The sequence below is a fragment of the Silene latifolia genome, chromosome Y (assembly GCF_048544455.1).
Source record: "Silene latifolia isolate original U9 population chromosome Y, ASM4854445v1, whole genome shotgun sequence".
NCBI lineage: Eukaryota > Viridiplantae > Streptophyta > Magnoliopsida > Caryophyllales > Caryophyllaceae > Silene > Silene latifolia.
This window is the reverse complement of record NC_133538.1, coordinates 107,727,497-107,871,675: the sequence shown is the minus strand read 5'-3', so window position 1 is coordinate 107,871,675 and position 144,179 is coordinate 107,727,497. Positions and strand designations below refer to the sequence as shown.

Below are 144,179 nucleotides of genomic sequence, written 5' to 3'. Positions count from 1 at the left end.
CATTTAAACTGTGTTGTTTAATGATCGTGTTTACATTATGCCACCAATCACCCGTCTTGTTTGTTGGCTCGAATCAACTATAATTATCAGAGTTGAACTGAATTGTTTATCTTTAATATTTTTATTTATTAGTAAATTGATAGGTGTATTTAGTATTTCATATTTAATAATGTTTATTAATAAAAATGTGATTTTTATCAATTGTTATAATATTATTTACTTTAACCAATTGTTGTAATTATATTTAATTTTGCCAATTGTTGTAATTAAACTTTTGACTGTATATTATTTTGTATTGCATAATTTCATAATCGTACTCCGTATTATTTACGTACAAATTTTTGTTTATAAAAACTAAGGTGAGCAAAGAATAAACAACATAAATTACAAATAAATTAATTGAGATGTGAAGTAATGGGGTCAACCATCACTGTTCTTATTAAAAATAAAAAATAAAAAATAAACTTGTATATGATGAAGTGGATGCATGAGGTTGCTTTAAATGTTTTGGTATTTATAAAAATAAGATTCAAAATTTAGAATAAGCTAATCTCTGATACACTTCACAAATTGATTTTGACATTAATCAAAGACAGAGTTAGTTCTACAAAAATAGATCTATGGTCTTTAAATCAAGCTTTACATGCTCAGGATGATCACGCTTTACGTGTCTTAATTTCAAAATTTAAATCTCATATATTTATAACTTAAACTAACAGTTTTAAGTTACAAACTCAACAAAACAGGGCAAAACTCAAGTGATTACTTGTAAATTCACAACTCTAATACATATAGTAATAACTCAAGATGTTAATCCAAAGCTCAAAGCTCAAACATGAATTCTTATATTATAAATCTAGAACATTGAGACTAACTACTATAAATTGGAAAATAATACTACATGTTTGATCATTGGGTATGGAAGTTGAAATAAAATTACACTAAGCAAATAATCAAATTACATGATACCAAATAGGACAAAATAAGATTTGATTTTTTAATGAATGACAAAAGAATTTTTATAACTTGTAATTTTAATTGAGAAACTAAGGATTTTTGCATACCATAACTATTTACGAAGTAAGATAGTAGATTCACTAATTGAAGCCATAGAAATAACCGCTTTCTCCACGTTCCATTGCTTTGGAAGGTTTTTTTTCTTTTTCTGATTTGTTTCAATTTATTTCTAACTCCTTTATCCTTCCATCAGTGAGTTTACTTCATTCCAATGTTTTTTTTTTTGGACTATTTGTTAAATGGGCCCGTATATACTATAAGACGGTCTTATAGGAGAGTAGCTGTACTTCATTCAGCATTTAGCTCACCGCTTTAGTACACTCCAACAAATAGGACCTGAATAGAACAAACCAAACTAGATCCCAACCAAACCCAAATCCACCAGAGACACACCAGATTACCAAATATCAGATTTATTTCCTGCATATATAGTAAGCGCAATTCGTTTAATCGGGTCAGTGGAAAAGATACTTACAAATCCCCACCCATTTCTAGTGAACTCTTGACCGATGATACTGAATTCACATCTTGTTGAAAGGAAGATCTCCGAGTAGACTTTTAAGTCTACTATTGCAGCAATCCCGCCATTATTAGGACCCTTTCTCAAGGCTTCAGCACTCTCGTTTTCAGACTTAAGAGCAACCAGACGAGACAAAGGAACGCTGAGCTCTTTATTCAAATAATTCAGAACAAATGAACCTTCTCGGTATCCGATAGGTTCGTTGCTTGCTAATAGACTTTGTATTCCTTTTACAGGTGAAGAAAGTTGTTGAACGGTCAGTATGGAGGTCAGACTAGCAGTGTAGCTTGAATTAATCATCAGACAACGAAGAGCCATACAACGAGCACAAAACGCCCAAGTGTGCTCACAGTAGTTTCCTCTGCAAAAAATGGGTTAAAATGTTAATATAAGCATCATAAGCCTTGTACTCCGTATTTCAAACGTACACTCATGTATAGAAGCACAACTACTAAACTGACAGCACTTAAGGTGAGCAAAGAACCAGGTTGAAAGGGTGAACCTGGGATTAAAAGCATGCACAACAACCAGTATTAGGTTGGACCATGGAAAAAGGTTACTCGAGATGCTATGAATACTTGCCATTTGACATTGTAAAACAAACCCGACTCACAGTCCGAATTGGACCAGAACAAAAGAACCCGATAATTACACAATCCCCAAAGTAACTAGAACTGGCCCATAGCTAGCCTGAACTTTATTGGAGTCGATGTTGACCAGATTTGAGATGACTGAACCACCCTCCTCAAATGACCCAAACTGACTTAAATGACAGGTTATAGGTCTACTTACCATAACATTGTTACAAATTGTTGCCTGGGTGGGCCACGGAATTCATCATTATGCCGATGCTCGAGAATCCAAATAACGGATCCCACAAGAACAAAATATGCAAACGTTACACCCCACATCATAGGAGTGAACGGGCTTAGAAAAGCCCAGGCATTAGAGTGCTGCGTCTTCACAGGGGCTACAACAACTAAACGTCTAAACCTGACTCAATAAATGGCTGAGTAAAATCAGCCTTCATCAATCTATCAGTGTTAATAGGAATATCACCAATTACCGCATCAAACACCTGCAGTAGAGCAATCATTAAGATTCACAAACGTGTACTTCATGTATTAAACAAGAGATCAGTAAACATCAATCATTCTACACTTACTCCTGTACTTATTTTGTCAACAAGCTCGTCAATGTTTGGGTTATGTATTCCATTGCCAAACGGCACCAACGTATATGAAAGAGCGTATGGAAGCAAATTGACAGCAGAAGTAAATACGTCCATGACATAGCCTTTGAATGAATTTGTTCTTGCTGAATATGAACAAATTGCATCGTAATCAACTTGATATGGACCTCCAATCTTTAGCCGCTTTCCATTGATGGGGAAAACCCATCCACGAGGCTTCTCTATGGTTTGTCCCGGCCAAATTACACTGTGCAACTGTTGATTAGAACTTGTTAGGTTGGGTGGTAGAGAGGATAAAGCTTCGGGTGTTTGAACTGATAAACCAGAAGAGTTAGACCAATATCCTATAGTAATATGACCACTCCCTACTACGTTGACAATATCATAAGCAGGGTTGATCAGATTCCTATCAGAATCAAATTGAATGTCGCCAGTTACCCCTTTCATTTTTATTCGACAAGTGCAAGTTACTGTCTTTCAGCTGGCTTAACACAACTATTTAAGAATGATGTTTCCCTCTTGACTGAAATATTCATCTAAGGCGCATGCTAGTACCCAAACTGTATCATAAGCGTATAGCCCATAGATGTTCAATCCGAATGAGTCATTTACGTTTGCTTTTCGAACCAAATTGCTACACCGGGCCATTAATTTTTTTTTTGAGATCTGATTGAGGAGTGTGCAAACGCAAGGTAAGTAGCCCTTGAACATCACTCAGTGAACTAGGAGAAAGAGGTGAATCTGTGTCTATGATATCAGTGAGCCAATCTGTAGCGATCCAAACATAGCCACTATCCAACATATGAAGAGAGCGAGCCACCTCAAGCACCTTTAAGCCATAAGTAGTATAAGTATGGAGAATAATTATTCTAGATTCCTGTAAGTCGGCCATAGACAGCGCCTGCTTCATGTCTTCTGTAGTTGGTTCGGGGTTCATAGCTGCTTTATAGCTAATTGTAGACTGCGTCTTTGACAACATATCTTCTAAAACAGCAATACCATTCCTCCCAAAATCATCGTCGTTATAGATTGCAGTCACTTTCCTCCATCCAAAGTAATCCACAATGTCCGCTATAGCAGCCATTTGGAAATAATCATTTTGGCCTGTCCTGACGAAGAACGGATACTCAAGGGTGGACAGGGTTGGGTCTGTGGCTGCAAAGGAGAGCAATGGGACATGTAGTCCCTTCGCCATATTAGCAACTACATGAGCTATCATAGATGATATCGGACCAACGATCGCCACTATGTTTTTCTCCAAGCACTGCATTGCTGTAAGATGAAGCAATAAAAATAAAAAAAGTAAATCTGAGATGAAAACTTGCAAGAATTAAAGATATTATCAAATAAGGAACCATAAGTCTTGCACGAGACAATCTTGCTTGAGACCAACTCAAATTTTCATATAATCCTCTCATTAAATTATATAATCGGTTGGTCTCACACTCTCACCTGTAAACCGTCTCTTATAAGAATTTGGGCTCACATGGGATCAGGGATAATTAATATGAGGTAATGGAGGTCAAAATAACGGAAAAAACGTTCAATAAGCACATATGTCTTACATAAAAAGACCATCATTACCTCCTAATTTCCTATGTATTTCCCTCCACTACTCTCATAACAATTATTCCGATTTCAAGCAAGCCTATTGTCAATAAAGGAAGGTGAATGGGAGATACTTACCCTCAACAATTCCGACGAGACCATTGAAAAAGTTATCTTGCACCGTGACGTTAAGCTTGGTTCCATGAAGCACCGAAGGGTCGGCATTTACATCATCCACAGCTGCTTGTATAGCAACTTTTGCAACTTTACCAATTGTGGTAGTGAACGGGAAAAGCGCCCCAAAGTTCACTTCTGTAAGTCTTGCTGAAGAATTAGTATCACCATCAGCTGCATATAACAATCCATTTTCCACAACCAATTCCGTAAACACCGAAAAGATCAGTAATTTCAACATCGTAGAAAACCAGCACAAATCGAGCCGAACTTCCTACAAACTCAAGGAAACTACTGAAAACCCAGCTCCTAATATGTCTAACAAAGTTTCGGGTTTGAAATTATAGCAGATTATAGCAAAAATGATGCATGCATGAACATATACTATAACTTTACATGTAAACTAGACATGCAGAGGATGCAAATAATGAAATAACTCAAGAATGTGACTACTGTCAAACTGAAAGAAAAGAATTTTTCCAATTATTCTGCAAAACTTACATTTCTTAAGCTTAATATATATACAATGCAAACCCAAATATAAAAAACCAGAAGAGAATAACTCGAAAACATGGCGAAGAAAGTCAAAGGAATAATTGATCACGAAATCAATTAACATAACAGAAATGAGCAACATATTTTATAAGTTTGTGATTTGTGAGATACAATAAAATTATTAAACATTATATCAGCATAATTAAAAAAAATAGAAAAAAATAATACCAAGTCTTCCATTACCATCACAGCTATTCACAGGTGTATTTGGCTTTGGCTGGATAGATCATGAGAGTATATTGTACTCCGTATAAACAGTTGACTAAAGAAGCAATATTCCACTAAGGAAAAACGTGAAGCAATAATCCATTCATAATTGAGCCATTGTGGTAACACCTAAGGAAGCACTGATTTCGCATATTGGAGCTAACTTAGCCGGTAAAGTCATGAGAGGTATGACGATTGATGACATAACTTGAGTTCAAAACATGTCGGCTTCATATCACTCAAGAACATTACCCAACCTCCTTAAGGGCTCCTCAAATTGCGGCATAAAGGGGGGTTAGAGCACCCACATTGAAGAGGATTCACCATCCTCTTAGGACTCTCTCTCATCTAAGAGGATGTCCTCTTCGATGTGGATACATCCTCTTAGTGTCCTCTTTAAAGAGGAAGAGGAAGACATCCTCTATTTATGGAGTATGTCCTTGTTTTGGCCCTTGTGCCATATAAGAGAGAAAAAGTGTGATGGGGTCCTACTTTAAAGGTGGAAAGGAGAGGAACACAACATCCTCTTTGATGTGGAGAAAAAAAGAGGAAGAGGATGAGAAATTGGAAAATGTTGCAAAAAATAAGAGAAAATATTTTACCCAATGAAAAAATTAGAAAAAATAAAGAAGAGGAAGAAGGTCTCCTCTTCAATGTGGATGCTCTTAGGGTTACATAGGAGTTGTTTGGTTACCCCTTTTAAAACACATGAATTGTAATTCATGTGATTTGTAAAATAAGGGGCTGTTTGGTTCACGCATTGGTATGGGTTTGGAATCGGGAATCATATCTGGGTGGTATCGGGTTGGAACTTGATACCTCATACCTTGTGTTTGGTTCAATTTTGGGTTTTGGGGTTAGAAATCAATCAAAGCTAAAAAAATCTTCAAAATACAATTTTTTTTAATAATAATTTTATATTATTAAATCATATAGATAAAATTTAATCAAATAAAAATATAAAAAGATTTTTTTACAACTTTTTTTTATCACTTTTTAATATTTCTAATTTGATACCATAAGTATCAATCTCATACCCACCCCCCTTCCATGGGTATGAGAAACTCATACCTCATGGGTTTGAGGTATGGGTATGAAACCTTCATTTCCGTCAAACAAACACATGGTATGGATTTGGTTCATTCCAAACTCATACCTCATACCTATATTGGGTGAACCAAACACCCCTAAGTGGGTTGTTTATTTACCCAAAATTCCATGAATTAAAGTTCTAAAGGAATTCATAGGAACTCTAATCCTTCCATAATGAAGGAAGTTGCTTACCTAGCCCTTCTAGTTTTCCCCATTTTATGTGAATTGGTACTTCCTCGGAACTCCAATTCCGACTCCATAGTAATCCAAAATCAAAGAATACACACCAAAAAATAATACTCCCCCATTCAAATGAATTCCATGCGTTTATTTAATATATATAAGGTATATTTTAATCAAATGTAGAGAGAGTATAGAGCACTAACTTCTTGTGGCACTCCCAATTTCCACTACATATCAATTGATGAACCCTAATTTCTTGTTAGAGTGATGCGTAAGTGGTTGCAATTATTATTAGTCCATTTCAATTGAACAGGGTAATCGTAATCAAGTTTTGTTCGTTCTGATTGAAATCTACTGCCATTGTGCAGAATCGTAGTAAATTGAGCTTGCCAAATTAGGTATACGAGAGGATTTGGGGAAGTTTGTGTTTTAACTGTCGACAAGGTGAGGTGAGTCAATTTTGATAGGTTCTCGTATTTAGTTCAGTCAAAGCTCGACTCGAGGTTAACCCAAATGATCGCAGTTTCGGGTTACTAACAATTAGGAATCATTGTTGATCACGAAATGGGCAGTGAGCCACCGACGTTAGGAAACACAAATACTTAAATAATGCGGTTTTAGATAAAAGCTATGAACCGTTTATTACTTTGTTTTTTTTTTTTGACAACTGTGAAAAAAGAATTTTACATTATAGTGGTACGGTTCACTAAACCATACCTATAAACTACAACATAAAACTCTAGAGTACTACCACTAACATAAACTAGAATAAGGTAACAGTTGCATCGGTTAACATCATCGTGTTGAAGGCGAACGACGAAAGTCTGAACACGCCCTTCCAAATTAATATCTACCACCTTCTCTAAAAGATGAGCAGCGCTGGCCAAAGGAAAACACTCATACTTGCTTGTCTGATTGATGGAGCTTCGGAGAAATACCTGCAACAAGACCCAAGAAAGGGTCTCGGAGATTCATCTCCTTGGCTGTGAAAATCTTCTTCAGAGAACCAACGAGCCTCCACAAACTCATTTTTACTCAACCTAAACGAAACAGCCTCAGAGAAATACCTGCAACAAGACCCAAGAGAGCGTCTCGGAGATTCATCTCCTTGGCTGTGATACACCTTAGCTGGAAACCAACGAGCCCCTTGACCCAACGAAAGAGAACAAAGTGCACTTACGCCCCAAGGACGTAGAAAGAAAAAGCGGAAAGCAGACCACAAAAATTTGTCTCCAAAGGAGATCAAACTCCTACACTTTGGAACACAACCCCCGTTGACCAGAACCTCGTAGCCAGGAAAATCGAGTAAAAAAGTAGATAACACAGGGGGAAATATCCCCCTTACCAAAACCATCTCAGGAGACCGCGGCAAGCTAATCTCAACACAGACCCGATGCAATGTATCAGTCGACCTAATTAACTCATGGCTAAGGGGACAGGGCACCCCATACTACCAGGCGATTATTATTTGAAATAACAAAAAACACGAAACAACAGAAATAAACATTAGTAACAAACGGATCTGCCGCATCCGACCCAACCAAACCACTTCCAGTAATCCGACTTCATCCTACCAATACGCCTCCACAGACACAAAGGGCCGGGACCTCACTCCAGCCAACAAACGAAAAAGACCCCACAAACCAACCACGAATGACACGGCCGACCCAACAAACACCTAAACCCAAACCAGACACTAAGACTCCAAATTCCAACCGAACCCCCCAGGACCATCGGCTACTTGTAACAAAACCAATCAAGACAATGACCCAGACCGACACTAGCAGAAAGGGGTAGAGGGAACGATCGGTGGGGGAAGGGGAAACGCCAAATCGTCCCAAGACCACAACCAAAGACAAAACGACAACACCAAAAAGAGCTAAGCTCATCGACAAGACAGACGACACATACCAGGACGAGGAAAGGGCGAGGGAGAGGGGAAACCCCCAGAGTGTCCAGCAAGTCCTTCGATGACTGGGCAGGAGAACAGAGGAACGGAACGCCCTCATAGAATGACACAAGAACACCACAACAGGCCGCCGGACGATCGAGACGGAGCCAAGATCCGTTACCAGGAAGATGATTGATAAAGCCGAAGATCACAAGAGGCGTAAACCATCGCCGGAGATAGGTTAAAGGGTGAACCTATCTCCGGCGATAGGGTAGGGGAAGAAGGAATGGAAGTTTGTGGAAGGGAGAGGCAGCGGCTCAAGAAACTAATTAGGGTTTTTGGTTCGTTTAAGAGGGAGGAGAAAGCTAGAGAGAGAAGCAATAATATGAATTTTTTCCGTTTATTACTTTGTTATTTACGTAATTAGTAATTAGTTAATTACCCTTATTAAAGGTGGTTATCAAGTATTTTTATGTGATTATTTAGGTAAACACAAAGATGGTTTTACAAAAACATCTTACAAGAGACCGTCTCATTTATGAACAATTTCTTATTTTCGTAACTACCCGTGTTAAATGTGGTTACCAAATACTTTAGGGTGTGTTTGGATTGAGAGATCTGAAGGGAAAAGAAAGGGAAGGAGAGTAGGGGATTTAAAATCCCTTGTTTGAATAGCAATTGAGGGTGGAGGGAAATGAATAAGAAGAGATTTGGAGGGATTCAATTTCCCTCCTCCAAGCCTAATCAAAATCTCTCTACAATAGACAAGATTCGGAGGGAAATTGTATTTAAACATCCACACCCCATTCTCCCTTCCCTTCCCTTCTCTCCCTTTCCCTTCCCTCCTTCTCCCTCTCCTCCCTTTCCCTGCACTTTTGCTAACCAAACACACCCTGTGATTGTTTGGTAAACAAAAGTCCTTGTCAAAGATGGTTTTACAAAACTGGTCGTACAAAAGATCTTTTCAAACTTATTGTTCAAGTGGTAGACAATGGCATCAAACAGCACCAAGTCCACAAATCCACAATAATCAAATCAGGTACAAAAAAAGTTCTTGGAACTCACTCAATCACTGTGTGGCATAAAATTTGAGTATTAGTCATTTAGCATGCTACTAAATTTGAGTATTATACGAGGGCTTTGACTACTGCCAAGTGCCACCACCATCCGAATCCGACCACTCCTAGCCACAAACATCGTCAACGACAACATGTCTCCCCAAACCACCCATTAATAAATGGAGATAACAACTTGTTGGACAGTTCACGGGTTTTGGCTTCTAATCACCTTCAAAATTTTGCTCGTTGGCCAAAAATATTAGAAACTTTTACCCATGCTTTCTTATTGGCACTAAGATTTGTCAAAATTATATTCGTCTAAAGTGTGATGCGTCTTTGAAGAATAGTTTTCGTGCCTCTACAGGATGGATTTTTCATAATGAACAAGGTGCTATTTTTCATCAGGGTTTCTCGCGGTTCTGGGCTTCAACTTCTCTTCAGGGGCTGAAGCTACTGCTCTTCAATGCGCCATTGCTGATGTGGTTCAAGGAGGTTTCAGGCACATTGAAGCAACCATTGATTGTCTGAATCTTGCTTTCTAAGTTGCAGGCGTTATGGCACCGGAGCAGAATTTTAAAGCTGTTATCGATAATGTTGGATATATACATGGTGGTTGACACTCCGTCGACCGCCAATGGCAAATAATAAACTTGGATAATGATAGAATCACGAATTATTTTCCTTAAAGAGTATTTCGACCCTTACATTTGCCTCGGGTTGCATCAAATCTCTCGCAGGATAAGACTATCGATTCCCTCCCGTTCTAGGCAAATAGAATCGAGAGAATACAAATGAAGTTTGTAATTTGTTTGTTCTTTCAAAGTCGAAAATTCTGATTTTTCTCATCCCTTTCTTCATGCATAATCATGTATATATATACATAAATATCATGCACAAATTAGGAAAATAATTAGTTATTTTCCAATAGGTAACTTTTGGCATTAGCATACTTATCCGAAAGTCTACTTGACTTTGACCAAATCCCGACTACACTTAAATGATATCGGTGATTCACTTAAATCGCCAATATTCCTCCCCCATTTAAATGTAATCCTTGATTCATTTACAACAAATCAAACCAAACTCATACATAAAGTGAAAATGTCACGCAGATTGAATTTCCACCTTAGTGAACTACACATTCTGCATTCGAGTATCAGGGTCTCTTTAAGGATTGAACCCGTCAAGTCATTTGAATACATGAAGATAGAACACATACAAGTTCAAGATAACTCCATAAGTTTATTACCGACACTATTTTACATGGCCTAGTACCCCTATCCATTCATGAGTGCTTACAAAGCCAAGCCCGAGCTTTAAGAAGCGGCCACACTTCACACTCATATAGGTAGACTCTTTTAATCGGGCCCTGCATAGCATTTTTTCAAAAGATCCATTAAAAAGATTAACTTCACCCTAACTTATCATGCAGGCCCGAGCACACACTTTCGGGACAATATAAACAATGTGCTCCAATCTTTGATAATAGGCTTTCCACATTGAATTCTGCCTCTAACGTCATATTAGAGGGGAATTGGGTGTCCTACCACCAAAGATTTATATAGGCTTTAAACATCCCGATACCGACTTATGAACGAAGTCCCTAATTGATTCTTTATGCAAAATTATCAAATAGACATTGAGATCTTATAATGCAAATTAGCCTTTTGGAAACCCATTTAATAATGGTGCCTTTCACTACCATTTGTAGAAAATAACTATCTACAAGGTAATACCATTTGCATACAACTATTCTTCTAAAACCAAAGAAAATTAACATAAGACAAACCATAAATCATGGCTTACTTTTATACCTTCACACTTGTCTAATGCTTGCCAAACATAGTACTAGCATTACTACTAGTCTTACTCAACTTCTCAAATGTATAAGCAATAAAAGACCATGTGAATATTCGAGATATGACTCTGCTTTTACCACATTGAATATATATAAGCGTCATACTCGACTTATGGAAGTACTTATCGGAGAATAATTGTCATATTCTCACACTCGATCCTAACAACAAGGATCATAGAATAACAAAATTCATATTTACCTCCCCATATCTTTCATAGAAAAACATGATGACAAACCAATCTTTATTATTAACCACTACACAATAATTCAAATCATGATTTTATCATTATATCAAATGACAACCATATATATCATACTATTTAATGATGTACGTAAACTACATTAAAGAATAGCAATGTAATTATATGTACCACCCACATCAATAATTACCATAAAAACATCAAAACAAGTTTAATACAATATGGTCTTCTAGCATATGAAAGTCCAACACGATCAAGTCATTATTAAAATAATTGATCAATATTCCCATGCTAAAGTGGTAATAACTAAATTAAAATGTCAAGAATAGAGGATTCATGGTAGTTCATCAATATTACCAAATAACATTGTATCGAGTTTATGAGACAAAAAACGATACTAATATGAAAAAACTATGAAACAAAACAGTTTTCACTCACAATCATTTGTCATATGGAAATAACATGGCCAAAACCACTAACATTAATGTTAATGAATGTAAGCACATTTAACACAATATATAAATCACCGTAATCGGTACATACGACAAACATTTTATAAATATATTTAACAAAGTCCATACCATTATATCAATGAACCAACGTCGAATATTAGTGCAAAATTTGTGGGTACCGAAAACAACTTGCACCCCTACTAACCATTGTATATTCAACAATCAGAGGGACCAAAAAGATTGTTTGAAATGAAGGATCAAGAAACATCATAGACCATTTATGCGGCATCATTACATACGTAATTCAAGAGCATACAAATAATAATCACTTATCTGGTTGGTTGCTTCATAAACAATAATAGTTTCTCAGCATTAAACGTAAGTACACATTGTTATCTCCATACTTGGGTTTCAACAATATTTATCGACAACCAGACCCCATTTCCAATTTATTCACAACCACCTTCTTTATAAAATTTGAAGTCCTCACATACTGATTCGATCATCATCCAAGCGGAAAATACTCTTTAAGAATGTTGGATATATATATGGTGGTTGACACTCCGTCGATCGCTAATGGCAAATGATAAACTTGGATAACGATAGAATTACGAATCGTTTTCCTTAAAGAGTATTTCGACCCTTACATTTGCCTCGGGTTGCACGAAATCTCTCACAGGATAAGACTATCGATTCTCACTCGTTCTAGGCAAATAGAATCGAGAGAATACAAATGAAGTTTATAATTTGTTTGTTCTTTCAAAGTCGGATATTCTGATTTTTCTCATCCCTTTCTTCATGCATAATCATGTATATATATATATATATATACATAAATATCATGCACAAATTAGGAAAATAATTAGTTATTTTCCAATAGGTACCTTTTGGCATTATTATACTTATCTGAAAGTCTACTTGAGTTTGACCAAATCCCGACTACACTTAAATGATATCGGTGATTCACTTAAATCACCAACAGATAGTATTAATGAAGAGTTTATGGATTCAAGTACCTAAGAGGGGGAAGGGGTGAATTAGGTACTATTTAAAAATTTCAACTTAAACTTTATTGAATTAAAATAAGTTATTTGATAATATGGGACATAAGTGAATACATCGATTAATATTGAAGGATTAAACGGGTATTAAAAGATAAGTTTGCTAAAGTCTGAAGATAACAATGGTTCTGACTGTTGCTATTCGTCTCAGCGTATGGAGTATAGGCTACAGACCGAATGTGACAGTATGTGGAACTGTTACTCAAGAGTTAAGCAAATAATAAGACTAAGTAATATAAAAGCAGCGGAATAAAGAACAAATGAAGATCAAACAAGAGATTTTTGAATTGGTTCGGCAAGAACTCAAGTGCCTACGCCCAATCTACTTTTTATTGATTAATTTTGGTGATCTACTCCGACTACTAAAAAACCCGTACAATAAAAAGACCAAAAACCTACTCCGGTTGTGACACAAGTTTAAGAACTACTCCGTCCTAGAACAAGGTAGCTCGCAACCTACTCCGGTTGCCAAAGAGTCCAAGGACTACTCCGTCCTAAACTCTACACACTAAGAACGTTTTATGGATCAAGTTTCCACGGACTGATTCTTAACAAGAATTGATATGGACAACTTTACAAGATCAAACGGTTCATAAGTGAGAGAGTTTAGTACTTAAAGCAACAGTGGTTATGATTGTAACACTTGAAGACTTTTGAAAGCTTTGCAAAATAAAGACACGGTTTTGAACTTTGAAAACAATTTTGCAAACGTAATTAAATTCTCAGGAAAAGTCTTGTGGAAAATATGAGATGAGGCACTCCTTTTATAGAGAGGGCAAGCAAGGTGGGTGATTTAGGGTTTTGAACTTCAAAGGTCTTCACATGTGATGAAGACCAACTCTTCCCCAAACTTGCACAAAAGAAGGTACTCTTTCAAAAGGCAAAAGAAGAAAAGAAGGTTTGTAATTATCCAAAAGAGGCCTTTGGTTTTTCAGAAAATAAAGAGTGGAAAACAAGTCACAAGGTGACAAGTTTTCACCAAAATGGCAAAAAAGCAATCCTTGTTTTATAAAAGACCAAGGAGTCAAATTGGCACAAAGAAGAAATAATTTGAATTGATAATTAACTAAACCTTTTTTCTAGAAACCCAAATCCTTAGAGAGAAATCTGAAAGTTATCTTTTAAGTCCAAGTCACTTTAGAAAAACAAAAAGGATTTTTGAAAAGTGAAAATGAATTTTAAGTGTTACGGATCATGGTGACAGTCCAGGCTATTGTTACTTGTAAGGGTAACAGTAGTCTTGACTGTCATTATTGCTTTTAAATACTCTACTCCCTAACTTGTACATTAGATGACGCAAATGACTTTATACTTTGGGTGATCAACAATTCAACACATCTTAATCCACGCTTGATTTGATCATAAAACCTGAAAAGGTAAATTAAGAGAACACACATTAAATGGGCATGTTATCATCAATCAAAGGAACCCAACAAATTCCCCCTTTGATGATGACAAGTCCTAAAAAATGAATGTTTAAACTTAAGAGAGAATCCAACTTCAGGATCAATCAAGCAAAGTCATATAGGAGAAGGGACTATATTACCTTATGGAGCAAGAGCCTATGTCAAACTTACCAAGACAAGTTTACATTGCCCCAAAACAAGAGTAAAAATTGTAAAGATTAGGCCTAGTTATGAGTTAACCAAATTGCATAGAGATTAAGAACATGAGTTTACCTTTTCCCCCCTCTTGACATCATCAAAACGGGAAGGGATGTCAATGGCATTTAAGAGCAAACACGCATAAGAAGACACGAAAAGACACACATAAACGTGACAAGATAACAAGGTCAACACAAACATTTGGTTCAAACAAAGTCTAATCAAAGTTCACCAAGGCTAAATAGAGTTTAAACTACACCACCGACGAAGAAATTAAGAGTGAAAAACCGGTAGTGAAATAGGCAAAAGGGGTAGGGCAAAACAGACAAAGATTATGCGGGTTATGGGGATTTCAAGGGGAGGAAGCTTGGTCACCATCCGACTCATCACCCAAGGAATCCTCATCCAACGGGTCACCCACGCTATCATCACCATGCTCCTTGGTTGAGACAAGAGTGGAGATGATATCCACTTCACCACGAATCATATCCACGGTGGAGGTAAGAGTCGAGAGAGCCGCGTCCTTTTGACTTGCATCTTGCTTTACCCAAGCATTCAAATCCGCAATAGCTTGAAAAATTTCCCTTATGCTACCCGTTCCAACTTGACTAGATGATCCACCCTCCGGATCCGACTTGATTTTCACAAAAATTAACTTATCATTTTCCACTTTAATCAACAATTTTCCCATTTGACCGTCACTCATTGTATCACACATGTCCAAGGACCCCACACTAGAGCTAATAAGCACCCCATGTGCCTTAAGCACGATTGACAACCACATCCCATAGGGGAGATGAAGCACACTAGTTGAGGGTTTACGGAGTTTAGCCGAGATGAGGGCAAAACGCTTGAACATTAGCCCAATTAGGTTAATCTTTTTTTGAGTGGCGATGTGATAAATGAGATATTGTTGGGCTATGGATAATTTTGACCGATCACCCGAGAGGTAAAGAGAACGACAAAGCATGTTGAAAATTAATCGAAGAGGAGGGGGTATGGAGGTATTACCAACAGGTCCACATGTCACGGCTTTGGGATGGATGACTTTTGCAACGGCCAAAGGTGAGGCATAAGGTAGGGAAACCCAAGTTTTGGCAGGGAGGTCGTCATAACCTCTGGTTGGGATTTGAAGGGCAGTGGCAAAATCAGATTGGTAAAGTTTTAGCGGCTTACCATTAACCTTAGCAGTGAGAAATCACTCGTCTTATCCACCCGAACCGTTGCGAAAAACTGAACCACTTCACTGACAAACACCGGTTCACGAATTTCCAGTAGACTTTCCCACCCTTGAGCAGCAATCATGTCTCGCACATGGTGAAATGCGGGAGACTCATACCAGGACTGATTGTAGACCCGAGGAGAATGAATCTCTTTAGGAGATATCAATCTTTCACAGTTTTTGTAGATCAAGTTGGGAAGATCCAAGTCTTCAAGTTGTTGCCAAACACGCGTCATATCCCATTTGGAGATGAGGGACACGGAATCTGAGGGTAAAAGATACATCAATTTTTTCTTTGAGGGTTTTGATTTTTGGAAGGAGGTTCAAGAGATGGTTCATTTAGAGGAACAGTGGTCGGATTTGGAACAGTAGATCCGGTTTCAATTTTACTTTGTTCAACACTTTCAGTGATCGGGGGTAAGGACGATGAAAAAGCTTTCCCTTTTATCTTGTTATTTTCCTTTCCCGGAGCCGGAATGGGGTCGACAGATTCAGAAGGATTCACACTGTCATTGGACGAAGAGATTTCCTCATTTTCATCATCAACCACGGTGACTATTTCTGTGGATGAGCTTGAGATGGCAGTACCCTTTTTACAACCACGTACACCTTGGGTTCGACGTCCAACCATGGTGGAGATCGGAACGTTGTCAGATGGGACCTTATCTGGAGGGATGAAGGTAATAGGAGTTGGGTGAGGGTTTACGGGTTCAGTGACAGGGGTTGTTGTTGGATTTTGATTTTGAGGAAAGGCATAGGATTCTTTTTAAGGTTGAGAGGTTTTGGAGGTAGGTTGTGGGTCAGTTGATGTGGATGGGTTCGTCATTTTTGGGGTTTTGATGGGGATTGAGGTGTTGAAAGAAGTTTTATCCATAGTGGGTAAAAGGAGGTTATAAGGTAGGTGAGGGAGAGGAAGAGTTGAAGGGGAACGGTTTTTGTGGGTTAAGGGATTTTGGACGAGGGAATTAGGGGGGTATAATGGCCCAACATAAATGAGGTAAGAGGTAGTTGGTCGGCCCAATAAATGAGGTTGATCACTCAAAATTAAAAGCAAGGTAGTATAATATAAACGTAAATTTAGATATGAGGTTGAGTGATTACCGACTCACGAGTATGGCATCAATTTTCGGTAAAAAATGGTATGAGTGCACTAAGAACATGCAATAACATATGTCCATTTTAGTTAATCATTTGGAGAAATTAGTAAGACTCACATTAGAAATCACAAACAATTAATTAACCCAATTTCTAGTCTAAATTTCTCAAAATGTTCTCTAGCAAGTGGCTTAGTAAATATGTCGGCAATTTGATTTTCGGTCTTATAAAAGATAAGTCTAATATGTCCTTTTTCCACATGATCACGAATGAAATGGTGACGGATATCAATATGTTTAGTTTTAGAATGTTGAATCGGATTTTTGGATATATTTATTGCACTCGTATTATCACACATTATGGGAACGGAGTCAAAAATAATACCAAAATCAAGGAGTTGTTGTCTTACCCAAAGAAGTTGAGAACAACAATGTGCGGCACTAACATACTCACTTTCGGCCGTTGAAAGAGCCACCGTATTTTGTTTCTTTGAGCCCCATGAAATGAGACACGGACCCAAGAATGTTGCAATACCGGATGTACTCTTTCGATCTACCGTGCAACCCGCATAATCCGCATCGGAAAAACCTATAAGGTCAAATGGACAATGTAAGGGGTACCACAAGTAGAGATCTTGTGTTCCAATCAAATACCGAAGAATTCGTTTAACGGCTTTAAAGTGGGATTCTTTCGGATTTGCTTGGAATCGACCACATAAGCAAACACTAAAGAGAATGTCGGGACGACTTGCGGTCAAGTAGAGAAGTGACCCTATCATACCTCTATACACCTTTCACTAACATTCTTACCGAGTTCGTCTTTGTCAAATTTGGACCTGGCTACCATGGGTGTATCATGAGACTTACCATTAGTCATTCCAAATTTCTTAAGCATTTCCTTAATGTACTTTTGTTGATGGATCATGATTCCATCCTTTGATTGCTTGATTTGGAGCCCAAGGAAAAATTCTAGCTCACCCATCATGCTCATTTCAAACTCCGATTTCATTAGTTCCGAAAAGTACACATAAAGGAGTTCATTTATTACACCAAATATAATGTCATCAACATATACTTGGACAACCAACAGTTAAATTTGATTTGTGACTTTAAAAACAATGTTTTGTCAACGGAGCCTCTTCTAAAACCATTTTCAATAAGAAATTTAGACAATCTATCATACCAACACCTAGGTGCTTGTTTTAAACCATAAAGAGCCTTGTCTAATTTGAAAACATGGTTAGGCAAATCATTGTCTTTAAAGCCCGGAGGTTGCTCCACAAATACATCCTCTTCCAAATACCCATTTAAGAAAGCGGTTTTAACATCCATTTGGAAAAGTTTAATGCCTTTGTAAGCCGCAAAAGCTATAAGTAATTGTATGGCTCCAAGTCTAGCTACCGGTGCATAGCTTTCATCGTAGTCAATACCCTCTTGTTGTTTATAACCTTGCACCACTAGTCTAGCCTTGTTCCTTACGATTTCTCCCGAGTCATCAAGTTTATTGCGAAATACCCATCTAGTACCAATGACGGTACGATTAGATGGTCTAGGAACTAAGTGCCATACCTCATTCCTCTTGAGTTGATTTAGTTCTTCTTGTATAGCTATTAACCAGTCAGCATCAGTCAGGGCGACTGTCACATTGGCTGGTTCCACTTGAGAAAGATAAGCATTGTGGGCACAATACTCATCAAGATGGGCAAGATTGTTGAGGTAGGATCTTGTTCGAATTCCAGAATTAAGATCACTTGTGAGATTTGTGAGTGGGTGAGAGCTTTGATGTTTCCACTTCTTTGGAACAATGGTTTCTTGTTCCCCCTCGCCAGCAGATCTCGGTGGATCTGTTTCCTTCTGATTAGAGCGGTCATTCTCAACACTATCTTCATTTCTGGAAGTGGAGGCAACAGTCGTTGGGTCTGTTGCTTCCTGAGAAGAAACAGTGGCAGTAGAGTTACCACGTGTTCCCCCTGGATTGTTGCTTTCATTTGGATGCAACAGTCCCTGATGTTGTTACAGATCAACGTCATTGTTCAATGCTTTCAGTTCTTCAAACACAAAGCCCTTTCGAACAAGACCAATCTCGAACTCATCTTCATCATCGTCTTCTTCTACACTTTGTACATGTCCAAGCATACTAGATTCATCAAAAATGACATGGACACTTTCTTCAATTAACATGGTTCGTTTGTTGTACACTTTTAGGCCTTGCTATGATCGGAATAACCAATAAAGACCGCTTCATCGCTACGTGGATCGAATTTACCCAAGCTATTTTTACCATTGTTATGGACAAAACATTTGCTACCAAAACATCTAAAATATGAGATATTGGGCTTTCTTCCACGTAGTAATTCATAGGGTATTTTATTAAGTATGCTCCTTATCATAACACGGTTATAAATGTAACAAGCGGTATTTACCGCTTCACCCTAAAAGTTTTTAGGCAATTTACTACATAACAACATAGTTCTAGCCATACTTTCAAGAGTTCTATTCATGCGTTCAACCACTTCATTTGCTGAGGAGTTCTAGGAGCTGAAAAATTGTGGTCAATGCCATTATCATCACAATAAGCACCAAATGATGAATTTTCAAATTCGGTTCCATGATCCGTTCTTATGGAAACAAGTTTTAAGTCAAGTTTGTTTTGGATTCTTTTTAACCAAATTTGAAAAAAATCATCAACAATGACACACACATAACGGCTACCACCTCTACTCCTAGTTCTAATATGTCCACAAAGGTCAATATGCAATAGTTGAAGAGGACGAGAGGTACTAACACATCTTTTGGATTTAAAGGAGCTTCTAACATGTTTGCATCTAGCACATTCATCACACAATTTATCAAATTCAAACTTCATGTTAGAAAAGCCTTCTACTAAGTCAAGTCTTCTAATGGTATTAAGAGTTTTAGAACTAACATGTCCGAATCTTTTGTGCCACAACCAAGGATCATTTTTCATTACACTCATGCAAGACATAGTATGACCGGACAACATGTTCAAATCGGTTAAGTAGACATCTTTGACACGTCTACCTTTAAGAATTAACTCATGGGTTGTAGCATCAAAAATACGACACAAATTGGTACTAAATTCAACCATATTACCCTTATCACAAAGTTGAGAAATACTAAGGAGATTATGCTTCAAACCTTTGACAAGCCGCACGTTGTCGACACAAAGTAGTGGTGACTTACCAATCTTTCCAATGCCAGTTACTTCACCCTTTTTGTTGTCACCAAACCTTACCGTGCCACCATTATACGCTTTAAGTGAGAGGAATTGGCTTCTATCATCCGTCATGTGACGAGAGCATCCACTATACAAGTACCAATTGCGGCCGCCTCTCACCAAGCCCTACACAAGATTAGTCTTTGAGTTTAGGAACCCAAACAAACTTGGGTCCCCTTTTGTGATCAACATATCTTTTGGTGTCTTTCCTAATCCATATTTGCTTTACAACTTTGATGTTCTTGTTAATGTCATTAAATCTTTTTCTACAAGCATTGAAGACATGACCATTCTTACCACAATAGTTGCAAATAATGTATTCGGGAAGACCAACGTATTTCCTTCTTCTAAAATCAGTTTTAGGCTTCTGGATGTAACAGTGTGTCTGACTGTTCCATTTGAAGCCCAAACCGGCAACTTTGTTACATCTTTCAGTTTGACTCGTGAGGAAGTTTAACACGGTTCGACTTCCTTCCCATTTCTCAGTGACGTTTTTAGCATTCACAAGCTCTTTAGTCAAATCATTGACCTTGGTGAGAAGGTACAAGTTCTTTTCTTTCTCCCTTTTGAGTTCATCATTCATCACACTTTCTATAGACAACATTTTCTCAATTATGAAGTCATGGGTGTGATTATTGAGTTTAGACATATGATATCCAATTTTCTCTTTAGACTCCTCATACTTAGATGTCATTTCATCAAGACGTTTGTTTAGATCAATGAATCTTCGGATCTTTGGTGAAGAATAGATCTAGAAGTGCTACATTCGGGCATAACCTTTTGAAGGAAGGTAAGCCTTTCGTGAAGGACTCCTATTTCTTTCTTGAGATTGACTACATCACCTTTTAGACGCTCGTTTTCATTGACCAAACACGTAACATTCTCATTTGACTCGTCTAAGTCTTTGTTGGATGCAACAGTTCCAGACACTGTTTCTCTCAAGTCTACCATCTCAACCACAAGGTCATACACTTAATTTTCGAGAGCATCTTTGTCCTTTAAAAGATCATCACGTTCCTTGGTAAGTGAGGAGACTTGCGTCACCAAGGTAGTATTGACATTTTCAAGGTCAGAGACGTCCGTGGGGGTCATCTTAAGACGCTCTAATTCTTTAGTCACTTGTTTATTCAATTTGTTGACTCTCTTTACTTCATCATAAGCCTCAGAGGTGACAATGACGCTGTCAGTTGCTTTTAGTTCATTCTTAAGGTTAAAGTTTTCTTGAGCAATTTCCTCAATCTCATTTTGCATGACCTCAAGTTTATCATTTTGAAACCGACACTTATCAAAAAGTTGGTCAAGAAGCTTACATACTTTCTCTTTGGAGTAAGTTCTAGCATTGGCCTTTAGATTATTTACCTCATTATCGGAATCGGATTCAGAGTCATTGGGATTAGCCATGAGGCATCTAAGGTGTTCGATTTTTGAATTTTTTGAGACTTTGACCTTAAGATGACTTGTAAGACAAATTTTAGCCTCTAGTTCCTCCTCGATGAGTTCTTCATCTTCCTCGGAGTCGGACATTCCCCAAATAGCACTCACGACTCTATGTTTGTAGTCCTTTTTAACTTTATCTCGTTTTTCCTTAGATTTGATTTCATCCCACTTGGGACATTCTTTAATTTGGTGAGTTTTATCACCACACTTAAAGCATCCCAATTAGATCGTTTCTTAGGAAAGCGTTTTTTCGAGTAATTATTATTGAACCTTTTGTTTCCTTGACCATTGACTAACCCGGCTAAATTCCTTGAGAACATAGCGAACTCATCTTCCTCCTCATCTTCTCCATCACTTGGAGAGGATGTGAGGGCGAGACTCTTTCCCTTTGAGGACTCACTAGAATGCTTGTCGAGATTAAACTTGTGAGCCATTAGTGATCCCATTAGTTCATGAAGAGATAGGGTTGACAAATCTTTGGCTTCCTCTATGGCGGTAACTTTGGGTTGCCACTTAGAGGTTAGACTACAAAGGATTTTTCGAATGATGTCCTCGGACTCAAAATTCCTTCCTAGACTTTTTAGCTCATTAATAATACAAGAAAAACGTGAAGAAAAGCTATTTATGGACTCGTCCTTTGACATTCTAAACATCTCATATTGTTGCATGAGAAGGTCAATACCGTGTTTTCTAACTTGGGAAGTCCCCTCATAAGCAAGTACAAGAGAATCCCAAATAGATTTTGCCGTAGGACATCCAGAGATTCGACTAACTTCCCCCTCACCAACACAATGTTGAAGAATCGACATTGCTTTGGAGTTCTTTTCGGCAAGTTTGAAGTCATTTTCATTGTAATCTTTTTCCTCTTTCGTTTTGGTGAAACCGTTTAATATATCGGTTTCCTCATTAACAAGAGGTCCATTTTGGATGACGCTCCAACATTGATAGTCTATACTTTTGATGTAATGTTCCATTTTGAGTTTCCACCATCCAAAATTCGCACCGGTAAAGACCGGGATCTTGGAGTGTTTCTCGGAATCCATTACCCAAGAATCAAACTCTAAGGCGATTAGCCTCGATCAAGAGCACGAGGCTCTGATACCAATTGAAGAGTTTATGGATTCAAGTACCTAAGAGGGGGAGGGGGTGAATTAGGTACTATTTAAAAATTTTAACTTAAACTTTATTGAATTAATGATGTAAGTTGTTTGATAATATGGGAGATAAGTGAATACATCGATTAATATTGAAGGATTAAACGAGTATTAAAAGATAAGTTTGCTAAAGTCTGAACATAACAATGGTTCTGACTGTTGCTATTCGTCTCAGCGTATGGAGTATAGGCTACAGACCGAATGTGACAGTATGTGGAACTGTTACTCAAGAGTTAAGCAAATAATAAGACTAAGTAATATAAAAGCAGCGGAATAAAGAACAAATGAAGATCAAACAAGAGATTTTTGAATTGGTTCAGCAAGAACTCAAGTGCCTACATCCAATCTACTTTTTATTGATTAATTTTAGTGATCTACTCCGACTACGAAAAAACCCGTATAATAAAAAGAACAACAACCTACTCCGGTTGTGACACAAGTTCGAGAACTACTCCGTCCTAGAACAAGGTAGCTCGCAACCTACTCTGGTTGCCAAAGAGTCCAAGGATTACTCCGTCCTAAACTCTACACACTAACTTAGAACGTTTTATGGATCAAGTTTCCACGGACTGATTCTTAACAAGAATTGATATGGACAACTTTACAAGATCAAACGGTTCATAAGTGAGAGAGTTTAGTACTTAAAGCAATAGTGGTTATGATTGTAACATTTTGAAGACTTTTGAAAGCTTTGCAAAATAAAGACACGGTTTTAAACTTTGAAAATAATTTTGGAAACTTAATTAAATTCTCAGGAAAAGTCTTGTGGAAAATATGAGATGAGGCACTCCTTTTATAGAGAGGGCAAGCAAGGTGGGTGATTTAGGGTTTTGAACTTCAAAGGTCTTCACATGTGATGAAGACCAACTTTTCCCAAACTTGCACAAAAGAAGGTACTCTTTCAAAAGGGAAAAGAAGAAAAGAAGGTTTGTAATTATCCAAAAGAGGCGTTTGGTTTTTCAGAAAACAAAGAGTGGAAAACAAGTCACAAAGTGACAAGTTTTCACCAAAATGGCAAAAAATCAATCATTGTTTTACAAAAGACCAATGAGTCAAATTGGCACAAAGAGGAAATAATTTGAATTGATAATTAGCTAAACCTTTTTTCTAGAAACCCAAATCCTTAGAGAGAAATCTGAAAGTTATCTTTTTAAGTCCAAGTCACTTTAGAAAAACAAAAAGGATTTTTGAAAAGTGAAAATGAATTTCAAGTGTTACGGATCATGGTGACAGTCAAGGCTATTGTTACTTGTAAGGGTAACAGTAGTCTTGACTGTCATTATTGCTTTTAAATACTCTAGCTACTCCCTAACTTGTACATTAGATGACGCAAATGACTTTATACTTTGGGTGATCAACAATTCAACACATCTTAATCTACGATTGATTTGATCATAAAACCTGAAAAGGTAAACTAAGAGAACACACATTAAATGGACATGTTATCATCAATCAAAGGAACCCAACAATTAATAATTATCGTTCCTTAATTCAATGTTTTTCAACAAGTCATTATCCACGAAAGCTTAATAGGATTGCTCACTCTATAGCGAAATGTGCTGAGTTGAACAACCTATGTCTCTTCCCGTCAAAAAAAAAAAAAAAAAATTGTTAGACAGTTGGTAACTTTCAGCATTGTTTCTCTATTTATGTACACGCAGCAACTGTAATAACTGTATGCCAACTTCAGCATAGGACTTGTTCCTATCCCAATTAAAAATGTGTATAATGTTGTATGACATTACATTGCAAATAGAGGATGTCTGTGCAATTTTTCCCCTACAATAGGATCTTGATACTTTAAATATCACTTTTGATCCGATACGTTGCTAATGTGTGCTGATCACGGTCTTTGCGCCAGTGGCTGGTACCAGCTCAAGAAATAGTTTCACAATCCTGATTATATATCATGACCAGACTCCTCTGATGCAGGCAATGCGCTATATTCCAACTATATCCCTCCCAACCAATGCGCTTCAAGCTGGAGGGAACTCCATATGATCAATCCTACAGCTATTTAATGGGAAATTTGGCAGGCTTCTATTTGATGGATCTGCAGTAGTGCTAGACCTGGTGGAAAACCCCTCGATTTGCCTTTTCTTAAACCGCCTTTTGATTTCCTCTTCTTTTTCATCAACAAAAGCAAGGAATGTTTGAAGTCGTGAAGATTGTGTTGCAAGTCCATTCGGCTCTTCACCCTCGGTCGGGTAGTGACGCATGAACTGTTTTACCATTAGTCCGAAATACAGAATTAGCATGAGCAAGCAAGCTATGCCAATGATTAAGTAAAGACCCTAGAAGCTTTTGAGTTGTAGCTTGTCTACTGCTAGCTGGGTATCCTATGAGCTGCAAGCACTCTTCTGCAGCCACTTGTCACTTGTTGGGTTTGTGCCTTGATTCTGTTAGTCGCTGCTTCGAACGACTATGCGGGGGTAAACAGTATCCGTATCTGTTATTGGGATAGGTCTGTCTTGGGTCTTTATTAGGTTATTCTGTATTAGGTCTTAGAAAGTATTATATAAACTCTCTAAGCCTCTACCTAACAGTCATGCTTATCATACCGTCTGTATCTGTAATCTAAAAACTCCTCACATATCAATAAAATTCACTCCCTTTTGCCCTGTGGACGTAGCTAACACACCGTTAGTGAACCACGTAAATCTGTGCGTTTGTCTTTTATTGTCCTTTCTTGCTTTTGTTATAACAAACTGGTATCAGAGCCTTCGGGTTCCTGACTAGCGAGAAAGATGTCGGCGATGAACATAAAGATCGATCGCTTTACTGGGAGAAATAGTTTTAGTTTATGGCAGATCAAGACGCGGGCTCTGTTAAAGCAGCAAGGGTTGTGGGCGCCGCTTTCAGAAAAGAAGACGAAAGGTGCAACTGCTACTACTGTCGCTGCTACCGCTGAGATGACTAGTCTGGAGGAGAAGGCACATTCAACGATTATGTTGTGTCTTGCTGATGATATCAACACTAAAATCGTGGAGGAAACTACCGCCGCCGGTCTGTGGAAAAAGCTTGAGAGTCTTTATATGACCAAGTCTTTGAGCAATAAGTTGCTTCTGAAGCAACGTCTGTTCAGTCTGAGAATGCAGGAAGGTACGCCTCTTCGAGATCATTTAGATCAGTTAAACACAATTTTACTAGAACTGCGTAATATTGATGTTAAGGTAGAAGATGAGGATGTCGCATTAATTCTGTTAGTTTCTTTACCATTGTCGTATGAGAATTTCGTACAGTGTTTTATTGTGGGTAAAGATACTGTATCTCTATAGAAGATGTTAGGTCATCTCTTCATACTAGAAAACTGCGCCATAAGCTGACTGGTACAGGTACAGACAATCAGGCTGCAGGTTTAGTAGCCAGCATGGGTTATGGACAGGGAAATTCGGGGTTGAAAAAGTATAAGAAGCCTTCTTATTCGGGTTCTTCTAATTCTGCTGGTACTTCTGGTACTTCTGTTTCTAAGGGTCCTAAACCTACTGATGTTTATAATTACTGTAAAGGAAAGGGACATTTGAAATTCGACTACCACAAGAAAGATAAACAGAACAAGTCTAGTACTGCTACTGCTGGTGTAGCAAATGCAGATTCCGAGCAAGATGATTATGCTCTAGTTACTGATAGGGTCACACATCATGACAGGGCTGTCGTGTACCTATCAAAAATAAACTAACTAAACTAACTATATAGCTAGGGAAGTCAGGTCGATCTCCTCAGGGAGGCAAGATATCTGTAAAAGTCCGTCTATTTGGTCACAAATATGGGGGGTTGTTTAAATTGGTTTTCAAAACTAAAGGTTTAAAGGAAAGAGAAGCAGAGAAAGAGCAATAAAGGCAGGAAAATAGAATTAAACTATCAAATAGAGAAGGGTCATGTCAGGATTTCGGTTCACTACGGTAGTCCAGTGACTCAACTGTAAGCAACTCAGACAAATTAATCCGAGACGGATATGGAAAGGTCCTTCCGGTCCACTTTCTACCCTAAACTTTTACTAACTTAACTTCCGTCCTCGTCAGGGTAGTCTAATGTTCATAGCAGGCCTATTTAGTCCAATCTTCCGATTCAGGGTTAAATTTAGCCAGATTAAAAGGGTGTCTCAGAAGCGTTCACTCAACTAAGTCGGTAAAATACAGTTAAATTGCTATGGTGACAGAATCTCACAATTAATTCATCTAACTTATTCACTACATCGTCACATTTCTACCGTAGATCCCCTAATCCCAACATGAATTAGATTTAGCTACTCATATTGCTATTAATACTATCAAAACTAACAGCAGATAAATAACCAGCATTCAACATATTAAAACGATAATTAAATTGCATAAAAGTGAATTAGGGCAAAGGAATTAAATAAGGCAAAACAAGAATTAAAGCAAATGAAATAAAGATTATTATTAAGAAAGAAGAAAGAGATTACAATCGTGAGAATCCGGCATAAAGACCACACAAATCCGAGCGAAATAATCCCGAAAGCCAAGTTACAGTGAAGTATGAAAATGATAGATGAAAAACTCAGAAGAAGTGTCGATGATGAAAGAATAGATAAAAGATCGATCCTAATGACCTAGTAACGTAAGCTTAAATAGAAAATAAACTAAGTCCAAAAACTAAAACAAGCTTACGGGCTAATTAAAGCCCACGCCAGACCAAACCACTCGATCGAGTAGAATAAATTCACTCGATCGAGCAAAACTCCAGAAAATCTACTCGATCGAGTAGAATAGTTACTCGATCGAGTAACCTCTCTTTTCAGCACTTCTTGATCGAGTATAAAAGTGCTCGATCGATCAACCAATGACGTAGAAACCATTCTATCGAGTAATAAAACCACTCGATCGAATGTTCTTCCTTCAAATCAGCTTAGACTCGTGCCCGGCTGCCTCGTAAACCGTGCCTTCACGCATCCCATGCAGGAACTCACTCCAGAAAATCCCGTCTCCTCAAAATGCATGCAAAAAGGACCAAAAATGGTACGATTCCGCTACTTTCGCTTTCATTTCTACAAAACGAACAAAACGAATTAAAGTAGTCAATTCGGGGCATAATACTTATATAAACAGTACAAGAATGCATGGAAATACGTGCTAAAATAGGCTAAAAAGACTATACAATATGCACGTATCAAATCTCCCCAAACCGAACCTTTACTCGTCCTCGAGTAAACTAAAATGCAACTAATGGAAGGGAAATGAAAACTCAGAGCTAGCTTAACTTGTCTACTTGAACCAATTTAATCCAACAAAGATTAACAGTTATAGCTAAGCAGTCAATACGCAAACGAGTTATAAGTTGTTCAGAAATATAGCCAACCTATCGACCTTGCATGACCAACAAAATCGGACTCTCTCGTGGTCACTCTTCTTTCTTGAAGCAAAGGGTGAATGTTATATGTAAAAGAGAGAAGGAAAGATAGTCACTCACCTAACTGCGACCTACATAGCATGCATGCAACAAAAATGAAAGACAATTCAAGTACTAATGCACACACTCCAACCAATAATGTCCGTCACAGCTGAGGGCTTACAAATAATATGGGAATACTGAGGTTCAGGTGAGAAAAGGCAAAACAAGTTATGGTAATGTGGAGGTAAAAGCGTCAAGCTAGTTCCTAACAGGAGCATATAAAACCATCCGAATCTCAACTGACTGAAAAAAAACAAGTGCCCTTCATTTGGCACACATCTCACTAATCTCATACATAATCTCCTCAAAAATATGGAATAAGAACGGAGGAGTTAGACGGTCACAAACTTCTCTTTTTTAACACCGTCTAAATGAATCAAAAGGAACAAATCAAATTTTTTTTCAACACCTCTTTTTTCTTTTTTTTTTCTTTTTCACGTGAATCACAACTTTTTCATTCATTTTTTTCTTTTTTGTTTTTTTTTACTTTCTCTTCACGTTTTCTCCTTTTTTTTCTTTTTTTCAATTCTTTTTTTCGTTCTTTCTTTTTCTCCTTCCTCTATTTACACCAACTCCATACAAAAATATACGAGCCAAACTGCAGACGGAAAATCATACCACAAAAGACATACTAAACTAGCTTGACTAGGCATGCTCAGTTTGGGATGTAGCTAATGGGTCAAAAAGGCAAGTTTTGGCTTAAGTGGAGCTGAATGGGTGAAAAATATAAGGAAAAGGGAAAATTTGCAAGCACCTCCATGCATGTGACACCAACCACAAACCCGAATGTGTGCATTTGACAAGAAATTGAATGTCATAAAAGTGCAAAAATGATGAACATGCTATGCAAGGAGTACTACTCTCGATTCCTAATGAACTGGTCATGAATGTCACCAGTTATGGGCTCTAAACCTCAGAAATTATGGAGTAGTTTGCCAATTTATCAGGTCAAGTCTAAACAGTCAGCTATGTTTGAACGGAAACTCGTAGACTATGCGTATGACAAAGCTAATAACTATCAAAAGAAGTGCAAGGCTCAAGTAAAAATGACAAGTTATAGTGCAGTTTCATCAAGGAAATCTACCGTTCCGACTCAACCTATATGCAAAAGTAAACGTGAAAATTTTTGAATTTTTTAAATTTTCAAATTTTTTTTGATTTTTTTTGATTTTTATGAAATAAATAACCAATGCAAGATGAAATAGATAAATGTGAATGCAAAACAAATGCAAATGCTGAATGGAAAACAAATGCAAATACAGACTCAAAAGGATGCAATACCCTCCCCAAACCAAAACGGACAACGCCCTCGTTGTCCTCCAGCATACACCAGCAGATATATACAGGGGAACGGGAATATACAACCAATAAAGAATGAAAAATAAAAAGGAGACAAAAATAAAAGAGTGAGATGTACATACAAAACGCGAACTTCTCCAAACTAGCCAGAAAATTGGGGAAGTGAGTAGACCAGTAGCTACTCGTCAGCCTCCTCGTCGCTGTCGCGCACGTCCTCCACCCTCACTGTGTAGTCCGGGTCCACCTCCCGCTCTCTCCTCCTCCTCTGCTCAGCTCGAGCTCTCTCCGCTGCCACCTCCGGGTCCTCGTCCTCCTTCTCCTCCTGAGCAGACTCCGGGTACCCCTCAGCTGGGTACCGGTAAAAGGAAGGGTGTGACCAACCTTCTGGGATCGGACGGTGTCGACTCAAGTGGTACTCGTATAGAGGGAACAAAGTCGAAGCTAAGTCCCGCTCCATACGAGCCTGTCTCTCTGCAATCTCAACTAACAAACCGTCACGACGCCCTTGGTCCATGACCGAGGACGCCTCAAAGGGTGGTGGAGGTACAAAATTAACCGGTAGGACCGACTGTGTCTGTGTCTGGTCGGCGGGTGCGGGAGTAGGAGTGGAGATAGGGATCGGGGTAGGTGTAGGAGTGGCCGTGGAAGGCTGGCCGCTCCCAGAAGGTGTGGACCCCTCTCCAGTCTCAAGTCTACGCCGCTTCTTAGCGGCGGGTAAAGTAGTAGGTGGTCGGAGTGAAAGGTGGTAGTCAGGTAGAGCTGGCAGTCGGGCGCCCCTAGCGACAATAGGCAAATGGGCTAGACGGGGGAGAGTGTTACAAGGTAAGTCCAGAGATAATGAACCGTCTATCTTCCATGTCTGGTAGTCTGTGGTCAGCCAATGCTTAGAGTGCATGGCGGCCAGGCTCAAATACCTCTCTCCCGGGAGGTACGGTAGGTCACGAGGCCAGACAGGAAAAAGGGAACGGGCAAGAATGGTGGCCATTTCACCGCAGGCAATAGATCCGGTGACCTTCACCCCCTAGGCTTGGAAGTACTGGGCGGTCAGATAGGCGATGTTGAGGGTAAAAGGACCCTCGCAGTCAATGTTCAGGTAACCGCCTAAGATGGAGAGCTCATTGTTGTTGATGTTGTTTGGCTCCTTTCGGCCAAAGATGGTGCTCCCCATCAGTCTAAGAAAGTAACGGGCAGGGGGAAGGTAGACATGTGCGAGATTTCGCTCGGGAAAGGTGGTCTGGGCCAAGGTCCACCAAAGCTGACGAACGACCCTCCTAGGGGCGGTAGCGTCGCCCGTAGAGGAAAGTCCAAGTCTGCTACCAAACTCCCCCAAAGTCATTGAAAAAGTCTGGTTGAACAACCGGAAACACACAGAAGAACTAGTGGGGGCAGCGTTGTGTGCCCCGGAGGAGAAGGTGAAGGAGTTGAGGAACTCAAGACTCAGCTCCAGAAAGGTACGGCCACTCATAGTAATGAGTCCGACCATCCCCGTGTCCCGTAAAAGCTCACAAACTGACTCGTAGATGCCGAGTCTCTCAAGTGTCGGTTTATCTAAGAACCGGGTAGGTAAAAACTCACAGCCAAGGAGGTTATAAAACCTCTTACGATGTACACCGTTAACAAAAATTACCTGCGGTTAGTCGGGGTGAGAGTCGAGGGAGTTGTCCCCACGGACAGTGACCGTGCCAGAAGGAGCAGCAGAAGTAGAAGTACTAGGAGCTGGCGTAGAACACGAACGTCCACGACCTCCGCCCCGGCCTCTAGAACCCGAAGTAGAAGCCCGTGCAGTGATGGTGTAAGGAACTAGAGCTGCTCGAAAGGCAGCTGCCGCTGCAGGTGAGTCTGTCGTGGTGGAAGTAGAAGTTGTGGCTGCTGTGACCACCACTGAAGAAGGAAGACTAGCAGCAGTGCTAGCAGTGGTGGTGGCTGTAACTAGGGCAGCAGCTGAAACAGAGCTAGCAGCAGTGCTAGCTGGCGTAAAAATAGTACCGGCGGCTGAAACTAAGAATACAGAAGTGTTGGCCGGTGCGGAGAAGGTAGTAACAGCAGGGATTACCATCTCAGACAAAGACAAGGACGGACTGGCAGAGGAGCTCGACGAAGGCATCGAGCTAGAATCCATCCTGAATAAATAGGGTAGGGGAATTTGATAAGAAAAAGACATGAAAACAGCATGAAAACAGCATGAAAATTCCCCTAACCAGTCGAAGAGTTCGACTTACAGCACAAAAATTCCCAACTTTTCTCAAAAATTTCGAAAACAAGCATGTAAACAGCGATAGGGGAGGGGTAGCAGGTATTAATGACATGAAATTAAGCAACAATCGAAGCAATTAAGCATGTGACAGCAGCAAAGACCAATCTTATAGTCGAAAATTTTGACTCGACTGAACCCGTATCGCAAATTTCTCGCTAAAATCGAATTTAAGCATGTAGATATCAATGAGGCATGGGAATTGATCATCAAGCAACACAAAAAAAAGGGCAAGCAATGACAGTTATAGTCGAAAAACTCGACTAAGCAAGGAATTTCGAAACCCTAGCCTAATTCACCTCATAAAAATGCGAAATTAATGAAATTAAAATGCAAAGAGGTGTAGGAGATACTTACTTGATGAGAATGAACCTACAAATATCAATTAATCTTCAAACAACAAGCAAAAATGGCGATTTTTCTTTGATCGAAAAACCGTAACCCTAATCCCACTAATAAACCGTGTAAAACAGCACAAATCAAGGGGAAAACAGAGGGCTTTGAATGATTAATTAACAAAGAGCAAAATGTAGGTGACGGATTTGGTAAAAGGGCAAGAAAAATGGAGGAATTTGGGGTTTTTGATCGCAAAAGGGGAGAGTGTCGAAAATATTAGGGGAAAATGAAATAAGAAACAAAAATAAGGAAGTTAAAGAAAACTCCATGCGTGTCTCTTGCAATTTCACTCGATCGAGTGGTTTAGAACTGCTCGATCGAGGACTTTTTAGATTAAACTACTCGATCGAGTAAATATTTACTCGATCGAGAACTCCCCATTTCTGCTTTACTCAATCGCTAAAATGGAATCACTCGATCGACCATATTTCACTCGATCGAGTACAAAAAGTACTCGATCGAGCTCTTTTCATCGTGTAAGCTCTTGAATTCGTCATTCTTCCTTTGAATTTGCGTAAAATTCCCCAAACCTGCATAAAAACAGTTGCAAAAATATCCCAAAATACCAAATACGCAAAAGAACAGTCTATAGTCTCTAATCTACGCTAAAAATTGTCTAAATTCTAATTGTCCTAATTAAAAACTGATGGGGCATATTCTGCACCTGCTGACCGAGTCAACATATTGAGCAAGGTCAAAGATATCCACAACAAGTCAACGACTTAGACAGCCTAACCGACGCAGCCTGTCGGCCTGTCTCTTGTGCCTCGGCTGGGACAACTAGCCAGCCGGGGCACATGTCCACGTACTCATATCCAAGACCCCTCGGCATGGAGTCAACAGGGCCCGCCGGCCTGCCATGGGTCCCTCGGCCGAGGGTACATCAGTCTTTTCACCTGCTAGCCACTTGGCCACTACGTGACAAAAGGTGAAAGTCTATAAATACTCCTCAACTCTCATTGAGGAGAGGATCCAGAATCTAACCTAAAACACCTCATAATCTGGTAATATCTTCCTTATCTCTCTACAACATATACTTCGCCAAGTAACACACAACTTATTTCTTTAAGTTCACTGACTTGAGCGTCGGAGTGAGTACGCTCGGCCAAAGCCGAGCCGTCAGTTCGTTCATTGTTTCAGGAGAGGCCGAAAGAAGGATTCAACCAAAGACGTCACTCTACGAGCCACGAGTGGTAACAAATAACTGCTTCGGAATTACACCCGGAACAATTGGCGCCGTCTGTGGGGATAGATACTAGAAGCTAGTCACATTCATTCCCAAACAAAAAAAAAACACAAAACAAAACCCATTCGCCGAGCTAAGAAGATGTCGAAACAACCAGAAACGGTGCTTGTGGAAACTGAATTCTGCCAAGATGACACATTCCACAACTCTGAAATCGGGCAGTCCCCCACCGGCCGTATCACTGATATGACGTACGGGATGCCAATAGAACAAAATACACCGCTGCCCGCCGACCAAGTCACCATTATGGGGCATGTGGTTGATGCAGCTAAACTGAAGCTACTCCTGGAACTAATGGGCAGCACGCCGGCTCACACTGTCACAACGACAAGAGCGGCGGCACCCCCACAGGAGATCAGGGTCCCAAAAGTGACTCCGAGAAACTTGAACGAAGCATTGAAAGAAGCTGACCATGTCAAGACGCCGGGGGAGCCCGGAGTGCCAGTGGTAGACCTGAGTCCATCCCGCACCCGCGGGAGGACAGTGTCGCCGCAGCACCGACGAGGCCTGCCCCAGAGGAGTGAAAGAAGTCCGACTCACCAGAGTCGGAGAAGAAGTCCGACTCACCAGAGTCGGAGAAGAAGCCCGACTCACCAGAGTCGGAGAAGAAGCCCTTCCCGCCACGGGGAGAGGAGCCGGATTAAGGACGTGAGGAGCCGATCGCCGCGTGTCATTCGACACGTGGTCAGACAGCCCCTCGATGCCTATGTCCTAGAGGTCCCGGTGCCGACTAAGCTAAAGTTTCCACCCATATCATACAAAGGAGAAGGCGACACAACCGACCACGCCGAGGCTTTCGAGTCTTACATGTCGGTATGGGAGCAACCTGATGAGGTTTGGTGCCGAGTCTTCCCAACGACTCTGCATGGGATGGCACAAAGTTGGTACAAGGGGCTACCCGATGGGTCTCAGATATCGTTATGCCGACCTAAGGGACACATTTTTGGCCCAAAGATTCTTGCAATAAGAGGAGGGCCGTCGAGACATCGGACCTCCCGACTATCGACAGAGGGAGGCGAGTCTCCGGAGTTATGTGAAGAGGTTCAACGCCAACGTTCAGCAGATTCGTGAGTGAACAATGAACGGCGCCTTCGATCGATGAAAGGCCTCCCGAGAGGAGACTTAAAAACGAGCTCATCAAGTGCGGCGGCTCGAATCTAGACTCCGCCGGCCAGAAGATGGCCGACCAAGCCATAAAGGTGGAGGACTACCACAAAACCTGGGTAGGCCCCGGCGAGGCCGGGCACTCAGAGAGAAAGAGCCGCCGGGAGGACAACCCGGATGAAGGACGCCGTGACAATAATAGGTCACGGTCTGACAAATCCGCCAGAAATGAACTCGGCGGGCGCCGGGGAGTTCAGGACCGTACTACCAAAAGCGGTTCAATGGCCACACCCCCTTGGTCGTATCCGCGCCGAGGTCTTTGCCCCGAGCAAGAACGAGGGTCGAAGTGGGAAAGGCCTCCCAAGGCGAGGGGGACGGTGACACGAGCGATCGTGAGTACCACGGCCACACCGGCCACTTAATCGACAACCGCCGCATCTCGAAGAATGCCATTGAAGAGCTGATCCGGAAGGGGAGCCTCAGCAAGTATGTTGCCGGAGGCCAAAATAAGGATACCGGCGGCTCAAATAAAAAGTCTGTCTTTGAACGGATAGGAGTAATCCATGTTGTCATCGGGGGCAACGAGAACGGTGGGTCTGCTCATGGGCACAAATGGCACCTGAACGAACTATATCAGGCCATCAACTTTGTGCCCAAAACAGCGATCCCCGCTTCCAACATCCCCGACATAACTATTGGGAAGAAGGACTACGAAGGAGTCATCGCCCCGCACAGCGACCCACTAGTAGTCCACTTGGACATATCCAACCACCTGGTCAAGAGTTGCCTAATTGACACAGGCGCCTACACAAACATCATGTTCAGGGAGTGCTTTCTCAACCTCGGTCTGAAGGTTGAGGACTTGAGCCCCCGCACCAATCCGTTGTACAGTTTTTCCGGGGCCGCCTGGTACCCCTGGGGTCAATCAGCCGCCGGTGATGTTCGGCGAGGGGAATGCGGCTAAGAACGCCCCGTCGAGTTCGTGGTCATTGACGGCTCGTCCGCCTACAACGTTCTCATAGGCCGAGTCACTCTGAGCGAGGCCGATGCAATAATGTCCATCCGGGACCCGACACCGATGTATGTCTCGGACCGGGGAAGTGCATAAACTCGTCTCAAAGGACGAAAAAGCCGAAGTAGTCAACGTTCGATATCCGCGGAGGGTGCAACATGCAATCCCTCAAAGTGGCGAAGAAGTCGAAGAAGGGGAAAAGCCCATCCTTACAACAGGAGGGCGACCTCATGGATGCCACTGTCGGCATGGTCGAAGGAGCGGAGACCGAAGAAGTGGAAATTGACCCAGGGCGCACCCAGAATCGCTTCGGTGTCAACCTGGAGCCAAAATTCAGGGCCGCTCTCCTAGACCTGCCGAGGAAGAACAAAGACGTCTTCGCTTACTCAGCAGAGAGATGCCGGGGTGAGTCGGGAGGTAATTGTTCACAAGCTGAACGTGCTCTCCACCGCGCCCGTCAAGCAGAAGATGAGGAACTCCTCGCCCGAGAAAGATGAAGCCATCAAAGCCGAGGTAGATAAATTACTAGCGGCGGGCTTTATCATGCCTTGTACTTATCCTGAGTGGTTAGCTAATGTTGTAATGGTGAAGAAATCATCGGGGGCGTGGAGGATGTGTGTAGATTTTACCAACCTTAATAAAGCGTGCCCAAAAGATTGTTATCCCTTGCCTCGAATAGATAGCTTAATCGACGCCACTACAGCTACACTATGCCGATACCGCCGGACGCCTTCTCGGGTATCATCAGGTATTCATGGCCGAAGAAGACATGCCTAAATGCGCATTCATCACCGGTAACGGCACATACATGTATAAAATGATGCCGTTCGGTTTGAAGAACGTCGGCGCAACTTACACAAGACTGGTGGACAAAGTGTTCCAAAATAAAAAAGGGCGAAACATTGAGGCTTACGTTGACGATGCTATTGTAAAAAGCAAGTCTGACAGCGAGCACTTAGCCGATTTACACGAGACATTTTGTTCACTAAGGAAATACAAGATGAAACTTAACCCAATGAAATGCAACTTCGGTGTCCGGTCAGGTAAGTTCCTCGGCGTGCTTGTCAGCGCCAGGGGAATTGATGCCAATCCAGAAAAAGTCCAAGCAATCCTGGACCTGCCGGAGCCGAGGAATCGAAAAGAGGTTATGATGTTGACCGGGAGAATGGCGGCTCGGCCCGTTTTTATCTCTCGGTCGGCCGACAAGAGCACCCCATTCTTCAAAGTGTTGAAGGAAATAAGGACTTGGTGGGGGAGGAACAGAGCACGCCTTTCAAGCAATCGAAAGCTCATCTTCAAACTCTCCCAACCCCCGTCCGTGCCGATGCTAGGGGAGACGCTATATCTATACATAGCAAGATTACCTCGGCCACGGTCCGTGATCATCGAGAGAAGAAGACAAACAAAGAACACCCAATCTACTTTGTCACCATACATTGTTGCCCGCCGAAAGAAATTACCCACGATTGAAAAAGCAGCCTTTTTTCATCGTCGTTGCCGCAAGGAAATCGAAGCCTTACTTCGACGCACATCCCGTGACGGTCTTAACCCACCAACCATTGGAGAAAGCATTGGAAAAATTTGAGCAATCCGCAGCTCATCAAATTGGCGTAGAGATATCCGGCTCCGACATTCAATACAAGCCGAGGCCCTCGATAAAGGGACAGGCCCTTGCAGATTTCCTGGCCGAGTGCACATATCAAGAAGAGCAAAACCTCGGAGTATGGGAAGTATACACCGACGGGTCCTCCACGGCGAACAGCTTAGGAGCCGGCATACTTATCGTCAGCCCAAACGGGGACGAGTTTGAGTACGCCTTGAAATTTACCTTCTCGGCCTCGAACAACGAATCCGAATACGAGGCGGTGATAACCGGAGTCGAGCTAGCTAGAGCTGCCGGGGCGGAACACATCATTTTGAAAATAGATTCACTTTTAGTGGCTAATCAAATCAGAGGAGAGTACGAGACTCGAGACGACGGGATGGTAAGATACCTGGAAAGGGTAAAAGCTGACACTTCAAAATTGAAATCTTTCGTATACAATGCATTCCTGTGTCCGAGAACAACCGAGCCGACGCTCTCTCAAAGCTTGCCAGTTCAACCATCAAGAATGTCGGTCGAACCGTCTTTGGTGGACATCGGGAATGCCAAAAGCATTACCGAGACCGTCGGCATGGTGGGTGACATAGAGGCCGAGACGACGTGGATGACTCCGATAATGAAGTACAAACTGATGAATGAATTACCGGAGGACCGCAGTCTCTCACAGAAGATAAAGAGGATCGCACCAAGGTACTTGGTGTTTGAAGGAGAATTGTACAGGAGGTCCGAAATAAGGCCACTCTTGAAATGTGTCGGCCCAGCCGACGCGGAGCTAATACTGACAGAAATTTACGAAGGCATCTGTGGTCATCACATGGGGGCAAGAACACTAGCCCACAAAGCTCTCCGAGCCGGCTATTTCTGGCCCACCATGCTTGAGGATTCCAGAGCCAAAACCAAAAAGTGCAACAACTGTCAAATGCATGCTCCGGTGATACATGCACCTTCCCGACACCTGCAGCCGGTACTTAGTCCCCTTCCTTTTGCACAGTGGGGGATGGATCTACTAGGGCCATTTCCAACGGCATCCGGAGGAAAAAAGTACTTGATTGTCGCCGTTGACTACTTCACCAAATGGGTTGAAGTCGTCGCAGTGATGCCGACCAAGACGACGGCGGCCGTAAGAAAGGTAATCTGGGAAAATGTCATAACTCGTTTTGGGCTACCCCAAGTCATGGTATTTGACGATGGCCGAGAGTTTTGGAGTGACACAATAATGAACTGGTTGGAGGAACTTGGTATCAAATTTGCATACTCCTCCGTCTGCCACCCACAGAGCAACGGACAAAGTGAGAGCGACCAATAAAAAAAAATCCTCAACGGTTTGAAGAAGACAGTTGAAGACCTAAAGGGAAGATGGGCCGATGAACTACCGGCGTCCGTGGTCCCTTCGAACCACGGAGAAAGAAGCAACGGGTACGAGTCTATTCCACTTAGTCTACGGGTGAAGCGATCCCGCCAATTGAAGCAACAATGCCGACATTCGAACGGCCACCTTCAACCCGGTTGAAAATGAGGAAGGTCCGAAAGCCTCCTAGACTGGTCGAAGAAAGCCGAGACACAAAGACGCCTCAACTTGGCAGTATACCAAAACCGAATGAGAAGAGCCTACAACCGAAGAGTACACAAAAGGGACTTAAAAGTAGGAGATCTAGTCCTAAGAAAGTCAGCCGCCACCAACAAAGGGAACATTCATGGTAAATTGACGGCTAACTGGGAAGGTCCCTACAAAGTGGTTGAAGAAATGAGGCCGGGTACATACCGGCTGACAGACATGGAGGGTGTGCCTTTGATGAGCCATTGGAACACTGACAATCTCAGGAAATACTTTGTATAGCGGCGGAGGTGTCCAAGACAACTGTTGGCACCCCGACGCGTGTTTATATCTAATAAAGAATCATCCAAGTTTTCCATCAAAGTGTTTATCCCCTCCGTAGTCATATCGAGGTAGACGCCACGGCCCAAGCCGGGCAGTCACCCCAAGAAGTAGACGCCACGGCAGTCACAACCAGCGCAGTTGATACTCGTGAAAGCGACCAACATGCCTTAGGAACGTATAAGTACAGTTGATACGCAATTCTAGCCGCCTCGGCCAACCGAAGGCCTGGCAGAGGAAGCGATCAATATGTCTACAGATACGAACGCTGTCGAGCCGTAACCTCTAGCCGCCTCGGCCAACCGAAGGCCTGGCAGGGGAAACAACGGTCGATACGCTAACATGTTTACAACGGCGGTTGGAAACGCAAATCGGACGCCTCGGCCAGACCGAGAGTGAAAGAGGAAGCGACCAACATGCTAACATGTTTAAAGAAAAAGACGTTAAACACAGTTGAGATACGCATTCTAGCTGCCTCGGCCAGGCCGAAGGTAAAAACGAAAAAGCGCTCAATTAATAACGCAAGAAGACAAGTGAAGGATTGTGATCAAAACCCGGCCAAGCCGGGGGCCAATAAACAAGCTTTATTAAAAAAATGATTACAAGTAAGGAGAATACAGACGACGGCCGTCCCCATAGGGATAAGCCAATACACAACCTACCAAAGTTTTACAAAATATAAGGAAAAGAAAAGCAAAAGGTTACAGACATATCATTTGAAGCGCCAAAAGATGGCAGGGAGGAAAGGCTTAATAATTGGCCCCCGAACAGCTGAAACTATCCGAGATGCCGGGTGAACCTGGTGACGACCGCCCGTCTCCCTATGCCTGTTGCTGCTTGCCCTCAGCAACGTTAGCAGCATCGTCTTTGGTAGGCAACCCAGAAGCTGTCTTGGCAGCCTCAGCTGTCTTGGCAGCCTCAGCCTCAGCAGCCTCAGCTGCCTTCATTCTCTCAGCTTCCTCCTTGGCCGCCCTAGCCTTCTCAGCAAGGGCCGCCTTCTCCACGGCCTCCTCTTCCTCCTTCTTCACCCTCGCCTCCTCAGCGGCCTCCGCCTCCGCGGCCTTCTCTTTAGCTTCGAGCTTGTCATCAAGCAGCTCGTTAAACTTTTGCCACGGAAAGGAGCCATCAAGAGGAAAGAGCTCCCCAATCACTTCCCTGGCAGCTTCTTCGGCCAAGTCCCGATATTGGGCGCACATGTTAGGAAGAATCTCGCGTTGGAGCGTCTCAATGTCCTCCTCCCTCTGGGCGATGATAGCATCCTTCTTCCGGACCACCTTCCCTTGGGCCTGAAACATGCCCTTCCATTCGTCCCTCTTCTTAGCATTGAAGTCGGCGACTTTCTGAAGGTAGTCACGCCCCTCCAGCAGCTTAGCAGCTTCAGCCGCCGCAGCCTCGGCCTTGGCTCTCTCAGCGAGGACTGCCTTTTCAGCGTCCTCCCTAAGCTTTATCTCACCACGGACTGCCTCTTCAGCCTCAGCCTTGGCCCTCTCGGCCTCCTTGTTCGCAGCGTCGAGTTCAAGCCTGAGCCGCTCGAGCTGTGGGGCAGCTTCAGCAATGGCCTTCTCTTGCTCCACAATAAGAGCACCGGCCGTATCAGCCCACTTCGATAGCATCCTGGCCAAACTTAGGCCCTCCGACCTAATCTGGACGGGGGTAGGCTGAGGGAAGGAGGTGACGACGGTGGCATCTTGACCACTTGTCTGCGCAGTTTTCTTCTCAGCACGTCGTTCAACAGTATGCCCGGTAGACGACGACGGTTGATCTACAAAAAATTCAATCAAAGCATCCGTGTCAACATACATGGACATACCAGAGAGCCTGTCATCAGGAACGCCTAATGAACCGGCTAAGTCTGAGCCACAGGATAGATCTGTACCATGCTTGGCCTTCTTGGTCGGAGGACGCATTTTTTTGCCGGCCCCGGTAGCGGTAGCAGCAGTAGCCGCAGAAGTATCAGCGGCAGTGGTAGGCTCTTTCCTCTTGCGGAAGAGAGGAGATTCCACTGCCAAGGTGACCACCTCCTCGGCGGTAATATCAACGACCTCCACCGTCTCTTTTTGGACTGAAGGGATGGGAGGTGGAACTGATGTCGACGCCGTCGCTGCCGAAGACTTTGTTTTCCGCGTTCGGCGCGGTATGTTACCAGCAACCTTCGCCTGGGCCGCCGTCGTATCTAAGCCCTTCCGCTGCTGATCCATGAGATCATTTGGCGCCGGTCTGCGATCACGAGCCTGGGCCTTAGGATGCAAATCAACAACTTGCTTGTCCTTATCAAGTCCCATTCTCCTAAGGATATCTTCAGACAGATCCGGGGCAAAATGGTCTGCAAAGGAAACGAAGCAAGGGTTAAGTAGAAGAAATAAATCAAAGTTCAAAAAATAGAAACACTAAAAGCAGAGGTGGGCCTCACACCGACCCCACTCACCCCGTTCGAGGGCCGGTATGAGGCCGACGTGGCAAAGCAGCTCATCCTGAAGAATGATCTGCGTCGGGGGAATCCATCCCTTCGGCATCCCACTCTTCTCAGCCTCAAACAGCCTCATCGCCCGCTCCTCATCTGCATTGAGAGGGACCCTGCTGGCGTCCATCTTAAGCTTGCTCCGAGAGACCCATTTGTCACGCTCCCCCTTACTCTCGCACCGCAAATTGACTTGGTGCTGAAAGGACCGGGGCAGTGGATAATCCTCCGGAACCTCAACATACACCCACCGCTCCTTCCAGTCCTTGCAGGAAGAAAGCTTATCAACGGAGACGTAACCCGACTCCGTTTGCACACTGTACCACCCAACGCGACCAGGGGCTGACGGCCGAAGATGATGAATCCGGCGGAATAAGTTAACCGTGGGGACCTCCCCCTTGAAAAGACAGAGCCACACAAAGCCGACTATAGTTCTAATGGCCAACGGGTGCAGTTGGGCCACGACGACGTTCATGGCTTTCATTATGGCCATAACGTATTCGTTCAGAGGAAACCAGAGCCCATACTCCAGGTGTCTGATGTATACGCCGATACAGCCCGGAGGAGGGCAACAGACGGCCTGACCCTCTCTAGGAATGACAATCTTATACTCCCCGCCGAAGGAGAAATGATCTGCGAAGAAGTCAGGACCAGAACAACTGGCAAATTTGTGGGTCCAAACACGGTCAGGGCAGACCTTACAGGCGTCGCCGTGATCCATGATGTACGGCCTCTCCTCATTAGGATGAGCCCTTTCAGCATCATCATCGTCATCACCAACATCATCATCATCATCATCCTCCCAATCCTCCAGAGCTTTTTGATCAACTTCAGGAGAAGGGGACCTAGGGCCCCCAGACCTTATCGGAACGGCGGCTAGTGCCTCCTCTTCATCAAGACGCGACGGGGAACCCCCCGGCGCACGGTTACTGGGAACGGCATCAGCAGAAGACATGTTCACAACAAAAAACTTAACAATTAAAAGTTGAAAATTTGTTTGTTTACCTTGAAGAAAAAGTGCTACGCCGGAGTAACGCTTCGAAGACTAGAGAGAAGTTTCGTCAAAGAAAGTTAAGCAAGAAGAAAATTTTTTGAGAAAATGAATTTGGATGGCCAAATTCAGGGGCTAACTCTGCTATTTATAGGGCAAAGCCCACTCAAATCCGACCAATCAGGGCAAAGCAAATGAAGCGTCAACCAATCAACAACGAGACACATGTCAAGCATGCAGCCATGGAATGTCAATCGACAAACAGTTACAAAACTTCTTCAACACGCTCCTTGACAGAATGCCAATCGACGTATCTTCTTCAACACACCCCTTGGTATCTACTTGCCAAACGGCCCGCTGATTCAACCAAGCTTGGCAAAGACCCCGGGGGGGCAATCAAAAGCACACGGCACTCACAACCTCGGTCTCGGCCAGCGCCACTTTCTTTTCCACATCTGATGTCCATTACACATCCATGTGGAGGGGGGATATGGTACGGCCTAAGCAGAACCAAGCCGAGGTAGAAGAAGCCGGGGCAGAAAATTTCAACTTGCGCAGAATACGCTCAACACTCATCGAAGGTCCATACCACGGCATAGACTACGCTGGGGCAAATTGATGGGGCATATTTCGCACCCGGCCGACCGAGTCAACATATTGAGCAAGGTCAAAGATATCCACAAGTAAGTCAACGACTTAGACAACCCCTAACCGACGCACTGTCACTGTCTCTTGTGCCTCGACTGGGACAACTAGCCAGCCGGGGCACATGTCCACGTACTCATATCCAAGACCCCTCGGCATGGAGTCAACAGGGCCCGCCGGCCTGCCATGGGTCCCTCGGCCGAGGGTACATCAGTCTTTCCACCTGCTAGCCACTTGGCCACTACGTGACAAAAGGTGAAAGTCTATAAATACCCCTCAACTCTCATTGAGGAGAGGATCCAGAATCTAACCTAAAACACCTCATAATCTGGTAATATCTTCCTTATCTCTCTACAACATATACTTCGCCAAGTAACACACAACTTATCTCTTTAAGTTCACAGACTTGAGCGTCGGAGTGAGTACGCTCGGCCAAAGCCGAGCCCTCAGTTCGTTCATTGTTTCAGGAGAGGCCGAAAGAAGGATTCAACCAAAGACGTCACTCTATGAGCCACGAGTGGTAACAAATAACTGCTTCGGAATTACACCCGGAACAAAAACAATAAATAAAGTCCAACGGAAAATTCAAAAATTGTTTGTACAAGTTGGTACACGGGGCATTTCGCCGCTCACTTCCCAAGGTAATTCAGTAGCCCCTCGGAGGGCTCCTGACTGGAGGACGTCACCTCAGCAACATTGATCGTCCTCTTCAGCTTCTATGAGCTTGAACTTGAATCATTCGGAGGAGAATAGTTGACATCCACATATGCGCGAACTTTTCTCATCCTTGCTCCTTTCTCACCGGTTTTAACACTGTCACTCCTACCTTGACTGACTTTAATTGCACAACACCCCTTGACAGCCCCTGCATTATTTTCATCTGTACCTGCAGCAAGGAAAACAGACGAACTTTCCTCCTTTTTGCTCTCAAGCTGAGGCGGAGGGGTCACAATAGCAGCACAATGCTCCAAATTTTAATTTGGAGTGTCAATAGAAGAGAGGGCATTGCAAGGCTGAGCTTGCATGGGAGGCCTTGGAACTTAGACTGATGGAATATCAGCTCCTCGTCCCCAACCTGAAAAGTCAATGTCTTGCCCCCGACGTCTATTACTACACGGGCAGTAAACAAGAATGGTCTCCCTAAAATAATACGGGTATGAGCATCTTCGGGGATGCCAAGTACAACAAAGTCAACGGGAATAAAGAACCTTCCGATCCTAACAGGTATGTCTTCTATTACACCTAATGGCCGTGATATGCTACGGTCGGCCATCTGAACAGTCATGTTGGTATAATTAAACTTTGTCAAACCAAGTCTCTTAGCCAGAGACAACGGTAAGACACTCACGCTAGCGCCAAGATCGCATAAAGCGTTATCAATTAAATGGGTACCAATATGACACGGAATTGAGAAACTACACGGGTCTGACTGTTTGGGAGGTAACTTATTCTGAACTAGGGCTGTCCCTACCTTAGTCAAAGCTACCGTCTCATGATCATGAATGTGCCTCTTACGCGATAAAATTTCTTTCATAAATTTAAGGTAGGAGGGAACCTGTGTCAGCAGTTCGGCGAATGGCACAGTGACCTGCAAGCTTCTCAGGATTTCGGCAAATTTGCCGAATTTTTGATTAGCTTTAGTACTTTGCAAACGCCTCGGAAAGGGAACCGTGATGGGTATCTCGAGTCCCTTGTTCCTCTCTTCCAACGTGTCAGCCGGATCAAGCTCCTTATCCTTCAGATGCTTCTTTTCTCTCTAACGAGGTCTTTCAGGTGATTTCTCACTTGATCGAGCACTAGCAGGCTCTCGATCAAGCTGTCCATTATCCATACTACTCGATCGACCAAAATTCCCATTCAATCGAGTAGTTTCTTCAACAAATTCACTCGATCGAGCAGAAATTTCACTCGATCGAGCAGTTCTTTTTTCCTGTTCACTCGATCGAGTGGAATTTTCACTCGATCGAGTACTTTCTTCAGCAATTTTACTCGATCGACCTCCAGAAACTAGTCGATCGAGTACTTTCTTAGCCGTCAGCTCCTTTTCTTCGCCAGAACACTGTTCATCAGCAGTTATAGCCTTCCTCGGGTCTGATTTCAACACTTCCGGTCCCTCATATGAACGACCGCTTCTCAAATTGATTAAATTTACCGTCTCATGTGGATTTTTGTCAGCTTGTGACGGTAAATGACCCGGTTTCCTTGCAGATTAGATTGCGGCTAACTGGGCAACTTGAGTTTCAAGTGCCTTGATGGATGCATCTTTCTGCTGATCACTCAGCTGCCACTGCTTTGTAAAAGATTGCAACATAGTCTTTAGCTCACCTATCTCACTCACCCCACCGGAAGATGATGCACCGTGATTGGGAGGAGGGAAGGAAGGAGGCTTCTGAAAGCCTTGTTGATTCTTATGTGGAGGAACATACTATTTGCTCTTTGGTGCGGAGGAGGGGTAGGATTAAGCACATTTTGAATTGTCCACCTCAAATTGGGATGGACTGCCCCTTGGTTATTATAATAGGAACCCCCTCCTTGCCTGTATTGTTGAAAGGCAAGGACCTATTCCTTCTCTGTAAGACAGCCAACAGCAGTATGGCCGTCGTTGCTACCACACCTCTCACATGTGACGGTCTCCCCTCTAGTAAGCAAATGGACCGTCTGAGGCTCCCTAGCAGAATGTAACTCCAACTTGTCAAATCTAGCATTCATGGCTTCCAGCTGAGCCACAACTTGCTTATCAACAACATGAACTGTTCTAATATCATCCCTCGGGTTTCCATATTCAGCACTGTGATTTGCCATCTCTTCAATAAGGGCCCATCCCTTATCATCGTCAGTATTCTCTTGGAATCTCCCATTAGATGACGCATCAATTATGGCTCTGTGATCATCATATAGCCCATTGTAGAACTGGTTAGACAGAAACCACGGATCGAAACCATGGTGAGGAATAGACCTCACTAACTTCTTGAAACGGGACCATGCTTCATATAAAGTTTCATCAGTTGCCTGCTTGAAACTTGTAATCTTTGCCCTCAGCTGATTGGTGCGCTGTGGAGAGAAATATCTCTTGTAAAAAGCAAGAGCAAGGGTCTCCCAGTTGGTAACCCCTGCGGCTGTGCGGTCCAAATCAGTCAGCCACTCCCTGGCTGAGTCAGTCAAAGAAAAAGGAAACAGAACCTCCTTAATCTTGTCTTGAGTTACTCCCTTTGTGGCGGGGATAGTAGAACAGTAGTCCGTAAAGACCTCCATGTGCTTCCTCGGGTCTTCACCTGCCACACCTCTATAGAGATTTCTCTCCACCAGATTGATATAGGAAGGACGAATGTCAAATGTATTCCCATCCTCAGTCTGGAGATTGAAACCCTTTGGAATTAAGGCTGCTTTAGGCTCCGAGTGACTAGCAATGTTCGGCATCTTTACTGGTTGATCGGCAGAAATAGGAATGTCTTCTACTAAAGATTGGTCTTCTGCGAAAAGAAAATGGTGAAACTCTGGTTTGAAAGTACTCAAGTCTTCCTTTCGTGATTTTCTCTGCAGACGGAGTCTATGCCTGAATAGTCTCTCTGGCTCTGAATCAGCTGCAACTAACTCAAACCTGTCTGACCTGGGCATAAACAACACTGAAAGAAAATAAATAAGAACTGCCTCAAGGAATGAAAATTCCCTGAGATGGATAAAATAAACGAAACAAAGACAGATAGGGCAATTGCCCCCCTGGCAACGGTGCCAAAATTTGACAGGGCTGTCGTGTACCTATCAAAAATAAACTAACTATATAGCTAGGGAAGTCAGGTCGATGTCCTCAGGGAAGCAAGATATCTGTAAAAGTCCGTCTATTTGGTCACAAATAGGGGGGTTGTTTAAATTGGTTTTCTAAACTAAAGGTTTAAAGGAAAGAGAAGCAGAGAAAGAGCAATAAAGGCAGGAAAATAGAATTAAACTATCAAATAGAGAAGGGTCATGTCAGGATTTCGGTTCACTACGGTAGTCCAATGACTCAACTATAAACAACTCAGACAAATTAATGCGAGACGGATATGGAAAGGTCCTTCCGGTCCACTTTCTACCCTAAACTTTCACTAACTTAACTTCTGTCCTCGTCAGGGTAGTCTACTGTTCATAGCAGGCCTATTTAGTCTAATCTTTCGATCCAGGATTAAATTTAGCCAGATTTAAAGGGTGACTCAGAAGCGTGCACTCAACTAAGTCGGTAAAATACAGTTAAATTGCTATGGTGACAGAATCTCACAATTAATTCATCTAACTTATTCACTACATCGTCACATTTCTACCGTAGATCCCCTAATCCCAACATGAATTAGATTTAGCTACTCATATTGCTATTAATACTATCAAAACTAACAGCAGATAAATAACCAGCATTCAACATATTAAAACGATAATTACATTGCATAAAAGTGAACCCGGACAAAGGAGTTAAATAAGGCAAAACAAGAATTAAAGCAAATGAAATAAAGATTATTATTAATAAAGGAGAAAGAGATTACAATCGTGAGAATCCGGCGTAAAGACCACACAAATCCGAGCGAAATAATCCCGAAAGCCAAGTTACAGTGAAGTATGAAAATGATAGATGAAAAACTCAGAAGAAGTGTCGATGATGAAAGAATAGATAAAAGATCGATCCTAATGACCTAGTAACGTAAGCTTAAATAGAAAATAAACTAAGTCCAAAAACTAAAACAAGCTTACTGGCTAATTAAAGCCCACGCCAGACCAAACCACTCGATCGAGTAGAATAAATTCACTCGATCGAGCAAAACTACAGAAAATCTACTCGATCGAGTAGAATAGTTACTCGATCGAGTAACCTCTCTTTTCAGCACTTCTTGATCGAGTATAAAAGTGCTCGATCGATCAACCAATGACGTAGAAACCATGCGATCGAGTAATAAAACCACTCGATCGAATGTTCTTCCTTCAAATCAGCTTAGACTCGTGCCTGACTGCCTCGTAAACCATGCCTTCACGCATCCCAATGCAGGAACTCACTCTAGAAAATCCCGTCTCCTCAAAATACATGCAAAAAGGACGAAAAATGGTATGATTTCACTACTTTCGCGTTCATTTCTACAAAACGAACAAATCGAACCAAAGTAGCCAATTCGGGGCATAATACTTATATAAACAGTACAAGAATGCATGGAAATACGTGCTAAAATAGGCTAAAAAGACTATACAATATGCCAGTATCACATCACACTAATATGTGGATTCTAGATTCTGGAGTATCTTACCATATATGTCCGCGCAGAGAATGGTTTACAACTTATGAATAGGTAGATGGAGGCAATATTTCTATGGCCAACAGTGTTGTTTGCAGGATAGTTGGAATCGGCTCAGTCAGGGTAATTGTGACACCCAAATACTCCAAGTGCCTTATCAGGACCACTCAGGTATAGGAACGTCACCATCTCGGTTACCCGAGGCAATGAATATCATAAGACAATAAAGAAACGTACTTAAAAGTAAATATAGTTTAAGTGATTACATGTTCAAAACCAAAACTGATAAATCCAATACATCCAAATCCAAAAGTGTCTACTATCAAAACTGAACAACTAAGACACCGTCTGACACAGCGGAAGACTCTTCTAATGCCAAGTGATTGTTGGAATATGTGTCCTCCGACAATGATGCGATCACAACTGTCGATCATGATGATCACATGTTTAAGTCTCATTTTAAGAATACATGTGGGATGTAATATCTTATAGTCAACTGGTCCACACATATCGGTAATGATTGGCTGACTAGAGTTTGACATTATTACTGTCGTGCGACGGTGGTGATCAGTTGATCCCCTCAGGTCATACCTAAAGGGTGACACTCTTAATTGATTATTTAATTGATCGTATGTTGATACGGGTTAATTAAATTGCTTAAAATTGACGGACGATTTTGTGAGTATTATTGACGTGTCTTATTGTAATTCAATTAAATAAGATACGGTCTAAGTAATCAAATTGTTTTATTACTTAGATAAAATTATTGTTTACGAAATAATTGAAACTGAATGAATAATTTATTATAAATACAAGACGTTGTGATTTATAATTGATAAACCGTTTTCGTACAAGTAATTATGAACTACTAAGTCGATTTTGTACATGACGTATTTTCATTAATACGTTGATTTTTAATATGTTAAAAATACATTACAATTACACATGACTAGTAACATGTGACAATTGACAAATGACAAATATAAAATGGACTTCCCATTTTATATAAGTGCCGAAAATGGAGGGAGTATTAGGTTTAAATTGTGTTAATTATTTTTAAGTGGAAAACATGATGATTACAACCTAATATAGCCATGCATACCTATGATTTCTTGGGTAGAAAAATTTGCTCATGCATTGGGCATCCTCCTCCCCTCCGACCGGTTTTAGCATGGTAAAAGCCAAGGGTTTTTACTCTATTTTTCTAATATACACTACAATTACTAGTGTGTGACATTCATTCTTTTATCATCTAAAACTTATATAAATTTTAGAGAGATAATTACTCCATTTCTTCCCTTCTCTTGGCCGAATAAACAAGAGAGCATAATAATATTTTGGGTCAATTTTTAGTAAGATTAATATTGTTCTAGATCTAATAATATTAGTCTTTTAAGAGGTTACCTTGGGTATAAACTTTTGGGAGGGATTCTATTTTGGATCCTTGTTCATCCATTATAAGGAAGCTCAAGAACAAGTGGGAAGGATAACTCATTTGTGCCCATATATCCGAAATCCCATAGTAAGAAAGACGATTTCTTCTCTACTTTTGTTCAAGTTTGCATGCATAAGATCTAGTTTAATTTTATGACTAAATTAAAATGTCACATATATGAATATGTTAAGTAATGGAATTATTGAATTCTAACAAGCGGTATCATGAGCCTTAGGTTGTTTGCATGCAAATCGGTTTATAGTTTTTCCGAGTTATATGATTAACATTTTGGTTTATTTATGGATTTTATTATTCATTTTATACAATATTGGCATTAAAATGTGATTTTTATGATAAAAATGTCATTTTTGGACGAAAATTAGCTAACCTTCGAATTTTTCAGTGGTGTTTGGATATGTTTTCACTTATATTATCTACTAATAGCCTGTAAATTTTCATGATAAAATGAGTTGTTTTGCTCGAAATATGGATTTTTCAAATTAAAATTGTATTTAAATGGGTAAATAGGTTAATATGAGTTATATTTCGAATCTGGTCATGGAAATTTAGTATGTTGTCATATGCAATTTTACAATATGTGTGTAAAATATTTGGCTATAATGAAGCCCTTATGCATGATTTATGATTTTTTGATGAAAAATCACATAAATAGTGACTATAATTAGTAATAATGCTAAAACATACTTCATGACTAAAGGAAAAATGTCACATATTGCATTTTATCATACATTTGAGATCTAAAAGTGAAAATTTGATGAATATAATTTTTCTCATATTTTTATGGTCATAATTGTTAAAACCGATAAACCGCAACATTGTTTTTCTCGATAAATTTTCGAAATTTTTAACCTAAGTTTTGAACATTATGAGTGTCATGGTAATTTTTCCAGAATGTTCATGAGTTTAAATTTCAAATTTTGAAATTATTTGAAATTTTTATGATTTAATTTGAAGTTTATAGCAATTTTGTAATTTTTACGTTTATTTATGAACAATATTAAGAAATCTAGGTTAATTATTGTCAAAATGTTAGTGGAGACTAATTTTGAGTCCTAAGATATTTAGGGTAATTAACTTGTACATAAATATGAATTTATGTAATTATTGTGATTTTAAAAGGTTAAATCGCGCAAATCCGTAAAAACCGATTAATATACGATATTGGCTCTTTAAAGGCGATTTAGCATAAAATTGAGCATGTTTATACATATTATAATGCTGCATTTTATTTATGATTGTCATATTTTAATTTTATGTAATTTTACTTAGTATGGCCTTAGTTTTAATTGATATTACCCGAAATGTATGGGAATATCGATTCGGTTGTAATTATTGTGATCTCGTATCACCGTTTTGTAATTTAATAGATTTATTTTTATTTTAATTACAAATGTATAATAGGAAATTATGTAATTCATTTTGTAATTTATTTATTCCGGAGTACCTTGAAGACGGTGGCACTCGAGAAGGCGACCCATCAAAGAAAGTGTTGCCTTGAAATGCGTGCCAAGACCGAAGTTCAAGGGACCAAAGGAGTTGGTTTCCGAATTTGTAATAGTTTATTAGATTTACTATTTTAGGAAGGCAATACTAGGAGTTTTATTTTTATGCTTTGCATTTTATTTATATGTTGCATGCATAGCTAAATCGCCATAACTAAACATGAATTTTAAATCGAGTAAATCGACCGTGTCAATTACAATTATCGTAGTTCACCGCTTTAGTTCACTTAAAACGTGATAGATAATAAATTGACATGACCTCTCGCTAAAATTAACAATTGAGACTTAGCCTTACCAAAAAGTAGAAACCATGAAAACCTATTTCGTGAGGGAGTGCACTCGGCCTTACCGGGGTACAAACCTTGCTACGTAGGGGAAGTGGGTGATAAATGTCTACCCACCGAATTTATAAAGATAAGGGTTGTATTCGGCTTTACCGATGCCCAAGTTGATGTAAATTTGGATCATGGACACATTTATTCGAAATTTGGGTTGAACTCAACGAAAGTATTCTCGACGGTTGCCGGGTGTGTTTCGGGCTAAAGATAAATATTAATGTAAATTTATCGACCAAGAGTTCTAAGAGTAGAATGGATTAAAGAGTTAATCCACCGAGTTATATTGATAAGGGTTGTATTCGGCTTTACCGATGCCTAAGTTAATATGAATTTGGGTCTTGGAATCATTTATCAAAGTTGGGTAGAGGTCACTAGATAAATGCAATAAAACTTGTTTAAATTAAAAATTTACGAGTGTTATTATTATTTTAAAACGACAAGTGTTTTATTCCTTCTATTTTATTTTGTAAACCACTTTTATTTCTCATAACAAATGGCCGCACCAAACACCAACGCCGCACCTCTCACTAATGTTTCATGGCTCTGATCCTTCATGGATCGTTGTAAACTTGAAAAGAATGGGTCAAATTTCTCCGATTGGGATGCCCAACTCAAATTAGCCGCCCAAGGTGACGACAAGCTTCGTTACCTCATCGAGGCCTCTCCGCCCGAACCTAATGCTAGGTCAAGTGCCGCCACTAGGGAAGCATATGAGGCTTACCACAAAGAGTCCGCCGCTATGAAAAATGTGTTGATTTTTGCTATGGAGGCGGATCTCCAAAGGAGAGCCTTTAAAATGGGCACCGCTAATGAAACCTATTCCAAACCACCGAGGATCGTCCAATATGAGGCGGCCTCGGCATTCTTTGATCTCGGTTTTAAGGAGGGCCAAAAGGTTAGCCCTCACGTGCTCAAATTGTTGGAGCTAGTCGAGACATTGAAACTTCAAAAGGTTGAAATCCCCAAGGAGCTCATTGTTGATAGGATTCTTCACTCCTTATCCAAAGTCAAAGCATATGTATAATTCCAGGTGAATTTCAATATGCAAGACAAGGACTTGTCTCTTGAAGAGTTGCACAAGTTACTTGTGCAAGCCGAAAGAGACATGGGGCTAAATGTTAACCCACCTAAGGATGTGCTTAATATAAGCACTAAGAGCAAGGGGAAGTTCAAGAAGAATGGGAAAAAGGGTAAGAGGCAAGCTCCCATGTCCACCAAGGCTAAGACTTTTGAAGCTAGCACTTCCAAAACCAAGAAGGGTCCTCTTGATAAATGCCATTATTGTAATGGTGTTGGACATTGGAAGAGGAATTATTCCAAGTATCTTGGTGACATCAAAGCTGGAAAGATCACTCCAGTAGGTAAATGACTATCCTTTCTTTTATGTTTCTAATTCAACTATGGTATTTTGATACAAAGTTGTGATAATGTATCCCCTTTTATTGTAAATAGGGCCTCCTCCAAGCAAAGACAAAGGAAAAGAGAAGCAAGCTTGAGAAATCATGAAGGAGCTAGGAGTAGCTACCGATGAAGCTTGGCTTTTATTGTCTTTATTTCAATGTTATGAATTTTTAGAACTATTTTGATTTCCGTGTTCGACATGGAAATGGTTGATCCTTTCTAAACAATAGTTGTATTTTGGATTATGGTGGCTTGGCTTGCAACCCAAGTCACCCCTTTTATCGTATTTATTTGTTCTAATAATTCGTCTTTATATGCTTGCACATAGAAACATATGATCATCTACTTAAAGTGATCCAATAGATAATTATAATGATGGGATTCATTATATGTCCACAAGCTTGAAGCTCGTGTATGGTCAATTATAAAGTGATGTTGAGTTGATGAACTCTCCTAAAGGAATGTAAATTACCAAGTACACTCATCAAATCTAAAATCTATTAGTCAATCTATTAGATAGTCCTCCTTCTACTTTAAAATCATCACTTGTGTCTCATAAGCTATCTTTGAATATCTAGTGTATTTATTCTAAAGATAGAGTGGGAGAAAAATGAAGACACATAGGATACAAAGAATAATTTGTATGCGTGAGTAATGAGATCTACATGAGATTTATGGTCTCGAATAGATGAGATCTACATGATAAAAGAGACCAAGTGAAGTAATCAAAAGAATATGTTCTTAAGATAACTACACGAGGAGACCAAAAGAAAGTTTTGATAGAAAATGACTAAAGAAGATAGAAAATGAGTAAAGAAAAGTCTCAACAAGACATTTTAAGTTGGGCTATGACCTACATATAAATAAGAATTTCAATATTGATATTTACTTAAGAGCCTAAATGAAACAAAGTTGCATCCTTGAAAATAAATGAGATTTATGATTAAAAGTTGCAAAGAAAGATATGCCGATGTCTACAAGAGCTAAGTTAATTGTTAACCACGCTAGTGTCATTACTTAACCTCATTATGAAAATGAAATGGTTAAACCTTCTTCCGAAAAGGGTATTTAGAGAAGGACGTGTATTAAATGGGTTTTCACATTTAAATAATGACATTGCTACGCATCATTATAAAAATGAATGAGTTAGAGATTAAAAATCTCTTTCCATAAGTTTAAGATTGAAACCTTTTCAAAATAGGTATTTTGAAAGGATATGTTGGAAACATATATGGTTTTATCTTAATAACATGGCAAAGAAAAATGTATTTCAATTCTTGAAATGTCGATTGAGTAGTCAATTACGAAACATGTGGAATTTAGTGGGAGTTTGAAATTATCATGTGAAGACTTGGAATTTAGTGGGAGCTATCATCTTGTAAAATTTATAACTCATTACTCATTGAGAATGACGAGCTAGTACTATCCTTCACAAAGAAGTATTTGAGTTTTCAATTCGATCTGGATGAAAATGGACTAAGATGAATCCAATCACATCATGGGATGTTGGATAGGCATTGAGACATGCACATCAAATCAACGAGGAACGTAGGTTATTCATATCGATGAAAATGGAATTACCATAAGCAGTCATGGTCATTCATTGAACCTAAGAATGGTTGATCACATGATTAAAAATTATTAATGTTTCCGCCATTAGAATAATCATGCACATGTCCAATAATGAATCATATTCTTAAGAGCATGATGAGTCATTGGTAAGCCATAGAAGAATCGTCATGAATTCTCGAGAATAACTAATGAGCTATTCTAGTGTTTAACAGAACACTCTATTATGTGACAAGAAGTTGCACATATTAAAGTTCGAAAACGCGTAAGGATTTATGAAAATTCTAAGCTATTCAAGCTAAAAAGAGAAATAAGAAGTTTGAAAAGATACTTGTTATAATAAGAAGTTACTCAAAACTAGTATTTTCAAAATTTGTTAGGACTTATGAGAAGTGCTAGGCTATTCGTCTTGACAATTGTTGCAAGATCCTACAAAACATATACCTGGTACATTATGAGGTTGAAGAACACTTTAACAGTGAAAGTTATATCATCCACCACAATTCGTTGGTTATGTGATAAACAACAAGAAAGTTCTTTCAAGATAAAGGACCTAAACCTAGGTTGGGAACCTAGATGTGTACTTGGTAAGGTTCATGCTATGAGAGATAACATGAATATAAAGGAAAGTGCAATACGAAAAGTATGAACACATGGACACATGGTATGTTAAACTTTTATTGCAATCAACAAGTGTTTTTACACTTATATACATCACAAGGTAGTAATATGGTATTGACTACCCGAATATGATGTCCACATTTGTCGTTTGAGTTATTATTAACTCACCTTGCACTTTGTTACATCCAAACGGGTTGTAGAGACAATTGAACCCCGTTAAAGTGAAGATGGATTAGCATTGTATTCGCCCATAGTTACTTACATGAGGTGACGTCTCGAAGTGACTAGAGTGTGATGCGATTGATGGCAAGTTCAAGTGCCATGGAGTCATGTGAGATGACTAGTCGATCACATAGGCAGACTGTTAGGAACACTTTGTCGGGCTAATGACCGCTTATAGAGTTCTGGCAAATTTATATAGCCTGGTCGTGGCGAGAGCTACTATAGTATTCAAATGAGTCGATTCTTTTGACTAAAGACTGTTCGCCTAAGGTGGCACAGTTTCAGATTAACTTTGATTTATGTTACTACGACCTTCGTAAATGGGGTCAAACGGGCATATTTTGGGTTATGATGGTTGTGGCTAGTCAAAGGGAATAAGTGCGATAGGAATTGTCCACCCCTTATCAGGGTTATAACAATATCTCAGGGCCACTCGAGGAGTAATGAACTGGAAATGCGTGGCCACGCTCGGAAGGTATCTATGGTAGATAATTCCGGTCAATCAGTTATTCTCCAGATCGAGGAAACCACTCTCGATATGATCACTTCCAAGTACGACCTGAAAGACACCTTGCATTGAGTGGGAGATAGTAATAGGACAAGAGAATTGGTGACGCACACTTGTCGAGGACAAGTGGGAGATTGTTGGAATATGTGTCCTCCGACAATAATGCGATTACAACTGTCGATCATGATGATCACATGTTTAAGTCTCATTTTAAGAATACATGTCGGATATAATATTTCACAGTAATGGTCCACACATATCGGTAATGATTGGCTGACCAGAGTTTGACATTACTGTCGTGCAACAGTGGTGATCAGTTGATCCCCTTAGGTCATACCTAAAGGGTGACACTCTTAATTGATTATTTAATTGATCGTATGTTGATACGGGTTAATTAAATTGCTTAAAATTGACGGACGATTTTGTGAGTATTATTGACGTGTCTTATTATAATTCGATTAAATAAGATACGGTATAAGTAATCAAATTGTTTTATTACTTAGATAAAATTATTGTTTACGAAACAATTGAAACTGAATGAATAATTTATTATAAATACAAGACGTTGTGATTTATAATTGATAAACCGTTTTGGTACAAGTAATTATGAACTACTAAGTCGATTTTGTACATGACGTATTTTCATTAATACGTTGATTTTTAATATGTTAAAAATACATTACAATTACACATGATAGTAACATGTGACAATTGACAAACGACAAATATAAAATGGACCTCCCATTTTATATAAGTGCCGAAAATGGAGGGAGTATTAGGTTTAAATTGTGTTAATTATTTTTAAGTGGAAAATATGATGATTACAACCTAATATAGCCATGCATACCTATGATTTATTGGGTAGAAAAACTTGCTCATGCATTAGGCATCCTCCTCCCCTTCGACCGGTTTTAGCATGGTAAAAGCCACGGGTTTTTACTCTATTTTTCTAATATACACTACAATTACTAGTGTGTGACATTCATTCTTTTATCATCTAAAACTTATAGAAATTTTAGAGATATAATTACTCCATTTATTCCCTTCTCTTGGCTGAATAAACAAGAGAGCATAATAATATTTTGGGTCATATATCCGAAATCCCATAGCAAGAAAGACGATTTCTTCTCTACTTTTGTTCAAGTTTGCATGCATAAGATCTAGTTTTAATTTTATGACTAAATTAAAATGTCACATATATGAATATGTTAAGTAATGGAATTAGTGAATTCTAACATTGATGACTCATCCCAGCTAGCCCAAATGCATCGTATCAAACCTGCTCAACAACTGCTCACCACCCCCGAATGGATCACCACAATTTTACAAAACAAACAACGGGGTCAGTACTAATTACACAATACAAACCATTATGAAACAAATGCCAAACAACTCAATCAACACATCAAAACCCCAGTCTCCATCAGCAAACTCCACACAACTGACTACACACCAAAGTGTGTAGCCCTGCCAGAGTACCCATCGCAACAGGTACTCAACACCGCCAGTGGGGGACCGCAGCCGTTCACACCTAAGACCCGCTCATCTCCATTGAGCGATAAACCCATGTTCATTAATTTGCACATCCCTCCTGTGGCGGGTTCCACAGAAGGCGAATCAAGGGAGTGAAGACACTCCAGCAAGTGACTCCACTCAGCCAGGGACGCACCCCGAAGACCACAGACAGATACAACAACAATCAACAATACAACCAACAATATAATCAACAACCGTCACAACCACCAACAATATACTTTAACAATAATCACAATGAAACCACCAAACACATCATGTAATTAATACTGAGTAGGGAAACCCTACCTGGAACAGCAATCACCAAGATCGTCACAATCAGCTAATCAACATCGTTCTTCACTGAAATTACTTCCTATCAAACATACAATCATACAATCACAATCTAACATCAACAATACTCCCCAAAACCCCCAAATTACACAATTAGGGTTTCAAACAACTTTAACAAAATATTATAAAAACTATATAAAAAGCTTACCCTCGACACAAGGATCACAACGGCGTAAAGGACAAGATGATCCGACACTCCTAGCCTTGGGAACTTGTTAACAATGTGAAGAAGGAGAACAACGTAAGTCTTTTTCTCTCTTGAAAGGTTTTAGAAAAGTGAAAACTAATTAAGAAAGGTGACGGAATCTTTTTATACTAATCACGCGTTATTAACAAAACCCGGCTAAAATAACCCGTAAGACTCACTTACTCGATCGAGTAAGTGACATACACGATCGAGTGCCATACGTACTCGATCGAGTACCCATCAGGCAGACTACTGTTTTGCGTAAAAACACACTTACTCGACAGAGTAAGCCCAACTAGATAGAGTACCCATAGACATAGAAAATCGTAGTATTACAGTCTTCCCTCCTTAAAAAGAACTTCGTCCCCGAAGTTCAACCCATACTCAAAACAAACATACTAACTCGATCCAGACACAACAACGCAACTAAGAACTCAAAACAAAACCCCAACCTATAAAACATGAATTCTTAACACCAACTCCACCAACTATGTCTACCTCCACAACAAAGCTCACGGTATGGTATCAACTACATCATAGCCTCTCTACATTAGCTTCATACATTATCGAATACCTTCCACCAACGCCGCCAGCTCCGTCTCACTAACACATTATCCACTATCGAATCCAATATCAAGGCATTCATAAACATCAAACGGAATGTTACATTCTACCACCCTTAAAAGGAACTTCGTCCTCGAATTTTACTCACACTCATAAACATCATCATCCAACTTTCAACACTATCTAAATATTCTCACACTCCTAAACATCACACTACTACAAGCACGGTCATGACTTTTAATAAAATCAATCACAACAAAGATTCATCCTTTATGCTACACCAACACTCTACTTCCAATTATACTACAACATGCACAACTATCAAACTCTCCTTTAATAACATCCTACTCCTCTTAAGATAAATGTTACGTCCTCGTAACTCACTAATACTAAGTCCTTAGCTATATATTCTCATTATCCTCATCACCACCGCATGTCAAAGATAGCCGCCTATAATCTAAACACTCACCATTCCTATATCCAAGGCTCTCTTACTTAAACAGTTCTCATACCTCAATTTACTCGGCACACCAACTAACCTATACCACAAAATCTTTAGCTTAGCCAAAACTTCAACTGTCCCTATTACAACCAAAACAACATAGTCCTCTATACATGAACCCATCTCCATACTTAGAACTCACGATCCACAATTATTACACCCACTCACACTAAGTCCTCATGTTATCCCTTTTATTACCACAAACTCATCCATAACTTACCATGATACTAATGTCCAACACCCTATACTCACTGTCTCAACAAAAGATTATGGACCACCTGTAGCTTTCAGATCTGTACAACACATGTTCAACGAATCACTTGCCATTACTAAGTCAACCAACGCCTCCTCTAAAAGAACATCACAAGTACTCCAACAACCTCTCGCAACTGTGTCCCATCAACAAGATGTCACTATACCATGACAACAACGAAAACATACCCAACTCTCTTCCATATCATACTCTACCCTTACTCCCAAACTAAAACTGGTAAGAAACATCAATAAATAAAACAACCATCTATATGTACAACCCAAAACTCACAGGAAGCAACATCAAACAAAACAACAATCTATGTATATCTGGTATTTACTTTCGAAACTCGAATCGTATTCATCCCGCCTACTCCACCACAACCGGTGACGGCATCGCAACACCGCCACCAACAGCCGCACTGCAGCGCGAAAATACCCGCATCGCAACACGAAGTACCGTGCCCGGATCACCACCCGAGGCACAACAACCACGTCGATAGACATCACAACCACATACAGTTCCCAGAAACACTGACTCAGTACAACTTTTTGGACAAGAAAACTTACTCAAAACTGATTTACTGGCTCATAACACAACATATTATACGGAATAAACAGACAAGAATCTCATGAATATCATCCATACCTTTTTATGGAATAAACATATATCAGGAATACACATACAAGTATAACTAGCCATGCCAGATCACCCAAACTATCACTTTTGAACATCATACCATTAGTTTACCGTACCCAACATATATCACAAAACATTCATATAACAACTTTATAACTATCACACCATACCATTTCTCGTGAGGTCAGAACCTCACACAAACAATTATACACATTATAGACCCATAATCACATCCAACTAGTCAATCCTGATCACGTAAGTTACCACCTGATAAAGTTTGCCACTCGCCCGAGCTTAACTCGTATGCCCCTCATAACACATTCCTCCATTCGCATAACCATCACCCCCTGCCAAATATAACCATACAACTAATACTCAACCACTAGCAACCGCCTACTAAGACCACATCTTATACTTCCCCACAAACGTACATATCAATCCGGCCCCTACAAAATCAACCTCTTTAGAATTTCTATCCTTCTTATCTATCAACACCCTTAACCATTAGTGACTACAACACAATACCCCCACTGCTCGTATAACAAACCTTTTACACTCATCTCTAAACATCACGGTTTCTTTCCTATCTTTGGTTAACATCCCAAATAATGAACATCAAATCCATCAACAAAAATTACCTCAACACTATTCCCAATTCCATCCTTAATTGCATCGCCACCCAACTCACCACCAAGATCTCATTTCGTGTAAATTCTTTACCCGGCTTCTTACTTTCCTTAATTCCCCGAAACTCATGACTAATCATATTGTCTTGAAACTCCTATATAACCATTAACTAACATCCTCGTGATAGTATCACACATCTGGACGATTCCTGACTTCTATATCACATAACTCCGATCGACATCTTTCCCAGCTTACTTTTATCCTTATTATCTCTTTACACTCAACAATACCAATTAGTGATTCAACTCCTTTTTCCTTCTACCTAACTCTTTAGTGCTTCGGTTACCTTCCCATTGCTCCAAAACTCAAATCCCATGATTTCATATCAGTATCATCTCACTCTTTCTTACTATAGATCTTCTCTTATCATGCTATCACTCACACTTTCAGCAATCACTCCAAACCATCTCATGCTATCACTCACACTGATCTCCAATCACCTTTTTTTTTTTTTTTAGAATCCCAAAACTCACTTCATAACGTTACTTGCCCAAGGAAATCACACATTAGTTTCAACTCTTGATAATGCAAATTCCCAAACTCACTCACTATATGCAAATCCACGTCGCGACATGTCTCCATTAAGTTCACTATATATCACTCTTCTCAATCCCTCTAGAACAACCTTTCACTACATATATTCTTAACCCACACGATTCCTAACCATCTCCCTCCATAAATCTTTACAGATCTCAAGTTTCCACTATTCACATCCTTCCTTTCAATCTTTTCATTCTCATGTTCCTTAGACTCACTTCATCACTTGCCCATATTCACTTACTTTTACATTACTCAACACATAATCATATCACTCATCTCATCTCACAAAACATGCTCCATGCCTTAATAAGCCTTACCAATCGTCCTTTTCTTTTCCACTGCCTATCACAACCGCATATAACTCATGTCCTCCCCACCGAACTCATACTCACCACAGGTGCCACTTCTTACATCATAAGATTGGGTACCTTACGCATCAAGACCGACACACATGTAAAACAATGCATAAGGAAGCAAAAGAACACCTTTGAATTAAACATAATAGGCAACGAAGTCAAAAGATAAGCATATGACCCAAAATAGGGGTCACTAGATCGAGTACGGGCCACTCGATCGAGTGAGTGACTTACTCGATCGAGTAGATGAAGGTCAGAGACACGTAAAACAAATTACCAGGGCTACTCGATCGAGTAAGGGTTACTCGATCGAGTAAAAAGAGGTGCACTCGATCGAGTGAGGGCCACTCGATCGAGTACCCTACGCATTTCTCAGCACTATCCAATTTTCGTAAAACGGTCATAACGCACTCGTTTCTTGGACATTTTGGGTGTGTGACCTATCGTAAGAATCGTAAAAGAACAAGCTACCACCTTCATTTGGAATCACATCAATATCATTTATGCATCTCAATTTATAACAGTTTAAAAACAACCTCTTTATAAACAGACAACATAACTATTTGATTTTCTCTTTCAAACAACTTAAACATAAACAAGGTGAACAAAAGCGACTCGATACTTGTAAAACCACCATCCCTAACCATATGTTACTACCTACCAAAACCAAATAATAACATCTTTCATGCTCATGTAACATTCAACTTATTAATCAGGTACTACCCGCATGCTTTAACGTTATAACCTTTCGTAAAACAACACATACTTATACATTACAAATTCTATTCCCATGTTACTAATACAACTCTATTACAACTCCCCTTCATCACGTAAACATATTCTTAATTGCGAAATTCATATTCTCATGCAATTGTCACTCCATCTTTACCAATTAATTCATCCAACATGTGCATATGAAACAACAGTAAACAAATATATAACTTCATTATATGACTTTACGCAAACACAATATACCTATACGACACAACATTCCTATTCACATGTTCCTTATTATGCCAGATCATAAATCATCCATCATGCCATTCATATATCTAACCAACAACATATATAATCATATCATCATATTCCTTCACTACAAATCTCCTATCCTCCACATACATGCATCCACCGATTCATACAACTCATTACTATATGAATATATAGCACACAAGGTAAACACATAGCGATCCCGACTCACATCCCATGGTGACCGGTTCAAAATTGTAGGGCGAATTCGCGACTTTAGGACGTCTCCCAAGTCTTTGCAACAGCTCCTACAATTCTTACCCGGGTTCATTTTAGTTTGACTCCCTATGTTCATTAGGTTCATTGGTTACAGGTTTCACGATCGTCACTCTGATACCACTTTGTGACACCCCCATACTCCAAGTGCCTTACCAGGACCACTTAGGTATAGGAACGTCACCATCTCGGTTACCCAAGGCAATGAATATCATAAGACAATAAAGAAACGTACTTAAAAGTAAATATAGTTTAAGTGATTACATGATCAAAACCAAAGCTGATAAATCCAATACATCCAAATCCAAAAGTGTTTATTATCAAAATTGAACAACTAAGACACCGTCTGACACAGCGGAAGACTCTTCTAATGACAAGTGATGACTCATCCCAGCTAGCCCAAATGCATCGTATCAAACCTGCTCAAAAACTGCTCACCACCCCGAATGGATCACCACAGTTTTATAAAACAAACAACGGGCTCAGTACTAATTACACAATACAAACCATTATGAAACAAATGGCAAACAACTTAATTAACACATCAAAACCCCAGTCTCCATCACCAAACTCCACACAACTGACTACACACCAAAGTGTGTAGCCCTGCCAGAGTACCCATCGCAACAGGTACTCCACACCGCCAGTGGGGGCCTACAGCCGTTCCCACCTAACCCTCGCTCATCTTCATTGAAAGTGTATGTTCATTAATGTGCACATCCCTCCTGTGGCGGGTTCTACAGAAGGCGAATCAAGGGCGTGAAGCCACTCCCGCAAGTGAATCCACTCAGCCAGGGACGCACCCCGAAGACCACAGACAGATACAACAATAATCAACAATACAACCAACAATATAACCAACAACCGTCACAACCACCAACAATATACTTTACAATAATCACAATAAAACCACCAAACACATCATGTAATTAATACTGAGTAGATAAAGCCTACCTGGAACAACAATCACCAAGATCGTCACAATCAGCTAATCAACATCGTTCTTCACTGAAATTACTTCCTATCAAACATATAATCATACAATCACAATCTAACATCAACAATTCTCCCCAAAACCCCCAAATTACCCAATTAGGGTTTCAAACAACTTTAACAAAACATTATAAAAATTATATAAAAAGCTTACCCTCGACACAAGGACCACAACGGCGTAAAGGACAAGTTGATCCGACACTCCTAGCCTTGGGGATTTGTTAACAATACGAAGTAGGAGAACAATGTAACTCTTTTTCTCTCTTGAAAGGTTTTAGAAAAGTGAAAACTGATTAAGAAAGGTGACGGAATCCTTTTATACTAATCACGCGTTATTAACAAAACCCATCTAAAATAACCCGTAAGACTCACTTACTCGATCGAGTAAGTGACATACTCGATCGAGTGCCACACGTACTCGATCGAGTACCCATCATGAAGACTACTGTTTTGCGTAAAAACACACTTACTCGATAGAGTACCCATAGACATAGAAAACCGTAAACTCGATAGAGTACCCATAGACATAGAAAACCGTAGTATTACCGTCTTCCCTCCTTAAAAAGAACTTTGTCCCCGAAATTCAATCCGTACTCAAAACAAACATACTAACTCGATCCAGACACAACAACGCAACTAAGAACTCAAAACAAAACCCCAACCTATAAAACATGAACTCTTAACACCAACTCCACCAACTATGTCTACCTCCACAACACGGCTCACGATATGGTATCAACTACATCATAGCCTCTCTACATTAGCTTCATACACTATCGAATACCTTCCACCAATGCCGCCAGCTCCGTCTCACTAAAACATTATCCACTATCGAATCCAATATCAAGACATTCATAAACATCAAACGGAATGTTACAGTAATGACACACGATGGTAAATTCTGCACATTGAACAAAGTTAGACATGTTCTACTGATGACAAAGAATTTGATCTCCTTAAGTACGTTAGACAGTAAGGGTTTCAGTTTTCAAGGTGTAGGTGGAGTTCTGAACGTCTGCAAAGGTTCGAATGTGGTTCTAAGAGGTATCAAGCAGGGTACTTTATAATATCTTCAGGGATCTACTCTGTCAGGTTCTATTACTATTGCATCCTCAGATGTTGATAAAGAAGATTTGACTAAGTTGTGGCATATGAGGCTTGGTCATATGAGTGAAAGGGGGATGCAGACTCTGTCAAAAGAAGACCTTATGTGTGGTCACAAGGTCAAGAATTTGGATTTCTGTGAGCATTGTGTATTTGGGAAGCTACATCGCAGCAAGTTTCCTAATGGAGTGCATAGGACCAAGAGCACACTTGATTACATCCATTCTGATTGTTGGGGTCCTTCTAAGGTGGAGTCTTTGGGAGGTCACAGGTATTTTGTGTCAATTATTGATGATTATTCAAGGAAGACTTGAATTTATTTGATGAAGCACAAAAATGAAGCCTTCACTCACTTTAAGCAGTGGAAGACATTAATGGAGAATCAAACTGGGAAGAAGGTCAAGAGGCGGCGAACTGATAACGGCCTAGAGTTTTGTTGTTCTGAGTTCGACGAGTTCTGCGAGAATGAAGGGATTGCTAGACATCGTACAGTGCGAGATACACCTTAGAAAAATGGTGTAGCAGAGCGAATGAACCAGACATTTCTGGAGAGGGCAATGTGCATGCTCTCTAATACTGGACTAACAATAAGATTCTGGGCAAAAACAGTTAGAACATCATGCTATCTGATAAATCGAGGACCTCACACGAGTCTGAATCTCAAAACTCCATTTGAGATGTGGTCTGGTAAGTCTGCTGACTATTCTATTTTAAGAGCTTTTGATAGTACTGCTTATTATCATGTTAGTGAGGGTAAGCTTGAGCCACGAGATAAAAGGGGAGTATTCATGGGCTATGGGGATGGTGTCAAGGGATACTGTAATACTACGGTTTTATGTGCTGTTGGGTACTCTATCGAGTAAGGCTTACTCTGTCGAGTAAGTGTGTTTTGGTGTTCTGGACAGTGTTCCATCTGTTGCGTACTCGATCGAGTAGGGGTCACTCGATCGAGTACCTCACTTACTCGATCGAGTACGTCGGTTCTTACGGGTTTTTGGCCGGGTTTTGATAGCAACGCAAGATTGGTATATAAAGGATTTTTACTAGTTTCGTTTTACTTTTTACTTCATTCTAAGCATTTCACAAGAGAAAACAAGTTACGTAGCATTCCTTTCTCACATTGCTATCAAATCAAAGGGCTTGAGTCGTCGGATTCCAGAGATCTTTACACCTTTGAGATCGTCGCATTGTGAGTAAGGTCCTAGTACAGTTTTTATGTTATTTCGTTAATTTTGGTTAAACCTTAATTGGATAATTTGGGGGATTTGGGGGGGTATTATTGGTACTAGATGGTGATTGTATGATTGTATGTTGATAGGAGGTGATTTCATAGAGGAGCGTTTATGATCTGCTGTTGTGTCGACTGTGGTGATTGCATTTTCAGGTAGGGTTTCCTACTCAGTTATTGTATACATGATTATGAGATGTTTGTTGGTTGTTGGTTGTTGGTTGTTGGCATTTGTTTATATCGTAATTGATTTGGTATTGTTGATATCGTAATTGGTTGTTGTTGTTTGTCTGTGGTTCGCGAGGTGCGCCCTCGGCTGAGTGGAGTCACTTGAGGGAGTGGCTTCACGCCCTTGATTTGCCCCTTGTGGAACCCGCCACAAGAGGGGATGTGCACATTAAGGAACATGGGTTTGCGCTCGGTAAAGATGAGCGGGGCTTAAGTGGGAACGGCTGCGGTCTCCCACTGACGGTGTCGATTACTTGTTGCGGCCATAATCTGGCAGGGTTAGACCTTCAGGCTAGCCAGGTGATTGGTGATGTGACGGTGGTGGAGAATTGTGTTTGTATATTGTTGTTGTATATCTTATATTATATATGCAGTAACTGACCCCGTTCAATTGTTATTGAGCAGGTATGATTTGGATGCGCGGGGGATTAGCTGGGCATGAGTCACCACGAGTATATTAGAAGTCTTCCGCTGTTATGTTGAACATTTTATTGACTTTAGTTGGTTTTTGGATTTGAACAGTTGTAAAACCCGCTTTTTTAGGGACCCTTTGACCAGCGTTGACTGACCTTGGGAGCGGGAATAGTTCTTAGAAGTGCGTGCCAAAGCTATCTTGGGTTACGAGTTATGAGTGGTACTCGATAGAGTAGAGGCTACTCGATCGAGTAGCGTGGTTACTCGATCGAGCAGGGGGGTCACTCGATCGAGTATGTGGGGTACTCGATCGAGTATCGGGTTTTCAGCGAGGGTTTTTAATCGCGTTTTGTTAAATCCGCAAATCATTTCTGCCTCATTCTTTCTATTCTCTAGTCGCCCCTTTCCCTTCCCTTCACCATAAAACCTCCATGGAAGCTTTTTGAAGGTCCTTGTGCCTTAAGAGAGCATAGCTTAAGTCGGGTAGCGGTCTTTTGCCGGGTTTCTCCTTGTAGGTATGTTGTCATCATCATCCGTATCCTTGTCTTTACAATTAGGGTTTGCTTGATAGTAATAGATGATTGTGTTATGGTTATAGGCTTTGCTTGATTGCTGGATATGTCGTATGTTGGCGTGGATTGGTTACAGTTGCTTAAAGGTAGGTTCGCCTACTCAGTTTCTGTAGATAGTCTAGTGTGTCGATTGTTGTGTCGTTGTTGTTGTATTGCGATTGTGTTGTGTGGCAGCTTATATATGGTTGTGATTGTGATTGTTTGTCTCTGGTTCTCGAGATGCGTTCTCGGCTGAGTGGAGTCACTTGCGGGAGTGGCTTCACGCCCTAGTTTCGCCCTTCGTGGAACCCGCCACGGAAGGGTGTGTGCACATTAATGGGACAGGGTTATCGCTCGGTATGATGAGCGGGGATTTGGTGGGTACGGCTACGGTCCCCCAGTGGTAGGGCTGGTCCAGTGGACAGTCGGTGACGGAGATTGATTGGTGTGGGCGTGCTTGTGTGTGACTGATTGTGTTGTATTGGATTCTTAGGTGTTGTTGGCATTGATGTATCTTATCTCAGTACTGACCTTGTATGGTTGTCTTGTTGTTTTATGTGTCTGCCGTGATCCCTTATGGTGAGCAGTCTGTCTTAACAGGTGTTGATGTCGTTGATAGCTGGTGTCCGGGCAGGGATGAGTCTTCACGAGATTTGATAGCATTAGTGGATAGTCATTGAGTTGTATCTTTTATATCGTCAGTTGGTTTAAATCACTTGTAATGTATCATAATAGTTCTTTTATCGACATTTGATTATTCTTGTCCTGCAACCGAGATGGTAATGCCCTTATATGCTAAGGAAGGCCTAGTTAAGGCTCCTCTGGATATGGGGGTGTTACAAAGTGGTATCAGAGCGACGATTTTGGAACCTGTAACAAATGAATTTAATGAACGTAGTGAGTCTAATAAAATGAACCTGGTGTATGTATAATGGGAGCCCCGCTAATACTAGATTTTGGGTGAGTAGGCGCCCTCATTTCAAAATCTTGGCCCCATGGTACTTAAGCCAGTCACAGGGTATGGGAATGTGAAGTCCGTGTGTATGTATGTGATGTGTATGTTAGTTGTGTCAGAGTTAATTGCGGTCGAGTCCTTGGTATTGTAGAGATGGGTATAGTAGTTACATTTGAATGGTGTATAGTGAAGTTTAGGGCACGATTAGGGAGTTTGTGCAAGGGTTATGACAAACGTGATAAAAGCTTGTTTGATAGAGATGCATGAAAATGTGGAAGTGTATGCCGTGATATGAAAGTGATCATGTTAGTGTTTGCTTCAGGTCGATAATAACGGTAAGCATATATGAGTTATAATTCCTTTTATAGCTATAAAGATGATAGTGAAAGAATTGTTGAGTTATAATATGAGACATAGCATATAGTAATGCGTATATGCCTTGTTTATTGGTTGAAATTTTCCGCTGCGTGACAATCGATTCATGTAAGATGATTTACTTATGATTGGAATTGGAATATGATAGATTAATTTGTTATGTAGAGTATACATTATATTTTTATGACATATGAAAGAATGAATTAATGTTAATTATATGTTTTATGTTGATATGAACCCGAGTTTAGTAGTAATGTGGTAAGACAAAGTTAAGTATGGTATGATGACGTGATTATGCTTGTGAATGACTCGGTAGCAGGTGACCCGAGTTGGGTAATTTGTTGTAGCATAATATGACATAAGCCTTGATTGTTGAGACGATATGGTATGCTTGAGTGATAATGGTAATACGTGAACGAGTGTGATAATTAGTGTCGAATTCCGAACTTAGTTTGGAATCGACACGCGATATTGTTTTTGCAGGAATATTCGATCTGCTTCGTAGTTTTGACCATGTACTTGACCATACTTGAACGAGTGCGAGTACTTACTAGACCGAATAGACCTCACTCGATCTCGTTAGGAAGTTATGGCGTCGGGATGTGGAAATTTTCTGCAGATACTCGACGAAATAGCGCCTACTCGATCGAGTAGAGGGCACTCGATCGAGTACCCTAGACACTCGATCGAGTAGGCTACAGTGCAGAAGTTCTTACGGGTTTCATAAAACCCTCACTTTTCTCATTCCTTTTATTACATCCATCTCCTTTATTTCGAAACCGTAAGCCTAAATTCCTCTCAAAAGCTCTTCTCATCTTGTGTTGGTAGTGATTCTTGGGGTTGTTTTTGCTTGTTAGTTTTGTTCTTTTACTTGCCTATTTAATCAAGGTATGATCTTTCCTCTATTTACATGTTTTTATTGCTTTAAATTTGTTGGAATGAAGGTGTAATCTGAAATTTTCGATTCATATGGATAGATTATTGCTTTTAATTGTTGTAATATGATTCACATGCCTTCTTTTCTTGATTCTTGGTGATTAATTGCTGTAAAATAGATTGGAAATCACGAAATTTGGGGGCCGAAATTTCTAGGGTTATGAAATCAAAAAAATTAATTTGATTGTGTTACATTGATTAGATGATGGAATTGAGTACTATACATTGTTTATATCATGTGGAAAAATGAATTTTGATGATTTTCACCTTAAAAAGTTGCCTTAAAACTCCGTCTTAAAAGTGCCCCAAATTAAAATTCGTCTTCTATATTTGAAATTTGGTGTTGAATATGAATGTTTAGGTAAGGGATAAACTTCAATATGATAGTGGTAATGTTAATTGATGGGGAATATGTCAAATTTGTTACAGCTGTAGAGACCGTCTGACAAGCCTAATTGAATTGTTTTGTGTCTAATAACGAAAGTTGATGATGATATGTTCTAAATTACTTTTCTATGAGCATGTACAAGTATCTCACATGTTATTAAAAGTGTGAATGGAGTAACATTGAATCATGCTAGGATGTTAGAATTGGTTAGGTATGTGTGTTCGCCATGATAAACTTTTCACAACTATTGAACATGAGTGGCTATAAACTGAGTTTGCATATCAAATTGGGAATTCGTTGGTGACGTGTGTACTTAGCTTCGCATTCAAAGTTCAAATGTATGAATTATGTGCTTCACATGCCTATACAAATTTGTTTAAGTTATATCTTTGTCAAACAGATGCCGAGACCGAACGTAGGGACCCGTCAGAGTAAACGGGGAAGGGTGACACAGCCTGAGATTGGGGAGGGGAGTGGACTCGTGGTGCCCGCGGTACCGGAATACCCTTCGATTGTGTTTGTAGCTTTCAAACAAAGAGAGCGTTTTGTAGCTTTGCAAAAACGCAAAATAAGGCCAACGAGGTGTGTGGATACCACACTTCTGACTGATTTGGGAATAGAGACGGATGTCCGTCACATATTCGAGACTTTGGGTTTTACGGGGTTGTATAGGCTGAGGAAACATTCCTACCCTTTTCTTACTTTGGAGTTTATGAGCTCCTTTAGCTATGACCCAGCTGCCCAGACCGTTGAGTTTCGGTTGATGAACACCAGTTTCTTGCTTACTATGGACCTTTTTGCTTCTCACCTTGGGTTGGCCAAGCCTCCCAAGGACTCTATCACCGATATCCCTGCTGAGTGCGGTGTCTGCCGCCTAATGCCTTGTCTTACTGGGAAACCAGCTCCCACCTCAAGCAACATGCTGATTAATGATGTTCAGCATGTCACATTGAGGATCTTCCTTCGTTCTCTCTCGGACCTCCTTTATAATAGACCAGATATCAGTAAACTGAACAACCATGAGGTGTTGCTTCTGACGTCCTACCTCAACTCGGAGCGGGCCAGGAAAGTGGTCTTTAATGCTCCTGCCATCGTCTGTGCTAGCCTTGCTTTGATGGCTACTGCCTCTTCCCGGTGCCTGAGTTGTGGCGCTATCGCCACTCGGTTAGCTGAAAAGCTAACCTCCTTTGAGGCTTCTTCGGAGTATGTGCCTCTGGCTACACAGGTGCCTACGATGGACCGTGACTAATATCTCGACCTGAAATGGTTGAGAACTTTGGCCGACGGTAGCCTAGCCTGGAGAGTGTGGGGGATGAGTTGGATGGGGATCCCGGCTCCTGAGCACCTTCCATCGACCGAGCCGTTAGAGCCGGTGGTGACAGCTGTTGACTCCGACGAGGAGGAGGAGGATGATGACGTGCCCCGCCAGTTGCATACCTACCTCCTCGATGACACAATTCTCGAGGTAATGCCCAAGCCGAGGAAGGGGGAGAACGCGGCGGTAGCGGAGGTGAGGGCCAGGTTGTGGAGAGGACCCCGTAGAGTGAGAGAGAGGACCGCTGAGACCAGACCACGGCCGGTAGCACCACCACAACAGCACCCTTTTCCGTGCTACCCCTACCTTGACACCCCCGAGACGCGATCGAGTTACTTGGCAGAGAGTGTGTCATCTACCTTGACACTCAGGAATATGCATGAGATGGCGTACACTCAGGGGATTGGGACCGAGGGACCGCATCCGGTTTGGTGGAGTGGTGTTGGGGGCTATAGTGGGGTTTTCCACTCTTACGGGGTGGATCAGTCAGCTTGGGGGACGCCTCAGTCCTTTCCCTACGGTGGTTTGACCCCATGGCACGTAGGCCCGGGAGATGGAGCGGGAGTTGATGCAGGTATTGGGTCATCGGGAGCGGGGACTTCGGGAGGCGATGGTGGTGGTGATGAGGTGATGGAGGAGGAGGAGCAGCAGCAGCAGGAGTGATACTCCTATTTCTTTATCCTAGTTATGATCGTGATGTTGGATGTTGGTAGTTTTCGGTTGTTAGAACTTTTATTTGCGGATTTGTATGCTTGGCCATAAGGCCGGATTTACTAGTATGACTTTGTTGCAGGATTCTGTGAGTCGGGAGGTCATTCCGACTCAAGTTATGTGACGATTTTATGTATATACATGTGCTTTATGACAGGTTTTCCAAGGAGTTTGACCTGTAGGTACTCGACAGAGTACCCTATACTCGGTCGAGTAGCTACAGGTATGACAGAACTGATGCATTCTGATCTCAGGGCTACTCGATCAAGTAGCAGGGCACTCGATCGAGTAGCAGAGCACTCGATCGAGTACAACTACATACTCGATCGAGTAGCACTGTTACAGGAACTTTTGAAAAATTAAAATTGTTTAATTGTTATATAATTGCATGTTTGATGTTTAACATGATTATTAGTGAGTAGTAACATGTTCGGACCGTTCAACTTATATGTTGGAAGTCGTGCCTAGTTTTAAAGGCGTATTTGCTTCGAATAGTGGAGTTGTAATTATTCTAATTGCATTCATTTTACATCCGTTTAGTCTGCAAGTTATATTTCACCGAATTCAATATATATATACAAATTCAAATGAAATGCTTACACGTGCTTGACGGTTACTAGTTGTCCGAATAGGGTTGTATGTATCGTTGTGATTGACTAGTTGTACGAGTAATATGAGTAATGTCAACAATAAATAATATGGTTTTAATTTATGTCACGATACAAGTAATAGGTACTATGTGTCGTAATTTGGTGGTGAACTTCGGGGACTAAGTTCCTTTTTAGAGGGGAAGAGTAATGTCGCAAAATAAAAAGGCTGATTTTGAGACTATGTTGTTGTTCGTTTATAATGTCTTGTTGATTAGTTGCAAAGTTTTCTTTTACCTTGGCCACTTTGATTGTATGAAGTTGTAATTGGTTACTTTAGTTCGTCTAGTAATTCATACGTTGAAGTGAAAATTGATAGCATGTTTAAAAGATGGTCGTGAAGAGATAGTTGTGGTGCAATGTGTCGTAGTAGAATTGCGTTGTTGAGTAACATAGTGGTATAGTCGTGCGGCATGAAGTTGATATGAGATATGTTTCGTATTGATAGTTGTTACTAGTGAATGGATTAATCCCATAATATGACGTTCGATCGTTGTTGGTGTTGGTTTGCATTGCCAGGTCGGTGTTTTAGACGATAGTTTGTAAGAGCCGATATACATATACATATATTTAGAACGTTAGATAATGATGAAGATGACATGGGGGATGGCGTTTCAGGGGAGTAGGTGATTTGTGTCGGAAGAATAGTGATGTCGTGTTTTCCCGTGTCTTGTGCGTTGAGTTAGGTGAGTTGAACTTCGAGGACGAAGTTCTTTTTAAGGGGGGAAGACTGTAATACCCGCCCTTTTAGGGACCCTTTGACCAGCGTTGACTGACCTTGGGAGCGGGAATAGTTCTTAGAAGTGTGTGCCAAAGCTCTCTTGGGTTACGAGTTATGAGTGGTACTCGATAGAGTAGAGGCTACTCGATCGAGTAGCGTGGTTACCCGATCGAGTAGCGTGGTTACTCGATCAAGTAGGGGGTCACTCGATTGAGTATGTGGGGTACTCGATCGAGTATTGGGTTTTCAGCGAGGGTTTTTAATCGCGTTTTGTTAAATCCGCAAATCATTTCCGCCTCATTCCTTCTATCGTCTAGTCGCCCCTTTCCCTTACCTTCACCATAAAACCTCCATGGAAGCCTTTTGAAGGTCCTTGTGCCTTAAGAGAGCATAGCTTGAGTTGGGTAGCGGTCTTTTGCCCGGTTTCTCCTTGTAGGTATGTTGTCATCATCATCCGTATCCTTGTCTTTACAATTAGGGTTTGCTTGATAGTAATAGATGATTGTGTTATGGTTATAGGTTTTGCTTGATTGCTGGATATGTCGTATGTTGGCGTGGATTGGTTGCAGTTGCTTAAAGGTAGGTTCGCCTACTCAGTTTCTGTATATAGTATAGTGTGTCGATTGTTGTGTCGTTGTTGTTGTATTGCGATTGTGTTGTGTGGCAGCGTATATACGGTTGTGATTGTGATTGTTTGTCTCTGGTTCTCGAGATGCGTTCTCGGCTGAGTGGAGTCACTTGCGGGAGTGGCTTCACGCCCTAGTTTTGCCCTTCGTGGAACCCGCCACGGAAGGGGATGTGCACATTAATGGGACAGGGTTATCGCTCGGTATGATGAGCGGGGATTTGGTGGGTACGGCTGCGGTCCCCCACTGGCAGGGCTGGTCCAGTGGACAGTCGGTGACGGAGATTAATCGGTGTGGGCGTGCTTGTGTGTGACTTATTGTGTTGTATTGGATTCGTAGGTGTTGTTGGCATTGATGTATCTTATCTCAGTACTGACCTTGTGTGGTTGTCTTGTTGTTTTATGTGTCTGCCGTGATCCCTTATGGTGAGCAGTCTGTCTTAACAGGTGTTGATGTCGTTGATAGCTGGTGTCCGGGCAGGGATGAGTCTTCACGAGATTTGATAGCATTAGTGGATAGTCATTGAGTTGTATCTTTTATATCGTCAGTTGGTTTAAATCACTTGTAATGTATCATAATAGTTCTTTTATCGACATTTGATTATTACTGTCCTCGAGTAACCGAGATGGTAATGCCCTTATATGCTAAGGAAGGCCTAGTTAAGGCTCCTCTGGATATGGGGGTGTTACAACAGTTGTATCTTACTTTACAGTTTTTGGGTTTTGATGTATTCACCTAAACTATTTATTTAAAGTATGTTCTTTGATGGTCTATTTAATATACATTGCCTCGGGTAACTAAGATGGTAGCACTTTCATGTATTAGGTGGTCTTGGTAAGGCACCTTGGTATATTGTGGTGTTACAGATACCGCATCTGGTCTCTATATGAAGGTAGGGTTATTTTCAGTAGAAATGTTGTCTTTGATGAAAATTCTATGGTTAATTCTACTGTGAAGTCTATTACTTTGTCAAATAGTAGTAGTAGTGTTGATAAACAGGTGGAGCAGCAAGACACTCTTGATGAGAGTGTACCACAAGAAGAAGATCAACCACTACAATTGGCATAGGGAGATGGAGAATATCTTGGGAGTGGTTTTTTGTTCCGGGGATTTTAAGGTGGAACAAGCTGCATTTTACCTGAGAGATGCTGCGGGGGAATGGTGGGACAAGGTGAGGGAGAGTGCCCTAGATCTTTATCTGAAGCAGGGTAAGTTAGCTATACCATGGGTGGAGTTTAAGAGAGCGATGAGGAGGAAATTCGTTCCGGAGAACGTTCGCAGTAAGTTGAGAGAGGAGTTTGATTCTTTCAAGATGACCTCGGATATGACGATGGCAGAGTACTATCATAAGTTTAATGAGAAATCGAGATATGCTGAGGACATGGGGCTGATTCAGGAGAACTTGGCACTTCGGTTTGAGAAGGGGTTAACCTATCATATAATGTAGAAGCTGCCGGTTGGGGTCCTTACTGATGTTAAGGAAGTGTATAAGAGGACAGGACGAGCTGAGCGATTGGTCGAGATGGCCAAAGAAAACAAAGAGAGGGGTCCAAAAAAGAGAAAGGCTGAGAGTAAGGGTGGTGTTCAGTCTAGCTACAAGAGGGGTAATCATAACCAGGCAAGGGCTTATTCGTCGAGATCGGGTTTCAGTGTTGGAGCTTCTTATGGGCGTGAACGTGGTGGTAGAAGCAGTTGGAGTATCTCTTGTTTCAACTGTGGCGGTATGGGCCACAAGAGGCATGAGTGCACGAGTGCCGGGGGAAGGGGTTTTTAGAGACCATCGCAGGGGAGCTTTTCGCAGGGTCCAACACAGAGCTATGTTAGCAACCGACCGGCTGGGTCATGGAATAATCAAGGAGGACATGGTAACAACAACGGTGGGTCCAACCGCAATGGCGGTAATTCTTATCAGAAACCGGCGGCTAACAACAATCAGGGGTCAGCTGCCAAGCCATCTACTTCAGCTAGTACAGTACAAGCAGGTGGACAGAAGACCAGTGGCAAGTTGTTTATGATGGACAAGAAAGCTGTTGAGGATGATGCCCACGTGATCGCTGGTACCTTTCTTGTTAATGATGTTTCTACCTTTGTTTTGTTTGATTTGGGGGCGTCACACTCTTTTGTATCATTAAGTCATGCTAAGCTTTTGGGTTTGAGAGAGTTTGAGTCTGTAAAAGACAAAGTTTTTATACCGTCGGGTGAGTCATTGTCTTGTGGGAGGTTGTATAAGGGTGTATCCATGATAGTTGGGCAGGTTGATCTTCCAGTGGATTTGTTAGAATTTTCTATGTATGGTTTTGAGATGATAGTTGGTATGGATTGGTTGGGTAAGTACAAGGCTAGAATATATTGTCACCAAAAGAATGTCTATTTGAGAGGTCATAAGGGAGTTAGTGTGTTTTATCGTGGGTTTGTTGTCAAACCCAATGTCAAAGTCATTGCAGCGGTGACCTTGAAGTCTTACCTGAGTAAGGGGTGTCCTTTGATTCTATGCATGTGAAAGATTATAGTATGGTTGAGCCGACAGCAGATGAGATATCAGTGGTGGAAGAGTTTCTAGATGTTTTTTCCGGAGGAGATACCGGGTTTGCCACCAAAGAGAGATATAGATTTCATTGTGGAGTTGAATCCAGGGATGGGACCAATCTCTAAGGCCCCGTACCGTATGGGTCATAAGGAGTTAGGGGAGCTAAAGAAGCAGTTGGATGACTTGATAGAGAAGGAATACATTAGACCTAGTGTATCGCCGTGAGGAGCACCAATTTTTTTTGTGAAGAAGAAAGATGGGAGCTTGAGGTTGTGTATCGACTACAGGGAGTTACTGTGAAGATCAAGTATCCTTTGCCAAGGATAGATGATCTATTTGACCAGCTGAGTGGGGCAGAAGTCTTTTCAAAGATTGATCTGAGATCAGGGTACCATCAAGTGAGGATTCGGGATGAAGACATACCAAAAACAGCTTTTCGATCGAGTTATGGTCACTGTGAGTATGTGGTGATGTCGTTTTGGTTGTCTAATGCGCCGGCAGTGTTTATGGATTTGATTAACCGGGTCTTCATTCAGTTCTTGGATCAGTTCGTAGTGATGTTCATAGATGACATCTTAGTCTATTCTAAGACTAAGGAGGAGCACGAGGAGAATTTGAGGTTGGTGTTTCAAACTCTGCGTGACAATCAGCTGTATGCAAAGTTGTCTAAGTGTGAGTTCTGGCTAGAGAAAGTGGCTTTTCTGGGTCATGTAATTTCTAAAGAGGGTGTATCTGTGTATCCTAGCAATATAGAGGTAGTAGATAAGTGGGAAGCACCAAGGAACGTGGCCGAGATCACGAGTATCTTGGGTTTGGCAGGGTACTATCGACGGTTCGTGAATGACTTTTCAAAGATCGCCAGACCTATGACCGCGTTGATGAGGAAAGAGAACAGGTTTCGCTGGGATGAAAGTTGTGAGACTGCGCTCCAAAAATTAAAGGAGTGTTTGACCACAGCTCCATTCTTAGCTTTACCTGAAGGGTGTGAGAACTTTGAGGTGTATACAGATGCTTCGAAGAACGGGTCTGGTTGTGTGTTGATGCATAACGGGAAAGTCATTGCCTATTCTTCTAGGCAATTGAAGCTTTATGAGGAGAACTATCCGACGCATGATCTAGAATTGGGTGCAATTGTGTTTGCTCTCAAGATTTGGAGGCACTATCTTTATGGGGCGACCTTTAAGGTGTTTTTTTATCACAAGAGTCTAAAGTACATCTTTACTCAAAAGGAGCTGAAAATGAGTCATAGGAGGTGGATGGAGCTTATCGGGTATTATAACATAGATATCATATACCATGAAGGGAAGGCAAACGTGGTTGCCGACGCGTTGAGCAAGAAGAGTGTGCATTCTCTATGCACAGCTATGTCTTTGATGAGGTTGAGAGATGAGGTGGGTAAGATGGGGATACATGTGATTCAAAAAGGGGATGCTAGGCGAGACTTGGCAGTTGAGTCAGATCTATATGATGATATTCGCAGGAAGCAGGTTCTTGATCCTAAGATTCAGGAGTGGAGGGCTGGAGTAGAGAAAGGGACAATGTCTCGGTTCTCTATTCATTCTGATGGGAGTGTTCGGTTTGATGGGTGATGGTGTGTGCCTAAGGATGATGAGTTGAAAAAGGTAATCATGACAAAGGCGCATTGCACACCGTATTTAGTGCATCCGGGTGGTGACAAGCTTTATAGAGATCTAAAGACGACTTTATGGTGGGCTGGGATGAAGACGGAGACGGCTGAGTTTGTGGCTAGATGTTTGACATGTCAGCGGGTTAAGGGGGAGAAGCGACGACCATAAGGTAAGATTCAGTCTCTTGAGGTACATGAGTGTAAATGGGAGTCTATCTCCATGGATTTCATAGTGGGATTACCGAGGAGCCAGCAAGGTAATAACGTGATATGGGTGATCATTGACCGTTTGACTAAGTCAGCTCATTTTATTCGAATGAAAGATACATGGAGTAAGGTGCAGTTGGCAAATGGCTACAAGAAGCATGTGGTGAGGTTACATGGGGTTCCAAAGGACATTGTGTCAGATCGGGATGCGAGGTTCATTTCTCGGTTTTGGCAGGAGTTGCAGGAGATGATGGGAACTACCTTGAAGATGAGCACTGCGTTTCATCTTGCAACAGATGGACAGACAGAGAGAACTATCAAGACTATGGAAGATATATTAAGGTCTTGTGTGATGGAGTTTGGTGGTAGTTGGGAAGATAGGTTGGTTTTGATCGAGTTTTCTTACAACAACAGCTACCATACAAGTATTGAGATGGCTCCGTTTGAGACCTTGTATGGGAGGAGGTGTAGGAGTCTGATTTGCTGGGATGATAGTGTTGAGGCAGTGGTTTTAGGACCACAGATGGTACATGAGATGATAGAACAAGTGAAAGTGGTTCAGCAAAAGATGAAAGAGGCCCAGGATCGACAAAAAAGCTATACGGACTTACATCGTCGGGATATCGAGTTTCGGGTTGGGGATAAGGTCCTTTTGAAGGTGTCACTTATGCATGGGGTTATGCGGTTTCGTAAGAAAGGGAAGATAAGCCAAAAGTTCATTGGACCGTATGAGATTTTGGATCGTGTGGGAGAGGTTGCTTATCGGTTAGCTTTGCCACCAGCTTTGGATCGTGTACATAATGTGTTTCATGTGTCTCAGTTACGGAAGTATGTGAGTGATCCTTCCCATGTGTTAGAGGTGGAGAACATCGAGTTGGATGAATCTTTGTCTTATCTAGAGGTGCCATAACAGATTCTTGATCGCAAGGTTTGCAAAACTAGGTCCGGGGAAACGATGTTGCTTAAGGTTTTATGGTCTAATCACGATGTCGAGGAAGCGACTTGGGAGGCGGAAAAGGTTATGAAGGAGTGGTATCCGTCTCTTTTTGATCAGGTATGTGTGGTTACGGGGACGTAACCATGTTTCTTTTAGGGGGTAGGAGATGATCGCATAAAGTTTTGGTATGGTTTTATGTTGGTTTTGGTACAGTTAGTGGTTGTTTTGAGTCGGTATGGGTTGTGTTTGGGTTTTGTTTTTGATTTTTTGTGGCGTTGTTGTGTCGTGATTGAGTTAATATGTTTGTTTTTGAGTATGGGTTTGAACTTCGGGGACGAAGTTCATTTTTAAGGAGGGAAGACAGTAATACTACGGTTTTATGTGCTGTTGGGTACTCTATCGAGTAAGTGTGTTTTGGCGTTCTGGACAGTGTTCTATCTGTTGCGTACTCGATCGAGTAGGGGCAACTCGATCGATTATGGGCCACTCGATCGAGTACCTCACTTACTCGATCGAGTGCGTCGATTCTTTCGGGTTCTGGCCGGGTTTTGATAACAACGCGAGATTGGTATATAAAGGATTTTTACCAGTTTCTTTTTACTTTTTACTTCATTCTAAGCAGTTCATAATACAAAACAAGTTGCGTAGCATTCCTTTCTCACATTGCTATCAAATCTAAGAGCCTGAGTCGTCGGATTCCAGAGTTCTTTACACCTTTGAGACCTTCGTATTGTGGGTAAGGTTCTAGTACAGTTTTTATGTTGTTTTGTTAATCTTGGTTAAACTCTAATTGGGTAATTTGGGGGTTTTTGGGGGTATTTGTGGTATTAGATGGTGATTGTATGATTGTATGTTGATATGAGGTGATTTCGTAGAGGAGCGTGTAACACCCCCATACTCCAAGTGCCTTACCAGGACCACTTAAGGTATAAGAACGTCACCATCTCGGTTACCCGAGGCAATGATAATCAAATGACAATGAAGAAACATAATTTAAATAACACTATAACTTAAAGTTATTACATGATCAAAACCAAAACTGTGAAACTGATATACAAGGTTCTCAGACGGTCTACTTCTAAAACTATCAAAGCTATAAAACATCGTCTGACACAGCGGGAGACTTCTAACTGCCACGTGATGACTCATCCCAGCTATCCCATACGCGTCATATCATACCTGCTCAATAACTGCTCACCACCCCCGAATGGATCACCACAGTTTTTAAAACATTTAAACGGGGTCAATACTAATTACACAAAAAAATTGCCACAATGAAACAAGTACACAAACAGTTCAAACAGCTCAACACAACCCCAGTCTCTATCTCCAATCTCCACACAACTGACTACACACTAAAGTGAGTAGCCCTGCCAGAGTACGCATCGCAACAGGTTACTCCTCGCCGCCAGTGGGGGGCCGCAGCCGTTCCCACCTAAGCCCTGCTCATCTCCATCGAGCGATGAACCCATGTTTATTAATGTGCACATCCCTTCTGTGGCGGGTTTCACAGAAGGCGAATCAAGAGCGTGAAGCCACTCCTGCAAGTGACTCCACTCAGCCAGGGACGCACCCCGAAGATCACAGACAGATACAACAACAATCAACGATATCAATCAACAACCGTCACAAACACCAGAATTATACTTTAACAATAATCACAACCGTCTGAATCAATCAACAATCACTAACTACAGCACAACCACCACACATTATGTAATTAATACCGAGTAGGGAAATCCTACCTGAAACAAGTCATCACCAATATCGTCACAATCAGCTAATCATAATCATTCTTCAACGAAATCACCTCCTATAGACACACAATTACACAATCACAATCTACAACAACAATACTCCCCAAAACCCCAAAAACCCCCAAATTACCCAATTAGGGTTTTAAAGAAACTCAACGAAACAATACATAAATTATACAAGGAACTTACCCCTTACACGACGATCACAACGGTGTAAAGAATAGGATGATCCGACCAACCAAGCCTTGGGATTTGCCACTAATGCGATGAATGCGAAGAACGTAACTTTCAATCTTCTCTAGAAAGGTTTTAGGATGATAAAAGTGTTTAAGAAAAGTGACGGAACCTTTTTATATTAATCCCGCATTAGTAACAAAACCCGTTAAAACAAACCCATAAAACACACTTACTCGATCGAGTAACTAACGTACTCGATTGAGTGCGCCTTACTCGATCGAGTACCAAGGCTACTCGATCGAGTACCCTACAGGCAGAATATTGTCTCTTAAATCAAAACATGCTTACTCGACAGAGTAAGCCCCACTCGATAAAGTACCCAGAGACTCATAAAACCGTAGTATTACAGTCTTCCCTCCTTAAAAAGAACTTCATCCCCGAAGTTCAAACCATACATAAAAACAAACATACTAACTCGGTCAAGACGCAACAATGCTACTAAGAACTCAAAACAAAACCCCAACTTATAAAACATGAAACCATGAACTCTTAACACCAACTCCACCAACTATTCCTACCTCCACACATCGCTCACGATATCGTATCAACTACATCATAGACTCTCCCGACACTAACTCCATACACTACCAACTACCATCCACTAACGCTGCTAGCTTCATAATATATTATCCACTACCAAATCCAATATCAAGACACTCATAGACATCAAACGGAATGTTACATTCTACCACCCTTAAAAGGAACTTCGTCCTCGAAGTTTACCCACACTCATAAAATCATCATCCAACTGTCAACACTATTGAAATATTCTCCCCTTTCCTAAACATCACACTACTACAAGCACGGTCATGACCTTTAATAAAATCAACCACAACACGAATCAATCTTTTATTCTACATCAAGACTCTACATCAAGACTCAAACTTCCAAATCTACTACAACCTGTACAACCATCAAAATCTCTTTTATCGTATCCTACTCCTCTTAAGATAAATGTTACGCTCTCGTAACTCACTAATACTAAATCCTAGCTATATCTTCTCATTATCCCCATCACCACCGCATGTCAAAGATAACCACCTATAGCTTGAACACTCGCCATGCATAAATCTAAGGCTCTCTTACTTAAAAAATCCTCATACTTCAATTCACTCGTCACACCACCTAACCTATACCCCAAAATCTTTAGCTTAACCAAAACTTCAATTGTTCCCTATTACTGCTAAAACGACGTAATCCTCTATACAAAACACATATCGCCAAATACATAACTTACGATCCACACTTGTTACGTACACTCACACTAGATCCTCAAGTTCTTTTCCTTCATTACCGCAAAACTCATACATAACTTAACATGACACTAATTCCCCAACACCCTACACTCACTGTCTCAACACAAGATTATGAACCACCTGCAGCTTTCAGATCAGTACAACACATGGTCCACAAATCGCTTACCATGACTATGTCTACCGATTCCTCATCTTAAAACAAGATCAAAATTACTATAACAACTTCTCACAACTCTGGCCCATCAGCAAAATACCACTATGCCATGACAACAACAGAAACATACACAACTCTCTTCCATATCATACTCTACCCTCACTCCCGAGCTGGAACTAGCAAGAAACATCAACAAACAAAACAACAGTCTATATGTACAACCCGAAACTCACCGGAAGCAACATCAAACAAAACAACAATCAATGTATAACTTGTATGTACTTTCGAAAACTCGTATCGTAATCACCCCGCCTACGCCACCATAACCGGTGACGGCATCGCAACACCGCCACCAACAGCCGCACCGCAGCGCAAAAATACCCGCATCACAACACGAAGTACCGTGCCCGGATTACCATCTGAGGCACAATAACCACATCGATAGACATCACAACCACATACAATTCTCATGAACACTGACTTAGCATAACTTTTCGGACAAGAAAAATTATTCAAATACACTTTACTAATCACAACGCAGCAAATTATATGAATTAAACAGGTAATAACCTCATGAATATCATCCCCCACACCATATCACGGAATAAAATATATCATGAATACAAACAAGCATAACTAGCCATGCCAAATCAGTCAAATTATTACCTTTTTAAACATCATTCCATTACGTTATCGCATCCAACATATATCACAGCATATTCAGATAACAACTTTATGTCTATCACACCATACCACTTATCGTGAGGTCGGAACCTCACACAAACGTTTAGACACATCATAGAACCATAATCACATCCAACTAGTCAATCTTGATCACGTAAGTTACCACCTGATAAAAGTTACCTCTCACTCGAGCTTAACTCGTATGCCCCTCATAACATGTTGTCCCATTCACATATCCATCACCCCCTGCCAAATGTAACCATACCATTAATACTCAACTCCTAACAACCGCCTCACATAACCATATCTTATACTCTCTTATAACCATACATATCAATCTAGTCTCTACAAAATCAACCTCTTTAGAATTGCAACCTTTCTAATATACTATCACCCTTAACCACTAGTCACAAACCATAACACTACCACTTTCGGACATCAAACCTCCTACCTAAACATCACGATTTTTTTCCTATCTTTGGTTAACATCCCAAATAACGAACATCAAATCCATTAACAAAATTACCTCAACATTCTTCCCAATACTATTCTTAATTGTATCGCCATCTAACTCTTCACCAAAATCTCATATCATGAAGATATTCTACCAATTTCTTACTTTCCTTAATTCCTCAAAACTCAAGACGAATCATGTTGTTCTGAAACTCCTATATAACCATTAACTAACATCCTCATGATTGGTATCACACATCTCTACGACTCCTTACCTCTATATCACATAACTCCGGTCAACATTTTCCTAGTTTTACTCCCCTCATTCTTTTACTTTACACTCGACAAAATCAATTAACCATAAAACTCCTTATTACTTCTTCCTAACTCTTTAGTGCTCCGATTATCTTCTCATTGCTCCAAAACTCAAATCCCATTATTTCTTATCGATATTATCTCACTCTTCCCTACCATGGATCTTCTCTTATCATGCTATCACTCTCACTTATCACCAATCAATCTACACGGTCAGTCCAATCCATCTCGTTTTTTTTTTTTTTAACCCAAAACTCATTTCATACTACTAACTGCCCAAGGAAATCACACATCAGTTCCACCTCTTGATAACCAAATTCCCCAAACTAAATCTCAATCCACAAATTCACATCGCTGCATAACTCAATCTAAGCTCTTAATACACCATTTCTTTCCATTTACCTATAACGACTTTTCCATTACATATATTCTTAACCAACCGAGTGATAATTGTTGGAGCTTGTGTCCTCCACAAATTAGTGTGATAACATTTGTAATTCTCTTACAGGTTCACAAGGGTATACTTCGTATATTTAATCAGTTGATTAACGTTTACCTAATAACGGTTGGCTTGCTAGAAAGTTTGACGTTATTATCATACAGATGGCGGTGATCAACTGGTCCCTAAAGGTCACACCTATAGGATGTGTTTGAGAAATGTGGTTATAGAAATATAATCACATTGATGCCTAATATGACTAAACAGTTAGTCAATGTGTTGATGAGACAATTATTTAATGAAGATTAAATAATATTAGTTGAGACGAATTAACTGTCAATTCGTAAATTGAATATAATAAGTTATATTTAATTAAATGTATGTAATGTTAGCTTGGACGAATTAATCTGTTAATTCGTAATTAAATGTAATCAGTTATATTTAATATCAACAAGATGAATGTGTCATAGTGGTAATAGTGAGGGTACACAAACCAAGAGGTCATGGGTTCGATCCTCACTAGATGACAATTTAACACATTTTATACATTTTTTGAATAACCAAAAATAAGGAGATTACACTCCTTATTTCGGTTATATGGGCCGAAATTAGGGAAGATTATATCTTTCTAATTGACTCCCATATTTCGGTGAGAATAAGAAGGAAAGGGAGATCATTATTCTACCCTAATTCTTTTTTAACCTAGCCTCCTCTCTCTCATCAGAAAAACACAAAAACAACATAATTTTACAGAAAATTTTAGATCGATTCTAGCATAATCAGAAGGGCATATCTCATATCGTCTTGGGTGCAACTGATAGGCAAATATCTACTTTGATATTGTTATTAGGCCATATTTTCTAGGACTGAAGGTTATTTCTGAATCCTTTATTTTGTTTATGTATTTTATTTATGACTAGTGATCGTCTTAATTAAATTCGTTATAATCCTTCAATTTTAAGGGAAGTATACAGATAATTTCCCACAAGTGGTATCAGAGCAAAGGCCACTTAATTTTAATTTTGATGATTTTCATAAAAATTGTATGTAAAATTTTAGGGTTTAGAAAAAATTAGGGCACTATTTTTTTTTTTTGTTAATGCCGATTGAAAAAAAAAATGTTTGCGTACCGGTGTTTGTTCTTTTTGATGCGAGATTTCCATTTTTATTTTTCATAATGTTGTTTTAATCAGTTAAAATTATCATATGAAGAATTGGTAGATGTTTGATTTGATGCAGATTAAGTTAAAACATAAATGGAATCGTCATGTTTGATTTAATGCAGATTAAGTTGAAATTAAAAAGGCATTAGGGTCCTAATTTAAAAACCGTGAAATTTTTTTTTGCTATTTCTGTACTGTTCACGGATGAACAGTATTAAAAAAAAAAAAAATTTGCTGTTTTTTTTTGCTCTCGGTTTTTCTTAAAAACCGACTAAAGTATTTTGCGGTTGTTTTGTTTATGCCGTTTTGGAAAAGCATCCGAAAAAAAAAATTGTTGTTACTGTTCACGTGCTACTGTTCACAGGGGACAGAATATAAAAAAAAAAATTTGTTGTTTCGGTTTTTACAGATAAAACCGTGTATAAAATAAGAAACATGCTTGTTTTGTTTTTCTTTGTTTATGCCGAGACCAAATAAAAAAAAAAGATTTTGTTTTTGTTTTGATTTTGGCCAATTAGTTATTGTGAAACGGTTCACAATTAATAGATACCAAATTATTTTAAAGCAGTTTAAAATTTTGACGGATTGAATTCATATTACAAGTTTAATATGGATTAAGATTGAAATTAATGTGATTAATTGAGGAATTTTCACTTAATTTGATTTAAATAGGTGGTTTGGATAAATTAATCAACATAATTAAGGAATTGTTTCATGTATGTTTAATTTAATTTTAGTTGATGCATTATATTTTATTTTTGTTGAATGAATCGATTGAATGAATTTATTTACGTATTTATTTTTGCAATCGGTTGTAATTTGTAATACTTAGTGTGGCCTTAGTCAAATTATATTTTCGTAATGAAGAAAACATGATTTTATTTATGTAATTATGAGGTCTCGAATCTCCTTTATTTTTAGTTTTGGGTTTTGAAATTAGATTGTAATAAATAGGTTTATTATGTAATCTTAATTATTGTAATTTTAAAGAAGACTAAAGATGGAGATTGGAGCTCACTCCCGCTACATGGATCAAGATGAAACTTCAAGACAAGCTTCTCGGGTCCAAGGATGGATTCCAAACTTGTATTTAATGTTCATTTTGATAGGATAGGCCACACTAGGACTTTTATTGTTTTTACGTTTTTCATTCTATTGTTTTTCATTCACATGTTAGTTTTTGCATCATATTCCGCCTAAAACCAAACCACCTACTACTTAAATGCATGAAAATTGACTCATATAGGTTGTATGTTAATTTTCATGGACATACAGATGTCACGGTCTTTATAAGCCATCACCTTAGTTTATTCATTCTCGCATGCTAGATATTAGTTCACTTAAAATGAATTAAAATAAAGATGATGGGATCTTCCTCTAAAACGAAATTGAGATTAGTCTTTATAAGGGCAAACAACTATGAATCCCTTCTTCGTCGGTAGGCATAATATGACCCCTTCTACGTTGGGTAAGTAGTTGTGTTGACTTAGTTTACCTCAACATCATAGTCCGAAGAGTTTCTCGTGATTATGATGGACTAAAGATAGAATTTACAGAAATTTATCGACCAAGAATTCTAACGGTAGAATTAGCTAAAAGGTTAGCTTATCAATTTATAGAGAATTGAGTCTTGGAATCATTTATATAATTCTTGAGGGAGGTCAATTGTATAAATGTTTTGAGTCTTCGCGTTATGACAGTAGTTCATTAGACTTAAAAATAAAAACGATGCACATGCTTATTATTTTTATTCTTCTTCTCGCAGTGTAGAACACGATTATTTTTCATAATACTGTTACAACGAAATGGCTGGAAATAACGCAATACCAATGCCTAGTGCCACACTTGATCGCGCATCCTGGCTGAAAGCATTCATGGACCAGATGAATCAGTTCACACGTCTGAAAAATGATGGGTCCAACTTTGCGGACTGGGAGGCGGCACTACGGAATGCTACCATTGCTGACGGTAAGCTCAAGTACTTAACTGAGCCAATACCGATCAACCCAGGCCCCAATGCAGGAGTCAAAGAGACACTCGCTTATAGTGATTTCGTTATGGAAGCGGGTGCGATAAAGAACGTACTCATCTTTGCAAATGAAACCAATTTGCAGAGACGCTTCATTGCCCAAAGTGCAAACAAGATTTTCACTACGCTCACTAACGAATTCTCAAAAGCACCGAGAATCGTTACATATGAGTATACCTGTCGCTTCTTTGATGCGAAACTCCAGAAGGGCCAACCGGTTAGCCCACACATTCTTCACATGATTTAGAATGTCGAGAAGCTGGAGGCACTGAATTGTAAAATCAGTGAGAGCATTGTCATTGACCGAATGCTTCATTCTCTTCACGATGGTTTTGCCCTTTTCAGGGCGAACTATTACATGAATGACTTGAAAAAGAGTCCTCATGAGCTACACTCCCTTCTCGTACAGACCGAGAAGGATATGAAATTGAGTGGGAGCATGAAGCAGGATGTTCTCACGATTCACAACAAGGGTAAAGGTAAGGGCAAGGCTCATGGCGACCTAGCTGTAGGTAAGCCAAAGTTTAAGAAGCCAGGAAACGGTAAGAGTGCGCCTGGTGAGACTAGTGGCTCACAGGGCAAGGCAAAGAGCAAGGGCGGAGACATAGAGTGCCACCATTGTCACAAGACTGGACATTGGAGGAGAAACTGTCCCGTCTACCGTGAGGACATCAAAGCAGGCCGCGTCGTTCCTGTTGGTATGTCATCTTATATTCATATGATTGAGATTAACCATGCAAGTTTCGGAACTTGGGTACTTGATACTAGTTGTAGTTCTCATCTGTGTAATCATTTGCAGGGCCTAAAGAACATCATACCTCTCGAAAAAGGTGATGTGGACCTGCGTGTCGGGAATGGAGCACGAGTTGCTGCTGTCTCGAAGGGAACATATGTAATCCAACTCCCTAGTGGTTTTGAGTTATTTTTAAATAACTGTTACTATGTACCCAGTTTGTCTAAGAACATAATTTCTATTTTCGTACTTGCTAAAGACGGTTTTGTATTTTCAATAAAGGATAATAGCTGTATTTTCTCTTTCAATGAAATGATTTATGGCAAAGCAGTTTCCATGAATGGAATTTATATCTTAGACCAAACCACAGAAGTATTACACGTGAATAATAAGAAAATAAAGGTTGGTGACAAAGATCAAACCTATCTATGGCATTGTCGAATGGGACACATAAATGAGAAACGCGTGAAGAAACTCGTCGATAATGGGACTATTCCCGCATTCGATTTTTCTACATATGGCACGTGTGAATCATGTCTCATTGGCAAGATGGCTCGAATTTCCTTCAAAGGTGTTGGAATGCGCGCTAGTGACCTATTAGGACTCATACATACTGATGTTTGTGGACCTATGTCAATTACCGCTAGAGATGGCTATAGATATTTTATCACTTTCACGGACGATTTGAGTAGATACGGTTATGTCTAGTTAATGAAGCATAAAAGTGAGTCCTTTGAGAAATTCAAGGAATACCAGAATAGGGTACAGAACCAACTGGGTAGAAAGGTTAAAGCACTCCGTTCAGATCGGGGTGGCGAATATCTTTCAAATGAGTTTGATCAACACCTGAAAGACTGTGGAATCGTTTTGCAGTTAACTCCACCCGGAACGCCTCAATTGAATGGTGTGTCCGAACGGAGAAATTGAACCTTACTTGATATGGTTCGATCTATGATGACTCACACGGTAGTGCCTGATTCATTATGGGGTTTTGCTCTTTTGTCAGCTGCTCTTATACTTAACCGAAGTCCGTCTAAAGCTGTCGACAAGACTCCATATGAAATGTGGAAGGGAACGGTCCCTAACTTGTCCTTTATTCGGGTTTGGGGCTGCGAGGCTTATGTCAAGTGGAGACACGAGGATAAGCTCGGCCCACGATCGGTCAAGACAAAGTTTATAGGTTATCCAAAAGGAACATTTGGTCATTACTTCTATTCGCCTACCGAACATCGAGTTTTTGTTGCGGCTAGTGCGACGTTCTTAGAGAAAGAATTTCTCAAGAACAAGACGAGTAATAGAACCTTCGAGCTGTCGGAGATTCCAGAACCAACAACCGAGGAACAGATGGAGGAAGTTGTTCCTCCAACTGATGATACGGTTAATATTCCTGAGGAACCTAGGAGGTCGGGTAGAGTCTCTCATCCTCCGGACAGATACATTGGTATGGTCGAGGAGAATGACGTTTTACTCCTAGAGAGTAATGAACCCGTTACCTATAAAGGTCTTTGTGACTGTTCGACTCAAAGCTATGGCTCGAAGCCATGCAATCCGAAATGGACTCCATATATGAGAATGACGTATGGGATCTAGTTGATTTACCTAATAAGGTAAAACCTCTACAGTGCAAATGGCTTTACAAAAAAAAGCGTTCTGTAGACGCGCAACCAGATACCTATAAGGCACGACTTATGGCCAAAGGTTTCACTCAAGTGCACGGATTGCATTATGATGAGATTTTTGTAACTGTAGTCATGCTACGTTCCATTCGGATAATCTTAGCGATAGCCGCATTTCATGATTATGAAATTTGGCAAATGGATGTGAAAACCGCCTTCTTAAACGGTTATTTGGAGGAAGAGTTGTACATGGTGCAACCCGAAGGTTTCATAGATCCTGAACATCCTAAGAAAGTATGCAAGCTTAAGCGTTCCATTTATGGACTTAAGCAAGCTTCTCAGAGTTGGAATCATCGTTTCGACCAGGTGATAAAAGAGTATGGTTTCACTCGATCGGTCGAAGAACCATGCTTATATATCAAGTCGAGTGGGAGCAAGATTGTATTCTTGATATTGTATGTCGATGACATACTCTTGATTGGGAATGACAATCCTCTCCTATCTTCGGTTAAAGAATGGTTGAAGAACCATTTCCAGATGAAAGATCTGGGTGAGGCACATCGCATTTTGGGAATCCGTATCTACCGATATAGATCACGACGGACGTTATCACTTAATCAGGAGTCTTATTTGGATAAGATTCTTGAGAAGTTCAGCATGACCAACTCCAAGAAGGGAAACCTCCAATGACGACTTTGATGCAGTTGAGCAAGTCTCAGTCACCCACGACGCCTGAAGGGATTGAGCGCATGAGTCGTGTTCCTTATGCATCTGCAATAGGATCGATCATGTATGTCATGATATGCACACGTCCAGACGTGGCATATGCATTGAGTATGACAATTCGATACCAAAAGACTCCAGGTGAAGCACACTGGATAGCTGTTAAAAACATCCTCAAGTACCTACGGAGGACTAAGGATTGGGTATTTACGTATGGAGGCGATTCTAAGCTATGCGCAATCGGTTACGCAGATGCTAGCTTCCAAACGGATCGAGATGATTCAAAATCTCAGTCCGGGTTCGTCTTCACTCTTAATGGTGCCGCGGTCAGCTGGAAGAGTTCCAAACAGAGTGTTGTAGCAGATTCTACTACTGAATCCGAGTACTATGCCGCTTCGGAGGCAGCAAATGAAGCGATATGGATGCGTCAATTCTTACAAGGACTTACGGTAGTTCCTAGTTCGAATGACCCGATCACCATCTATTGTGACAATAGAGGTGCCATCTTCCAGGCTAAGGAGCCAAAGTCTAGCAACAAATCTAGACATGTACATCGGAAAGCTCACCTGATCCGTGATTACGTGGAGCAAGAGGAGATAGTGATAGAAAAGATTGCGACGGATGATAACATCGCGGATCCTCTCACTAAACCGTTGAATTATGATAAGCATATAGGGCACGTTAATTCCATGGGAATTAAACGCGTTCCTGAGTTGTAGTACTTGATTATGGATTTGATACATTATCTTTTTCATATATACTATTTATAACTTCATCGTTTTATATATAATATTTTGTTTTTCATGTGGATTATACTGACAACATTGAACGCCACAAAGTGAACTGAATTACATTATATTTGTTTTGGTCCGTAATCGCCAATGTGAGCTGATAACTCCGGCTATTATATTGTGCAGTCGATTGATGGTGGGTTCAACGAGCCATAAGTCAAACGGTTGACTGATCGATCACAGATGCGAGATTATAACGATACCTCGTAGGACAACTTTTTGTGACAACGTAATGGAATCCTAAATGTTTAAAAACAATCGGAGCCAGGTCGTGGATAGGACATCCATTGTGTTCCTAGAGTTGATTCTTTTGACTATCGACTGTCTCTTGAGATTAAGGCAGTTTTTGGGTGACTTTGGTTTCTTTCTCACGGTCCGTAGAATCGGAGGCTAAGTAGATTTTTTCTGGGTCATTTCATACTGTGCTTACATCTGCAGGATTCGAGTTGAAGAAAATATCCAACCCTTATCAGGTATACTTATTTCTCAGGGCCACTCGAGGAGTTGTAACTGTAATGCATGGCCATGCTCGAATGTTGATTCGTTTATCAGTTAAGTTACTCTCTAGTCGGGGAAACCACTCTTGATATTGATCGCTTGTAAAATACAACCTTTGTGAATGCGGATTTGCAAATTGTTTTACATTGAGTGGGAGAAATTTTAGGATATGAGAATCGGTTATCGCACATACACTTGTGAGGACAAGTGGGAGTTTGTTGGAGCTTGTGTCCTCCACAAATTAGTGTGATAACATTTGTAATTCACTTACAGGTTCACAAAGGTATACTTCGTATATTTAATCAGTTGATTAACGTTTACCTAATAACGGTTGGCTTGCTAGAAAGTTTGACGTTATTATCATACAGATGGCGGTGATCAACTGGTCCCTAAAGGTCACACCTATAGGATGTGTTTGAGAAATGTGGTTATAGAAATATAATCACATTGATGCCTAATATGACTAAACAGTTAGTCAATGTGTTGATGAAACAATTATTTAATGAAGATTAAATAATATTAGTTGAGACGAATTAACTGTCAATTCGTAAATTGAATATAATAAGTTATATTTAATTAAATGTATGTAATGTTAGCTTGGACGAATTAATCTGTTAATTCGTAATTAAATGTAATCAGTTTTATTTAATATCAACAAGATGAATGTGTCATAGTGATAATAGTGAGGGTACACAAACCAAGAGGTCATGGGTTCGATCCTCACTAGATGACAATTTAACACATTTTATACATTTTTGGAATAACCAAAAATAAGGAGATTACACTCCTTATTTCGGTTATATGGGCCGAAATTAGGGAAGATTATATCTTCCTAATTGACTCCCATATTTCGGTGAGAATAAGAAGGAAAGGGAGATCATTATTCTACCCTAATTCCTTTTTAACCTAGCCTCCTCTCTCTCATCAGAAAAACACAAAAACAACATAATTTTACAGAAAATTTTAGATCGATTCTAGCATAATCAGAAGGGCATATCTCATATCGTCTTGGGTGCAACTGATAGGAAAATATCTACTTTGATATTGTTCTTAGGCCATATTTGCTAGGACCGAAGGTTATTTCTGAATCCTTTATTTTGTTTATGTATTTTATTTATGACTAGTGATCGTCTTAATTAAATTCGTTATAATCCTTCAATTTTAAGGGAAGTATACAGATAATTTCCCACAATAACTACCTCCCTTCATAATCCTTAAACATCCAAAGTTACCACCATATGCGTCTCTCATTTCATTCTTTCATTCTCACGTTTCATAAACTAACATCGCCCTTTGCCCACATTCACTTACTTTTACATTACTCAACACACAATCATATCACTCATCTCGTCTCAAAACATGCTTTATGCCTCAATTAAGCCTTGCCAATCTTCCTTTCCTTTTTCCTCTATCTATCACAACCACGTACAACTCATGTCCTCCTCATCGAACTCTTACTCACCACAGGTGCCACTCCCTACACCATAAGATTGGGTAACTTACGCATCAAGACCAACATACATGTAAAACAATGCATAAAGAAGCAAAATAACACCTTTGAATTAAACATAATATGCAACGAAATCAAAAGATAAGCATATGACCCGAAAAAGGGGTCACTAGATCGAGTACAGGCCACTCGATCGAGTAAGTGACTTACTCGATCGAGTAAGTGAAAGTCAGAGACGCGTATATAAAAATTATCAGGGCTACTCGATCGAGTAAGGGGTACTCGATCGAGTACCAAGATGCACTCGATCGAGTAAGGGCCACTCGATCGAGTACCCTATGCATTTCTCAGCACTGTCCAGTTTTCATAAAACGGTCATAACTCACTCATTTTTTGGTCGTTTTGGGCGTGTGACCTATCGTTAGAATCATAAAAGAACAAGCTATCACCTCCAATTGTAATCACATCAAAATAATTTATGCATCTCAAGTTATAACAGTTTAAAGATAACTTTGCTGTAATCAGACGACATAATTATCTGATTTTCTCTTCCAAACAACTTAAACATCAACAAAGCGAATATAAGCGACTCAATACTTGTAAAACCACTATCCCTAACCACATGTTACGACCTACCAAAAGCCAAACAATAACATTTATCATGCTCATATAAGATTCAACTTATCACTCATGTACTACCGCATACTTTAACTTTATAACTTTTCGTAAAACAAAACATACTCATACAATTACAAATCCTATTTCCATGTTACTAATACAACAGTATTAAAAATCGACTTAGTCACCTAAACATATTCATAATCACGAAATTCATATTTTCATGCAATTGCCACTTCATCTTTTCCAATCAATTCATCTAGTTCAATCACATTCTTCATCTAACAAGTGCATATAATACAACAGTAGACAATTATATGAACTTATTATATAGCTTTACGCAAACAAAATTATGTAAAATCATATCACACCCCCTAATCACATGTTACTAGTATATCCCCATTATAAATCATCCATCCTGCAACATCATTATTCATCACAAATTATCATATATGAACTACTCCCTTTTTCTACCACATCATTCATCATTCTCATATACTTTTTCAACAATTCAAAACAACATTGTAAACCAACTATCATGCAATTCATGTATTCAATCAACGACAAATATAATCATATCATCATCATCCTTCACTACACATTTCATATCCTCCACATGCATGCATCCATCGATTCATACAACACCTCACTATATAGATACACAACACACAAGGTAAACACATAGCGATCCCGACTCATATCCCATGTGACCGGTTCAAAATTGTAGGGCGAGTTCGCGACTTTAGGACGTCTCCCAAGCCTTTGCATTAGCTCCTACAATTTTTACCCCGGATTCATTTTAATTGACTCCCTATATTCATTAGATTCATTCATTACCACTTTGTAACACCCCCATACTCCAAGTGCCTTACCAGGACCACTTAAGGTATAAGAACATCACCATCTCGGTTACCCGAGGCAATGATAATCAAATGACAATGAAGAACATAATTTAAATAACACTATAACTTAAAGTGATTACATGATCAAAACCAAAACTGTGAAACTGATATACAAGGTTCTCAGACGGTTTACTTCTAAAACTATCAAAGCTATAAAACATCGTCTGACACAGCGGAAGACTTCTAACTGCCACGTGATGACTCATCCCAGCTATCCCATACGCGTCATATCATACCTGCTCAATAATTGCTCACCACCCCCAAATGGATTACCACAGTTTTTAAAACATTTAAACGGTGTCAGTACTAATTACACCAAAACAATGCCACAATGAAGCAAGTACACAAACAGTTCAAACAGCTCAACACAACACCAGTCTCCATCTCCAATCTCCACACAACTGACTACACACTAAAGTGTGTAGCCCTGCCAGAGTACCCATCGCAACAGGTTACTCCTCGCCGCCAGTGGGGGACCGCAGCCATTCCCACCTAAGCCCCGCTCATCTCCATCGAGCGATAAACCCATGTTCATTAATGTGCACATCCCTTCTGTGGCAGGTTTCACAGAAGGCGAATCAAGGGCGTGAAGCCACTCCCGCAAGTGACTCCACTCAGCCAGGGACGCACCCCGAAGATCACAGACAGATACAACAACAATCAACGATATCAATAAACAACCGTCACAAACACCAGCAGTATACTTTAACAATAATCACAACCGTCTGAATCAATCAACAATCACTAACTACAGCACAACCACCACACATTATGTAATTAATACCGAGTAGGGAAACCTTACCTGAAACAAGCCATCACCAAGATCGTCACAATCAGCTAATCATAATTATTCTTCAACGAAATCACCTCCTATAGACACACAATTACACAATCACAATCTACAACAACAATACTCCCCAAAAACCCCAAATTATCCAATTAGGGTTTTAAAGAAACTCAATGAAACACTACATAAATTATACAAGGAACTTACCCCTGACACGACGATCACAACGGTCTAAAGAATAGGATGATCCGACCAACCAAGCCTTGGGATTTGCCACTAATGCGAAGAACGTAACTTTCAATCTTCTCTAGAAAGGTTTTAGGATGATAAAAGTGTTTAAGAAAAGTGACGGAACCTTTTTATATTAATCCCGCATTAGTAACAAAACCCGTCAAAACAAACCCTTAAAACACACTTACTCGATCGAGTAACTAACGTACTCGATCGAGTGCGCCTTACTCGATCGAGTACCAAGGCTACTCGATCGAGTACCCTACAGGCAGAATACTGTCTCTTAAATCAAAACATGCTTACTCGACAGAGTAAGCCCCACTCGATAGAGTACCCAGAGACTCATAAAACCGTAGTATTACAGAGCGTTTCTGATCTGTTGTTGTGTCGACTGTGGTGATTGCATTTCCAGGTAGGGTTTCCTACTCAGTTCTTGTATACATGATTATGAGATGGTTGTTGGTTGTTGGCATTTGTTTATATCGTAATTGATTTGGTATTGTTGATACTATAATTGGTTGTTGTTGTTTGTCTGTGTTTCGCGAGGTGCGCCCTTGGCTGAGTGGAGTCACTTGCGGGAGTGGCTACACGCCCTTGATTCGCCTCTTGTGGAACCCGCCACAAGAGGGGATGTGCACATTAAGGAACATGGGTTTGCGCTCGGTAAAGATGAGTGGGGCTTAGGTGGGAACGGTTGCGGTCCCCCACTGACGGTGTGGATTACTGGTTGCAGCCGTAATCTGGCAGGGTTAGACCTTCAGGATAGCCAGGTGATTGGTGATGTGACGGTGTTGGAGAATTGTGTTTGTATATTATTCTTGTATATCTTATATTATGTATGCAGTAATTAACCCCGTTCAATTGTTTTAAAAACTGTGGTGATCCATTTGGGAATGGTGAGTAGTTATTGAGCAGGTATGATTTGGATGCGCGAGGGATTAGCTGTGCATGAGTCACCACGAGTCTATTAGAAGTCTTCCGCTGTTATGTTGAACATTTTATTTACTTTAGTTGGTTTTTGGTTTTGGAACAGTTGTATCTTACTTTACAGTTTTTGGGTTTTGATGTATTCACCTAAACTATTTATTTAAAGTACGTTCTTTGATGGTCTATTTGATATACATTGTCTTGGGTAACCGAGATTGTCACTTTCATTCATTAGGTGGTCTTAGTAAGGCACCTTGGTGTATGGGGGTGTTACAGATGCCGCATCTGTTCTCCATCTGAAGGTAGAGTTATTTTGAGTAGAAATGTTGTCTTTGATGAAAATTTTATTGTTAATCCTACTGTGAAGTCTATTACTTTGTCAGATAGTAGTAGTAGTGTTGATAAATAGGTGGAGCAGCAAGACACTCTTGATGAGAGTGTAACACAACAAGAAGATCAACCACTACAGTCCGAATCCGAATCTGTACCATCAGGTTTTTCATTACCAGTTCCGAATCAGCAGAGTTTGGCCCATGAGCGGTCAATCAGGCCTAATTTTGGCAAGCCTCCGAATAGATTTGGTTCGAAAGGTATGGTGGGTTATGCACTTCAGGTTGCCGAGGAGGTGGGTCCTGACTTACATGAGTCATCCACTTTTAAAGAAGCAGCTACATGTTCTAAATCTACCCAATGGCTTGTTGCCATGGGAGATGAGATGGAGTCACTTCAAAAGAATCGGAACTGGAAATTATCCAAGAAGCCTCAAGGCGGAAAGATTGTTACTTGTAAATGGATCTTCGAGAAAGAAGGAGAAACTGTTGATGAGGGTATAAGGTATAAAGCTCGATTGGTAGCTCTTGGGTTCAGTAAAAAAGAAGGGGTAGACTACAAGGAGATTTTTTCACCAGTGGTCAGACAAACTTCCATCAGAGTGTTACTAGCAATAGTTGCACATCAGAATTTAGAAGTCGAACAGCTAGATGTGAAGACAGCTTTCCTACATGGAGAGGTAGAAGAAGAGATATACATGACTCGGCCAAACGGTTTCCAGGTCCCGAGTAAAGAAGACTATGTTTGTAAGCTGAAGAAGTCCTTATATGGGCTAAAACAATCACCGAGGCAGTGGTATAAAAGGTTCGACAGCTACATGTTGGAAATTGGCTATAATAGGTGTCCGTATGATTGTTGTGTTTATTACAACAAGGTGAAGAATGGGTCTCTCATTTATCTGATCTTATATGTAGACGATATGTTGATAGCTGTAGAGAGCAAGTTTGATGTTCAGAAATTGAAGGGTCTTCTCAGTGCTGAGTTTGAGATGAAAGATTTGGGTGCAGCAAGGAAAATTCTGGGAATGGAGATCTACAGGGATAGGAGCAAGAAGAAGCTTTTCTTATCTCAGAAAGGCTATATTCAGAAGGTACTGTCAAGATTTGGAATATCTACTGCTAAATCCATAGATACTCCTAGTGCATCAAATGCACATCTGTCTATTGCTTTTGCACCCAAATCAGCTGAAGAAAGGGAATACATGTCCCGAGTTCCGTACTCTACAGTGGGTAGCTTGATGTATGCTATTGTCTGCACTAGACCTGATCTAGCGCAGTCAGTCAGCGTGGTGAGCCGGTTTATGGGTGATCTAGGTAAAGAGCACTAATAAGCTGTGAAGATAATTTTTCAGTACCTTAAGGGTACATCTGATTTTGGTCTCATTTATGGAGGTGATAGAGAGTGCCTTGTGTTAGGGTACTTAGATTCTGATTATGCAGGAGATGTTGACAGCAGACTATCAATGACTGGTTATGTTTTCACTCTTGGTGGTTCAGTCTTCAGTTGGAAGGCTACATTACAGCCTACAGTTACTTTGTCTACTACTGAAGCAGAGTATATGGCCTTGACTGCAGCAGCTAAAGAGGGTATCTGGTTAAAAGGATTGCTCAGTGATCTGGGTCTATATCAGAAGCAAGCTATATTGTATTTTGTGACAGTCTTAGTGCAATATGCTTGGATAAAGATCAAGTCCATCATGAGAGGACTAAGCATATAGATGTGAGATATCACTTTCTGAGAAATGAGAAGAGGATTAAGGTGAACAAAGTGGGTACTGCTGATAACCCAGCTGACATGTTTACCAAGCCAATTCCGCATAGAAAGTTCCAACACTGTTTGGACTTGCTAAATATTCGAAGTCTGTAATTGCCCCTTTGTGGGCAATATTTGAGGGGGAAAGGAGAAGAGTTTTCTGGTACATCTGGCATCTATGGGGGTGCATCTAGTACATCTGTCTGTTTCTAAGAGTATTTAAGTCAAGGTGGAGATTTGTTGGGTTTGTGCCTTGATTCTGTTAGTCGCCGCTTCGAATGACTATGCAGGGGTAAACGGTATCCGTATCTGTTATTGGGGTAGGTCTGTCTTGGGCCTTTATTAGGTCATTTTGTATTAGGTCTTAGAGAGTATTATATAAACTCTTTAAACCTTTACCTAGCAGTCATGCTTATCATACCGTATAACAACGGTTTTTGTTATATAAAAAAGCGGACGTTGTTAAAGCGTCCGTTGTTAAAGGTTGTAACAACGGTTGGTTTATCTAAGAAACCCGTTGTGAAAACTATTAACAACGGTTAAAAACCGTTGTCGTTACGAGACATTCGTTGTGGAAAGTGTGACTAATTTTTGGTGGAAAAGTTATAACAACGGTTACAATAGAAACAACCGTTGTTATAACTAAAGACAACGGGTTTTTTTTTTTTAAAATAACCGTTGTTGTTGATTTAAAAAAAAAAAAATTTATATATTACTAGATGCATGCATTATTACTGCTCCTTTATGCTTCCGATGCATAATATGCATTATTACTGCCAAATCTCTGCATATGAAAGGACACAATATATGGAATGAGAAGGGTTATAAGATTGGCACAACTTCCTAAACATATTAATTAAAAAACAACTCAAACGACACATTACTTAGTATAAATTCATGCATTATCTCAATAACCATTCCATTATATCACTATCTCCACCCTAAACTCCAAACCCTAAATCTTTAAAACCTAATAAACTCCAAACTTCCTTCAACAATGAATGATACCGTTCGTAATACATGCATTATGACCAAGTACAACAAGAGTTTCATCCGTCGGTTGCTGGAAATCGAGAGGAGGTACATGAGCTACCTTGAGGAAGCTCGTATCGCACTCAAGGACACCAAAAAAATGGCTTGTTAGAGCCGCAGATAATGCAGCTATATGACGATATAGCATCTGCGGAACGAAACCTCCAAATAGCAAAGGAGGAGAGGATGAATATCATAGAAGAGAATGCATCCCTATATGAACATCTAAGAATTGTATTTTTAGCAATGAAATAAGTTTATATATATATATATATATATATATATATATATATCAATTAATTAAGTTTATGCATTCCTCTCCATCATCTTCTTCTTTGTTTTATTTTATTTAATTTGTTTTACTAATAAACGCGGAAAAACTAATTAAGCGAATAATAATTAGAGAAAGAACAATAATGATCGAGAAAAACACATGCAAATAAAATAATTAGAGAAAGAACAATAATGACGGAGATGACAAAACCTAAAACCATAAAGCGATAGATATTTACCTGATAATTAGAGAAAGAAAGAGGCGATGACAACAACAGTGACGGAGATGATAAAGCGACAATGAGAAAGAGACGATGAGAAAGAGTGTGGTTGTATGTTTGTGTTTGTGTTTGTGTTTGTGTTTGTGTTTGTGTTTGTGTTTGTGTTTGTGGCTGTAGCTGATCTGTGTTTGTGTGGTATATATTGTGGAAAGTATTGACAATGGTTTTTACACATAAACCCGTTGTCATTAGAGAATATATTAACAACGGGTCCTTAGAAAACCGTTGTTAAAAAGTATTAACAAAGGGTTTTAATATAACCGTTGTAATTACTTTTCACTAATTTTGCGCCAAATTATTAACAACGGTTATAATGTATTACAGAGTAAAATGTTGTTATTAGTTTTTATAATTACAACGGTTGTGCAAGTTTAACCCGTTGTTAAAACCAATAACAACGGTTAACAACACATAACCGTTGTAATTAAGTTTAGTAAAATTCGCGCCATCCATTCTATAATGTCTTATGGTGATTTTCGTGAATAAGCGTTGTTAAAGGGCCGTTGTGATTGCCTGGATTTGTAGTAGTGAATCTGAAAACTCTTCACATATCAATAAAACTCCCTCCTTTCTGCTCTGTGGACGTAGCTAACACACCGTTAGTGAACCACATAAATCTGTGCGTTTGTCTTTTATTGTTCTTTATTTGTTCTTTCTTGCTTCTGTTATAACAGTCACTGATCCTCTGTAAATCACCATTCTCCGATAAGGTCAGTATCGTTGTCGACATGTCTGCTGATAACTGTGAGTCCCTTGGAAATGCCTGCATATTCACAGAAACAAAGTTACACCTGTGCTGGATAATATAGAGTAGATGGCCATTAGTTGCTTGAGCTCCATGTGGCCCAACAAGTATAGTAGCACCCGAATCAAACTTGAACTAGACCAAAACTGAACTCCTTGAAGTAGGCTACCTAAGATATGACATGATCCTACACTACTGCAACCCCCCCCCCACCCAAAAATGTCTCCATTCAAAGTGAACCGAAACGACTCACTACGTTCTATCTGTATAATTTGGAAATAATTAAATTTGTTTGCACCAAATTCGACAATAACCTTACGGGTTAATAGGATGTCGCACACCTAATAAAAGATGTATACCCTAGACACAAATGAATGTAATAATAGGGGTCGAACACAAGGAGACGGGAGTTGCTATATAAGTTGTTATGGGGTGAATTCTAATTAAGTCGGTTATCGATTGATTATATGATTGGGTTTGTAAACAATAACAATAAAGGAAGAGTCTAGGGGGTAGGGATGTCAATGGATCGGGTTCGGGTCGGGTGAAGCCTCATCCGTCATCCATCCGTCTTTTTAAAATCTCATCCAACCCGTCCGTCATCCGTGAAACATATCATCCGTCATCCATCATCCATGGATGAAACGGGTGGATCGGGTGATAAACGGGTGTTGTGCATTTATAATTTCAAGTTTAAAAAAATGATGATTTTTTTTCTCTACAAAAATAAAGTTAGATAATTAATTTAGTTTAACTTTCTAGTGGGTAGGCTTACAAAATATTTATATTGAGAGTAGAAAAATATGAAAATTTAAATATTTTATATCTTAATAATGTGTTATATGTAAAACAAATTAAATAAAAAATAATAAAATCGGGTGATGGATGGATGGCGGGTGGATGGCGGGTGGAATTTCTTCATCCAACCCATCCGTCATCCACATCCGTTTCATCCGTCATCCATCCACCATCCATTTAAATCGGGTTTTCATCCATCTTTTAGGATCGGGTGGATCGGGTTTTAATGGATGCGGGTGAAATTGACATCCCTACTAGGGGGGGGGTCACACATGCAAATTATGTAAATGATCAAATTAAACATAGGAGTTGATAATATTGTTAATTGTTTAGGCTTAAAGACAACCACCTCTCGGCCTTATTGTCAAACATAGATCGGGTCCTAGCGAACTCTCGTTATGACTAGGTCGTCTACTAAAAAATGCTTAGTCTAATTCAGTTTCGAGCCTCTCGACTTATAAAAGTGAATTAACAAATTTAATCTAAGATAATGGCCAACAATCAAAGACTAATAAAATAATGCAAGCATGTTAAAGAAACAATGAATTGATATTTAAACATCCTATTTCAACAATTGCAATACTATTCATGCATGGCTCCCTTAATCCCTAGACTAGTGAATTACTCATGCATAATGGAAACTAATCTAATGACAAATGATATAATAAAGATGAACATACTAACTAATAATGTAAATGACAAATGAATAACGAAACAATACTAGGAATAAGTTTACCTTAACAATTGGAAATGGACTTGAAAATGAAGAACAAGATAGAACAAATAGAAATAACTTGAAGATGAACTTGTAATATAAATTGAAATGCTTAAAGAAATTTATTCATAACAATAAGGAAATGCTAAAGGGAAATCTAAACTACATTTTATTCTGAAAACTAAGCCTAAAGCGTAAGGAAAAAGTGTGTTTGTAAGTGTGTGGATACAACACCCTTTATATAGGATCAAAGGGAGTAACGGAAATAAGATAAAAGGGGCTAACCCCGATCGGGGACATCTCCCCGATCGGGGTCGTGATGTTTTATGATTTTTCTCTTAAATTCGTCTTTAATTGCATGAGGAATCCAATGTGAGCTATTAACCCATCTTTAATACATCCGGTTAATTGCCATCCTAAGACCATCCTAAGCTTGGCATTCTCCACATGAACTTGGACTTCTCTTTTGGGCTTTATTTTGTATGATCATTTTGCATATCAACCCAACCTTCATACTTCTTACTCAAGCTTGGAAATTACAAAAATACCTTTCCGAGGTCATGCTTAGTCTTTTTAGCCTCGTGAACTCATGTGTTTGCTACTTTGACGGGAAAAAGCTACTAAAAACTTAATTTCCTACAAAACACAATGAAAACAAGCAAACACAATTAGAACACGGAATTAGCTCACAAACACATTAATAGAAGTGCGATAATCAAATAAACCGAGCTAAAATAGAGGGTTAAAGTATATATAAAATGGACTTATCACGGGTCATGAACCAATTCAGACCCGATAACCTTGACTCGTAGGCATTGCCCAAAAACGACCGACTTGAGATTAACTGTATGACCCATTTGTCAGGTGAAAACGATCAGTAAGCACATATGTCCTATATAAAAAGACTAGACTCAAGTAGCTCCATGTTCTATGACAAATTATGTAGCTTCCATGAGGAATAGAGATTTGCAGAGCATGACTAACAGAACTAATTCGTTACTGTATAAGCTTTGGACTGCTTGTCTGCCCTTTAAACCCTACATATACTACGTGCAATTATCGCTGGAAAGGTACTTACGAATCCCCAGCCGTTTTTGGTGCACTCTTGTCCCACAATACTGAAATCACATCTTGTTGAGAGGAAGAGCTCCATGTATGCCTTTTTGTTAACTATAGCAGCAACCCCGCCATTTTTAGGACCCTTTATCAGGGACTCAGCACTCTCATTTTCAGACTTAAGAGCAACATGACAAGAAGCAGCAACCCCAAGCTCCTTGTGCAAATAATCGTAAACAAATGAGCCTTCACGGTATCCTATAGGATCGTTGCTCAGAACTAGACTTTGCATTCCTTTTATAGGTGAAGAGAGTTGTTGAACTGTCCGTATGGAGGTCAGGCTTGCAGTGTAGCTTGAATTAATTATTAGGACAACAAAGAACCATATGACGAGTACAAATCGACCAAGTGTGCTCATAGTACTTTCCCCTACATAAAATGGGATAAATACATGCATCATAAGCCTTATAACTTGACTTGGTAATACTGACCCGAGCTTAATTTATACAAATTAACTAATTTGAAACAAAAACTTTATCAGCCATGATCAGTGACCTAATTCTGGGGAACACTATTAGTCTAATATGCTTGTGTATAGAAGCATAATTGATGGAACTGAAAGAACTTACTGTGAGCAAAGAACCAGGTTGAAAGGCTGAACCTGCAATTTAAAGCATGTAACAACCAGCATTAGCTTCGCCCTTGTGCTATGAACGACACTTACCATAACATTGTTATAACTTGCTGCCTGGGTGGGCCTCGGAATTCATCATTAATCCGATGTTCCAGAATCCAAACAACACATCCCACGACAATGAAAAATACAAATGTTGCACACCACATCATTGGAGTGAACAGCCTTAGAAAGGCCCATGCATTACTGTCCTTGGTCTGCACCCGGGCTTCAACAACTAAACCTGACTCCCTGTATGGCTGTGTAAAATCTGCTTTCCTTGTTCTATCGGTGGTAATAGAAATATCACCAATTACAGCATCAAAAACTTACAGTGAAAGAAAGAATAAGGTTACTGAAGAGTTGAAGGTAGACCTCGCACAACTGGACCGTCCCAAATGACCCAACTCGAACAGAATAACCCCAAATATAACCCCAAAACCCAAAAATCAACCTGACCCATAACTGACCCAAATTTTGTTGGACCTAAACCAAAAATGACTCAATCTGAAATGACTTTATTGACCTAAAATGACATTTGAAATCACACTAACTTTATGTCACAGCAAATGACCGAAACTTAATCCACAATTTGAAATGACTTGACTCAAAAACTGAATAACCTGATATCTTCCCACCCAACCCAAAAATGACTTCACCCAAACAAACATGTAACCAAAATGGCCTGACCATGCTCAACGTGCATATAAAACATAATTGGACAGATTGACTGACACAAACGACCTGTTCCCGGGTCTACTTGAAGGTGTAATTCATGCATTAAAAAACAAGGTTACTGAATTAATTCTACACTTACTCCTGCACTCAATTTGTCAATCAGCTCATTGATGTTTGGGTTATCTGTTCCGTTCCCAAATGGCAACAACTTATAGGGAAGAGCATATGGAAGCAAATTGACAGCAGAAGTGAAAATGTCAATTCAATATCCAGTGAATGAATTTGTTTTTTCTGAATATGAAATAATTTCATTGTAATCAGCTCGATTTGGAACTCCAATCTTTAGACGCTTTCCATTTATGGGGTAAACCCATCCACGAGGCTTCTTAGCAGTTTGTCCCGGTCAGATTACACTGTACAACTGCTGCCTAAAACCTGTTTGGTTGAGCGGAGTAGAGAATAAAGCTTCTGGTGGCTGAACTGATAAACCAGAAGAGTTTATCCAATACCCAATATTAATATGACCAGTTCCTACAACATTGACAATGTCATAAGAAGGATTGATCAGATCCCTATCAGAGTCATACTGAATATTGCCAGTCAGTCCAGTCAGTTTTACTCGTCATACATTGGAGAGAAGAAGTTCCCCTCCATCGAAGACCCTCATTGCATCAAGGTGCAAGTTACTGTCTTTAAACTGGCGTATCATAGAAGTATTTGAGAATGATATGCTTCCTCCTTGACTAAAATATTCATTTAAGGCATGGGCAAGAATCCAAACTGTATCATACGCATGTAGACCGTATGTGTTCAATCCAAACAACCCATCTGTGTATTCCCTTCTAATCAAATTTCGCCATCGAGTCATGACTTGTTTCTTCAGCTTTGACTCGGGAGTGTGAAAACGCAAGGTAAGTAAACCCTGAACATCACTCAGTGAGCTGGAAGAAAGTGGCGAATCTGTTTCTAAGATGTCAGTAAGCCAATCAGTAGCAATCCAAACATAGCCACTGTCCAACATTGTGGAGAACGAGCCAGCTGAAGCACCTTTAGGCCATAACTAGTGTATGTATGGAGAACAATTATTCTAGATTCTTGCAAAGCAACCTGATATAAAATCTGTCTTATGTCTTCTCCACTTGGTTCAGGATTCATAGGTGCTTTATAGCTAATTGTACACTGCTTCCCCGCTAACTTATCTTCTAAAGCAGCAATGCCATTCCTTCCAAAATCATCATCTTTATAGATTGCAGTCACTTTCCTCCATCCAAAGTAAACCACAATGTCGGCTATAACAGCCATTTGGAAAACATCATTTTGGGTTGTCCTAACGAAGAAAGGATACTCAGGGGAGGAAAGGGATGGATCTGTAGCTGCAAATGAGAGCAACGGCACCTGCAGTCTCTTGGCCAGATAAGAAACTACATGAGCTATCACAGATGATTGTGGACCTATGATTGCCACTGCATTCTCCATGAAGGACATTGCTGTAAAATTAGAATTAAAACATACAAGAATCAAAGAGATTATACTCTCTCCCATCCAATGTTGTTAGGATCGGGATTCTACTTTGAATCGATGAGGAGGGTAGGATCGAATCGGTAGAATCGGATCGTAGAATCGTAAGATTCTACAAATTCACTGAACATAGTTTTTTATTTGGTAAAAATATATAATTGAGGATCAAAACACTTATTTTTTGCCAAAATATTGATAATTAATGAGTTTAGTATCATTTCATGAACAGGACTACAATTTAAATTAAATTTGGATTTTACGATGTCATTATATAAAAAAATATTTTAATATGTTTACTATGGAGTCGGATCGTAGGATCGTAAGATCGTAGAATCGTATTATGATTCTACCTCTAGAAATATTCAAATAAATAGGATTGTAAGATTTTACAAACATGATAGAATCGTAGGATCGGGATCGGTGGATCCGGGATCGGTGAAGCATTTTTGGATCGTAAAATCGTAGAATCATAGGATCGAATCGGGATTCTGACAACAATGCTCCCATCCACTTTTTTCTTCCCTATTTCCTAAAACGGAACGGATTATTTAGGTTTTCTTATATTTTCCTTTTTGAGAAAGTTTTTATTAATATTATACTCCTACCTCTCCACTCATCAAACCCCACCATATCCTTTATTAATATTTAATTCTAATTATTCCTACCTCTCTCCAATAACCAAACCTCACCCATCTCCTTTATTAATATTTAATCTTAATTATTCATACCTCTCTCCAATTACCAAACCCCACTCATATCTTTATCAATATTATATTCTTCACCCTTAATCTCCGTGCCCACTTCAAAATGGGAAGAAAAGAGTGGATGGGACTAGTATAGCTGTTCATGGATCATCTCGCCCATTAGGCCCGCCCGTCGAACCCGCTTATTACGTGGGCTTGAACAAGTATTTTTACCTGAAAAATTAAGAGGGCGGGCCAAGCCCAGTCCGCCAAGTTAAATGGGCGGGTATGGACAACAAGAAAATCCGTGAGCCGCCCATTGTGGGCGTTTACTATTTAAATCCTTTACTTATACAGTTATACTCTTACAAAAAAAAGACATTTTCAAAGAAAATTGTATCAATTTTATATGGATGTGGAACACTAAAATAATATTTAAACTATAAAGGTTAAAATATAACGAAAATATTTATATATTGGGTACCCTTATATATTTTAATTAATAAAACATCTAAATTGAAGTTTACCTTAACAATTCGGCCCATGTCTGGCCCAAGCCCGCATTTGAACAGCTCTAGATGGGAGGGAGTTGTTGATAAATTGTATTTCAGCTACTCTTCTATAGGATCGTCCTATAACATAGGACGGGCCCAATTGAGAGTATTAGTCCAGTAAGAATGTTTTTTTTAGTAAAAAAGAAGAGAAGAATACGGTTACCTTCCCCAATTTTCGAGCAACAAGCCTAGGAGAAGGGGAAAAAAGTTTTTTTCCAAATTTGAGATTTTCATCAGTGGTTTCTTGAAACAAATTTATTAATAAGCAAATCTTTAGACCAGGAGCCTCTAAAACGAAGGGTAAGCTTTTTGTAGGTGAATTCTCTTGTTTAATTCCATTGATATGATATAGTCGATGGTTTCATCGTCAAATAGAATTTTTGCTTTTTTTGGTGAATTCATTCTTGGTATGGTGATTTCCTATATGAATCTGTAGGACAACAATAACCTTCGTCGGAATGGATGAGACGATGTGTGAGTTCGGGGCATAACAAAGTATAGATGTTGATCAATCAATGCCAATGAATGATGATGAAAGCATACGTCTCTCAAACAAAGGTGAAGTAACCAAAGAACTTTTTGATATGTGGTTTAGTTTGCTGATTATTGTTTATGTCGAAATGAAAACTAACCCTTTTACTTTAAAGACTTAACATTCTACTCATCTTCTTGATTTAATACTTGATGGCTGTCATAGTTAAGAACCGGCTAGTTTTATGTGCAAAACTGACCTCCTACATTTTATCACTCTTAATTGTAGGGTGAATAACTGAGTATACAAACAATTAAAGTTGACTACTTGTCTTTTTTTAATTTAGGGCTCGCTTGAAATGGGAGTAATTATTAAAGGAGTAATAGAGGCTAAAATAAGAAGAAATGGAAGGAGATTGGTGATTTGTGGTGGTTGTGGAAGGTAGAAAGAGGTGGTGAGGGAGGAATTATTACCTCCATATGGAGGTAATGCATTACTTGAGGGGGGAGGTGGGTAATTATTACCCCCTTAATGAATAGACTATTACACTATTTTCCTCCATTTCTATCTCCAACCTCCATCACTTTCCTCCATTTTTTAGTTCATTTAAGCTCTATTACCTCTTAATAGTTACTCCTATTCCAAGCGAGCCCTAAGGGGTTTATGTTAAAAACTAGCGACATACTTTTAGTATTTGCTAGTTTTAAGTTGAAAACTAACCGGTTAAGTTTGAAACTCAGTATTATATAGGGTGAAATTTTTGAGTGATGTTGAAAACTTGCTATTGTATGTTGGAAACTTGGTAGTGTAGCTTATAAACTACTCATAATCGTATAAGCTAACCTTTTAAGTCTAAAACCAAACTCTATAAGTTATGACTGTTCCGGGTGTAATTCCAGAGCAAGTATAGTTACCACCCGTGGCTTGTTGAATGATGTCTTGAGTTGGATTCTCCTTTGGTCTTAATCGTTCCTCTCGGCCTCTCTTGCAACAATGAACGAGGCGAGGGCTTGGCTTTGTGCCAAGCGTACTCACTCCGACGCTCAAGTCGATAAACTTAAGGGGTAAGTTGTTACTTGGTGAATGTATATTGTAGAGAGATAAGGAAGATATTACAGGATGAATAGTGTATTTAGGTTTAGTTGTGGATTAGTTGGGTCCTTTCCTCAATGAAGGTTGAGGAGTATTTATAGGCTTTCACCTTTTGTCACGTAGTGGCCAAGTGGCTAGCGGTGGAAAGATCTACCCCTCGGCCGAGGGACCTACGGCGGCTCGGCGGGCCTGTTGACTCACCGCCGAGGGGTCTTGGATATGAGTACGCGGGTATGTGTCCGTGGCGGTTGTCATGCCGAGACCAGTCGACAGCCGATGGTTTGCATCGGCTAATTTTGTCTAAGTCGTTGACTTCTTTGTGGATGTCTTTGACCTTGCTCAATATGTTGACTTGGTCAGCGGTGCAGAATATGCCCCATCAATTTGCCCCCAGCGTAGTCTATGCCGTGGTATGGGCTCCGATGTATGCTTGAGCGTATATTCTGCGTAAGTAATTTGTGGAAAATTTCCTGCATCGGCTTCTTCTGCGGCGGCCTCTTTTACCTCGGCCTGGTCTTTCTTAGGCCGTACCATATCCCCCCTCCACATGGATGTGTAAAGGGCATCCGATGTGGAAAAGAAAGTGACGTTGGCCGAGACCAGGATTGAGTGTGCCGGTTGTTTTTGATTGCCCCCGGCCGGCGCTTCTTAGCTTGGTTGATTATGTGGCCGGCGGAGAGCTGGTGCTTGGGAATTCGTTGAGGAAGGTGAATAGGCAAGGAGATATGAATAGGCGTGTTGAAGACGCTTGGTCACTGTTGCATTGATTGACGTCTAACTGTTGCAACGATTGACATCCCGTGGTTGCATGTCCGACACGTGTCTGCACGCGCGATTGGTTGACGCTTCATGGGGCATTCGTCGATTGGTCCTTCTTTATGGGCTTTTCCCTATAAATAGGCGAGTTATCCGTGAAATTGGCCACCAATTTCATTCTCCAAAACTTTTCTCCTCTCTAAACTTTCAAAGGCTTCTTCGTCTTCTGATTTTCAGTTGTTACTCCGGCGAGTGTTTTTCTTCAAGGTAAACAAACAAATTTCTTCACTTTTTATTTTGTTAAATAATTATTGCGATTATGTCTTCTGCTGACGCCGGGACTAGCATTTACGTGCGGAGGAGGGTTCCCCGTCGCGTCTTGATGGGGAGGGATACTAGACGCCATCCCGATAAGGTTTGGTGGCCCTAGGTCTCCTTCTCCCGTAGCCGATCCACCAACTTTGGAGGGACGGGAGGATGAGGATGACGATGCTGATGAGGATGAGGGGACTCCTTCTGATGGTGGGAGGCTGTCTATCCCGGATCATGGCGAGCCCCGCACGACCGTTGGTCTTGACCGTGCTTGGTCTCATAAGTTCGCCGATTGTTCGAGCGAGACACTTTCGGAGGCCATTTCTCCTTCGGTGAGGGGTACAAGATCGTTATCCCTAAGAAGGGTCAGGCGGTCTGTTGCCCTCCACCGGGTCACACCGGCGTGTACCTCAGGCACCTGGAGTATGGGCTGCGGTTTCCTCTGAATAAATACGTCATGGCCATCATCAAAGCTATGAACGTCGCGTGGCCCTTGTTGCATCCGCCGGCCATGAGGACGATAGTTGGCTTTGTGTGGCTTTGTCTTTTTAGGGGGAGATCCCGACGTCAACTTGTTCCGCCGCCTTCATCATCTACGGCCGTCAATCGCCGGTAAAGTGGGTTGGTATAGCGTGCAGGCGGAGCCAGGCTTCGTCTCCGTGTCCAAACTTACTTCTTGCAAGGACTGGCAACGGCGATGGGTGTACGTGCAAGTCTTGGGAGGACTACCCCGCCTCGGTCTTTCCGAGCCCTGTTTACTTACGGTGTGAGAACCGGGAAGAGTATGAGGAGTGTACCTCCCGGGGTAAAGTTAAAATGGACGCTTCGATGGTCCCTCTTGCGAGGATGAGAAGCGTGCGATCTGTTGTTTGATCCGAGAAGGGATGGCGCCCCAGACTCGGATTATTCTTGGGATGAGTCGCTCGCCACGTCGGCCTCATACCGGCCCTCGGCCCGGGGTGAGTGGGGTCGGTGTGAGGCCCATCTTTACTGTTATGCTCCTGTTTTTAGAGCTATGTTTTATTTCTTTCATGTAATTCTTGTTTGGTTTCTTGCAGACCGGTTTGGCCGAGGATCGTCCGAGAGTACCTTGAAGAGGTTAGGCCTTGATAAGGACGGGAAGGTCGTTGAGCAAACATCCTACGGGTGAAAAAAGTGATCGTAGACCGGCTCCCAACGAGCTTATGGACAAGCGGTGAAGTCACTTTGGATCGACGGCGGCCCAAGCGCGGGTTCTAGGTGGCGTCCGAAGAGAGCAAAGAACGCGGCGTCCGGGCGAAGGCGTCGGGTCGACTCCCTCTTCGACCCCGGTGGTTCGGGAAGGAGCTGTGGAGGTCATTGATATTCGGGGGTCGGTGACCGTTGCTAAGGAGCCACCGCTTGCTTCCACCGTTCGGGGAGAAGGAAAGAGCCACCGTCTGCTTCCACCTTGCCAGGGAGAAGAGGAAAGAGCCACCGTCTGCTTCCACCGTTCTTAGGGGAGAAAATCGACTCGGCCCGGCCCTCGAACGAAGAGGGTCCAACGAGTACGGATCTAACTTGTGGTTCGGATTTAGTGGTTATTTGGACATCCCGGATGACCAGGCTTTACGATGTGTCAATGCAAGGTGACATGGATGCTCTGTGTAAATTTTTGTAGATCCTCCCTCGGCAACCGCCGTTCTTGCGAACCGCAATCGGGGAAGCGACACTGAGAAGGCTATTGAGAAGGCGGGTGACGAAATGTCATCGTTGACTCCTCGGCTCGAAGATTCCTCCCTCCGAGCTTGTGGAGGGTGTGAAACTATATAAGAGGTGGCCAAGTGGACCAATCAAGCCGGCTCCTACATCTTGGAGCAGGAGAAAACCATGGCCCAGGCCGCGCCACCGATCGCAAAGCTTAAACTTGATCTCTCTCGCCGCAAAGGGGAAGCGAAGGAAGGCTAAAGCGGATCTCTTTTTGCCAAGAAGCGCGTGGAGGAGCGAGAAGCGACTAGCGGCCGAGAGGGCCAAAGTTGAGGACGCCGATGCCGCCACTGCCAAGATGATGGAGGAGCGGGACAGGTATAAGGGTGCTTATGACGCCGCGGTTGCCAAGGGGGAAAAGTGGAAGGATTTTTTCGACAACCAAAGCGGAGGTGCTCGGGGACGCGCAGCTACCCTTGCTCAAAGGGAGAAGGATATTGAAATGCTTCGATATGATCTTCTCCCCAAAATGTGCGCCCAATCAGGGACCAGCCGAGGAGGCGACCGGGGAGGCAATCAAAAAGCTCGTTCGAGGGCTCCTTCCCGTGGGATAAATTTGACCGGCTTACGGACGAGATGGCCGAGGTTGTGGAGCGAGCTGCGAGAGAAGATGGAGGCGGCGAAGGCGGCTCGGATAGCCGAGGCCAAGGCGGCCTATGATGCGAGAGGTGAAGGAGGTTGAGGGGCTAAAGGCACTTGAAAACGTCGAGCCCTCTTCTGAGCCGGCCACCGAAGATCTTGCTGCCTGCGATGGAGGGCGACAACGGGCATAGGGAGACGGGCGGTCGTCACCGGACTCACCGGCGTCTCGGACGGCTTTAGGCTGTTCGGGGCCAATTATTGAGCCTTCTCTCCCCGCCATCTTTTGGCGCTTCAACTCACAAGTCCGTAACCTTTTGTTTTTTTGTTTCCTTGCTTTTTGTAAAGCTTTGGTAGGTAGAGTTTAGGCTATCCTTATGGGGACGGCCGTAAATGTCCGTACTCTCCTTGCAATCATTTTCGATAAAGTTTTATCTTTTTGGTCCTTGGCTTGGCCGGGACTTTGATCACGATCCTTTACTTACCTTTTTGCGTTATTAATTGAGTGCCTTCGTTTTTACCGTCGGCATGGCCGAGTCAGTTAGAATGCATATCTCAACTGCGTAACGTCTAGCATTTCTTCTAGCGTATCGGTCATTGTGTCCCCGTCGTTCTCGGCTAAGGCCGAGGTAATCGGGGTTATGGCTCGATAGCATTTCTTTTAGCGTATCGGTCATTGTGTCCCCGTCGCTCTCGGCTAAGGCCGAGGTAATCGGGGTTATGGCTCGATAGCAGTTCTTCTAGCGTATCGGTCATTGTATCCCCGTCGCTCTCGGCTAAGGCCGAGGTAATCGGGGTTATGGCTCGATAACAGTTCTTCTAGCGTATCGGTCATTGTATCCCCGTCGCTCTCGGCTAAGGCCGAGGTAATCGGGGTTATGGCTCGACAGCAGTTCTTCTAGCGTATCCGTCATTGTATCCCCGTCGCTCTCGGCTAAGGCCGAGGTAATCGGGTTATGGCTCGCAGCAGTTCTTAGCGTATCGGTCATTGTATCCCCGTCGCTCTCGGCTAAGGCCGAGGTAATCGGGGTTATGGCTCGATAGCATTTCTTCTCTTTGAGTGCCGCTTTGGTGGCAATTATGGAGGAGACAAACACTTCGATGGAGAACTTGGGTGATTCATTTGTTTGTTATGATCGTGCGTTGGGGTGTCCACAATGGGTTTGGACACCTCCGCCGCTATACAAAGTATTTTCTTAAGTTATCGGTGTTCCAATGGCTCATCAAAGGCACACCTCCCATGTCTGTCAGCCGGTATGTACCCGGCCTCATCTCTAGGTACCTTACCATTCCGTCGTCCCGAGCCTCAAACTCCCCTCTGATTTGGTTAGTAACCAACAGTGAGTCTATCTTCAACACAATGTGTTCTCTCGTGACCCTAGCTAGCTCGACTCCGGTTATCACCGCCTCGTATTCGGATTCGTTGTTCGAGGCCGAGAAGGTGAATTTCAAGGCGTACTCAAACTCGTCTCCGTTTGGGCTGATGATAAGGATGCGGCTCCGAGTTGTTCGTCGTGGAGGAGCCGTCGGTGTAAACCTCCCATATGCCTGGGTTTGGTTCTTCTTGATATGTGCATTCGGCCGGGGAAATGCAAGTGCTTGCCCCTTTATCGAAGGCCTTGGTTTGTCTTGAATCCGAAACCGGAGAGTTCCACCGCCCATTTGATGAGCCTGCCGGATTGTTCGAATTTTTCCAAAGCTTTCTCCAATGGTGATCGGTTAGGGACCGATCACGGGGTGTGCGTCGAAGTATGGTTTTAACTTCCTCGTGGCAACGACGACGGCGAAGGCTGCTTTTTCAATTAGTGGGTAATTTCTCTCGGCGGGCAACAGCGTATGGTTGACAAAGTAGATTGGGTGTTCTTTGTTTGTCTTCTTCCCCGATGATTAAAGATCGACCGTGGCCGAGGTAAGCTGCTATATATAGGTATAGCGTCTCCCCAAAGATCGGCCTGGACGAGTTGGGAGAGTCCGAAGATGAGCTTTCGATTGCTTGAAAGCCGTGCTCTGTTCCTCCCCAGTGAAGTCTTTATTCCCTTTCAATACTTTGAAGAATGGGGTGCTCTTGTCGGTGACCAGAGAGATGAAACGGCGAGAGCCGCCATTCTCCGGTCGGCATCATAACCTCTTTTCGATTCCTTGGTTCCGTGCAGGTCTAGGATTGCTTGGATTTTGTGCGGATTTGCATCGATGCCTCCGGCACTAACAAGTACACCGAGGAATTTACCCGCCCGGACACCGAAGTTGCATTTCATTGGGTTGAGCTTCATCTTGTATTTCCTTAGTGAACAAAATGTTTCGTGTAAATCGGCAGTGCTCATTTGTCGGACTTGCTTTTCACAATAGCATCGTCGACGTAAGCCTCAATGTTTCGCCCTTTCTGATTTTGGAACACTTTGTCCACAGTCTTGTATACGTTGCGCGGCGTTTTTCAAACCAAACGGCATCATTTTGTACATGTATGTGCCGTTAGCGGTGATGAATGCGCATTTAGGCATGTCTTCCTCAACCATGAATACCTGGTGATACCCCGAGAAGGCGTCTAGCGAGGCTCGGCATGGTGTAGCCTGCCGTGGCGTCGATTAAGCTATCTATTCGAGGCAAAGGATAACAATCTTTGGGGCATGCTTTATTAAGATTGGTGAAATCTACACACATTCTCCATGCTCCCGATGATTTCCTCACCATCACAACATTGGCTAGCCACTCAGGGTAAGTGCAAGGCATAATAAAACCCGCCGTAAGTAGTTTATCTACCTCGGCTTTGATGGCCTCATCTTTCTCGACTGAGGAGTTCCTCATCCTTTGCTTGACGGGGCGAGCGGTGGGAAGTACGTTTAGCTTGTGAGTAATTATCTCCCGGCTCACACCCGGCATCTCGGCGGCGAGTAGGCGAAGACGTCCTTATTCTTCCTTAGCAGTCCAGGAGTTTGGCCCCGAATTTTGGTTCTAGGTTGACACCGAGCGGTTACGGTGCGGCTGGATCAATCTCCACCTCCTCTGTCTCTGCTCCTTCAACCATGCGATGGTTCGGTCGTTCTCGGGCACGGGGAGTGTCTTTGTATCTGGAAGGATTTTAATTTTGAAGCGCCGGCTCTCACCTTCTCTAGATACCTTGTCGTCCTATAGTCCCGAGCCTTGTACTCTCCTTTGATCTGGTTGGTCAATAAGAGCGAATCTGTTTTCACCACGACATGCTCGCCCCGGTTTCGGCTAGCTTGACTCGGTTATTACGCCTCGTACTCGGATTCGTTGTTTGAGGTCACGGAGGTAAGCTTCAAGGCGTGCTCAAATACGTCTCCGTTTGGGCTAAAAATAACGATGCTGGCTTTCGAGCTATCCGTCGTGGAAGGGCCGTTAGTGTGTATCTCCCATACGCCGGGATCCTTCTCGTTCTTCGAGACGAGTTTATGTGCTTCCCCCCGGTCCGAGACGTATATCAATGTCAGGGCCCGGATGGAGATCACAGCGTCGATTTCGCTCAAAGTGACCCGTCCTATGAGAACGTTGTAGGCAGACGTGCCGTCGATGACTACGAATTCAGACATGACATTCTTGGCTGCGCCTCCCTCGCCGAACCTCATCGGCAATCTGACTGACCCCAGGGGTACCAGACCGGCTCCAGAAAAGCTGTACAACGGGTTGGTGCAGGGGCTCAGGTCTTCAATCCTCGGGCACCGAGGCCGAGAAAGCATTCTCTGTACATGACGTTTGTGTAGGCGCTGTGTCAATCGGGCACCTCTTCACCAAGTGGTTGGCTATGTCCGGTGGACTGCAAGTGGGTCATTGTGAGGAGCGATGACTCCCTCGTAGTCCTCCTGCCCGATGGTCATATCGGGGATGTTGGGAGCGGGGGTGGCTGTGTTGGGCACAAAGTTGATGGCCTGATATGGTTCATTCAGGTGCCGTTTGTGCCCATGAGCGGACCCATCGTTCCCGTTGCCCCCGATGACAACGTGGATTACTCCTATCCGTTCAAAGACGGGCTTGCTATTTGACCCGCCGGCATCCGGTTTTGGCCTCCGTGCAACATATTTGCCGAGGCTCCCCTTACGGATCGTTCTTCAATGGCATTCTTGGATGTCGGCGGTCGTTGGTTAAGTGTCCGGTGTGGCGTGGTACTCACGATCGGCTCGTGTCACCGTCACTCCTCGGCCTAGGGGTCTTTCCCACTTCTGGCCCTCGTTCTTGCTCAACGCGAAGACCTCGGCGGCCGATACGACTAGGGGTGTGTGATCATCGTACCGTTTTTGTAGTACGTTTCGAGCTCCCCGGCATCCGCCGAGTTCTCATTTCCGCAGATTTGTCCGACCGTGACCTATTATTGTCACGGCGTCTCTCATCGGACCGTGATCCATTGTTGTCACGGCGTCTTTCATCCGGGTTGTCCTCCCGGCGGTTCTTCTTTTCTGAGTGTTCGGCCTCGCTGGGGCCTACCCAGGTCTTGTGATAGTCTTCTACCTTGATGGCCTGGTCGGCCATCCTCCTGGCGGCATCCAAGCTCAGGCCTCCGCACTTGATGAGCTCATTTTTTAAGTCTCCCCTTGGGAGGCCCTTCATCGGCGCGAAGGCCGCCGATTCGGGATTAATTTCTCGAATCTGCGGACCTTTCCATCGAACCTCTTCACATAGCTTCGTAGAGACTCGCCCCCCTCCTGTTTGATAGTCAGGAGGTCCGATGTCTCCACGGCCCTTCTCTTGTTGCAAGAGTACTGGGCTAAAAAGGCGTCCCTTAGGTCGGCGTAGTAGTACACCGAGCCGTCGGGAAGCCCCTTGTACCAACTTTGAGCCATCCCATGCAAAGTTGTTGGGAAAACTCGGCACCAGACCTCATCGGGCTGCTCCCATACCGACATGTAAGACTCGAAAGCCTCGGCGTGGTGGTGGATCACTATCTCCTTTGTACGATAGGGGTGGCAACTTGAGCTTAGTTGGCACCTGGACTTCTAGGACGTAGGCGTTGAGGGGCTGTCTGACCACGTGTCGAACGACACGCGGCGATCGGCTCCTCGCATTCCTAATCCGGCTCCTCTCCTCGTAGCGGGAAGGACTTCTTCTTCGACTCGGACTTCTTCTCCAACTCGCCGAGTCGGACTCCTCACGGTTCCTTTGGGGTAAGCCTCGTTCGTGTTGCGGGGACGCTGTCCTCCCATGAGTGCGGGAAGGACTTAGGTCTACCACGCCCACTTTGGGCTCCTCCGGCGACTTGGCTGGGTCAGCTTCTCCTAGTGCTCCGTTCAAATTTCTCGGAGTCACATTTTGGGCCCTGGTCTCCTGGACGGTTTCCGCCGCTCTTGTCGGCGTGACAGTGTGAGCAGGCGTACTACTAATTAAGTCCAGGACCATTTTCAGTTTTGTTACGTCAACCACATGTCCCATGATGGTGACCTGGTTGGCTGGCAGCGGCGTGTCTGGTATTATTGGCATCCCGAACTCCGGTTGGATTACTCCGTAGGTGGAGGGCCGCACGACTCAGAATTGTTGAAGGTATCATCTTGGTAGAACGCGGTTTCGTCGGTCACGACTGCGTCTTGTTGTTTCGACATCCTCTTAGCTTTTTGGGTGGGTTTTTTTTTTTTTTTTTTTTTTTGTTTGGGAATGAATGTGACTAGCTTCTAGTATCTTTCCCCACAGACGGCGCCAATTGTTCCGGGTGTAATTCCAGAGCAAGTATAGTTACCACCCGTGGCTTGTTGAATGATGTCTTGAGTTGGATTCTCCTTTGGTCTTAATCGTTCCTCTCGGCCTCTCCTGCAACAATGAACGAACTGAGGGCTTGGCTTTGTGCCAAGCGTACTCACTCCGACGCTCAAGTCAGTAAACTTAAGGGGTAAGTTGCTACTTGGCTGAATGTATATTGTAGAGAGATAAGGAAAATATTACCAGATGAATAGTGTATTTAGGTTTAGTTGTGGATTAGTTGGGTCCTTTCCTCAATGAAGGTTGAGGAGTATTTATAGGCTTTCACCTTTTGTCACGTAGTGGCCAAGTGGCTAGCAGGTGGAAAGACTGATCTACCCCTCGGCCGAGGGACCTACGGCAGCTCGGCGGGCCCTGTTGACTCACCGCCGAGGGGTCTTGGATATGAGTACGCGGGTATGTGTCCCATTTGGCGGGTTGTCATCCGAGACCAGCCGACAGCCGATGGACTGCATCGGCTAGGCTGTCTAAGTCGTTGACTTGCTGTGGATGTCTTTGACCTTGCTCAATATGTTGACTTGGTCAGCGGTGCAGAATATGCCCCATCAATGACATAAAATGGTCTTTTGTTTGATCACCGACACATTTATGTTGAAAACTAACATATTAAGTTTGAAACTCAACTATGTAATTCTGTCACTATTTAATGTAGGCTGAAAGCCTTGTGTAATCTTGAAACATAATTGTTACGTGTTACTTTATAAAGTTAACCTTTTAAGTTTAAAACCCAACTCTATCAGTTATATCACAAAAAGGTCATTTGCTTGCTTATGGACACATTTTACATGAAAACTTGTTGGTAACTAACCTGTTAGTAGTGTTGGGTTCCTTATGTTGATGATAACATGCCCATTTGATTTGTGTTATCTTAGTTTACCTTTTCAGGATTAATGATGTAATCAAGCTTGGATTAAGAAGTGTTGAAGTTGTTTATCATCCCATTGTAATTAGTCGTGTGTCATCTAATGTACAAGTGAGAAAGTTAAGTATAATAGAGTAATAGAAACGGTCCAGATGACTGTTGCTTCAACAAGTAAACAATTTGAGTGGGTGCCACAACTCGTAAAAACTTGAAGCTTCCTTTTATCTTTCAAATGCCTTCACGTGACTCATATTTTTCAAAGATAAAAATTCAGATTTTTATTAAGGAGGTAGTATCCAATAAAGAGTGGTTTGAATTATTCAAAATGTTTCCTCTTTATGCAAATTCAATCCTTTGGTTTTTAAGAAAACAAAAGTTGCTTTTTGCCATATTTGTGTTAACTTGTCATCATGTGACTTGTCTCACATCCTTTGTTTTCTGAAAATGCATGAGCTTTTAAGGTTATCTTTCAAACCTTCTTTCTCTATTCTTACCTTTGCAAAAGACTCCTTTTTGGTGCAAGTTTTTAGGTGGTTGCTATTGCCCTTCACATGTGAGGTCTTTGACCCTTCAAAACCCTAGCAACCCCTTCACTCACCTCCTCTATAAATACCGAGTCCCTCCTTCATTTATTCCTAAGACTTTTTCGATTTAATTCTTCCATATTTGCAAAGTATTTTTAAAGCTTAAAAACCGTGTTTGTTTGCAAAATCTGTTTAAAAGTCTTCAAGTATCTTGATTTCTACGATCGTGTGGCCACTGTTGCTTTTCTATACTAAACTCTCTTGCTTAAGAATTGTTGATCTTGTAAAAGTTGTTCACCTCTATTCTTTGTTAAGAATGTGTTAGTGAAAACTTGATCCTATAACATTCTAAGTGTGTTAGTAGAGTTTAGGACGGAGTAGTCTTTAACTCTTGACAACCGGAGTAGGTTGTGAGTTGGCAATCGGAGTAGATTGCGAGTTAGCTTGTCATAAGAACGGAGTAGTTCTTGTACTAGCTTTGCAACCGGAGTAGGTTGGCGTCTTTTATTACAAGGGTCTTTTAGTTGTCGGAGTAGATCACTAAAGGAAAGTAATAAAAAGGTAGATTGGACGTAGGCACTTGAGTTTCTTGCCGAACCAATTCAAAAATCTCGTGTTCAAGTGTTTACTTTATTTCCATTTGCTTTATACTTTGTTTGTTTATTTTGTTTCGCTTAAACTTAGAAGTAACAGATTCATCATCTTGTCGCATTTGTCTGCAGTAATATTCCACAAACCGAGACAAATAGATACTGATCGAACGATTGTTGCTTTCATACTTGACAAACATTCATCGTGATACTTGTTCAATCTTTCTATATTATTCAAAGTATCCTCTAATCTCTTTTGTTCTTGTAACTCACTTTAATTCAATAAAGTTGAAGTTATAAATTTTTAAAATAGTACCTAATTCACCCCCTCCCCCTCTTAGGTACTTGAATCCATAAACTCAACAATTGGTATCAGAGCCTCGTACTCTTGATCGAGGCTAACCACCTTAGAGTTTGATTCGTGGGTAATGGATTCCGAGAAACACTCCAAGATCCCGGTCTTTACCGGTTCGAATTTTGGATGGTGGAAACTCAAAATGGAACATTACATCAAAAGTATCGATTATCAATGTTGGAACATCATCCAAAATGGACCTCTTGCCATTGAGGAAACCGATATTCTTAACGGTTTCACCAAGACAAAAGAGGAAAGAAATTACAATGAGAACGACTTCAAGCTTGCCGAAAAGAATTCCAAAGCAATGTCGATTCTTCAACGTTGTGTTGGTGAGGGGGAAGTTAGTCGAATCTCCGGGTGTCCTACGGCAAAATCTATTTGGGATTCCCTTGTACTTGCATATGAAGGGACGTCCCAAGTAAGAAAACACCGTATTAACCTTCTCATGCAACAATATGAGATGTTTAGAATGTCAAAGGACGAGTCTTTAAATAGTTTTTCTTCTCGTTTTTCTTGTATTATTAATGAGCTTCAAAGTCTAGGAAGGAATTTCGAGTCCGAGGACATCATTCGAAAAATCCTTCGTAGTCTAACCCCTAAATGGCAACCCAAAGTCACCGCCATAGAGGAAGCTAAAGACTTGTCAACCCTATCTCTTCATGAACTAATGGGATCACTAATGGCTCACGAGTTTAATCTCGATAAGCATTCTAGTGAGTCATCAAAGGGAAAGAGTCTCGCCCTCACATATTCTCCAAGTGATGAAGAAGATGAGGAGGAAGACGAGTTTGCTATGTTCACAAGGAACTTAGCCGGGTTGGTCAATGGACAAGGTAACAAAAAGTTCACTAATAATTACTCGAAAAAACGCTTTCCTAAGAGACGACCTACTTCCACCATGGGATGCTTTAAATGTGGTGATAAAACTCATCAAATTAAAGAATGTCCCAAGTGGGAAGAAATCAAATCTAAGGAAAGAAGAGAAAAGGTTAAAAAGGACTACAAACATAGAGTCATGAGTGCTATATGGGGAATGTCCGACTCCGAGGAAGATGAGGAACTCATCGAGGAGGAACTTGAGGCTAAAATGTGTCTTGCAAATCATGGTAAAGAAAAAGTCTCAAAAACCTCAAAACTTGAACACTTAAGATGCCTCATGGCTAACCCCGACGATTCCGACTCCGATTCCGACAACGAGGTAAATCATCTAAAGGCCAAGGCTAGAACTTACTCCAAAGAGAAAGTATGTAAGCTTCTTGACCAACTTCTTGATAAGTGTCGGTCTCAAACCAATAAGCTTGATATAATGCAAAATGAGATTGAGGAAATTGCTCAAGAAAACTTTAATCGAAAAATGAATCGAAAGCAACAGATGCGTTCATCGTCACTTCGAGGCATATAATGAAGTCAAAAGAGTCAACAAGTTAAACAAACATTTGACTAAAGAACTAGAGCGTCTTAGGTTGACCCCCACGGACGTCTCTGACCTTGAAAATGTCAACACAACTTTGGTGATGCAAGTTTCCCAACTAACCAAGGAACGTGATGACATTTTGAAGGACAAAGATGCTCTTGAAAATGAGATCTATGACCTTGTAGTTGAAGTTGTAGACTTAAGAGAAACGGTCTCTAAGACTGTTGCTTCTGACCACGACTTAGACAAGTTTAAAAGAAAAGGTGAATGGTTGGAAAATGAAAATGAGTGTCTTAAAAGTGAGGTTGTTTGTCTCAAGAATGAAATAGAAGATCTCCATGATAGGCTTACTTTCTTTCAAAAAGGTATGCCCGAATGTAGTACTTATAGGTCTTCTCCTCACCATAGATCCGATGAAGTCGTTGATCTAAGCAAGAGACTTGATGAGATGACATCTAAATATGAAGAGTCCAAAGAAAGAATCATTTATCTCGTGTCTAAACTCAACAATCACACCCATGACTTCATTGTTGAGAAAAGATTGTCCATAGAAAGTGCTAACAATGATGAACTTAAAAGAGAAAAGGAAAATAATTTGCATCTTCTTTCTCGTGTCAATGACTTGACCAATGAACTTGTTAATGCTAAGAACATCACTGAAAAATGGGAAGGAAGTCAAACTGTGTTAAACTTCCTCACGAATCAAACCGAGAAATGTGAGAAATCTGCTGGTTTGGGGTTCAAATGGAACAGTCAGGCTGACTGTTGCATCCAGAAGCCTAAAAATGATTTTAGAGGAAGGAAGTATGTAGGTCTTCCCGAATACATCATTTGCAATTATTGTGGTGACAATGGTCATGTTTTTAATGGATGTACAAAACGATTTGATGACATTGATAAGAACACCAAAGCATTAAAAGAAATGAACATTAAGAAAGACACCACAAGTTATGTTGATCACAAAAAGGGACCCAAATTCATTTGGGTTCCTAAACTCAAAAACTAATCTTGTGTAGGGCTTGGTGAGAGGCGGCCGCAATTGGTACTTGGATAGTGGATGCTCTCGTCACATGACGGGTGATAGAAGCCAATTCCTCTCACTTAAAGCGTATGATGGTGGCACGGTAAGGTTTGGTGACAACAAGAAAGGTGAAGTAATTGGTATTGGAAAAGTTGGTAAGTCATCCTTACTTTGTGTCGACAATGTGCGGCTTGTCAAAGGTTTGAAACATAATCTCCTTAGTATTTCTCAACTTTGTGATAAGGGTAATGTTGTTGAATTTCATGCCAATATGTGTCGAATTTTTGATGCCACTACTAATGAACTAATACTCGAAGGAAGACGTGTCAAAGATGTTTACTTAACTAATTTGAACTCTCTATCCGGTCACACCATGTCTTGCATGAGTGTAATGAACAATGATCCTTGGTTATGGCATAAAAGGTTTGGTCATGTTAGTACAAAAACTCTTAATACCCTTAAAAGACTTGATTTAGTTGAAGGCATTCCTAATATAAAATTTGACATTGATAAAGTATGTGATGAATGTGCTAGAGGTAAACATGTTAAAAGTTCCTTCAAATCCAAAAGAATTATGAGTACATCTCAACCTTTGCAACTTTTACATATCGACTTGTGTGGACCAATGAGAACTAGAAGTAGAGGTGGTAGTCGTTATGTGTGTGTCATTGTTGATGATTACTCTAGGTTTGTTTGGGCACTCTTCCTAAGCTCTAAGGATGAGACATTTGATGAGTTTCTAATTTGGTTAAAGAAGATTCAAAATAAACTTGGTTTAAAACTTGTTTCAATGAGAACCGATCATGGAACCGAATTCGAAAACTCATCATTTGGTGCTTATTGTGATGACAATGGTGTAGACCATAACTTCTCGGCTCCTAGAACCCCACAACAAAATGGTGTGGTTGAAAGGATGAATAGAACCCTTGAAGGAATGGCTAGAACAATGTTATTAACTAGTAAGTTGCCTAAGAACTTTTGGGCCGAAGCGGTAAATACCGCTTGCTACATTTATAATCGTGTCATGATAAGGAGTATTTTAAATAAAACTCCCTATGAATCATTACGTGGAAGAAAACCCAACATTTCATATTTTAGATGTTTTGGAAGCAAATGCCTTGTTCACAACAATGGTAAAAACAACTTGGGTAAGTTCGATCCACGTAGTGATGAAGGAGTATTTATTGGGTACTCCGATCATAGCAAGGCCTATAAAGTTTACAATAAACGAACCTTGTTAATTGAAGAAAGCATCCATGTCATTTTTGATGAATCTAGTGTGCTTGGGCAGGTACAAAACATGGATGATGATGATGAGGATGAGGATGATGAGTTTGAAATTGGACTTGTTCGAAAAGACTTCGTGTTCACGGATGAAGAAGCTCCCAAAGACCTGAATTGCAACAGACACGTAGACTGTCACCTTCAAAGGAGAGCAAACAACTCGGGGGAACACGTAGTACCGATTCTTCTCTGGAAGCAACGAGACCCAACGATCGTGCATCCACCTCGAATCAAGCGACCCAAAAGCGGTGAGGATGAAGAACCTTCCGGGCCAATAGAAACGATCACCGTGGATCGATCTTTGTTGAGGGGGAACAAGAAACCATTGTTCCAAAGAAGTGGAAACATCAAAGCTCTCATCCACTCACTAATCTCACAAGTGATCTCAACTCGGGAATTCGAACAAGATCATCCGTCAACAATCTCGCTCATCTCAATGAGTATTGTGCCCATAATGCCGTCCTATCTCAAATTGAGCCTTCAAATGTAACGATCGCCTTGACCGATGCAGATTGGGTGCTTGCCATGCAAGATGAGCTCAATCAATTCAAAAGAAATGAGGTATGGCACTTAGTCCCTAGACCGCCTAATCGTACCGTCATTGGTACTAGGTGGGTCTTTCACAACAAGCTTGATGACTCGGGAGAAATTGTAAGGAACAAGGCTAGACTAGTGGTGCAAGGTTATAACCAACAAGAGGGTATTGATTACGATGAAACCTATGCACCGGTAGCTAGACTTGAGGCCATACGATTGCTTATAGCTTTTGCGGCTCACAAAGGCATTAAACTCTTCCAAATGGATGTCAAAACCGCTTTCTTAAATGGATATTTGGAAGAAGATGTCTTTGTAGAGCAACCACCAGGTTTTGAGAACAATGATTTGCCTAACCATGTTTTCAAATTAGACAAAGCTCTTTACGGTTTAAAACAAGCACCAAGATGTTGGTATGATAGATTGTCTAAATTTCTTATTGAAAATGGTTTTAAAAGAGGCTCTGTTGACAAAACATTGTTCTTGAAGCAACAGTCCAGTGAACTGTTGGTTGTACAAGTATATGTTGATGACATTATATTTGGTGCAACAAATGAACTCCTTTACTTATATTTTTCGGAACTAATGAAATCGGAGTTTGAAATGAGCATGATGGGTGAGCTAGGATTCTTCCTTGGGCTCCAAATTAAGCAATCAAAGGATGGAATCATGATCCATCAACAAAAGTATATCAAAGAAATGCTTAAGAAATTTGGGATGACTAATGGTAAGCCTCATGATACACCTATGGTAGTCGGGTCCAAATTGGACAAGGATGAACTCGGTAAGAATGTTAGTGATAAGGTGTATAGAGGTATGATAGGCTCACTTCTTTACTTGACCGCAAGTCGTCCCGACATTCTCTTTAGCGTGTGTTTATGTGCTAGGTTCCAAGCAAATCCGAAAGAATCACATTTCAAAGCCGTTAAACGAATTCTTCGGTATTTGATTGGAACACAAAATCTCTACCTATGGCACCCTTTACATTGTCCTTTTGATCTTATAGGCTTTTCGGACGCGGACTATGCGGGGTGCACGGTAGATAGAAAGAGTACCTCCGGAATTGCAACGTTCTTGGGTCCTTGCTTGACTTCTTGGGCCTCAAAGAAACAAAACACGGTAGCTCTTTCTACGGCCGAAAGTGAGTACGTTAGTGCGGCACATTGTTGTTCTCAACTCCTTTGGGTAAAACAACAACTCTTGGATTTTGGTATTATTTTTGACTCCATTCCTTTAATGTGTGATAATACGAGTGCAATAAATATTTCCAAAAATCCTATTCAACACTCTAAAACCAAACATATTGATATTCGTCACCATTTTATTCGTGATCATGTGGAAAAAGGACATATTAAACTTATCTTTTACAAGACCGAAAATCAAATTGCCGATATTTTTACTAAGCCACTTGCAAGAGAACATTTTGAGAAATTTAGACTAGAAATTGGGTTAATTAATAGCTTGTGATTTTTAGTGTGAGTATTACAAAATTCCTTAATTGATTAAATTAAATTTGGATATATGTTATTAAGTGTTCTAAGTGCATTGACATCATGTTTGGACCAAAAATTGACACCGTATTTGTGAGTCGGTAATCACTCAACCTCATATCTAAATTTACGTTTATTATATGCTACCTTGCGTTTTTATTTCGAGTGATTAAATTTGTTTAGTCGGGCCAACCACCTCTCCTACCTCATTAAATGGGCCATTAAATTCCTCAACCCACTACCTATCACTACCCGTCCAAACCGCCTAAACCCAATTACCCTTCCATCTCCCAAATCCATTAACACCATCAAAGCTAACCTACCCTTAACCCACAATGGTAAAAACCTCCTTTAACACAACCATACCCATTAAACCCACAAAAATTACCTCCCCTGTCACATCAAATCCGCCCACATCACCAACACCAACCATGACTCCAGTCAAAACATCTTACGCATTCCCTCCACAAACCTCAAACACCACACCTTCAACAAACCCAGATCCACCTAACCCTCAATCATCACCAAACTCCACTGTCCCTCCATCATCCGACGACATACCTATCGCCACTATGGTAGGACGACGCACACGTGGTGGTCGGAAGAAAAGCTCCACTGTTCCGAGCTCCTCCTCTGAACCGGTCACTGTATTGGTTGAAGATGTTGAAGATGAAACCGAATTTGATTTGAACGAAAATCCGTCGAAATCCGGCGAGTCTGACCCGACTCCGGCGAAAAAGAACAACAAAAGAAAAGAAAAGGCCTCCTCCTCTCAATTACCCCCAATCTCAGAAACTATCGAGCAAAGTAATGTTGATAATCCCTTTGTTGATACCCCAATTGAAAATCCCAGTGAACCTCCTCTGAAAAAATCGAAACCATTGAAGAAAAAGCTTGTATACCTTGCTCCCTCGGATCCGGTCTCCCTAACCTCGAAATGGGATTTGGCCATGGTTTGGGATCACCTTGAGAGTATTGACCTCCCTACTTCCATTTATAAAAATTGTGAGAGGTTAATGAACATCAAAGCCATTCACTCCCCTCGGGCTTACAACCAAACTTGGTTTGACCCGCCTGCCTTTCACTCAGTCCGTGATATGGTTTTAGCTCAAGGTTGGGAGAAACTGTTGGAAATGCGTGAGCCGGTATTTGTGAGCGAGGTGATCCAATTCTTTGCAACGGTTCGGGTTGAAAAGTCGGGTGAGGCTCTTACGGCTAAGGTGAACGGTAAGCCCCTTAAATTGTCTCAATCTGATTTTGCTACTGCTCTTAATATTCCTGTCGGAGGCTATGACAAACTCCCCTCCGAAACTTGGGTTGCCTTACCATATGCCTCCCCTCTTAGCATTGCTCAAACCGTTTGTCCCAAAACCGTTTCTCCTGGACCCGTGAGCAACACCCAAATCCCCACCTCCTCTTGAATTATTTTCAACATGTTGTGTAGGTCTATTTACCCCTCGGGTGATAGGGGAAAACTCACCATAGCCCAACAATACTTAATCTATCATATTGCTACCCATAAGAAGGTGAACCTAGTCGGGTTAATGTTCAAACGATTTCACCTTATTTCGACCAAGCTACATCGACCTTCTTCTAGTATGATTTACCTACCCTATGGCATGTGGTTATCGGTTGTGCTCAAGGCACAAGGGGTGTTGGTGAACACTAGCTTGGGTTCGTTGGATATGTGTGATGTTATGAGTGATGGGCAAATGGGGAAGATGCTTATCAAGGTTGAGAATGATGAATTAATTTCTGTGAAAATTAAGAAGGACCCGGAAGTTGGGTCATCAAGTCAAGGGAATATGGGTAATATGCGGGAAGTGCTTAATGCCGTGGCTGAGTTGGGTGCGTGGATTAGGGAAGATGCTCGTCAAAAGGACTTGGCAATCTCGGCTTTTGCTTCTTCTTTGGACCTCATCCGTGGAGAGGTGGATATCATTTCCACCCTTGTGTCAACAAAAGAAAGTGGTGAAGATGCTCATGTGGATGATGATCCGTTGGGTAGTGGCTCGGATGGTGAACAAGCCTCCTCCCCTTAGCCTTTCCCTTCCCTCTCGGCCTATTAATATTTTACCCTTGCCATCTCATTTTGTCCCACCGGTTGTGCCTTTCTAAGACTTGTTTTCTTGCTTGTTATTTTGAACATTTGGTGGTGTACTTTAAACTTTGTTTAGCTATGTTGAACTTTGGTTAGCTTATGCTTAATCCTTGTTTATGTTGACCTTGTTACCTTGTCACATTTACATGTGTCTTTTTGTGTTTTCTTATGACTATTTGCACTCTAATACTTTTGACATCCCTATCCGTTTGATGATGTCAAGAGGGGGAAAAGGTAAACTCATGCTTTAAATCTCCTTGCTTATTGATTAAACTAATGTCTTGCCTAACCTTCTTAGCTTGATTCTTGTTTGGGGCAATGTAAAATTGTCATGATAGTTTGATTCTAGCTTTTGCCCTTGGTAAGGTAATATTGTCCCTTCTCTATCATTTGATCTTGCTTGTTAAAAATCTTGAATCAAGGTGTTTACATTGCTTATACATTCGTTTGGGGCTTGTCATCATCAAAGGGGGAATTTGTTGGGTTCCTTATGTTGATGATAACATGCCCATTTGATTTGTGTTATCTTAGTTTACCTTTTCAGGATTAATGATGTAATCAAGCTTGGATTAAGAAGTGTTGAAGTTGTTTATCATCCCATTGTAATTAGTCGTGTGTCATCTAATGTACAAGTGAGAAAGTTAAGTATAATAGAGTAATAGAAACGGTCCGGATGATCGTTGCTTCAACAAGTAAACAATTTGAGTGGATGTGCCACAACTCGTAAAAACTTGAAGCTTCCTTTTATCTTTCAAATGCCTTCACGTGACTCATATTTTTCAAAGATAAAAATTCAGATTTTTATTAAGGAGGTAGTATCCAATAAAGAGTGGTTTGAATTATTCAAAATGTTTCCTCTTTATGCAAATTCAATCCTTTGGTTTTTAAGAAAACAAAAGTTGCTTTTTGCCATATTTGTGTTAACTTGTCATCATGTGACTTGTCTCACATCCTTTGTTTTTTCGAAAATGCATGAGCTTTTAAGGTTATCTTTCAAACCTTCTTTCTCTATTCTTACCTTTGCAAAAGACTCCTTTTTGGTGCAAGTTTTTAGGTGGTTGCTATTGCCCTTCACATGTGAGGTCTTTGACCCTTCAAAACCCTAGCAACCCCTTCACTCACCTCCTCTATAAATACCGAGTCCCTCCTTCATTTATTCCTAAGACTTTTCTGATTTAATTCTTCCATATTTGCAAAGTATTTTTAAAGCTTAAAAACCGTGTTTGTTTGCAAAATCTGTTTAAAAGTCTTCAAGTATCTTCGATTTCTCTGATCGTGGCCACTTGTTGCTTTTCTATACTAAACTCTCTTGCTTAAGAATTGTTGATCTTGTAAAAGTTGTTCACCTCTATTCTTTGTTAAGAATGTGTTAGTGAAAACTTGATCCTATAACATTCTAAGTGTGTTAGTAGAGTTTAGGACGGAGTAGTCTTTAACTCTTGACAACCGGAGTAGGTTGTGAGTTGGCAATCGGAGTAGATTGCGAGTTAGCTTGTCATAAGAACGGAGTAGTTCTTGTACTAGCTTTGCAACCGGAGTAGGTTGGCGTCTTTTATTACAAGGGTCTTTTAGTTGTCGGAGTAGATCACTAAAGGAAAGTAATAAAAAGGTAGATTGGACGTAGGCACTTGAGTTTCTTGCCGAACCAATTCAAAAATCTCGTGTTCAAGTGTTTACTTTATTTCCGTTGCTTTATACTTTGTTTGTTTGTTTTGTTTCGCTTAAACTTAGAAGTAACAGTTCATCATACTGTCGCATTTGGTCTGCAGTAATATTCCACAAACTGAGACAAATAGATACAGTCAGAACGATTGTTGCTTTCATACTTCAGCAAACATTCATCGTGATACTTGTTCAATCTTTCTATATTATTCAAAGTATCCTCTAATCTCTTTTGTTCTTGTAACTCACTTTAATTCAATAAAGTTGAAGTTATAAATTTTTAAAATAGTACCTAATTCACCCCCTCCCCCTCTTAGGTACTTGAATCCATAAACTCAACAAGTAGTTATGTCATCAAAAGACTCTCGACAAGGTTGAACACCAATAGGTTCCACGGTTGGAACCACCAAACACTACTTGACTCAGCAAGTGATGAAGAAAGTGTGCAAAAAGTGTTGAATCCTACACAAATATACGATCTATCAGAAAAGGGAAGAAGAAAGCGAATCAAAGATCACTTTAATCGGAGGAAGCAAAGAAGTTCTAGTTCGATATCATCACAAATTGAGATTGGAAGTTTTTACTCCAAATCAACATCTCATTTGAATATTAGCTTTATCTTTTTAATACTCGTATTGTTTTGTCTAGAATTGCTTTATTTTGGATGAAGTACGAAAATTTCCTATGACATGTTATTAGACATATAATATCAGTTTGATATTATATGGATATCTCTGTATCTTTTGGTTATTGTAATCCCGATTTTATCGGGATATTTCCTAACTAATTAGGATGCAACGAGATCTTGTAACCCTTATAAAAGGGCGCATACTATTGAATGAATAACACAACAATGATTTACCACAATACACTCTTATACGTTTGAACACATGTACTTATTCATTATTGACTTATTCTCTCGTGTACCCCTCAACTTTTTTGTTTTCTAAGGTGTACCTCTCGTTTTTCACAAAAAAAACTTTGACCGACAATAATTCTTTGTTACGAGTTCAGAAAATGGTAATTTGTTTTTTCAAACAAATTATCTCGTCAAAGCCTTGAATTTGAAAAAAAAATTCATCGCATTTGAAACAAATATGTAAAGAATACATTGAATTAGAAGCTTTATTCTAAAAAGATCTTCTTAGTTTATGTTAGAAACCATTCAGTTAAAGTTGAAAACTATATCTTTTACTATTTGTTTAGAAGAATTTGCCAATATAATTAACATCTGATCTAAAATTGGATGCTCCCTAGGCGAATAGCTAAAAATCCAGTGTGAAGTAAGTAGTTTTTAAATACAATGTGTGTCGAAGTTTCTGATGTATAGGTTAATAGGCTAACTGCTAGCACCATTTTTTTTTGAAAACTAGAACTTTTACGCTATAAACTTAAGCTGTTACATTAGCATCTAATCTGTATGTATTGCCCATTACACTCTATATGTCATGTATTACTATACTAATTCGTCTAGTTGAATAGTACTCGTATCATTTAGTATGAACTCAGGTCGTTTAAATTTGTACACGTGACCAACTCAATAGAAGTGTATCCTAATAAGTTACTGCGTCTTCTTCAATTTATGTTTCATCACTTTTTTAACTTCAAAACTCCCAACTGTAATATTACTAGTAATTCTATATAGTACTTAATTACTTCACGATTTAACTTCGAAACTCGCAACTGACTTTTATATTACTGTGATTTTCTAAACTTAAATGTAATTTTTTCAGTTTAAAACTACTAGTTTTCAAACATGATATTACTATTACTCATTCCGACATTATTTTTGTTAAAAACCCAATCTTTTAAGTTTAAAAAGTTACCTGCATCTATCATTTGACTTAACTATTACATATTTACGTTCGTGTTCATGACATGATTACTCGAAGATGTTAATAACATAAAACCAACAACAAAAAACACATTAGCAACCCAATTCTGAACAAGCGGAATCTTCAATAGTGTTAGTATGCCTTGAAAGAGCAATCTGTGAAGATAGGCTACTAACAACACTGACACACAACCATTGACAACATTTGAGAAGTATTCTCAATACTCCTCCTTACTGATGTACTAAGTCTATCTAAGACAAAGGAGCACCAACCCAATCGAGCTAACTAGGAAACGTCTTCAAAGACTGTAAAAAAGTGACTTATCAACTTTTTGCTCAAAGCTCGGTGATAAAGAAGCTTGAAACAGAAAACAAAATAAACAAACAAGACATCATCGTCATTCTCGTGATCACTAAAACTCTCAAAGCATTAACAACCAACTTATCCAAGTTAAGGTCTTCCTCCTTTGACGGTGCACCTTTAGTACGCCCGTCCATTATTAATGGAAGAAAGATCTTTAGCTTGCCCTTTGCCATGATGTTGGATGTAATATCGTACATGTTACCATTTCCCAAACTTTGAAGTTTTGGACTAACCATGGGACATGCCTAAAGGAAGAGTCTTCAACTTTATCATCAAATCTTGTACATCCACAATTTGACGACTAGTAAGGCCCTTCACTGAATTGCAAAAAACATCCACACCTAAATTACAAAACCAGTAGCAATTCAGCAAACGTTATCTCGATTTTTCACAAAAAACAACACGATCGCGTACATTCATAGCCATAAAATGCACAAATTAACCGAAATCAAATTATCCTAACTTGCAATTGGCTTTTATATTACTGTGATTTTCTAAACTTATACTCGCACCTGTAATATTACTAGCAATTCAGCAAACAATATCTCAAATTTTCACAAAAACAACACGATCACATGCACTCATAAGTCATACCACAACATCAAAACGCACAAATCAACCGAAAACAGAGATTCGGATCTAAAACCTAAAACTAACAAAACAAAAATCATCGACTTAATCGTAAAATCATAAAATCGTAAGATCGTAAAATAATAAGGCGAACCATACCATTTTGGTGTCGTAATCGATAGCTTGTTCAGTATGAAGGGTGCCATTTTACTGGTAATACCTTCACAAATAACGCGAGTATTCTTGTCGACGAAGACAGTCGGCGGCGGGTCACGTGACAACGACCCGAATAGGTGACAAGCAGTTACTAGGGTTAGTCGTGGGTTTTATTTTTAAGAAGCTGAGGGGAGAGAGAATATCTAGTAATCAGTTTTTTATTTGATGAATATCTAGTAATCAGTTTTGACTTTTGAGTCTTTGATTTCCTTGGGCCTTTTGGTTAATTGGGCTGGTCTCATAGTATGAGACCGCCTTATATAACAATTTGTGATTGTATTTTCATCCATCCTAACCAATAGTTTAGGTTTCCTATTTAGGAACCAAGAATTGGACTCTATAGCCCATTTGCATCCAATTGCAAGTGTTTACATAAAAAAAGCAATTCACATTCAAACGTAAACTAATGGCGGACGGAGAGTACCAAATAAAGTACGCTGAGTGGGAGATACTTACCCTCAACAATTCCGAGAAAACAGTTGTTATTGCTATCTTGCATTGTGATGTTAATCTTTGTTCCATTAAGAACTAAAGGGGAGGCATTTACATCATCCACAGCTGCTTGTATTGCAACTTTACCAATTGTAGAATTGAACGCGAAAATTGCGCCAATGTTCACTTCCTTAGGTTTTCTTGAAGAATTAGAATCAACATCAACTGCATGTAACAACCCATTTTCCACAACCATTTTCGCGACCACCAAAAAGATTAGTAATTTCAACATCATAGTGGCTCAGCACAAATCGAACCGAATTCCCTACAAACTTAAGGAAATTACTGAATGCTACCAAAACACAAACGCAGTTCTTGACATGTTTGTCCAACTGTAGCACAATGATACATGGACAAACATATTCTTCAACTTTAAAAGTAAACTTTGTTGGTGATTTTATAAGTAAATCACCGGTTTTATTTAAGTGTAGTCGGGATTCGGTCAAAGTCAAGTAAACTCGGATCGCTATAATGTGGGTAAGGGAGTGTGGAGTACACGCTCACATAAATGTGTTTGAGTTTGCGGCTTTTGGATAGAATATAAAATTATACTAATTCCAAAAGGTTCCTTTTGGAAATAACCGACTATTTCCTTTAGGGTATGCTTACAAAACATGTAAAAATATATGTTGATGCAGAATTCAAAAGGATGAGAAAAATCTGAAACTTTTCGACTTTGAAAGAACAAACAAATTACAAAATTCCATTTGTATTCTCTCGATTATATTTGCCTAGAACGAGAGGGAATCGATAGTCTTATCCTACAAGAGATTTCGTGCAACCCAGGGCAAATGTAAGGGCCAAAATACTCTTTAAGGAAAGCGATTCGTGATTCTATCGTTATCCAAGTTTATCATTTGTCGTTGGCGGTCGACGGAGAGTCAACCACCCATAATATCTCTAACATTCTTAAAGAGTATTTCCATTTTGGGATCGGATAACGATGGATCGACTGGCGGGTAGAAATCAAGACTTGATTTAATGGAATTGCGCTTTGTGTGTATGTTGGCATTGGAACAAAATTTGTGAAAGTCTAATGCATCAATGCCTAATAAAGAGATAAGATTACGTACACCATTACTTCTTTAATTCATACTCCGTATGATATATAATACGTACAACAAATATGTGATATTGATCAAATGGGTACATGAGACGACACCTAAATCTGGAAGTTGGTACACTTTGAAGAAGGCGGGTTGCGTTGTTGGATGCATGGGTTTGTGGTGCGGAACGGTTGACAGTTTCTGTGAGTGACAAATGTATTTGCGAGATCAATGTTGGAAATATCATGACAGATAAGTAACTCTTCACCATAATTTTTATCCGTTTAATTACAAAGCATAATTCATTATTGAAGTGAAATCAACAAAGTGGATGGATTTGTTGATGTCTCGCAAAAGTGCATGGTGATGGTGCCCATATAGTTTTGTTAAGTCAGTTGTGTTCGTTTGATGTGAACAATATATTATGCTTGGTGTTTTGCAGTAACAAGATAGCATTGAATTTAACTAAATGCATCATAATGATGGTTTTCCCATGTCATGTTGATCATGTATATTGTGTATGATTGTTCAATAGGTTTGTTATGTGTTTTGGACTTTTGCGAGGGCCATGTCCACCATGGAATTTATTTATTTTTCATGATCTTGCACAGTGGCGTTTCAGGCTCCATGATATAAAAATGCTTTTATGTTAACCGTCAGGAAGTCTGTGAGTATTAATATAACCACTCCTGGAATCTTGGTTTTACATAGACATTTGTTAATTGATCTAGTTTGACATATGTCTTTTACCACACCATGATTTCAATGTTAGAATATACTACTATTTTGATGAACCATGATATTTTGTATGTTTTTTATAGAATTTTTTAATGGTGCTTGTTGAGTTTTATCCACGGTTGCTAAAGGAATTTACGCATGTTCGCTTGAATGTAATACACAAAAATATGGATATTGAGCGGTAACATATGGATATACATATGTGGTTTAATAGCATGGTGTATTGATATAAGGCAGTATTAAGTTCCCATAAATGGTAACTTATGTAGCCTAAGTTCAAGAAGCATATGAAACTCACCCATAATTTTGAGGTTATGTTAAATCTCACGTTGGTTATTTATGTGATATGAACATGTAAAGATATATTTATGAAATCTGATGTTTTGCTTAATGGACATTTGATCGGTTGTTTAACATGTTAGTGTACTACCTGTTTTTTAATGATTGTTTAACATGTTAATGTCTTATGTAAAGCCTTTTAAAGTTTAATTATGTAATTAAATTTAGCATATAATTTCGTGAATGGTGGTTTGGAATAACCATGGTGAGATTATGTAGTCATGGTGGTTTAACCATGTAAGAGGGTACATTTAATAGAATTGAATGTATAGTTATTTGACGAGTCCGGTAATGGAGTAGTCATTTGTTGTAAGATTATTGACAAGTTGATCTTTGACATAGATCAAAAATGATTTACCTTGTAAAAGGTGGTTTTGTTATCGTGTTCTTCTATAAAGAACCTGGGGGAGGTAGTATGATCCTTGGTATTAGGTTCAAGGATGAAAGTATGCTTATTATTCTCCGGTTAAGACTTCCAAGGATTGACTATGACGGTTTTATCCAATAGTGAAAGTGGAGTCATGACTCGGGTTTTGGGTTTTCACAAGGGCTTGAGGAATGCGTCTTGACAAGTTGAGTAAGTATGCTAGTATAGCCAGTACTCATCTTTGGCAAAGCTCTTAGGCAAATGTGAAAATGTATAAAGTAAATCATGAATTATGATTTGACCCATGTTGATTTTCCTTCGATTTTAAAGGGATAGTATATATATGCAAATTGAATTACCAATGCAGAAAGTTATTTTCTACTAGTGGTAGTGTATTTTACTTGGGAAAGTATCATGAATATATGGATTTCCAAGAAGCTTATTTGCATTACAAAGTTGACATTGGAGTATGAATTTGTAGTGTTAACTATAGCCGATAAAGAGGCTAATTGGTTAAGGAAATTGATCTATGAGTTTGTTTATGAACCAGACCGAGTTCACCCATGTTTATGATAGAGATGTTAAATTTGGCTAAGTTTATAGCCAAGTGAATTATGGTGACGGCCGCACCGGGACGTTATTACAACGTGGTATAAAAACTATATCAAATGGGTTGTTGTCGGTTGTTTTGTGAGATCTCAATGACTAGTTGACCGCTTTGCATAAAGGGTCGATTAGGAACTTGGTTCATAAGTTGGTGTCGGGATGTTTAAAGCCTATATAAATTTTTGGTAGTAGGACACCCAATTCCCCTCTAATATAACGTTAGAGGCAGAAATCAATGTGGAAAGCCTATTATCAAAGATTGGAGCACATTATTTATATTGTCCCGAAAGTGTGTGCTCGGACCTGCATGATAAGTTAGGGTGAAGTTTATCTTCTTAATGGATCTTTTGAAAAAGTGTTTTGTAGGGCACGATTAAAAGAGTCCACCTATGAGTGTGAAGTGTGGCCGCTTCTTAAAGCCCCGACTTGGCTTTGTAAGCGCTCATGAACGGATAGGGACACTAGGCCATGTAAAATAGTGTTGGTAATAAACTTATGGAGTTGTCTTGAACTTGTATGTGTTCTATCTTCATGTATTCAAATGACTTGACAGGTTTAATCTTTAGAGACACCCGATACTCGAATACAGAATGTGTAGTTCACTAAGGTGGAAATTCAATCTGCGTGACATTTTCACTTTATGTATGAGTTTGGTTTGGTTTGTTGTAAATGAATCAAGGATTACACTTAAATGGGGGAGGAATGTTGGTGATTTTATAAGTAAATCACCGGTTTTATTTAAGTGTAGTCGGGATTCGGTCAAAGTCAAGTAAAATCGGATCGCTATAATGTGGGTAAGGGAGTGTGGAGTACACGCTCACATAAATGTGTTTGAGTTTGCGGCTTTTGGATAGAATATAATATTATACTAATCCCAAAAGGTTCCTTTTGGAAATAACCGACTATTTCCTTTAGGGTATGCTTACAAAACATGTATAAATATATGTTGATGCATGATTCAAAAGGATGAGAAAAATCTGAAACTTTTCGACTTTGAAAGAACAAACAAATTACAAAATTCCATTTGTATCCTCTCGATTCTATTTGCCTAGAACGAGAGGGAATCGATAGTCTCATCCAACAAGAGATTTCGTGCAACCCAGGACAAATGTAAGGGTCGAAATACTCTTTAAGGAAAGCGATTCATGATTCTATCATTATCCCAGTTTATCATTTGTCGTTAACGGTCGACGTAAAGTCAACCACAATGAATATATCTAACAAACTTCTGTAAAGGGATAACGTTACAGAAGTCTAATCCTATAACATGCCCTTGTACTCATGTTCCAAAACTATAGGAAGTCAGAAAAGTTTAAGTTATAAGGAAAACAGAAAATTCTGAATAAAAAAAATAGTAAATAAAGTGTATGGGTGATGTGCTGATATAACCCTGAAATGGAAATAATGAACTTTTCCAATACTTCTAGATATTTAACACTTGTGGAAGAATCTAATGAGAGTAATGACACGTCAAAATTCATACCACAATATAAAAGGAAAAGAGAAGAAATAAAAAATGTGGATTAAAGTTTTTCATGAGAGAAGAAAAGTCACTGACATAATGGGACATTAAGTTTGTGTTAAAGAGATTACAGGACAAAAAAAATAATTGAGCTACATGGTACATTAGGTAGCACCAAAACGGACACAGACACGGACACGGACACGATACGGACACGTGATACAGCATCCCATGAAATTTAGGACACGGGACACGTTATATAAATTTAATAAAATATATATTTTATAGTTATAAACATTCGATTTTATTTTTATAAAAGTATTTGATATTAAATTTAAATAAGTAACTCATTTTCATTTCCCATCAAAACCCATCTTCTAATCAAGCTATTTCAACAGCTCATTTCCCGTCTAAAGAACATCATTCACCCCAAATGATGTCCAAATGTTATGGACACGCGTTGGACACGCCCCAAATACCATGGACACACGTCAGACACGTGCGCAAAAAAATGTTGAAAGTTAGACACGGCTTTATAGGCGTCCAACACATTTCAGCGTGTGTTCGAAGAGTGTCGGTGTCCGACACGGTGTCGGACACGGAACGGCTAATTAAGAGAAGTGTCCATAAAACTATGAGGCTAGAATAAAATGAATTAATGGCAATGTCAAATCAACTTGTCCTTTTCACAATGTGGAAATTTTAGTACTACCCTTGATAGCATAGTAGCACACGTGCATTTCACCACATGATGCATTATCAATTTATCACTTGACAATAACAAGAAGCAGTAGATACATCCAAACTCTTCCGCACTCATAAATATCAGCAAGCTTAACCGGTAATAGTACTAGTAAGTCAATTATAAGTAGTTATAGCTTCAATTAATGCAGGATGGTTTAGCAAAGTTTGGTAGTTGAGAGTGAGTTTTATGGCTGTCATGTCATGTGGTTTATGTGAATGTTTAGACCATCTCCAAGCAAGATCAATTGCTAGATCATGACTCTATTTGGTCACATTAATTATCAATTAACAAAAAAATTATGGTGACTTTTGGAGAGAAGATGTCAATTTGTGACCTTTGGTGGAGCAAATTGACCCAACTCATGACCTATATGTGGCGATATGTAATTGGTTGACAATATTAATAATTAATAAAAAAAATATATATATGAAAAATTGATATAATGTAGAGAGATGTAATTGGTTGGAAAGTGAAAAATGATTAGATTGATGACCTAGGTCGTGACCTTCTGCTTGGGAGGGTGAAAGTAGGTCAAGATAAATAAAGTGGGATTAAGAGTAAAACAGGGTCGTGACCTAATTAGCGCGCCCTTTGCTTAAGGATGGTCTTAGAAGATAATAACTTGTGTGGCTTTGTGAATATAGTTACAATTAAGTAGAGTACCCAATTTTAAGTCATGTTTTAGTTAAAATAATACTCCCTCTGTCCCGGTCAATTGTTGTCCTTTGGTTTTGGCACAAAGACCAATTGATGGGGCATATTCTGCACCCGCTGACCGAGTCAACATATTGAGCAAGGTCAAAGATATCCACAGCAAGTCAACAGGGCCTGTCGGCCTGTCACTTGGGTCTTGGCTAGGCAACTAGCCAGCCGGGATACACATCCGCGTACTCACATCCAAGACCCCTCGGCATGGAGTCAACAGGGCCGCCGACCAGCCATGCCTCGGCCGAGGGTAGATCAGTCTTTCCACCTGCTAGCCACTTGGCCACTACGTGACAAAAGGTGAAAGTCTATAAATACTCCTCAACCCTCATTGAGGAAAGGATCCCGAAAATAATCAATTAAACATACTAATCTGGTATAAACTCCCTTATCTCTCTAAAATATACTTCGTGCCAAGTAACACACAACTTAATCCCTTTTAAGTTTACTGACTTGAGCGTCGGAGTGAGTTCGCTCGGTGCCAAGCCGAGCCCTCAGTTTGTTCATTGTTTCAGGAGAGGCCGAAAGGAAGAGTCAAGCAAAGTCATCATTCTACAAGCTTACGTGGTAACAAATCTGCTCTGCAATTACACCCGGAACAATTGGCGCCGTCTGTGGGGAACTCATACTAAAAGCTAGTCAAAATCCCTTACAAAAATAAAACACAAAACAAAACCCACCCAGCAAGCTAAGAAGATGTCAAAGCAACAAGAAGTAATTGTGACCGACGAAACTGCATTCTATCAGGATGACACAGTCCGTAATTCTGAGATTGGGCAGTCCCCCACCGGCCGAGTCATTCAACCGGCGTACGGGATGCCAATACTACCAGAAACACCGCTACCTGCCGGCCACGTCACTGTCATGGGACACGTGGTCGATGCAGCCAAACTGAAGCTATTCCTGGACCTGATGGGTAATACGCCGATCACCCCCGCCGCAACGACGGTGACGGCAGCACACCCGCAGGTGACCAGGGCCCATAAAGTGACTCCGATCAACTTGACCGGAGCAATACAAGGAGCTGAGCATGCAAGGACGCCGGCGGTGCCCGTGGTGTCAGTGGCAGACCAAAGTCCTTCCCCACCTCGCGGGAGGACAGCGTCGCCGCGGCAACAACGAGGCCACCCCCGAAGAAATGAAGAAAGAAGCCCGACTCTCCAAAGTCGGACAACAAGAAGCCCTTCCCGCCACGGGGAGAGAAGCCGGACTAGGAATGCGAGGAGCCGATCGCCACGTGTCATTCGGCACGTGGTCAGACAGCCTCTCAGTGCCTACGTCCTCGGAGTCTCCGTGCCGACCAAACTGAAGCTGCCGTCCCTATCATAAAAAGGGGATAGTGACCCAACCGACCACGCCGAGGCTTTCGAGTCTTCCATGTCGGTATGGGAGCAGCCTGACGAGGTATGGTGCCGAGTCTTCCCAACAACCCTGCATGGGATGGCCCAAAGTTGGTACAAGGGGCTGCCTAATGGTTCGGTATACTGCTACGCCGATCTAAGGGATATATAACTTCATAGCCCAGTACGCCTGCAACAGGAGAAGGGCCGTTGAGACATCGGATCTCCTCACTATCCGACAGGGGGAGGACGAGTCTCTACGAAGCTATGTGAAGAGGTTCGATGCAAAAACTCAGCAGATTCGCGAGCTGAACACCGAACTGGCGGCCTTCGCACTGATGAAAGGCCTCCCGAAGGGCGAGCTCAAAAATGAGCTGATCAAGTGCGAGGTCCTCAACCTGGACTCCGCCAGAAAGATGGCGGACCAAGCCGTAAAGGTGGAGGATTACCACAAGACCTGGGTAGGCCACAGTGAAGCCGGGCACCGGGAAAGGAGGAACCGTAGGGAGAATATCGTGAAGGTCGCCGTGACGATGTCGGTCACAACTGAAAGATCTAACAGAGGAAAAGAGCTCGGCGGGGCGCGGGGAGTTCGGGACCATACACCCGGAAGAGGTATCACGGTCTCACCCCCTGGTCAAATCACCGGCCGAGGTCTATGCCCTGAGCAAGAATGAAGGGCAGAAGTGGGCAAGACCCCCAAGACGAGGGCGGAGGGCGACGCAAACCAATTCTGCGATTACCACGGCCAGCGAGCCATAAGCCATAAGACCGACGATCGTCGGCATCAAGAACGCCATCGAGGAGGCGATCCGGAAGGGGGCCCTCGTAAAGTACGTAGCTGGGGCCCCGAAACGAGCTCCGACGGGGCGAACAGAAATCGTATTCCGGAGGATGGGAGTGATCCGGTGGTTATCGGAGAAACGAGAACGGAGGGTCGGCTAATGGGCACAAACGGCACCTAAATGAGCTTTACCAAGCCATCAACTTTGTGCCCACCACAACGATCCCCGCTTCCATCGTCCCCATTTAACCATCGGAAAGAAAGACTACGAAGGAGTCGTAGCCCCACACGACCCGCCGGTGGTCCACCTGGACATATCCAACCACTTGGTTAAGAGGTGCCTAATTGATACAGCCGCCTACACAAACATCATGTTCAGGGAATGCTTCCTCAATCTCGGTCTGCGAAGATTGAGGACCCGAGCCCCCGCATTAACTCACTATACTGACTTCTGCGGGGCCGGCCTAGTCCCCCCGGGGTCAATCAAATGCGGTGATGTTTGGCCAAGCCGATGCGGCCAAGAACGTTTGGTCCGAGTTCGTGGTCATTGATGGTACGTCTGCCTACAATGTTCTAATAGGCCGGGTTACTTTGAGCGAGGCCGATGCTGTAATGTCCATCCGGGCCCTGACATTGATGTATGTCTCGGACCGGGGGGAGGCACAAAAGCTCATCTCAAAGGACGAGAGGGACGAAATTATCAATGTCCAAATATCCGCGCAGGGTGTAACATGCAATCCCTCAAAGTGGCGAAGAAATCGGAGAAGGGGAAGAGCCCATCCTTACGACGGGAGGGTGATCCGATGAGCACCAACAACGTCAGCATGGTCGAGGGGGCCGAGACCGAACAAATAGAAATTGACCCGGGACGCACCGTAAGCGTCGGTGTCGGCACTGGAGCCAAAATCGAGCCGACCTCTTGGACTGCCGAGAAAGTACAAAGACGTCTTCGCGTACTCAGCCGCCGAGATGCCAGGCGTGAGCCGAGAGGTGATCGTTCACAAGCTGAACGTACTCTCCAACGCTCGCCCTGTCAAGCAGAAGATGAGGAACTCCTCAGCCGAGAAAGATGAGGCCACCAAGGCCGAGGTAGACAAACTATTAGAGGCGGGCTTTATCATGCCTTGTACTTACCCTGAGTGGCTAGCAAATGTTGTAATGGTAAAGAAGTCATCAGGGGGGTGGAGGATGTGTGATGATTTTACAAATATTAATAAAGCATGCCCTAAATATTGCTATCCCTTGTCTCGAATAGATAGTTTAATAGACGCAACGGCAGGCTACACTATGCTGAGCCTGCTCGACGCCTTTTCAGGGTACCATCAGGTATTCATGGCCGAAGAAGACATGCCTAAGTGCGCATTCATCACCATACACGGCACATACATGTATAAAATGATGCCGCTCGGTTTGAAAAACGATGGCGCAACTTACACTAGGCTGGTGGACAAAGTGTTTCAAGATAAAAAAGGGCGAAACATCGAGGCTTACGTCGATGATGCTATTGTAAAAAGAAAGTCTGACAGCGAGCACTTGGCCGACTTGAGCGAAACATTTTGTTCACTAAGGAAATACAAGATGAAACTTAACCCAATGAAATGCAACTTCGGTGTCCGGGCAGGTAAGTTCCTCGGCGTACTTGTCAGCGCCAGGGGAATTGATGCCAATCCAGAGAAAGTCCAAGCAATACTGGACCTACCGGAGCCGAGGAATCGAAAAGAGGTTATGATGTTGACCGGGAGAATGGCGGCCCTCGCCCGTTTCATCTCTCGGTCAGCCGACAAAAGCACCCCATTCTTCAAAGTGTTGAAGGGGAATAAAGACTTCAGCTCGGGGGAGGAACAGAGCACAGCTTTCAGGCAACTGAAAGCTCATCTTCAAACTCTCCCGACCCTGTCCAGGCCGATGCCGGGGAGACGCTATATCTATACATAGCAGTTACCTCGGCCACGGTCAGTGCCGTAATCATCAGAGAAGAAGACAAGCAGCAACACCCAATCTA

The 144,179-nt window shown here is 40.9% G+C and overlaps 2 protein-coding genes, 1 long non-coding RNA gene, 1 other non-coding gene and 2 pseudogenes across 5 annotated transcripts; 2 read left to right on the top strand and 4 right to left on the bottom strand.

The window, feature by feature from the left end:
- Nucleotides 1-1,309: 1,309 nt before the first annotated feature.
- On the bottom strand, nt 1,310-4,692 carry LOC141628709 (glutamate receptor 3.6-like; annotated as a pseudogene).
- Nucleotides 4,693-24,733: 20,041 nt separating this feature from the next.
- Nucleotides 24,734-105,732, bottom strand: LOC141628708 (glutamate receptor 3.6-like; annotated as a pseudogene).
- On the top strand, nt 45,986-46,091 carry LOC141635516 (small nucleolar RNA R71). The gene has a single exon (XR_012540199.1). It is a non-coding gene; the product is annotated as a small nucleolar RNA R71 (small nucleolar RNA).
- A 9-nt stretch (nt 105,733-105,741) lies between the features above and the next one.
- Nucleotides 105,742-106,823, bottom strand: LOC141628707 (glutamate receptor 3.6-like). Its single transcript, XM_074441810.1, has 3 exons — nt 106,446-106,823; nt 105,967-106,398; nt 105,742-105,924 (listed from the first exon to the last, which is right to left on the bottom strand). Exons 1-3 carry the CDS (start codon nt 106,821-106,823, stop codon nt 105,742-105,744), a joined length of 993 nt encoding a protein of 330 aa, XP_074297911.1.
- A 1,460-nt stretch (nt 106,824-108,283) lies between these two features.
- On the top strand, nt 108,284-131,436 carry LOC141631555 (uncharacterized). Its single transcript, XR_012537651.1, has 5 exons — nt 108,284-108,393; nt 108,530-108,651; nt 126,323-126,526; nt 130,677-130,784; nt 130,887-131,436. It is a non-coding gene; the product is annotated as an uncharacterized LOC141631555 (long non-coding RNA).
- A 991-nt stretch (nt 131,437-132,427) lies between these two features.
- LOC141634264 (glutamate receptor 3.3-like) lies at nt 132,428-134,394 on the bottom strand. Of its 2 annotated transcripts, none has more exons than XR_012539006.1 (2): nt 133,497-133,747; nt 132,428-133,108 (listed from the first exon to the last, which is right to left on the bottom strand). XR_012539006.1 is itself a non-coding variant. In XM_074446491.1 (2 exons), exons 1-2 carry the CDS (start codon nt 134,278-134,280, stop codon nt 132,996-132,998), a joined length of 384 nt encoding a protein of 127 aa, XP_074302592.1. In that variant the 5' UTR covers nt 134,281-134,394; the 3' UTR covers nt 132,428-132,995. The 2 variants fall into 2 exon arrangements, 1 of the variants encoding a protein (XP_074302592.1); XM_074446491.1 differs by lacking the exon at nt 133,497-133,747 and adding an exon at nt 134,010-134,394.
- Between the last annotated feature and the right edge of the window lie 9,785 nt (nt 134,395-144,179).

Bases quoted from the DNA above. Each gene is read 5' to 3' on its own strand.
- LOC141634264 (XM_074446491.1), bottom strand. From the start codon at position 134,280: ATGATGTTGAAATTACTAATCTTTTTGGTGGTCGCGAAAATGGTTGTG. The intron at 133,109-134,009 runs GTAAGTATCTCC...TTTGTAATTTAG, and splicing joins TTTTCTCGGAATTGTTGAGG to GTGTGGATGTTTTTTGCAAT.
- LOC141628707 (XM_074441810.1), bottom strand. From the start codon at position 106,823: ATGTCCTTCATGGAGAATGCAGTGGCAATCATAGGTCCACAATCATCT. The intron at 106,399-106,445 runs GTTGCTTTGCAA...TACATACACTAG, and splicing joins TAAGACAGATTTTATATCAG to TTATGGCCTAAAGGTGCTTC. The intron at 105,925-105,966 runs GTATGACGAGTA...GGCAATATTCAG, and splicing joins GGGAACTTCTTCTCTCCAAT to TATGACTCTGATAGGGATCT.